At 41.9% G+C, this 121,896-nt stretch overlaps 2 protein-coding genes, 1 long non-coding RNA gene, 1 other non-coding gene and 2 pseudogenes across 5 annotated transcripts; 3 read left to right on the top strand and 3 right to left on the bottom strand.

The window, feature by feature from the left end:
- The first annotated feature begins 4,702 nt into the window (after positions 1 to 4,702).
- Positions 4,703 to 37,215, top strand: LOC129841073 (cilia- and flagella-associated protein 97-like; annotated as a pseudogene).
- On the bottom strand, positions 20,165 to 20,256 carry trnar-ucu (transfer RNA arginine (anticodon UCU)). The gene is given in 2 exon segments: positions 20,165 to 20,200; positions 20,220 to 20,256. It is a non-coding gene; the product is annotated as a tRNA-Arg (tRNA).
- A 1,061-nt stretch (positions 37,216 to 38,276) lies between the features above and the next one.
- LOC129841106 (ADP/ATP translocase 2) lies at positions 38,277 to 43,880 on the bottom strand. 2 transcript variants are annotated; one of them, XM_055909214.1, is made up of 4 exons: positions 43,745 to 43,880; positions 39,345 to 39,831; positions 39,071 to 39,211; positions 38,277 to 38,892 (listed from the first exon to the last, which is right to left on the bottom strand). In XM_055909214.1, the coding sequence occupies exons 1-4, from the start codon at positions 43,787 to 43,789 to the stop codon at positions 38,735 to 38,737; spliced, it is 831 nt and encodes a 276-aa protein (XP_055765189.1). In that variant the 5' UTR covers positions 43,790 to 43,880; the 3' UTR covers positions 38,277 to 38,734. The 2 variants fall into 2 exon arrangements, with proteins under 2 accessions (XP_055765189.1, XP_055765188.1); XM_055909213.1 differs by lacking the exon at positions 43,745 to 43,880 and adding an exon at positions 40,667 to 40,887.
- LOC129841107 (uncharacterized) lies at positions 42,416 to 49,140 on the top strand. Its single transcript, XR_008757277.1, has 4 exons — positions 42,416 to 42,952; positions 43,378 to 44,101; positions 44,259 to 44,326; positions 48,738 to 49,140. It is a non-coding gene; the product is annotated as an uncharacterized LOC129841107 (long non-coding RNA).
- Positions 49,141 to 51,617: 2,477 nt separating this feature from the next.
- LOC129841072 (uncharacterized) lies at positions 51,618 to 94,473 on the top strand (annotated as a pseudogene).
- Positions 94,474 to 107,625: 13,152 nt separating this feature from the next.
- On the bottom strand, positions 107,626 to 109,797 carry LOC129841505 (hairy and enhancer of split-related protein helt-like). Its single transcript, XM_055909798.1, has 4 exons — positions 109,477 to 109,797; positions 108,837 to 108,941; positions 108,482 to 108,578; positions 107,626 to 108,235 (listed from the first exon to the last, which is right to left on the bottom strand). The coding sequence occupies exons 1-4, from the start codon at positions 109,501 to 109,503 to the stop codon at positions 107,751 to 107,753; spliced, it is 714 nt and encodes a 237-aa protein (XP_055765773.1). The 5' UTR covers positions 109,504 to 109,797; the 3' UTR covers positions 107,626 to 107,750.
- Positions 109,798 to 121,896: the final 12,099 nt, after the last annotated feature.

Here is a 121,896-nt window from a genome sequence, read left to right as displayed (position 1 = left end):
GACTTCAGGAAACAATGAGGGAGCACCCCCTATCCACATCGACAGGACAGCAGTGGAGAAGGTGGAACATTTTAAGTTCCTTGGCGTACACATCACTGACAAACTGAAATGGTCCACCCACACAGACAGTGTGGTGAAGAAGGCGCAACAGTGTCTCTTCAACCTCATGAGGCTGAAGAAATGTGGCTTGTCACCTAAAACCCTCACAAACTTTTACAAATGCACAATTGAGAGTATCCTGTCGGGCTGTATCACCACCCACAACCGCAGGGCTCTCGATGTGACCAATAAAATTTGATTCGATTTTGATTTGAGAGGAAGTCTGTTCCCGGTTACACTCGCTCATCCACTGCTCCCACCTCACCTCTGAGGAGTCACAGAAGTTCCCGACGTCCACCTTACCGAGAGAATCCGAGGTCACCCGAGTGCCCAGGCGAATCCCCGGGGTCAGTCGCCTCGCCTCCTCCAGAGCCCAAGCTACTGGGAAGGGCTAGATTGTCTCTGGATGAACGTTTATGCAGGTTGAGCACCAGGATCTTTCTGTATTGCAGTACTACAGGACATTATATTTCCACCTGTCCATTAAAAAGACCAGGGTCATCAGTAGGTACGAGTACTCTAGTGAGACGTATGGAGATTTTCCAAACTCCCATTACTCGTACCACTCTCCATGCTACCCTGTTGTGGGGTGACCAGGTCAAATCTCTCCGGGTGCTCATTGACTCTGGGGCCGACGAGAGCTTTATCGACGCTACCTTGGTGTCGGAGGTGGGAATCTCTTAACTTAACCCCTCTCCATTCCCATGGACGTCAGAGCGCTGGATGGGCGCTCTATTGGCAGAGTCACCAGTATTCATCCATTTGCCTCACCTGCCGGCCACATGGTTCTTCTTTGAGGAGAAGAAGGACAAAAACCTGCGCCCGTGTATCGACTACCGGGGGCTTAGTGACATCACGGTTAAAAAACGTTACCCTCTACCACTCATCTCCTTTGCTTTCGAACCTCTTCAGGGAGTGAACATCTTCCCAAAGTTGGACCTTCGGAACGCCTACCCTCTAGTTTGGATATGGGAAGGAGACGAGTGGAAGACAGCCTTTAACATGTGCACCTGGTGGCCCTTTGACTTCCACAGCGAGTCCCAACCTGACTCACAGTCCCACCAGAGGATTGGCCCAGGTGGATGGGCACCCACCACCTAGCCCCTTACCTATCCAGAGCCCCTTGTCTTTCCCGTTCAGCTCAAGAGCACGTCCTCCATGTCCGAGAGGTCCTTCAGCGTCTCCTGGAGAACCAGCTTTTCGTTAAGGTGGAGAAGTGTGAATTCCATCGCTCCACCATCTCCTTCCTAGGATACATCATCGCTGCAGGACATATACAGATGGATCCAGACAAGTTGAGAGCAGTGGTGGATTGGCCTCAACCCACATCCAGAGTGCAGCTGCAACGTTTCCTGGGATTTGCTAACTTCTACCGCTGCTTCATCCGGGGTTACAACACCCTCTCAGCACTCACCTCTCCCAAGGTCTCCAGCAGCTGATCGGGCATTCTCAAACCTCAAAAATAAAGGAGAGCCACACAGTCTAGGAGCTCAGATGCAAAAATGTAATTACCAACGTTTCGACAGCCAAGCTGTCTTCATCACGGTATAATCACAAACACTGCAGGATGACTCGTTTATATAGTGTCAAAAGACACACAGGTGTTTGTAATCATGGCCAAGAGTTGCCTAATATCATTGGTTAATTCTCAAATATTAAAATGGCATACAAAGAGCAGCATACAAAACAAAAATGGATAGCATACGATCAAAGATTCATTTTAGACTACACAAGCTTACAAACAATTACAATGGCAAAGTCACAATAATCACAAGAATGGCTTCAGATCAAAGTCTACGTTGAGACCGAAGGGAGCAAGGGTCTTTAAGTTAAAGATCCAGGCAGCCTCTCGTTTTAACAATAAATGATCAAGGTCACCCCCTCTCCCAGGGAGGGTGACATGTTCGATGCCAATATAACGCAGAGACGAAATCGAGTGGCCTGCCTCCAAAAAGTGAGCCACAACTGAGTAAGTCAAGTTTTTGCACCTAATGGTGCTACGATGCTCTGAGATACGTACTTTTAATTTGCGCTTTGTTTTACCCACATAATTTTTACCACAAGGACATAAGATAAATAACTGCCTTAGTGGAGCACGTAATAACACCTTTGATTGGGATCAATTTCCCTGTTTGTGGATGTTTAAAGGATCTGCATTTATAAGTGCCATTGCATTGGGCACAGCCATTACACTTATAATTACCATCCAATAGGGGCGCAAATAGACGTTGTTCAGGAATATCTTGGGGGGTTAAATCAGAGTGTACCAATTGGTCTCTGAGATTTCTGCCCCGGGAAAATACGACCAAGGGAAGGTCAGAAAACACATTACCGAGACTATCATCGGATTTTAGAATGTACCAATGTTTGTGAACGATTCCCTTAATTTGTTCAGGGCGCTTTGAATAGCGGGTAGTTAGAATGCAAGAATGCGTCTTTTTGCGAGACTGGCCTTGAAAAAGGTCATGTTTTGTTTTGAATTACCTCAATGGCAATATTAATCTGATAATTTTTGCACCCCCTCTCCTTGAACTTTCTTTGCGTCTCAGCCATATTTCTGTCGAAATCTGATTGTTTTTTGCAAATTCTTTTGATTCGACAGAATTGGCTGTAGGGCAAACTATTTTTCAAGGGAAGTGGGTGACAACTGTCAGCCCTCAACAAACTGTTACGATCAGTAGGTTTCCTGTAAAGATCAGTGTATAGAACATTATTTTCACACAAGATCAGAAGATCAAGAAAACTGATTTGAGGTGTATCAGATTGCGTAGTAAATATCAGATGTTCAGAACAGGAGTTAAGAAAAGCATGGAATGCCTGGAGCTGTTTTGCATCACCCCTCCATAGAACAAACATATCATCAATATACCGTTTCCAAATAATGATGTTAGGCAAGAAAACATTTTTGAGAGGTTTGAAAATAGACTGTTTCTCCATGTAACCCACATACAAATTAGCCTAGTTAGGAGCCATGGGGGATCCCATAGCAGTGCCCTTCGTCTGAATAAAGAAATAATTTAGAAACATTAAATAGTTGTGTGTGAGTACTATTTCAGCCAATTTTATAATGCATTCACTGGAACGTAGTTTATTAGGGTCACGTTGCAGAAGAAAATGTTCCATAGCTTCAATTACCGCCCTCGTGTGGAATATTTGTGTATAAAGACTCAACATCAAAAGTAACTAACAAGGTATTCTCAGGGAGAGGATCAAGAGATTCTATGATAGAGATCATACTGCTGGTGTCCTTTACAAAGGAGGTGACTTTGCCATTGTAATTGTTTGTAAGCTTGTGTAGTCTAAAATGAATCTATGATCGTATGCTATCCATTTGTTTTTTGTATGCTGCTCTTTGTATGCCATTTTAATATTTGAGAATTAACCAATGATATTAGGCAACTCTTGGCCACGATTACAAACACCTGTGTGTCTTTTGACACTATATAAACGAGTCATCCCGCAGTGTTTGTGCTTATACCCTGATGAAGACAGCTTGTCTGTCGAAACGTTGGTAATTACATTTTTGCATCTGAGCTCCTAGTGTGCGCAGCTCTCCTTTACTTTTAAGTTTTCTAATCCGCTAGCCAGCACCTCGCCTAAATAGGTGTGCGTTTCTTTTTCTTCTAGATTATTCTCAGACCTCAAACATCCATTCACTACAGCTCCCATCTTAATCCATCCGTACCCGTCCCGTCAGTTTGTGGTGGAGGTCAATGCCTCAGATGTCGGAGTGGGGGCTGTCCTGTCCCAGGACCCAGGACCAAAAGCTGCACCCCTGCACGTTTTATCTCCCAACGTCTTATCCCTGCTGAGAGGAACTATGATGTGGGAAATCGAGAACTCCTCGCCGTAAAGATGGCGTTGGAGGAGTGGAGACACTGGTTGGAGAGTGCGGAACGCCCATTCTTAGTGTGGACTGACCATAAGAACCTGGAATATCTCTGCACCACCAAGCGCCTCAACTCTAGGCAGGCTCGTTGGGCCCTGTTATTCACCCGTTTCAATTTCACTTTCTCCTAACGCCCGGGGTCCAAGAATGTGAAGCCTGATGCACTCTCATGTTTGTATAGCCCTGCTGCTACTCCGTCTGACCCTGAGACCATCCTCCTACCTTCTGTCTACCGGCTGCACTCGTCTGGGGTATAGAAAGCCTGCTCCTGGGGGGTCCGGCTAAGCAGTTGTTAGTCCCGGACTCTGCCCGTTCCCCGGTCCTGGAATGGGAACATTCCTCGAGACTGACCTGCCATCCAGGCTCCCGTCGGACCCTGGCATTCATCCGACGATGCTTTTGGTGGTCTTCCATGGTTCATGATGTCTCCGCATCGGTTGCCAGCTGCACTCTGTGTGCACAAAACAAGACTCTACGGCAAGCTCCGGCTGGCCTTCTTCAACCCCTCTCTGTTCCTCACCGCCCCTGGTCCTATATATCCCTGGACTTTGTTACTGATCTTCGTCCGTCAGATGGCAACACCACAATCCTGACGGTGGTGGATAGGTTTTCTAAAGCCGCCCATTTTATTCCCATCCCAAGTTACCCTCAGCTAAGGAGACGGATCAGCTCATTGTGCAGCACGTCTTCCGGATCCATTGACTTCCGGTTGACATGGTCTCCGATCGAGGTCCTCAGTTCTCATCCTGGTTCTGGAAGGCGTTCTGTAACCCCATTGGGTCGTCGACCCAATCTAACGGCCAGTCGGAGCGAGCCAATCAGGACCTGGAGACGGCTCTTCGTTGTCTTGTCTTCGCCGACCCCACTACCTGGAGCCAGCAACTCGTGTGGGTGGAATACGCCCGTAACACCCTTCCCTGCTCGGCCCCTGGTCTCTCGCCCTTCGAGTGTTCCTTGGGATATCAGCCCCCGCTCTTCCCTGAGAAAGAGGAAGAAGTCAGCATACCCTCTGCCCAGAAGTTTGTCCGCCACTGTCCTCCTTCACTCATGCTGCCAAACATACCTTCGTAAAACTGACTATCCTACCGATCCTTGACTTTGGCGATGTCATTTACAAAATAATCTCCAACACCTACCTGTATGCTCTCGTTGGCTGGTTCTCGCTACATATTCATCGCCAAACCCACCGGCTTCAGGTCATCTATACGTTTTTGCTAGGTAAAGCACTGCCTTATCTCAGCTCACTGGTCACCATAGCAACACCCACCCGTAGCATGCGCTCCAGCAGGTATATTTCACTGGTCATCCCCAAAGCCAACACCTGCTTTGGCCGCCTTTCCTTCCAGTTCTCTGCTGCTAATGACTGGAACGAATTGCAAATATCACTGAAGTTGGAGACTTATATCTCCCTTACTAACTTTAAGCGTCAGCTATCCGAGCAGCTTACCGATCACTGCAGCTGTGCACAGCCCATCTGTAAATAGCCCATCCAACCAACTACCTACCTCATCCCCATGTTTGTTTTAGTTTTCTGCTCTTTTGCACCCCAGTATTTCTACTTGCACATCCTCATCTGCACATCTATCACTCCAGTGTAAATTGCTAAATTGTAATTACTTCGCCACTATTGGCCTATTTATTGCCTTACCTCCTTACTTCATTTGCACACACTGTATACAGATTTCTGTATTGTGTTATTGACTGTACATTTGTTTATCCCATGTGTAACTCTGTGTTGTTTTTGTCGCACTGCTTTGCTTTATCTTGTCCAGGTCGCAGTTGTAAATGAGAACTTGTTCTCAACTGGCCTACCTGGTTAAATAAAGGTGAAATATATATTTTTTAAATCTTCCCCATTATCCCCTGGGTATTTATACCTGTGTTTTCTGTCTGTCTGTGCCAGTTCGTTTTGTTTTGTCAAGTCAACCAGCGTGTTACGCCGGGCTCCTACTTGTTCCTTTTTCTCTGTTTTTGCTAGTCCTCCCGGTTTTGACCCTTGCCTGCCTTGACTCTGAACCCGCCTGCCTGACCATACTGTCTGCCCTGACCTCGAGCCTGCCTGCCACTCTGTACCTCCTGGACTCTGACCTTGTTATGATCTTTTGCCTGTCCATGACCATTCTCTAGCCTGCCCCTTGGAAACTAATAAATATCAGAGACTCAAACCATTTGCATCTGGGTCTCTCCCTTTGCCCTTATAGCATCCTGTTCTTTCAGGCTGGCACATTTTCAACCTACACCACCCGATGTCACAGTAAGGCCAAAAAGATCATCAAGGACAGCAACCACCCGAGCCACTGCCTGTTCACCCTGCTATCATCCAGAAGGAGAGGTCAGTACAGGTGCATCAAAGCTGGGACCGAGAGACTGAAAAACAGCTTCTATCTCAAGGCAATCAGACTGTTAAACAGCCATCACTAACATTGAGTGGCTGCTGCCAACATACTGACTCAAATCTCTAGCCACTTTAATAATAAAAAATTGGATGTAATAAATGTATCACTAGTCACTTTAAACAATGCCACTTTATATAATGTTTACATACCCTACATTATTCATCTCATATGTATATACTGTATTCTATACCATCTACTGCATCTTGCCTATGCCGCACGGCCATCGCTCATCCATGTATTTATATGTACATATTCTTATTCATTCCTTTACACTTGTGTGTATAAGGTAGTTGTTGTGAAATTGATAGATTACTTGTTAGATATTACTGCACGGTCAGAACTAGAAGCACAAGCATTTCGCTACACTCGCATTAACATCTGCTAACCATGTGTATGTGACCAATAACATTTGATTTGATTTATTAAATCGCAGATCCTGCCTTCAATTTGCTTTGATCAACCTTTTTTGCCTCCATGTGTGAATCTGGGTCGGAGATAGGCTAGTTTGTTTTATAGAGCTGATATGCAATTCTCCAAAAATTAGAAGTGCCGCTCTTCCCCGCCGAAAATCCCCCCCCCCCCCCTTCTTCGCGTGAACACGCAGACATTCAATTCTTCATTGCTGCGACTTGCTTGCTAGTTGAGATTTCTGATCACGTCAGGCTGCGTTTCATTTTATTTTTTGTCGGTTTGATCGCGGGGAGGCACTAGTAATGTCTGCAGTTTGGCTATTTGTTTCAAGTGTATTAGTCTATAAATACATCTCTTTGCCAAAATTGGTCATCTCTCCTATGTCTTATTCGACTAGTAGTTCTGAAATGTTTATTACTTGCCCACATTTTACTCCCTCCTCTATGTTTAATATAACAAAAAATAATAATAATTAATGTATGTGTGTAATATTAAACATGGATGTAGTAAAATGTAGGCAAGCAATAAACATTGCAATAAACTACTAGTCGAATAAGCCATGGGAGAGATGACGGATTTTGGCAAAGAGATTTATTTATAGACTAATACACTTGAAACAAATAGCCAAACCGAAAACTGGAGACATTATTAACCGACATAAAAAATCTAATGTAACGCAGCCTAACGTGATCAGAACTCTCAACTAGCAGGCAAGTCGCAGCAATGAAGAATTGAGTGCGTGCGCGTTCACGCGAAGGGGGAGATTCTGTCAGGGGCGAGTTTTTCCGGCACAACACCGGAAAGCTACACTAAAAGAAGACGTTGCTTAGTTACAGTATCTATTCAACCCACACATATTTAGTCTAGCCGAGCATCGTTTCATGTAACGTTAGCAAACTACTTTCAATATGCCATTTAAAGTAACGTTACATGGAGACTGCTTGGTTTTAATGGAATGGACTAAAAAAACTAAGCTAGCTAATACATTTAGCCTGCATGCCAGGTAAGGTCGTAAAATAAAACATAGCTAGTGTGCTTTATTGTAGCTAGCTAGTTAGGTGGCTGACGTTAGCAGATATTTCTTGTCAAGGATCAGCTGACTTGATACGGTCTTTTGTAGGATACTGACTTGATAGCGTTACAATGAAGTTAACTGTCTGTCTATAAAAATTACTTTACCAGAATGCCTTGGTTACTTTTGGTGCTGACTGTAGAAGTGTCTGTCTTTCTACTAGTTAGGTAACTACTAACGTTAGCTAGCTTAACAGTAACTAGTTAACGTTAGTGATATCAAGGAAATTCCACATCTTGTTAACGTACACCCATGGACTGTTTTACTGGCTGTTCCATTAGAAATGTGGATGTTTTACTTGATCAATAAAACCTGCAATTAGGTGCTACTATATATGCATTGTCCTGTGGTCAAATAAAATAGCTAAATGCATTGGGTACTGTAAAAGTGCTTTTTAGACTCAGTTTAGACTCACAGTTAGCTAGCTACTGTAGCTAACATTATGTAGGTAACTAGATTGTAAGAAGCAGTTTGTCAACAAATGCAATGCATATAGCCTAAACATAGCTAATGCTGGTTTGATTAAATAAGTAAATTATTGATGATTGAAAGGTCACCTATAGGCTACCGTTTTGGAATTTAAATGAAATATTAACCAGCTGAGAATATCGAATATAAAAAAATGTCCCGTTAACGTTATCTCTCTTCAGTTCTCGACCAGAGTGCTGAAGGAGACACCTGTTATGTACAGCCCCAAAGAACTGGAGGGCGAAGTGGATCACTCGTTTTTCGACAGCGATGGTGATTGTGACAGCAGCAGCATCAGCAAAGAGCAAGGAAAGAGTGAAATAAGCTCTGAGGCTAGAAAGGAGCCAGGCATCCAGCCGGAGGCTCCACAGACAGAGCAACATAGTGGTACAGAGAGGTCCGGTGGTGATACCTCAACCGAGGACAGAGGAGAAGGGTCATGGCTTTGAGGCCGAAGACAGGAGCAGCTGGTCTTCTAGCATATCTTCCATTAAATCAGAGGTAGGCATGATAATGGTGAGGCTATTTGGTGAATGGCTGTAAGAAAGGCATGAACAATGATAGTCTGATGAAAATAACCACTGTCGTATTTTACCCTTTCCCTTGTGACTTTTTCCGACCCCTTTACCCAGGTCAAGGTAAAGTCACAAGGAAAAGGCAACGAGTACTTTATTATTAGGGGCTCCCGAGTGGCGCAGCAGTCAAAAGCACTGCATCTCAGTGCTAGAGGCGTCACTACAGACCCTGGTTCGATTCCAGGCTGTTTCACATCTGGCCGTGATTGGGAGTCCCATAGGGCGGCACACAATTGGCCCAGCGTTGTCCGGGTTAGGGTAGGCCGTCATTGTAAATAAGAATTTGTTCTTAACTGACTTGCCTAGTTTAATATGTATATACATTTTTTAAGTCTGTGTTGCTTCGTCATTCTACTTTACGCCACAAGGTGGCATTGGCCACTCAATACAACTGCCCAGGCTTGGGGTCCTTTGGGATTGAGGCCTAATCAATGTCAAGGAAGTGTCATTATTTGGAATTCGAAATAAAGTAATATGATTTAATCCTAAAGATGTCCATTAGAATTCCAATTGTTTTTATACAATACAGTACAGATTTAGAACAAACAGTAGTCACATAAAATGCGATCCTCATCATTCATGTTCTTAGTGGGAATCACTTTCAGCTTGAATAAAGCTTGAATAGAGTTCCATGACCAGGGAGCTGAGTAATAAAAACATGTCTAACCATGGTCTGTTGTAATATTTGTTGTAGTTGTAAACTATATTCACTTACCTGTCTAGTCGGTGGTGAAGGACGGCAGCGGTACAGAGGAGGTATCTAGCATCAACTCCAAGAGCTCCAGCGACATCCGCTCGGCGTCATTGGCAGAGGAGCAGGAAGAAGGCGCAGATAATGATGAAGATGGCTATCACCAGAGCCAAGATGAAAGCAAGGAAGAGTCAGGGAGGCCACCGGGTCAAAGGTTCCAAGATTTTATTATTTATTTTCCTAATTATTTAGGAATCCCATATATCCTTATCTCAAAATTTAAATGAGGCATACAATTTCTTATCTTCATGTATGTATTATTTTATCTATTTATTATTTATAAATTACCATTGAGATTATAAATGTATTTTCCAAAGGAGGCCTGGCCAATATACAGTTGAAGTCAGAAGTTTACATACACTTTAGCCAAATACATTTCAACTCAGTTTTTCACAATTCCTGATATTTAATCCTAGTAAAAAATTCCCTATTTTAGATCAGTTAGGATCACCACTTCATTTAAAAAAATTGAAATGTCAGAATAATAGTAGAGAGAATGATTTATTTCAGCTTTTATTTCTTTCATCACATTCCCAGTGGGTCAGAAGTTTACATACACTCAATTAGTATTTGGTAGCATTGCCTTTAAATTGTTTAACTTGGGTCAAGTTTAACTTGGTTTCGGGTAGCCTTCCACAAGCTTCCAAAAATAAGTTGGGTGAATTTTGGCCCATTCCTCCTGGTGTAACTGAGTCAGGTTTGTAGGCCTCCTTGTTCGCACACGCTTTTTCAGTTCTGCCCACAAATGTTCTTGTAGGATTGAGGTCAGGGCTTTGTGATGGCCACTCCAATACCTTGACTTTGTTGTCCTTAAGCCATTTTGCCACAACTTTGTAAGTATGCTTGGGGTCATTATCCATTTGGAAGACCCATTTGCAACCAAGCTTTATCTTCCTGACTGATGTCTTGAGATGTTGCTCCAATATATCCACATAATTTCCCTTTCTCAACATGATGCTGCCACCCCCGTGCTTCAAGGTTGGGATGGTGTTCTTCGGCTTGCAAGTATCCCCCTTTTTCCTCCAAACATAACGATGATCATTATGGCCAAACTGTTCCATTTTTGTTTCGTCAGACCAGAGGACATTTCTCCAAAAAGTACGATCTTTGTCCCCATGTGCAGTTGCAAACCGTAGTCTGGCTTTTTTATAGCGGTTTTGGAACAGTGGCTTCTTCCTTGCTGAGCTGCCTTTCAGGTTATGTTGATATAGGACTCGTTTTACTGTGGATATAGATACTTTTGTACCCGTTTCCTCCAGCATCTTCACAAGGTCCTTTGCTGTTGTTCTGGGATTGATTTGCACTTTTCGCACCAAAGTACGTTCATCTCTAGGAGACAGAACATGTCTCCTTCCTGAGCGGTATGATGGCTGCATGGTCCCATGGTGTTTATACTTGCGTACTATTGTTTGTACAGATGAACGTGGTACCTTCAGGCGTTTGGAAATTGTTCCCAAGGATGAACCAGACTTGTGGAGGTTAACACATTTTTTTCTGGGTTCCTGGCTGATTTCTTTAGATTTTCCCATGATGTCAAGCAAAGAGGCACTGAGTTTGAAGGTAGGCCTTGGAATACATCCATAGGTACACCTCAAATTGACTCAAAAGATGTCAATTAGCCTATCAGATGCTTCTAAAGCCATGACATCATTTTCTGGAATTTTCCAAGCTGTTTAAAGCCACAGTCAACTTAGTGTGTGTAAACTTCTGACCCACTGGAATTGTGATACAGTGAATTATAAGTGAAATAATCTGTCTGTAAACAATTGTTAGAAAATGTACTTGTATCATGCACAAAGTAGATGTCCTAACTTGAGGTCGACCGATTAATCGGAATGGCCGATTAATTAGGGCCGATTTCAAGTTTTCATAACAATCGGAAATCGGTCATTTTGGACGCCGTTATTTAACTAGGCAAGTCAGTTAAGAACACATTATTATTTTCAATGACTGCCTAGGAACGGTGGTTTAACTGCCTTGTTCAGGGGCAGAACGACAGATTTTTACCTTGTCAGCTCAGGGATTCAATCTTGCAATCTTACGGTTAACTAGTCCAATGCTCTAACCACCTGCCTCACGAGGAGCCCGCCTGTTACGCGAATGCAGTAAGAAGCCAAGGTAAGTTGCTAGCTAGCAATAAACTTATCTTATAAAAAACAATCAATCAATCATAATCACTAGTTATAACTACCGTAATTTCCGGACTATAAGCCGCTACTTTTTCCCACGCTTTGAACCTCGCGGCTTATACAATGACGCGGCTAATTTATGGATTTTTCCCGCTTTCACAAGATTCATGCCGCCAAAAAACTGAGCACCGTCACATAATGTGACGTAAATCGAGCGCGCTCAAACTTCCCATCATTCTGATTACGGTAGTCATTTTGTCACCCTCATCATGGCAAAGACACGGAGAAATGCATATGATGCAGCTTTCAAGTTGAAGGCGATCGATCTGGCTGTTGGAAAAGGAAATAGAGCTGCTGCACGGGAGCTTGGCCTTAATGAGTCGATGATAAGACATTGGAAACAGCAGCGTGAGGAACTGTGCAAAAAGACAACAAAAGCTTTCAGAGGGAAGAAAAGCAGATGGCCCGAACTAGAAAATAAGGCTTTGATGACAAGTGGGGAGAAATCCTTCACTAAAATGGGCCGCATGCGAAGAGCAACTTGTGGTCAAGTCTGCCAGTGGGTCCTGACAGCGTGGAGCATTGTCAAAAAATCCACTATCATCAACGGGTTTCGAAAGGCTGGTCTGCTGCGTGTTGAAGAGGGCAGCTTGAGCTCAGCGGGGAATTTGCCTCCGGATGAAAGTGACGAGAGCGACAATGAAAACGATCCAACATCGGATGAAGCAATTCTGAGGCTATTCAACTCCGACACCGAAGGAGATAACTTCAGTGGTTTCAGTGCACAGGAGGAAGATAGTGACCAATGACTTTCTTGGTAGGCTACTGTTTACTGCTATTTTTTTAATTTTTGTTACAAGCCGTGTTTCGTTAAAGCCTATTTATTTTTGTTACAAGCCGTGTTTCGTTTAAAGGCCTATTTATTTTTGTTACAAGCCATGTTTCGTTTAAAAAGCCTATTTATTTTTGTTACAAGCCGTGTTTCGTTTAAAGGCTGTGTAAAGTTCATTTGTTTCAATGTACCGGTAGGCACCTGCGGCTTATAGACATGTGCGGCTTATTTATGTACAAAATACATATATATTTTTTAATTCAGTGGGTGCGGCTTATATTCAGGTGCGCTTAATAGTCCAGAAATTACGGTACACATGGTTGATGATTGTACTAGTTTATCTAGCGTGTCCTGCGTTGCATATAATCGATGCAGTGCGCATTCGCGAAAAAGGACTCGTTGCTCCAACGTGTACCTAACCATAAACATCAATGCCTTTCTTAAAATCAATACACAGAAGTATATATTTTTAAACCTGCATATTTAGCTAAAAGAAATCCAGTTTAGCAGGCAATATTAACCATGTGAAATTGTGTCACTTCTCTTGCGTTCATTGCACGCAGAGTCGGGGTATATGTGTTACACCCCTGAACAAGGGGAGAAAGAATATTAGTATTTCCTTTAACCTGTCACATATGCAACAGTTTGGGCCGCCTGGCTCATTGCGAACTAATTTGCCAGAATTTTACGTAATTATGACATAACATTGAAGGTTGTGAAATACGGAACGGTTCCGTATTTCACAGAAAGAATAAATGTTTTGTTTTCGAGATGATAGTTTCTGGATTCGACCATATTAATGACCTAAGGCTCGTATTTATGTGTGTTATTATGTTATAATTAAGTCTATGATTTGATAGAGCAGTCTGACTGAGCGATGGTGGGCACCAGCACGCTCGTAAGCATTCATTCGAACAGCACTTTTGTGCGTTTTGCCAGCAGCTCTGCTGTTTATGACTTCAAGCCTATCAACTCCCAAGATTAGGCTGGTATAACCGATGTGAAATGGCTAGCTAGTTAGCGGGGTGTGCACTAATAGCGTTTCAAATGTCACTCGCTCTGAGACTTGGAGGGGTTGTTCCCCTTGCTCTGCATGGGTAACGCTGCTTCGAGGGTGGCTGTTGTCGATGTGTTCCTGGTTCGAACACAGGTAGGAGCGAGGAGAGGGAAGGAAGCTATACTGTTACACTGGCAATACTAAAGTGCCTAATAAGAACATCCAATAGTCAAAGGTATATGAAATACAAATGGTATAGAGAGAAATAGTCCTATAATAACTACAACCTAAAACTTCTTACCTGGGAATATTGAAGACTCATGTTAAAAGGAACCACCAGCTTTCATATGTTCTCATGTTCTGAGCAAGGAACTTAAACGTTAGCTTTCTTACATGGCACATATTGCACTTTTACTTTCTTCTCCAACACTTTGTTTTTGCATTATTTAAACCAAATTGAACATGTTTCATTATTTATTTGAGGCTTAATTGATTTTATTGATGTATTATATTAAGTTAAAATAAGTGTTCATTCAGTATTGTTGTAATTGTCATTATTACAAATACATTTTAAAAAAACGTCCGATTAATCGGTATCGGCGTTGAAAAATCATAATCGGTCGACCTATAGTCCTAACCGTCTTGCCAAAACTATAGTTTGTTGACAAGACATTTGTGGAGTGGTTGAAAAACGAGTTTTTATGTGTCCAACCTAAGTGTATGTAAACTTCCGACTTCAACTGTAGCAGCACACAGGCATGTAACATTATGCAGGGGTGTCAAACTCATTTCAGGTGAGGAGAGTTCTTAACTAATCAGTGACCTTAACTCAATGAGTTCCACTGTAATGCTGGTGCATTTTGGACTAATAACCCCTTTTAAACATTTTGTGTTTGAGCTATAGACTTCTGAGTTGGACCATTGGAAGTGTCTATTTCTTCTGCATCCGAAGATACCAATTCTTAATCAGAGAGGTTGCCTTAATCGACATCCACATCATCGGTGCCCGGGGAGCAGTTGTTGTTGGGGGTGCCTTGCTCGTTAGTCTTTGATTAACGGGGGCTGAACTAAAGCAGTGTTTGTGAGACAAGGGTGGATCCTCAAGGGGACCGGGGCCGGGTCTTTTTACAAAAACGTCTGTGGAGTCCTAATGGTTTGAGCTACTAACTATTAAAAGCTATCTACTCTGATACTCTCACAAACATGCACATGTAACATGTTTTGCTTTTTGACGCTCACAAGCTACACATGAGTTGTTAGAAGGAAAGGGGGTCTTCTACATAGAATATCATAGGAAATGCCATGACATAGTGTCTATAATACTGTAATAAGGTCACATAGTTGCTGTCAAAAACTCCAAACTCTACACAGTTGTCATTGACTAGTTGGATATTAATTTGCCACTGAGACAAATGAATGCAACTTTTTATTTCAAATTGTTTTGTGTTCTACTTGTAGCCCTGGTTGTCCTGCAAATACAATGGTAAAACACTTCATTGTGAGGCTAATTATAGGGTCTGGACATGCAGATAAATGAAAGTCAGATAAATGGAAAGCCAATTTTTCCTGGGGCTGATAGGGTTAATTAATCAATCAAGTACAAGGGAGGAGCGAAAACCCGCAGACACTCGGCCCTCCATGGAATGATTTTGACACCTGTGCATTACAGACATTAAATCAACAGTATAGTGTTCCAATATGCAGGCAAAATAAAACATCACAAAATACAGACAAAACTTAAAGCAATCACATCCTCTGTTTACCAGGTTGTGTTCTTTTCTAGACTGCCATATCATTCAGTTGGATTTCGGAAGCCTTTGTTTCGTGACTTTATCTGTTGTTAACCCAAGGTTGAAACCCGGACCTAATGGGACACGGCATTCCCAAGAAGCCTGTCAGGAAGCTCCGCCACAGGAGCTTGTCCCCGTCTTCTACTTCATCCGAGTCAGAGACGGATGAGAGCTACAGCAGTGGGGAGAGCTGCTCCTCCGAGCCCTCTCACTTTGTGGACATGGTAGGATTACAACTTGTTCTTGTCTAGCTGGCTTAGGCTAGTCGTTCTCAATCCTGCTCCTGGAGAGAGCTGCAGTACTGCCCAGCTTTGTACGCATTCCCAGTGGTTACTTCAAGGAAGAGAGGAAAGAAGGATGCATTTTAAGAGTATTCGGACAGGGTCCAGCTATTTGTCCCAGCTCAGCAGTGAAACACCTGGGTTGAATTCACTATGAACCAAACGGAGGCAAACGGGCTGAAATGGGGAGGCACCTAATAAGAAACACTCGTTTTAGTAGCAAAATATTTTGCTACGGTTTGCACTAATGAAGGTAAGGGGGTCTTCTACGTAGAAGATCATAGAAATCCCAGGACATAGTGTCTATAATACTGTTAAAGGGTCAGTCCAGGAGGACTGGAGCTATCTGAGAAAGTGGAGATTTACATGTGTTTTTATATTATTCTGATGACTGTTATGTATTGAATCAACTAACTAGGTTTAATTGTTACTTGATTAAAATAATAATGTAACAATTAACTCATTAGGATTTGGGGCACCACGGAAGAAGTTGTTTACCGAGTTACCATCTCCCGAATTAAACTCTAGATGATATATAAGATGTATATCGATAACAGTCGTTTATTAATCATTACCTCATATCAGTCTCAAAATTATAAATGTCGCATTCTCTTTGCATCTGCACAAACGCCAGCTTTACTGATCATTCCGTACCACACAAATGTATTTAATTATTTATTTACTAACTAACTAAATAATAACACAGGATACACACACACACACACAGTATAGGTTATTGATTAGAAACTTAATACGATGGAAACGGGTCCCTAGCGGACTAGCAACAACATGACTGCTTGTTTATCAAAAGAGGGAGGAGTAGAGAAGGGAAAAGGGAGAAAGAAAGGGAGACAACACTTATACACTTGTAACTACGCTCACGGTAATCCTAATACTTTGCCCCCAAACCGCCGCCAGTTTGGGGTAAGAAATAATTAATGTTTATACGTGTTTGAATGTCTTCCTTCGTTGTTTATCTCTGTTCGACCCAGGCCTTTGTGAAAAGGGTTCCGTTGGGCCTTCCACCGAGCTCTTAAGTGTAAGGCTCTGATTGTCCACAAGAGGTAACAATGTCCTTCTTAGTTGTTTGTGGCTTCAATGCCTTGTACTGTAGTCTAAAGCAGAGCTAACAGGGTGGTGTTTACATTCACTCGTTCTGGAAGAGTGGTCCTCTGAAGACAGCTAATAAGCCGTGTCGATGATCCCCGGTGGGAAGAGAGTAACAGGATGGTTCTACTTAAATTCACTTTCATAGATAAAGGACTTGGAACAGCTACTCAGCCATAACATTGATTGTTAGAGAGGCTACTTGTCATCTTCACCTCGTGTTGATTTTTAGGGTTGTAACCAATGGAGGCCTAAGCTGCAGCTTGAGTCCTTCTGGTCTGATATGTTAATTATCAACTAATCCTTTATACACTCTGGTAAAAAGGGGCTGTTCCATCATGCTGACACGCTCTCTGAGCTCCCTTGGCAGTGGCTACTTACTGGGGCAAAGTATCATCAAAACTATGATCTCGTTAGAAAACTAAAATCATTGTCACAATGATAAAATAAAAAATTGCCACAAAACCCCCACATCAATCCCTCCTTCTACCAGACACCTCTACGGGTGAGAGGGGTCTGGTAGAAGTTGATCCATTGTAAACCTGATTTTTGGATCCTCACAGGAGAGTCATGACACAGATAACTAACAAAATGTTATCTGCTGCATCCTCCTCTGTCATCTCTCCCTCCTCTCTCTAAAACCTTCCTTAGTCGCCTGAGGAGTGGCCTGGCCATCGTCTGCCCTAGTGGAGGCAGTAACAGGAAGAACTACTCCTTTAGCAACGACGAGGTGCGGCAGACCGACTGGGATAATCAGAGGCTGCTGCGCCAGCTGTCGCGCCCCTCGACCCACTCGCGACCAGGCAGCACAGGGGGCACCAGCACCACTAGTAGCTCCCGGAGGAGGTCCAATGGAGGAGGAGGGAGTCCGCCCCCTGTCCGCCTCTAACACAGTCCCCTCAACAGGCAGCGTGAGCAGCAACGCATCGAGAAGGAGAACCTGGTGTGTGTTCTTTTCTTTTTGTGTGTTTAACTTGTCTTTTGTCATTGGGTGTTGGGCTTTATTGTTTCAACGTTACATTGCGTTTATTGGGATTTTTGTTTATTTCAAGCTCAAATGAGTCAAGACTTGCTTCAAAGTGGATGTACAGTGCCGTGAAAATGTATTTGCCTCTTTTCTGATTTTCTCTATTTTTGAAGCTAAAGGTGCACAACCAGTTTTTGAGTAAGTGGGCAATTACTTTTTCACACAGGGACATTGGGTGTTGCGTAACTTTGTTTATGAAATTAATGAAGTAGGTATGTAATTGTTGTGTTATTTGTTCACTCAAGTTCCCTGTATCTAATATTAGGTTTTGGTTGAAGATCTGATAACATTCCGTATCAGACATATGCAACAGTAGAGAAAATTAGAAAGTGGGCAAATACTTTTTTCACAATACTGTAGCTTGAAAAAGTAACCCTTTACTGCCTAGAACTCTTCCATGTTATGTACATACTAAAAGTTATAATGTCCTTAAATGAGACCTTGCTGGCTAAACCCAAAGTCCCAGACAATCCTCCAAAGGTCAATATTTATGTGAATTTTCAGTATAACATATGTAATGGACATTTCGGTTCCATTTTCACACAAACTGCTGTCTGCACACACAGTTTTAGTCCAAAAACTATAATCATCTACCTGTGAGGCAGGAAGGGGAGGACCATCCTCCTCAGTGAATTTCATAAAAATAAAAATGGTAAAACTTTTAAAAAGTTATCCTTTTTAGATAAAACTATACCAAATATATAATCATGTCACAAAATAATTGATTAAAACACACACATGGTGTAGCTGACATGTTGTCCACCCAATCAAAGGATCAGAGAATGAATCTAGTACTGAAAGTATAAGCTACAGCTAGCTAGCACTGCAGTGCAGAAAATGTGGTGAGTAGTTGACTCAAAGAGCGAGAAAGACAATATTTGAACAGTTTTGAACAAATACATTTCTTCCAACCTGAAGGAGAAGCATGAGAGAAATATACAGTGCATTTGGAAAGTATTCAGACCCCTTAACGTTTTCCACATTTTGTTACGTTACCGCCTTATTCAAAAATGTATTACATGATTGTTTTCCCCTCATCAATCTACACACAATCCCCCATAATGACAAAGCGAAAACAGGTTTTTCAAAGTTTTAGCAAATTTATTACAAATTAAAAAACAGATACATTTGATGAAACCAAGGTTGAACTCTTTGGCCTGAATGCCAAGTGTCACGTCTGGAGGAAACCTGGCACCATCTACACAGTAAAGCATGGTGATGGCAGCATCATGCTGTGGGGATGTTTTTCAGCAGCACAGATTGGGAGACTAGTCAGGATCGAGGCAAAGATGAACGGAGCAAAGGACAGAGAGATCCTTGATGAAAACCTAGCTCCAGAGCACTCAGGACCTCAGACTGGGGCGACGGTTCGCCTTCCAACAGGACAACGAACCTAAGCACACAGCCAAGATAATACAGGAGTGGCTTCGGACAAGTCTTTGAATGTCCTTGAGTGGCCCAGCCAGAGGCCGGACTTGAACCCGATCTAACATCTTTGGAGAGACCTGAAAATAGCTGTGCAGCAACGCTCCCCATCCAATCTGACAGACCTTGAAAGGATCTGCAGAGAATAATGGGAGAAACTCCCCAAATACAGGTGTTATTTATTGTTTTATTTATTTATTTAACTAGGCAAGTCAATTAAGAACAAATTCTTATTTACAATGACGGCCTATCCCGGCCTAAACAGGACGACGCTTGGCCAAATTGTGCGCCGCCCTATGGGACTCCCAATCACGGACGGATGTGATACCATCTGTATTCGAACCAGGGACTGTAGTGACGCCTTAGACCGCTGCGCCACTCAGGAGCCCTAAAGTGCCAAGCTTGTAGTGTCATACCCAAGAAGACTCGAGGCTGTAATCGCTTCCAAAGGTGCTTCAACAAAGTACTGAGTAAAGGATCTGAATACTTATGTACATGTGATATTTCAGTTTTTTTATTTGTAATAAATTTGCTAAAATTTGTAAACCTGTTTTTGCTTGTCATTATGGGGTATTGTGTGTAGATTGATGAGGGGAAAAAACGATTTAATCAAATTTAGAATAAGGCTGTAACCTAACAAAATGTGGAAAAAGTCAAGGGGTCTCAATACTTTCTGAAGGCACTGAATGTTATATTTAGCTCACACAAATATAAGTGTTTTATTAGATCGTTGAGAAATATATGTATTTAGCCAAATATACATATCAGAATTTAGCCTTACTCAAGTCTCTTTCTAAATGTTATACTATACTTATAACAACAAAAATTTGTCAAAAGAGTAACTAAGATAATTTTGTCTTCCAGTATGATATTTTCCTTTGTACATTTTCCTGTATCACCATTTTTTAAAAAGTACGACTCTGGTGGGACTCGAACCCACAACCTTTGAATCACCTCACATTCACAAGCCTAGAAGTCCAATGCGCTATCCATTGCGCCACAGAGCCACCTGTTGCATGTGTGTGAAACTGAATCTTTTGAATTGTGTGTGTGTGACATGTGTGTGTGTGTGTGTGTGACGTGTGTGTGTGTGTGTGCGCGCGCGTAGGGAGCGAGAGAAGGGAGAATTGCCAGGGGTGTGTGAGAGCACAGGCCGGTCAGTGAAAGCAGACACGGTATGGCCACAGAGAGACAGTAGCAGGTGGCAGTAGACACAACAGTGGTGGCAGCTCAGATTAACATTATTTAAAGTTCAAGGCCAACCCCAACCTCTACTCCAACAGCCCGGCACTATGAGAGATAATGGTTTTAACCACTGTAAATGTTTAATGTAATGGTTGTATGGCACAGATTACTATATTTAAAATAGGTCACGCCTATTCCTTCCTAGCACTCATACAATTTTTGGGTTGGATCTTGTCTTAAACTGGTTGAGCGCCTAATCTACTGCTCTCCAAACTTTATTTCAAGTATGGAAATATTAAACACAATTATGCACTGAGATAAAGGCATTCCATTGAAATAATCATGGCTGAGGTGGTCACCGGTGTTAGCAGTTGATGTTAATCTTTAATAACACAGACCCCAAAGCAAATCAGGGTGAGGAAAATAGGTTTATTCGAAGAGGACAAATCATATGGGGAGGTAATGTAAACTAACTCACTTTTGTACATTGTGCTGGTCTGTACAATTGACCTTATTTTAGCGCCCAAAATACCATTGTGAAGCACAATTTCTCCCCTTTCCAACAAAATTAATGATGCCCATCTCTGCATGATTCAAGAAGGCAATGAGCTCCGTCGGGTCTTTTTAAAAATGGCTGGTGGGGAAGCGAAACCTATTGCGTGATAGTGAGAAGGAGAGATGTTGTGTGAGGAAACTGCTTTTTTTTACTCGATCTGTCCAACTTATCACCTTATCGCCTCTAAAATGTAAATAAAACACTAAAGAGTTTATATAATGTGTCATTACATACCTATTTGAAGGTTTGTGTCAAATTTGAATCGGGTTTTAGGGCGGTGATCTTCAGAAGTAAGCAGCGGCTTTTGAGTCATGATAGCTTGCAGTGATGACGCAAAAAATTACTACGGTAGGTATCCCCCCTTACTCTGTTCCTGTCCCTTTCTTGTTTTTAAACGGTGAGAGAAGTGCTACACCTGGTGTAGAGAGGCTGTAAAACAGAATTAGTTGCTTTATGCATGCTGTACGTTACGCCATGGCACGTCACGATGTAACGTACAACGTCAGAAGGGTCAGTTTTTTTCAACTTTTCTCCAATACTATAGAGCCATTACCATGTCAATCAACGCTTGAACAGAAACGTAGTTCACACCTCAGATTTTGAAGTCAACACAGTCGCTACAGCCCCATTAGTTTTCTTTGCAGCCTCGTTTGAATGGTTGTGCACATTTGTACGGAATGGGGTTAGCTTACGTTAGATGGTCATTCTCCCCTGTCCTCAGTGATGCTCTCCCAGTTATTCTCTCCTGTGATTATCTCCCCAGAACAAAGGAACAGGATCTAGTTTTATAATCCAGCCCTAGCCTGTAGTTGACCAATTAGAATTCCTTGCAGTACAGCTGGGCCAATGGCCAAATAACAAGTATCCTATTTCAGGCTCACTGTATAGACAAATTCCTCCCAAGTAAAAACCTATCTAGTAAACTTCACATAGGGTGACGTGTCGACGCGGAAAGAGGCATCTTTACAATTGCACTGTTCGACACCCCCATATGGATGTGGTATAATTGATGGATTTTAAATTAACCTCAAGTATTGGGAACAGCATAGTCTCTCTTGACTCTAGCACTGCTTTTAAATTGATAGTTAAGCTATTTTACATTTTTAGATACAGAAAGTTCAGAAAGTATTAGTACCCCTTGACTTATTCCACATTTTGTTGTGTTACAGTTTGAATTCAAAATGTATTAAATTGGGGGGGGGTTTCTCACCCATCTACGCACAATACCCCATAATGACAAAGTGAAAACATGTTTTAAATTCTTTTGCTAATTTATTGACATTTAAATACAAAAATATCTAATTTGCATAATTATTCACAACCCTGGGTCTTTCAGGTATCTAAGACCTTTGCACACCTGGATTGTACAATATTCGCCCATTATTCTTTTCAACATTCTTTAAACTCTGTCAAATTGGTTCTTGATCATTGCTAGACAACCATTTTCAAGTCTTGCCATAGATTTTCCAGCAGATTTAAGTCAAAACTGTAATTCGGCCACTCAGGAACATACAGTCAGGTCCATAAATAATTGGACAGTGACCAAGTTATTATTATTTTAGCTGTCTACCACAGCATATTGGAGTTGAAATTAAATCATGAATATGAGCTGAAAGTGCAGACTTCCAGCTTTAATTTGAGGGTATTTACATCCAAATCTGGTGAACGGTGTAGGAATTACAGCACTTTTTTAAATGTGGCCACCCCCCTTTTTAAAGGTCCAAAAGTAATTTGACAATTGGCTGCTCAGCTGTTCTGTGGCCAGGTGTGTGTTATTCCCTCATTAGTTAATGTACAAGTAAGCAGATAAAAGGTGTAGAGATGATTTCAAGTGTGGCATTTGCCTTTGGAATCTGTGGCTGTTAACCCTCAATTTGAAGTCCAAAGAACTGTCACTGCCAGTGAAGCAAGCCATCATTAGGCTGAATAATCTAAACAAACCCATCAGAGAGATAGCAAAAACATTAGGTGTGGCCAAATAAACTATTTGGTACATTCTTAAAAAGAAAGAACGCACTGGGGAGCTCAGGAGCACCAAAAGGCCTGGAAGACCACAGAAAAACAACTGTGGTGGATGACAGAATAATTATTTCCCTGGTGAAGAAAAAAACCCATCACAACAGTTGGCCAGATCAAGAACACTCTCCAGGAGGTAGGCGTATTTGTGTTTAAGGCAACAATCAAGAGAAGACTTCACCAGAGTAAATACAGAGGGTTTACCACAAAAACCAATGGTTTTACCACAACCATTGGTAAGCCTCAAAAAGAGGAAGACCAGATCAGAGTTTGCCAAAAAACATCTTAAAAAAGCCTGTACAGTTGTCAGGATTCACCTAGCGGTCATGATTTGGGGCTGTACAGATGTTTGATGTATTAGAATAATTGATTATGCTTATGTTATATTAATAGAAGGGGAGGGGTTATAAGACTCCCTCCTTACATTTATAGGGTACTAGACTACAGATTAACAATATATATATTAATTGTAGAGGTTTAGTATTCCACAATAGTTTTTTAGTTCTCTTTCTTATAAAAAGGTCCCTCTTATAATGTGTGACTGAGACAACTCTGCAGGGGAGTGTGGGAGATAAGAGAGTACTCAGATATTCCACAATAAATCTACTTTGGGGAGGGGACATTTATTGCCTAGCTTTTAGATTAACACTGAAACTCTATGTTTGTATAGCTGTGGATGCAGGGTTTTGGTCTCAGGAGTAAAAAGGTAATGATGTAGTCAGTGACATCACTAAGGCGGGACTTCGGTTTAATAAAACAACTTGAGACCTTTTGTTTGATGCAGAACTTACTCAGAAACATGCGTGCTATGTTCCTGTTTGTCAACTTCTGTCTGCACTTGCATTAATAAAGGTTTTTGAATGATTGAATTAAATATATTGTCATAATGCTAATTTCACCAATGAGCCAATGATGATACGAAAGAAACGAACCCTAACAGACCAGCAGTAAATAACAATAGCGGGGCTACAGGGGGTACCGGTACAGAGTCAATGTGCGGGGGCACCGGTGTCGAGGTATTTGAGATAATTATGTACATGCAGGTAGGGTTGTCAAAGTGGCTATGCATAGATACTAAGTTTTGAGCCCCTAAAATTGGGGGGCTATGTATAAAAATGGTTGTAATTCCTACACGGTTCGTACATACATTTTGACAAAACCCTTAAATTTAAAGATGAAAGTCTACACTTAAAGCACATCTTGATTGTTTCCTTTCAAATCCATTGTTGTGGCTTACAGAGCCAAAATTACGCAAATTGTGTCACTGTCCTAATACTTATGGAACTGTTCACTGACTTCTTGGTAAGCAACTCCAGTGTATATTTGGCCTTCTGTTTTAGGTTATTGTCCTTCTGAAAGGTGAATTAATCTCCCAGTGTCTGGAGGAAAGCAGATTGAACTAGGTTTTCCTTTAGGATTTTGCCTTTGCTTTACTCTACTCCCCAGTCCTTAAGGTTTATAAGCATACCCATAACCACTATGCTTAAAAATATGGAGAGTGGTATTCAGTAATGTGTTGTATTGGTGTGGGGTGGCAGGTAGCCTAGTGGTTAGAGTGTTGGGCCAGTAACTGAAAGGTTGCTAGATCGAATCCCCGAGCTGACAAGGTAAAAATCGGTCGCTCTGCCCCTGAACAAGGCAGTTAACCCACTGTTCCCCGGTAGGCCATCATAGTAAATAAGAATTTAACTGACTTGCCTAGTTAAATAAAGGTTACATTTAAACATTTTTTATTGGATTTGCCCCAAACATAGCACCCTGGTATTTGGGACAAAATGTTAAATCACTTTGACAATTGTTTTGCAGTATTACTTTAGTGCCTTGTTGCAAACATGTTTTTATTTTTTTTTAATTCTTTGCAGGCTTCTTTCTTTCCCCTCTGTTAATTTGTATTTTTGGAGTAACTACAATGTTGTTGATCCATCCACAGTTTTCTCTTGTCACAGCCATTCAACTCCAACTGTTTTAAAGTCATCATTGGCCTGGTTTCCTTCCTCAATGGTTTCCTTCCTCACCGGCAACAGAGTTAGGAAGGACGCCTGTATCTTTGTAGTAACTGGGTATATTGGTACACCATCCAAAGTGTAATTAATAACTTCACCATGCTCAAAAGGATATTCAAATCAAATTGTATTTGTCACATGCGCTGAATACAGCAGGTGTAGACCTTACCGTGAAATGCTTACTTGCAAGTCCTTAACCAACAATGCAGTTCAAGAAATAGAGTTAAGAAAATGTTTACTAAATAAACTAAAGTAAAAAATAAAAATAAAAAGTAGCACAATAAAATAACAATATTGAGACTATATACAGGGGGTACCGGTACCGAGTCAATGTGCGGGAGTACAGATTAGTCGAGGTAATTTGTACATGTAGGTAGGGATAAAGGTAATAAAATGCATAGATAATAAATAGCGAGTAGTAGCCGGGGGGTCAATGTAAATTTTCCAGGTGGCCATTTGATTAATTGTTCAGCAGTCTTATGGCTTGGGGGTAGAAGCTGTTAAGGAGCCTTTTGGACTTAGACTTGGTACTCCGGTACTGCTTGCCGTGCGATAGCGGAGAGAACAGTCTATGACTTGGGTGACTGGAGTCTTTGACAATTTGTTGGGCCTTCCTCTGACACCGCCTAGGATATAGGTCCTGGATGGCAGGAAGCTTGGCCCCAGTGATGTACTGGGTCGTACGCACTACCCTCTGTTGCACCTTACGGTCGGATGTTGAGCAGTTGACATACCAGGTGGTGATGCAACTGCTCAGGATGCTCTCGATGATGCAACTGTATAATTTTTTGAGGATCTGGGGACCCATGCCAAATCTTTTCAGTCTCCTGAGGGGGAAAAGGTGTTGTCGTGCCCTCTTCATGACTGTCTTGGTGTGTTTGGACCATAATAGTTTGTTGGTGATGTGGACACCAAGGAACAGTCTCAACGTCAACAGTGAAGAGGTGACTCCGGGATGCTGGCATTCTAGGCAGAGTTGCAAAGAAAAAGCCATATGATTAAGATGGGCAAAAGAACACAGACACTGGACAAGGGAACTCGCCTAGAAGGCCAGCATCCCGGAGTCGCCTCTTCACTGTTGACATTGAGACTGGTGTTTTGCGGGTACTATTTAATGAAACTGCCAGTTGAGGACTTGTGAGGTGTCTGTTTCTCAAACTAGACACTAATGTACTTGTCCTCTACCTCACTTGTGCACCGGGGCCTCCCACTCCTCTTTCTTTTCTAGTTAGAGCCAGTTTGAGCTGTTCTGTGAAGGGAGTAGTACACAGCGTTGTACCAGATCTTCAGTTTCTTGTCAATTTCTCACATGGAATAGCCTTAATTTCTCAGAACAAGAATAGACTGCCGAGTTTCAGAAGAAAGGACTTTGTTTCTGGCCATTTTAAGCCTGTAATTGAACCCACAAATGCTGATGCTCCAGATACTCAACTAGTCTAAAGAAGGCCAATTTTATTGCTTCTTTAATCAGAAAAAGTTTTCAGCTGTGCTAACATAATTGCAAAAGGGGTTTCTAATGATCAATTAGCCTTTTAAAATGATTAACTTGGATTAGCTAACACAACTTGCCATTGGAACACAGGAGTGATGGTTGCTGATAATGGGCCTCTGTACACCTATGTATCTCCTATATATCCTATATATCTCTCTGGTCACCCCCAAAACCAATTCTTTCTTTGGCCGCCTCTCCTTCCAGTTCTCTGCTGCCAATGACTGGAACGAACTACAAAAATCTCTGAAACTGGAAACACTTATCTCCCTCACTAGCTTTAAGCACCAGCTGTCAGAGCAGCTCATAGATTACTGCACCTGTACATAGCCCATCTATAATTCAGCCCAAACAACTACCTCTTTACCTACTGTATTTATTTATTTATTTTGCTCCTTTGCACCCCATTATTTCTATCTCTACTTTGCACTTTCTTCCACTGCAAACCAACCATTCCAGTGTTTTTTACTTGCTATATTGTATTTACTTCGCCACCATGGCCTTTTTTATATTTTTATTTATTTATATATATATTTTGTTTGCCTTCACCTCCCTTATCTCACCTCACTTGCTCACATTGTATATAGACTTATTTTTCACTGTATTATTGACTGTATGTTTGTTTTACTCCATGTGTAACTATGTGTTGTTGTATGTGTCGAACTGCTTTGCTTTATCTTGGCCAGGTCGCAATTGTAAATGAGAACGTGTTCTCAACTTGCCTACCTGGTTAAATAAAGATGAAATAAAATGTAGATATTCCATAACAAATCTGCTGTTTCCAGCTACAATAGTCATTTACAACATTAACAATGTCTACACTGTATTTATGATCAATTTTATGTTATTTTAATGGACAAAAAATGTGATTTTCTTTCAAAAACAAGGACATTTCTAAGTGACCCCAAACTTTTGAGCGGTAGTGTATATATTTTTTCCCACCCATCTACCAATAAGTGCCCTTTGCGAGGCATTGAAAATCCACCCTGGTCTTTGTGGTTGAATCTGTTTTTGAAATTCACTACCCGACTGAGGGACTTTTCAGATAATTGCATGTGTGGGGTACAGAGATTACGTAGTCATTGAAAAATTATGTCAAACACTATTATTGCACACACAGTGAGACCATGCAACTTCATTATGTGAAGTGTCCTGATCTTATTTAGGCTTGCCATAACAAAGGGATTGAATACTTAATGACTCAAGACATTTCAGCTTTAATTTTGTATTAATTTGTAAAAAGAAATTGGGAATTGATCCCCAAATGCTCATTGTTTGTCAAAAAGTCACCCTTTTATCTTCAAAACTCCCATTGTTATTGTGCAATGAGCAGTCAGTGTGTTGGCTGGGACAGACTGTACAGTACTGTAGCTGTCTTGCAGTGCTCTCTTTCACTCTCTCTCTCTTGCTCTCGCTCTCTTACTCGCCTCCCCCTCTTGAGGAGTTTCTTCTCCCTCACACTCTTGCATATCAAAAAGATAGTTTGACCATCTGTAGATTATAATTTGAGACTATCCAGAGAGAAATATGAATACCTTGTCCTTACCTGGCTCTATGCCTGTTTTATGATATTGTTATACACACTGTCTGAGAGATTGTATTGGTTTACACAAAACCTTTTCTATATATTTTCTAGCAAGGGGTTTAGATATAGTACCAGTCAGTTCTGCCTCCTATGTAATATGCGAGACCATTCTTACCCTTTCCCCTGATTCCATTCCTAGTTCTTCCTGACGGTCTCACTTACTAAGATTCTCTCCAAAGGGCTTGTTGGTGGGAGTGTGACTGCACATTACATTTTGAGCTACTGGCTGACCACTGGTTATTTCTTCTCTCAATGAGCCACGTTTTTACCTCTGAATTTCAGGGCTCACTATCCTCTCTCCCGGTTTCATTAAGGTCTCTGGTGGTATGGCCTTGGAAACATTTCTGTTTCTACATGAACTGTCTACTCACAGTGTATGAGAAGTCATATTAGATAGTTGAAATGTATATAAAAATCCCACATGATCTTGCCATAATGACCAATTTCTTTGTGTTTTGGTAATGTATTCGTCTAATACTTTAGTTTAATTTTCACTTTTATTTATCCAGTTTCTCATTGAAATAAAATCTATTTGCAAGAGACCTAGCTATTGAACATGATCGGAGGGGTCAAGTAGTTTTAATTAGTGTGGACTGTGTGTAAGGAAGAGTTACTGTAAACTCATGCCATGCTCTTCCAATAAGGGTAAGGTCATGGCTAAGGGCCAACCAACCAGTTACATTAGGGAGAGGAGCAAAGCGTTGCTCTCGTGTAATATAACAAGGAATGGAAAAGGGGTGTGGGGTCGATGTGGGATCTATGACATCATAGAATCTCATCTGCATGCTCATCTTTATTTACCGGATTTAACCAAATCCATCTCTGAATGAACTACTGCGCAACATAAGTTGAATAGTACTCTTTCTCTTTCTCTTACTCACTCACTCACTGACGCTCTCACTCACTCATACACATACAAAAGCTGTGCAGTAGACATACAGTGTTCACAGTTAATGTATATATGTTGTATTTTTATCCAACTACCAGCACATACTTTGCGGCTGTCACAAATCGAGATACCGTCATCTTTTGTAAATCATGTGTTAAATGTAGAGTCAACGATATGACGTAGATGCAGAAAGTAAACAGCATAGTGGATCAATTTCCGCATCAACTAAGAGCGCTGAAGCGCGAGGATCAACTTTTCCGCTGTTTTGGTGCCCTGGCTCATCTTAATATCTGCAGTGCTGCTCGTGGCAACATAATTTCGCTGAGTCTGCCTTTAATGGGGCAATCAACAGTTGCTATATCCATTTTTGGACACCTTGACTATTTCCACATTTTGTTACGTTACAGCCTTATTCTAAAATGTATTAAAAAAATTCAAAGTCCTCATCAATCTACACATAATACTCCAAAATGACAAAGGAAATATATATATAATATTTACATAAGTATTCAGACCCTTTACTCAGTACTAAGCACCTTTGGCAGCGATTACAGCCTTGACTTCTTGGGTATGAAGCTACAAGCTTGGGACACCTGTATTTTGGGAGTTTCTCCCATTCTTCTCTGTCTTAGAAAGACATTTATACAGGTACCCTTCACAGAAATTATCACCCTTTCTCACCAGGCTTTCCTGCGGAGGCTAGAGTCAGTGAGGCCCACCCGGGGCAGGAAGAGGGCAGAGCAGCTGGCAGACTACCAGTGCCAGGCCGGATACCTGGGCATCGCCACCGCGCTCTCTGCCATAGACAGATCGCCCTCCAATATGGAACGGACCTCCAGCAGAACGTCACCAGGTAACCTCTCTGAAGAACTGATGCTCAATAGCTCTCAATAGCCCTAAGACTGTACTTATTTCTGTCATTCCTTAAGAGAGACTGAATTTGCATCTTTTATTTTTGTTCTTTTAAAGGATCACTTTACTCAAAACATCTTTTGTTATTTTTTCCATTAGTCCACTGTTAATAATCTTTCTTTTTTTTAGCATGTAATGTTTTCGAGATCATAGGCACTGAGCACTTCCACTGTAGCCAGGACAAACTTATTTTCACGATTTCTTTACATGATGAGGCAGAATCATGTTGAAAAATTGTGTTAACATTTATATTTATATTCCTAAAACATAAGTTGAAAATGATACTGTTGCTGCTTCCTGTTGTCATGTATTATTTATATATACTGTAGCCGAGTGTCAAAACACCGGTTTTACATGTCCAAATTCATAAGCAATATGCTAAAATAAGTTGTGATATTTTGAAGACCAAAACATAAAAATGACTCCCTACTGTATACACACGTGTCACACTTGTGTTCAGATTACTTGTATTTTGGTAAATTAGTAACTACACATACACAGGGCTGTGGCCATCACAAAATGTCGTCAGCCGGTGATTGTCAAGCAAATAACTGCCAGTCTCACGGTAATTGACCGTTAATTAACATAAACACATTTAGCATCTTCTGGTTTCCGCATCTTCTGGCTTTACAAGCCACTGATGCAGACCTTTGGAACATCTACATTTTAAAAAGTCTAATAAATCCATGTAGTATAGCCTAAACCTTCACAATAAATTCATTATTTATTTTAGACAGGTCTAAAGAAACATGATATGGAGAAAATCTAGTCTGTTTCAGAAGAACAGAATAGCATACTGCGAGTTGTCCTTATGTTAGGTACTGATCTGGCTATGCCATATGGCTGTGGGCTACACTAGTTCATTTAACAGACAAGATTTTCTTAGAATTCCATGGCATTATTTTATAGTATGAAGAATGCAATTGAATAAAATAGAAAGGATATTTTCTCCAAACGATTTGAGGGAGTGTGCACATGTGGCTATTCTGTGGTGAGCGGTTAACAAAGAAACAGGTACTCCTATATGCTTAATTTAGAGTTATTAATGTAACTTTAGTTATGATATGTTTTGATTTTTAATGCATTCTAAGGCTGCATGATGCGACTCTAATGATGATTTGAAAAAAGTTGCATGAAAGGCATGAACTCTGCTTAGTTTTTTTGTGCAGGCTTCATCAGTCTCTCTCTCATTCACAATTTGACAAGCACTTGATAATGCCTCGAATTTCCCAGCGGCATCCCCTTTGTGTGGCTGTAATGCCCCCTAAAAGAATCCATGCCATTTGCGGCCAGTGGCCGTTATAATTATAATTCCCTGCTTGCTGCTTGCTTCGAAGCACCTCTCACTCACATGGCTCTCTGTCACGTGATCGGGTCTTTCTTACAGACTACAAGTGAAAACAGACACATCAGGGACGCAAATGCGCGCGTCTTTATCTAATTCCGAGGCGCATATTGAAGATATTGGAAGAACTGTCCACATTTACTTTTTGCCAGCCAACAAGGTGATTAGGCTTAACGGACAGCAAAGACACTAGCCTATATCAATCTACTATCCCCAATAGTACAAAAGTTGACCTATTCTGTGTGAGATATAGATATTCCAAACATAGTCCGGGACTGTTGTGGGATGTGATAGATTCCAAATTAATACAACCACTAGCATCTCAAAAACTGTTTTACGCAATGAGGCTGATGCAACTGATCAGAACATTTACGTAGCTTAAAATGTTGATAAGCTATTAGGCTATTTCTTCACATTATAAGTGCAGCAATGCGCACAACAGTAGGCTATAAGCGTGAACGTTCCATTAGCGGGAAAACACCATTATTTAAAGTGACCGCAAATGCTATTATGCATGTACTGCTTTTATTATAAAGGTGCATTTTTATGGAGAAAATGATCTTCCCCAAACTTCAAACTCACATGCTGCGTATGTATGCCAGTTAGGCTCTACGCCCGTTGTGAAGCAGATTATTGTGCATACATTTTAAAAAGTTATTTGGCCACTTTAGTTGTGATACAAAACGTATCAAAACATATAGCCCTATGGGCTAGGCTACATGAGGTTTGCGATTATGATTTGAAAAAGTAGCAAAAAAAAGTGATGCATTGTTTCTTTCTGGCCATCATTCACAAGTTATAATATATCATTCACAAGTGATAGGATAATATTGTCACCCAACAGACAGATTTAATCTTTTCTCTACATATACTAAATAATATTTTGTTTTGAAATAGAATGGAACATTATCATGCACTCATCTCAAAACGGGCAGGAGAAAAAAATACGTAATCTATGCATTTAAGTAGCGAATGGAGGACGCTTTTCCTGTGATTCATTTTCATGCCAGCCAGGTAGAATATACTCCTGTTGTCACGACTTCCATCGAAAGTGGCTCCTCTCCCTGTTCGGCCGGCGCTCGTCGTCGCCGGTCCCTTTTCTTTTTCGTTTGGTTTTGTCTGTCTTGTTGCTCACCTGGTTCTAGTTTAGGTTATTAGTGGGGTATTTCATCTCGCCCTACCCTCTTGGGTTTGTGCGGGATTGTTCGTGTAGCTGTCATTTGTTTGGGTTGCGTTTTGGTTTGTTCTGTTGAACAGGTGTTTTTTTTCCTGGACTGCGTTCCTGTCGTTTTGTGGCTACTGTTGTGGTCCTGTTCCCGTTCTTTTAACTTGTAAATAAAATGCCCTTTCTTGCAATTTGCTCTTTCCTGCGCCTGACTCCACACCCACCTCTCCTAGGGAGAACCTGACACCTGTTGTAAAGAGAAGCAATGTGCTTAATATTAGGAAAGTTGAGAAATAAATATAGTAGCCTATAGAAAGCTGATGGGATCCTCCTCTTTTAATAGATGCCATCACTCTGTTTTCTCACGCAATTGCATAGCCTATAGAAATGTTGTGCAACATGAGATCATGGACTCATGAAGTGTTTGATTCGATCACATTTCCATTGATGTCAGTGTAATTAGAGGGACAATAGAGTGCTGAGTACCAGGCAATTAGCAAATTTGGTAGGCTAAAGACCATCAGCAGCATCGGGCTTGGAGAAGCCTAATTAGAGTAAATAACGTTCACGTTCACGCGGTCACCTTTATGACTGGTGACCGCTGGTGTGGCGGTAATGTGGTCACCGTAACAGCCCTACGCACGTGTCAACATTTACCAAGCAGTCACTCCAGACAACTTGATTAGCTTGTTCTACTGTAATCAATAGTGCGTCAATATTGCATGGAAATCAATGGAACTGGGACAATTTGCTGTGAACAGAGGCTTTTATAAAGAGAGCACCCCGATTTTCCCTTGCCATTTGAGTTTAAATTTCGGTACCAAACCAAAGATATGAATCTGTTTAAAGCAATCGATTTAGTGTCTTGATCTTGATGACTATATAGTTTTATATTAACATCACCAATCTGAGTAAAAAAAAAAAATAATAATAATAATTTCCCCAAATGGTGTGAGATGAAAATGCAAGCTTGTGTGAAGTAGTAACACAAAGTGTCCACATTAGGGAAATTTGCACATTGTAAAATAGTTTAATATGGCAAAATTATTCAACATGCCAACTTTGGATGATAGTATACACTGAGTTTACAAAACAGAACACCTGCTCTTTCCATGACAGACTGACCATGTGAATCCATGTGAAAGCTATGATCCCTTATTTTGGGCTCCCAAGTGGTGCTGCATCTCAGTGCAAGAGGCGTCACTACAGTCCCTGGTTCAAATCCAGGCTGTATCACACCTGGCCGTGATTGGGAGTCCCATAGGGTGGCGCACAATTGGCCCAGCGTCGTCCAGGTTTGGCCGGGTTAGGCCGTCATTGTAAATAACAATTTGTTTCTTAACTCAAAATCAAATCAAATCAAATTTATTTTATATAGCCCTTCGTACATCAGCTAATATCTCGAAGTGCTGTACAGAAACCCAGCCTAAAACCCCAAACAGCAAACAATGCAGGTGTAGAAGCACTAGGAAAAACTCCCTAGAAAGGCCAAAACCTAGGAAGAAACCTAGAGAGGAACCAGGCTAGGATGGGTGGCCAGTCCTCTTCTGGCTGTGCCGGGTGGAGATTATAACAGAACTATGCCAAGATGTTCAAAATGTTCATAAGTGACAAGCATGGTCAAATAATAATTAGGAATAAATGTCATTTGGCTTTTCATAGCCAATCATTAAGAGTTGAAAACAGCAGGTCTGGGACAGGTAGGGGTTCCGTAACCGCAGGCAGAACAGTTGAAACTGGAATAGCAGCAAGGCCAGGCGGACTGGGGACAGCAAGGAGTCATCATGCCCGGTAGTCCTGACGTATGGTCCTAGGGCTCAGGTCCTCCGAGAGAGAGAAAGAAAGAGGTTGGCGTCTCAGACCCCGTAACGGGAGGAGTAGAGACAAGAGAAGACTCAGCCTCAGACTCCGACTCGCTACTTAATGGGGAAAACCGGTTGAAAGTTTCTGTCGGCTGAATGGGCGACACCAGTTGAGCATTCCAACTGCATTTCCCTCCAGAAGCCATGAGAAAGTTGTCCGGCTGCGGGGACTGTGCGGGGGGATTTATACTAACGTTACTATCTGTACTTACTGGTGGCACAGACGCTGTTTCATCCTTTCCTACACTGAAATAACCCTTGCCTAACGATTGCGTCTGAAGCTGGGCTTGCAGCACAGCTATCCTCACCATAAGGCGATCGTTCTCCTGTATATTATGAGTACAGCGACTGCAATTAGAAGACATCATGTTAATGTTACTACTTAGCTTCGGCTGTTGAAGGTGCTGACGAACCATGTCTAGATAAAGCATCCGGAGTGAAAAAGTTGAATGAGGGAAAAAAGTTGCGATGGAAAAACTAAAAATATAAACGGTAATTAAAAAGAAAAAAGAAACGTAAAGTTGTCAGCTAGCAAAGTAAAGTTGGCAACAAAACGCACAGCAACAAAACGCACAGCAACACGTCTGCAAATTCAAGTATTGCCTAGTTAAATAAAGGTTACTTTTTTTATGTCACTTGTAAAAATCCACTTCAATCAGTGTAAATGAAGGTGAAGCGACAGGTTAAAGAATGACTTTTAAGTCTTGAGATAATTGAGACATGGATTGTGTATGTGTGCCATTCAGAGGGTGAATGGGCAAGACAAAAGATTTAAGTGCCTTTGAACGGGGTATGGTAGTAGGTGCCAGGCGCATCGGTTTGTGTCAAGAACTGCAACACTGCTGGGTGTTTCATGCTCAACAGTTTCCCGTGTGTATCAATGGTCCACCACCCAAAGGACATCCAGCCAACTTGACACAACTGAAGGTAGCATTGGCGTCAACATGGGCCAGCATCCCTGTGGAACGCTTTTGACACCTTGTAGAATCCATGCCCCAACGAATTGAGGCTGTTCTGATGGCAAAAGGGGGGGTACAACTCAATATATTAGTAAGGTATTCCTAATGTTTGGTGTACTCTGTGTGTGTTTCCCACTCACAAACTATTGCAACAATGACATGTATTTCTTGTTCATTTAAATATTTAGAGAGTAAAAAAAGGCTCTCAAACAGATTGGAGCTTCTATAGTGTCTGTGTAGCTGCCTGAATTTTCAGTATCACGTTTCATCATCACTGTTTTTGCTCAGTACTGAAAGTGGCTGCTGATATGCACCATTTTTTTATGAACAAATATTAAAATATCGTTTTTGAGTGATCTATCCGTGTTTAAAGTGCACAAAATTATAACAATTGCTCACAGCTGTTTTTGTTTGTTTTTCCCCCCAAGGATTATATTTAGCTCACAGATGTCAAATGTGATGTACTGTAGTATTCAAATGTACATGGCCCATATCTTTTTACATTGAGGGTGTTCAATTTGGGAGAAGGTAGTACATCATATGTGTAGTATAGTAATGCTAGTATGTAATTAATGTATTAGTGATAGTATGTAAATTAGTAGTAGTATTGACCCCTGTTGTCTTGTTGTTTCTTCAGGAAAGATCCCCAGGCCCGGCAGTACCAACCACCACCACCACAGTGCCAGGGCATCATCTGCCATCGCTATCACCGCCACCCCTACCCAGGCATGCCAGTGCGGCAGCGTCCCGGGCAACCTGGTCCTGAGAGCTGTGCTCAGGGAGTAGCACCATTCCCCAACTCCCCCATCCCTTCCAAGACCTTACTTGTGGTCCCGTGTGGCTCAGTTGGTAGAGCATGGCGCTTGCAACGCCAGGGTTGTGGGTTCATTTCCCACGGGGGGACCAGGATGAATATGTATGAACTTTCCAATTTGTAAGTCGCTCTGGATAAGAGCGTCTGCTAAATGACTTAAATGTAAATGTTAAATATACCAATAAGGCAATACTTGCCCCTAAACACTGATCCAAGGTCAGTTTGACATTCTTCCCCCAGATGGTTAAGTGGAGTTTGTTAGGAGTGTCCCACACAATGAAGGATCTGTGTCAGAGAGGAGCGAAGCCGGAAAGTGGTCACACTTTGTCGAAACTAAATCTCCATTGTGGTCTGATCATGCACTTGTCCAGTGATTCTGTTTTAGCACACAATACTCATAAATAAAGTGATCTGACACTGATTGGCTGTTTCCCAGATTTAGACTAAGCCTAGTAGAACTTTCAATTGAACTTTCAACTTCAATTTTTTTCCTTGGAGAATACTTTAGTCCAGGAGTAGGTTTAATTTGTGTCAGGGAAACCAGTCCTATATGATGTAAGAATGATATTGTGTTGCCATTATACAACCGTTCTCATAAATCTGTGTCACTATTGCTTCCCGAGACCAACTCTAGCTGCTATAAAGTATTGTGAACTGTACTTCTATTGTAATGGAAGATATAGCCTGGCTATATATCTTGTCACAACAGAACTGATTGGCTCAACCGTATTAAGAAGGAAAGCAATTCCACAAATGAACTTTTAAGAAGGCACACCTGTTAATTGAATTTCTACAATGTAGAAAATAGTAAAAATAAAGAAAAACCCTTGAATGAGTAGGTGTTCTTAAATGTTTGACTGGTAGCTAATATGGTTCAGGTATAATAAAAAATATATATAATTTTGTCAGCTTAGCGGGTGGTGCCTATCAATATGCTTAGTGAATAGAGTAAGTACTAAGTATGCCATGCTGTATTTGCACTCTTGTGAAATTTGTTCAAGTGGAACTTTTCATCAATTTTTCTGTAATTGTTGTGTTACATTATGATGAATAATGAGAGAAATATTTGTGTTCTAGTAAAGCTTTTTTAGAATATCATGGGAGAATTAGTCATATATATATATATTTTCATTGTGATCCTGTGCAAATTTCTTGACGTTTTCCAATAAAGCTGCTTGTTGCCGCACCACTCATGTCTGTCCGTGGTCAAAGGAGCTCAAACAATGTCCACAGGACTTTCCCACTTGTGGCAGCTGTCTTTTGTAGGCCAGTTAGCTGCATGGCACCCACATGGCAACAGAGACTGCCAATGCAGACAGCAAATCTGGCATGTTGTGGATATGAATAATTATCACCCACAATGACATAATGTCACACACGCACACACGATGGCTACAACACTGGCAGGGGATATAGGCCAGTGATTGGCTGTGTCATGGTCAGAAGTCCAACAAGTGAGTGACATGCTAGCTGCCAGGGATGACTGGCCCAGCACATCTTGGCCATGTTCTGTTATAATCTCCACCCGGCACAGCCAGAAGAGGACTGACCACCCCTCATAGCCTGGTTCCTCTCTAGCTTTCTTCTTAGGTTCTGGCCTTTCTAGGGAGTTTTTCCTAGCTACCGTGCTTCTACACCTGCATTGCTTGCTGTTTGGGGTTTTAGGCTGGTTTTCTGTACAGCACTTTGTGACATCAGCCGATGTAAGAAGGGCTTTATAAATACATTTGATTGATATAAGTCATCAAAAGAGAAAACAAGGAAAATACTTAATCAGTAGTTGTAATTAATTAGTACTATAAGCTTACTCAAATTTGTTTATGATGGTTAGCACATGAAAAGTAATGCATTTGTATATTTTTTGTCTTTATGTCACCCCTCCACCCAACATTTATAGTAATGCGTATGTATAGCCTAGTAAAACCTGATGTTTGAGAAAATGAGAGTAATATTGGATTTGTATTGCATTTGTTACATACATAACAGACTATGAAGCATGGCAGCTAATGAGACACTGGGCTATATGATTCCCATCTAGGTTGGCTCCCAATAGAAGGATCTCTATAGCAGCCCAAGGAAATGGGATGGATGATATTTCTAACCCTATAATAGACCACGTCAGAGCCTGGAACTAGTAAACCTTACCTAAATGTTTCGACTTATTGTTATACTGTATATTATGTTATATATTGTATACATTACAATATTTCAATATGAATGACAAAGGAATGCACCAAAGCAGAGGGCTTAGTAGGTATTTTTCATCTTTATTCTTATTAAAATAGTGTTTATTGTGGGACACGTGAGATATGACACAACACAGGAACATTGGTAGACAGCGGCTGCTGTGAAGAGTAGATTCCTTTTGCCTACTATGAGAGAAAGAACTGAGAAGAGTGGATGCAATCTGTTTGCAGTAGGCATGTAATTCAATTGAAAAATCCCCTTTCTGGACCAGTTTGACAGTCAACTGGTAGGCCTTGGATGTGTGTTCTTTTGTACACCTTGGTTAAGATATATACAGGTTTCAGAGTCGGTGCGTTGCTCACTTGACCAAATACACTGGCGAGAAGGACAACTAGCAACCAACTCCTGGGCTGGCTCAATAGAATACACATCTACCCCGATAATTCACCCAAGCTGTTATCATTATATGATACACTTAAGACATGTGGTGAAGGGATTCTTTAGGGAGTTGTGAATGCTTATGTGTACTTCTTGATCTCGTCGTAGAGCACCAAGACGAAGGCGCCGCCCATGCCTCGGATCACGTTGGACCAGGCCCCCTTGAAGAAGGCTTTGCCTCCCTCGTTCTTCGCGATCTTCTTCCAGCAGTCGATCGTGCCAGTGTACATGATATCCGCTATTGAATTTGACACATTGATCATTAAAATACGATATATAGGCCTCTAGTAGGCAACTCAATGACAATTGCCAAGCATAATGGGCGCGTGCATAAAACCAATGCAATATTTCCATGGATCAGTTACAGTAGGCCATTCATTGATATGAATCAACGAGTAGGCCTACAACTGGCTCACCTGATTTGCGTCCTGACTGCATCATCATACGACGTCTGACGGTGTCAAAGGGGTATGAAATAATACCGGCGACTGCGGTGACGCTCTGGGCAATCATCCAGCTGACGAAGATGTGCGTGTTCTTGGGGTCGGGCAGCATACCTAGAAGATGACGTAGAGCAACATCATTTGGATTCTGCGCCTATTTCTTTGTTAAAATACACGACTTTTAACAACATCCCAATTGCAAACAGCTACTTGGATTTATGATTTGACTCTGGCTCATGCTCCTCACCCTTGGCTGTGTCGTAGACTCCGAAGTAAGCAGCTCTGTAAATGATGATGCCCTGGACAGACACGTTGAATCCCTGGTACAGGCCCTTGATACCGTCGGCTTTGTAGATTTTGCTGAGACAGCTGCCAAGACCGCTGAACTCTCTCTCGGCTCCGCTTTTTCCGATGTCGGCCGCAAGCCTGGTTCTGGCGAAGTCAAGTGGGTAAACGAAGCAAAGAGAGGTGGCACCGGCCGCGCCACCAGATGCCAGGTTACCGGCGAACCAACGCCAGAACTGTGTCTTCTGGTCCACTCCTCCAAGGAAGATCTTCTTGTACTTGTCCTTGAAAGCAAAGTTGAGGGCTTGGGTGGGGAAGTAACGGATCACATTGGCCAGGTTGCCTCTCCAGAAGGAGATAAAGCCTTGCTCTTTGGGAATCCTCCTGACGCAGTCCATGATCCCTTTGTACTGCATTTCCTTTGTGATTTGTTGGCTGGCATGTTGGACCTGGAGAGCAACAGAAGACAAATAATTGTTCAATTTATCCTCAATTCAGTAAGCAAAAAAAAAGCATGTCAATCGGATTTTCTCATTGTGTTTTAGGCCTACTTTGTATTTAGCAACTGAAGTTTATCTTATAGCAAGAGCCTAACAATATTGAGTTTGTTGTTCGGACAAATTCCTAATTCACTTTAATTCAATAATAATCACGGGTTTGTACAAATGCATGTGTGCAATTTCTGTTATAATCAGCTATTCTCAGCGCTGTTGTACACTGGCCATTGCTTCATGCCACTTGAGCACAGTCTGTGGGTATTGGGTTGCATGCGTCTGGATAAATTTAGCTGTAGCCTAGGCCTAAACCAAATATCGGTGCTCTTCTATCCAAACGATTATCGATATTTTGGCGTAATGAATTATAATCCTACTAATCGAAACATAACATAACGTGTACTTGAAATCAACACTAAAAATATAAACAACGCATCAAATAAATTAACATTTTGTTATTCAAAATAGTACTTTTTCTTTACTGACCTGAAATTCATATGACTCGGTTTCATATGATTCGGTGAACGAAAGGCCAACTAGGCCAACCAGAGTCCTATCGAATCCAATTAGAAAGATCTATAGCACCTTGGACAGCTACAAGTCACGTGCGTAAGAAACGTCTCCAACGCGCTTTTCGCATGTCTGTCTGCAGGAATTCCATTTGCGAAATGTATCTAATTTGATTACAATCTTACTCTAAAAGTGTGACTTCTGCGCACTCAATGGATAACCAATAATATAGTAACTTTATGACTGAGACTGAAAAACAATTATTCTCACTTAGTCTTACCTGGAGCAACAACTTTACTCTCTCAATTGGAGCAACAGCTGTCTTGGAGATGGCAGCAGCAATGCCACCGGCCAAAAAGTCCTTAATGAAGCTAACCACCGCGTCCGACATGTTTTCAAGTTCCTCCTCGTGGAGTAGAGGTCAGACCCTAAATGTTCCAGACAGTCCTCACCAAGACACCCTCAAAGAAACCCAACGCCCCTCCAAGTGGAGGAAGCGCCCCCATCCCGCATAATATATCTGGGCTATATATCGCGAGAATTTGGGGATGATGGATATGCAGACGGTCGAACAGATTGGCGCAGCTAAATAAATATCCTAGGTTAAGGTTCAAATCTTAGCCATGTCCATTAAATAAAGTTTAATGGAACACTTGGGGACTTTTAAAGGGCAAATTCAAGTAATTTTCCAATGACACAGTGGTGTTAGATAATATGTATTATTCTGCTAATTAATAACACCACAACATCGCAGCTTTCTATCGTTATTTATGTAGGCTACTATTTATTCTTTAGGCCAAAGTTTTATCGCAGTTTAGGGTGGGAATCACGATACAATGTGAAATTAACGGATGGGTAGGCTATGTTTTTAAAATGTAATTTTAAGCTTGGCTTTTTAATGTATCTTCATAATTCAAAATAGGTCTTATTGTTCTGATGAATGGGATAGGCCTCGTAATTAGGCCATCAACATTCACACGTTAACAGCGAGGGCGAGAGGGTGACATTGTTGCTGGTATGCGCATGCGACTTTGAAGACTTTGGCTTAGCTTGCCAACTTTTTAACAATGTGATGTTATTAATGATGTGGTGAGGATTTGCTTCATAGCCTGACCTGTAGCAAATGATGCGTTTGAAGAGCCGGAAGCGCGCGCGTGTCTCCATGTTATGTGCTGATTAAGGCCTTTGTAATTATCATTAATTGTCAATGAAATTGTATTTTTAATATCTTCAGGCCTGTTCCTCCTAAGAAGTTGGGCTATTTAGAACAAGCTTTCGCCCCTGTAACGAAACTATTCCTCCGTGTTGTATACATTAGGCCAATACCTTCAGAAAAATATGTTTGGTTCATGATTTTGACCATTTCTAACCTGGTGTTCCAGCTTTGAAAACAGACTCCTATTCTTGCATTTCTCAAATACAGGAAAACATGTTTGATCGTTGTTTGGACACTGCAAGAGATAATATTGTCTCTTGTAGAACATTATGTAGCTTGTGACTTAACCGACACAATAGTAACCTATGAAAGCAAAACATAAGCCATGTAATTACATTTACAAAGGGACCTGGAGTTGCTTCCAAAGTCCCGCGTGTGCCCAATCCATTCCCTCTCCACTTGGTTGCTGAGACAGTAACAGTCGATATCAATCAAACACTATTTTATTGGTATTTCTGGATGGCTTAACTCAATCATTCTGTTTGCACAACAATAATGCATCAATAACGTACCTAAAATAATGTTTTAAATCAAAGACATGTTAAGTCAGCCTACTTGCTGTCTATAGTCTGCACTGTTTGGGAAGAATATAGCCTGCTATTTTCTTATAGGCTTTGCCTATACTTACAACCCTGATTACCAGGTTAAATATAAAATATCTGCACCAAGACCATTGATTTTCACTTTCACCTGTGACAAATACTAATGTAGGTGAATGCCAGCCGGATCCCATTGGTAACTAATAGGCTAATGGGTCTGTGTGATTATAGAAGCCCACCTTGTTTCAAACTCCAGGCACAACGTTACTAGTCTGTACATGCTCCTCGCGTCAGCCTTTCCATGAGACCCATCGCTGCAGCGTGGAGATCAAGAGGTCTTGCACGAATAGGTCACGTGTGCGCGCAGGGGGCTTCGACGTCTACCGATAATTAGCCTACAAGTGCGTCGCTCCGTCCTCGACGTGCTTAGGAGCTTGACCTGTGCCTTGGAATGGGACCAAATCCTACGCGCACGTACATTGCAATAGGCTAATTACGCAAATGAATAGGTGGGATTTATTTTCACTATATGACTACAGTTATGCAACGAGTAAGAGTAATGCGAGTAGCAGTTGGTGTTCACTAGCAAGCGGTAAAATGCCGCTCGCTTGTGGGCTTGCTGGCTGCATATGACAGCATATAGCAGCATGTTCGAGTGTGCGTTAAGGATTCAGCATAGCAAGTTTGAAAGAAGGTCTTGTTATTAAATGGGTAAATAGTTCAATAGTAATATTCTCTAAAACGCTCTGGTGACAAACAAACTTTGCTGCCCTGTTTCCAATCATCCACGTGGCTGGGAGAACATATTCAAGTAAGTAAATACATGTTGAAAATGTACAAAAAAACAATGTATTATTAGCTAACTAGCTACAGTGCAGGCTAACTCAAATGAGCTGCTAACGTAGCTAGCCATTTAGCCAACTTTACATACTGTATAGATGGCTGGCTAAGTGAATTAAATATCACCAGCTAACGTTACCTAACTTCAAATTAGCTGGCTATATTGATGTATTTATCACTGTTAAAAAAAACGAAATGCATTTGTAGGTAGCTAGCTAACAGCCATGGAGGAGGGTGAAAGGATAGTAGTCCCAACTAAGATTGAGAGAGTAGGCTATTCTAGATAGGGCAGGTACTTTTGTGAGGTTCCAGTCCCTAGAAGTGAGGATGGATATAATAGTAACATAATATTCAGTGCCGTCTAATTTGAGTATAATGAAGTCTGTTTCTTGTGAGGTTTTCTGACATCAGATACAGAGAACTGTGAAAGCCTGTCCACGGACGAAGAGGTCCCAAAGAAGAGCAATGGGTCTCAGTCCTGGTCTTGGGGACTCAAAGGGGTGCACATTTCTGGTTTTGCCTTAGCGCTGATTCAAATGATCAACTGATCATCAAGCTTCAAGTGTTATTTATGTATTCATGTGTGATGCTATCCTTGATATGCTCCTGCTATATTGTCACATGCTACACATGCACATGTGTGTGCACATGCATCTATCAATCCAATGTTATCATGATTTGTTCTACTTTAGTAATCCACAATGACCTGGTGATGTAAAAGTCTAATAATAACATTATCATCCATATTCCTACAGACAGATACCTTGAAACTGGAGATTCCTTCAAAACGATTGCCTACAGTTACCATGTAGGGCACTGCAAGGTTGGGTGACCAGGGCCATCTGGAACTGCCTCCTGGAGGAATTCAGACGTGTGAAGGCTACCTGTGTCCTGCATAACTTCATGGGGATGGACACGAGGACCAGGAGGGGATCTGCAGCTCGCCGCCGTGTGCCAGAGGAGAAGTCTGCTGCTCTGCAGGATGTTTCAAGGATGAGGTCCAACAATGCAGCAAGAGAGGCAATCCGTGTGTGGGAGATCTTCACCTCCTACTTCTTTGAAGAGGGTGCTGTTCCCTGGCAACACCATGGACTACATTACACTGATTTCTACTTCTCAGGTGAGGATGCTGTTTAGGTAAGGGTGTGATGTCTGTACAAAAACAAAACAGACTATTTTAAGTCACCCATATTGAAATATTGTAGAACAATTAGACACCCTATAACTCACACCTACACACTCATGTATCAATCTGATTGATGTATTGTGTTGTGCAGGCTCAGGTGTATAACTGTGGCTCCTTCCACCTTCAAACAGTAGGAAAGAGGGCCAACCATGGAGAATAGTAAGACACTTCATTATTTCTATAACTACGCTATATTGTTTGTCCTCGTGTGTCTGTGCATGTTTTTCAGCATAAAGTACTATGCAGCCACTTACTGTGGACACCAGGTGAGACCACACACACATATTCCTGTTGAACACTGTCTCTACCTACCTTCTTTTCTCAATAACAGTCTCTCTACTTCACTTCATCCCTCTCCCCTTCTCCCTAAACCCTATAGGTTATATCAGCTGTGTGTAACTTGCCTAGTTAAATTAAAAAATACAATTAAAAATATCAGCTGTGTCGGTGAACCCCTCCCGAATCTGAATTGGCTACATAGAGGGCACAGCGTGATCAGAGGTGAGGTCACTTGGTCGGGTTAACAGGAAGTATTATTAGAGATGCTTTACATTGAAATACAGATAGAGATGCAGTAGTCCCAGAGTTAATGATCCAAGATCAGTTTTGCATTTCACCTCCTGATGATTATGATGACTGACAGTGTTAGAATAAAAAATAAAATAAAAACATGGTTTAGGGCCTCCCGGGTGGCGCAGTGGTCTAGGGCACTGCATCGCAGTGCTAGCTGTGCCACCAGAGACTCTGGGTTCGAGCCCAGGCTCTGTCGCAGCCGGCCGCGACCGGGAGATCCATGGGGCGACGCACAATTGGCCTAGCGTTGTCCGGGTTAGGGAGGGTTTGGCCGGTAGGGATATCCTTGTCTCATCGCGCACTATCGACTCCTGTGGCGGGCCGGGCGCAGTACACGCGCTGGCTTCCGGGTTGGATGTGCGCTGTTTTATTTATTTTATTTTTATTTAACCTTTATTTAACCAGGTAGGCAAATTGAGAACACGTTCTCATTTACAATTGCGACCTGGCCAAGATAAAGCAAAGCAGTTCGACACATACAACAACACAGTTACACATGGAGTAAAAACAAACATATAGTCAATAATACAGTGAAAAAAAATAAGTCTATATACAATGTGAGCAAGTTAGGTGAGATAAGGGAGGTGAAGGCAAACAGATATATGTATAAATAAATAAAATATAAAAAGGCCATGGAGGCGAAGTGAGTACAACACAGGAAGTAAAATAAAAAAATACTGGAATGGTTGGTTTGCATTGGAAGAAAGTGCAAAGTAGAGACAGAAATAATGGGGTGCAAAGGAGCAAAATAAATTAATAAATAAATACAGTAGGTAAAGAGGTAGTTGTTTGGGCTAAATTGTAGATGGGTTATGTACAGGTGCAGTAATCTATGAGCTGCTCTGACAGCTGGTGCTTAAAGCTAGTGAGGGAGATAGGTGTTTCCAGTTTCAGAGATTTTTGTAGTTCGTTCCAGTCATTGGCAGCAGAGAACTGGAAGGAGAGGCGTCCAAAGGAAGAGTTGGTTTTGGGGGTGACTAGAGAGATATACCTGCTGGAGCGCGTGCTACAGGTAGGTGCTGCTATGGTGACCAGCGAGCTGAGATAAGGGGGGACTTTACCTAGCAGGGTCTTGTAGATGACCTGGAACCAGTGGGTTTGGCGACGAGTATGAAGCGAGGGCCAGCCAACGAGAGTGTACAGGTCGCAGTGGTGGGTAGTATATGGGGCTTTGGTGACAAAACGGATGGCACTGTGATAGACTGCATCCAATTTATTGAGTAGGGTTTTGGAGGCTATTTTGTAAATGACATCACCGAAGTCGAGGATTGGTAGGATGGTCAGTTTTACAAGGGTATGTTTGGCAGCATGAGTAAAGGATGCTTTGTTGCGGAATAGGAAGCCAATTCTAGATTTGACTTTGGATTGGAGATGTTTGATGTGGGTCTGGAAGGAGAGTTTACAGTCTAACCAGACACCTAGGTATTTGTAGTTGTCCACATATTCTAAGTCAGAGCCGTCCAAAGTAGTGATGTTGGACAGGCGGGCAGGAGCAGGCAGCGATCGGTTGAAGAGCATGCATTTGGTTTTACTTGTATTTAAGAGCAGTTGGAGGCCACGGAAGGAGAGTTGTATGGCATTGAAGCTCGCCTGGAGGGTTGTTAACACAGTGTCAAAAGAAGGGCCAGAAGTATACAGAATAGTGTCGTCTGCGTAGAGGTGGATCAGAGAATCACCAGCAGCAAGAGCGACATCATTGATGTAAACAGAGAAGAGGGTCGGTCCAAGAATTGAACCCTGTGGCACCCCCATAGAGACTGCCAGAGGCCCGGACAACAGACCCTCCGATTTGACACACTGAACTCTATCAGAGAAGTAGTTGGTGAACCAGGCGAGGCAATCATTAGAGAAACCAAGGCTGTCGAGTCTGCCAATGAGGATGTGGTGATTGACAGAGTCAAAAGCCTTGGCCAGGTCAATGAATACGGCTGCACAGTATTGTTTCCTATCGATGGCGGTTACGATATCGTTTATGACCTTGAGCGTGGCTGAGGTGCACCCATGACCAGCTCTGAAACCAGATTGCATAGCGGAGAAGGTGTGGTGTGATTCGAAATGGTCGGTAATCTGTTTGTTGACTTGGCTTTCGAAGACCTTAGAAAGGCAGGGTAGGATAGATATAGGTCTGTAGCAGTTAGGGTCAAGGGTGTCCCCCCCTTTGAAGAGGGGGATAACCGCAGCTGCTTTCCAATCTTTGGGGATCTCAGACGACACGAAAGAGAGGTTGAAGAGGCTAGTAATAGGGGTGGCAACAATTTCAGCAGATAGTTTTAGAAAGAAAGGGTCCAGATTATCTAGCCCGGCTGATTTGTAAGGGTCCAGATTTTGCAGCTCATTAAGAACATCAGCTGACTGTATTTGGGAGAAAGAGAAATGGGGAAGGCTTGGGCGAGTAGCAGAGGGGAGGGCAGTGCTGTTGTCCGGGGTAGGGGTAGCCAGGTAGAAAGCATGGCCAGCCGTAGAAAAATGCTTATTGAAATTCTCAATTGTAGTGGATTTGTCGGTGGTGACAGTGTTTCCTATCTTCAGAGCGGTTGTACGCTGGGAGGAGGTGTTCTTATTCTCCATGGACTTTACGGTGTCCCAGAACTTTTTTGAATTTGTGTAGCAGGAAGCAAATTTCTGCTTGAAAAAGCTAGCCTTGGCTGTTCTAACTGCCTGTGTATATTGGTTTCTGGCTTCCCTGAAAAGTTGCATATCACGGGGGCTGTTCGATGCTAATGCAGAACGCCATAGGATGTTTTTCTGATGGTTAAGGGCAGTCAGGTCAGGAGAGAACCAAGGGCTATATCTGTTCCTGGTTCTAAATTTCTTGAATGGGGCATGCTTATTCAAGATGGTGAGGAAGGCATTTTAAAAAAATGACCAGGCATCCTCTACTGACGGGATGAGATCAATATCCTTCCAGGATATCCCGGCCAGGTCGATTAGGAAGGCCTGCTCGCTGAAGTGTTTCAGGGAGCGTTTGACAGTGATGAGTGGAGGTCGTTTGACCGCTGACCCATTACGGATGCAGGCAATGAGGCAGTGATCGCTGAGATCTTGGTTGAAAACAGCAGAGGTGTATTTGGAGGGCAAGTTTGTTAGGATGATATCTATGAGGGTACCCGTGTTTACGGAATTGGGGTGGTAAATGGTAGGTTCATTGATAATTTGTGTGAGATTGAGGGCATCAAGCTTAGATTGTAGGGTGGCTGGGGTGTTGAGCATGTTCAAATTTAGGTCGCCTAGCAGCACGAGCTCTGAAGATAGATGGGGGGCAATCAGTTCACATATAGTGTCCAGAGCACAGCTGGGGGCAGAGGGTGGTCTATAGCAGGCGGCAACGGTGAGAGACTTGTTTTTAGAGAGGTGGATTTTTAAAAGTAGAAGTTCAAATTGTTTGGGAACAGACCTGGATAGTATAACAGAACTCTGCAGGCAGTCTTTGCAGTAGATTGCAACACCGCCCCCTTTGGTCGTTCTATCTTGTCTGAAAATATTGTAATTGGGGATAAAAATGTCTGAATTTTTGGTGGTCTTTCTAAGCCAGGATTCAGACACGGCTAAAACATCCGGGTTGGTAGAGTGTGCTAAAGCAGTGAACAAAACAAACTTAGGGAGGAGGCTTCTAATGTTAACATGCATGAAGCCAAGGCTATTACGGTTACAGAAGTCATCAAAAGAGAGCGCCTGGGGAATAGGAGTGGAGCCAGGTACTGCAGGGCCTGGATTCACCTCTACATCACCAGAGGAACAGAGGAGAAGTAGGATAATGGTACGGCTAAAAGCTAAGCTACCTGTGTTAAGAAGCAGTGCGGCTTGGTTGGATTGTGTTTCGGAGGACGCATGGCTTTCGACCTTCGTCTCTCCCGAGCCCGTACGGGAGTTGTAGCGATGAGACAAAATAGTAACTACTAACAATTGGATACTACGAAATTGGGGAGAAAAGGGGGTAAATTTGAAAAAAGAAAAAAAAAACATGCTATCTCTCTCTCCATCTGTCTCGCGTCTGCAGGTATGTTTTGATGTCAAAGAGGATGCCAACCCCCAGTCCCGTCATCTCCACCTCACCCGCTCTTAAGATAACCTTCGGGCCGACTGAGAGGCTGGTTATGAGACACCACTAGAGACACTATTATGTAATTGTGATGAACCGAGAGAATATTAGGGTAGCACTCTGATTCATTAATCATATCCTCTCTTCCCTGCTCCTCTGTTCTTACCTCTTTCCCTTTGTCTTTTTATCTCTCTCGTCGCCACATCTTTCTTCCTGTTTTTATAATGCACACCAGATATGCATTGAAGTACAGATTGAACTTCTTTATAATATTACAATTATAATATGTTTAATGCATGTATTATGTATTTATAACACTTGGATAATGAACTTCTTTCAATAAAGCGTTTCACATTCTCTACTGGTTGAAATTAAGTCTCTCATTTGATGAAATACTCCATCTATCCTGTGTTTATCAGATGAAGGAAATTAGATTTTGAGATGAACTGGTTTTAGAGTATTTACATGATGCATAGGAAGTGGAGTGTACTGTTTTTAAAATTATATTTCTGTATATATGAATAACAAATCAGCATAACAAATCTAGTTAAATCATGTTTCTAGTCTATTGCATAATTACAATGTGTAACCGTTGATGCCCCAGGACCAAGATTGGTAAACACTGTTGAAGTGTATATTTGTAATACATACAGTTGATGTCAGAAGTTTACATACACCTTAGTCAAATACATTTAAACTCAGTTTTTCACAATTCCAGACATTTAATCCTAGTAAATATTCCCTGTCTTAGGTCAGTTAGGATCACCACTTTATTTTAAGAATGTGAAATATCAGAATAATAGTAGAGTTATTTATTTCAGCTTTTATTTCTTTCCTCACATTCCCAGTGGGTCAGAAGTTTACATACACTCAATTAGTATTTGGTAGAATTGCCTTTAAATTGTTTAACTTGGGTCAAATGTTTCAGGTAGCCTTCCACAAGATTCCCACAATAAGTTGGGTGAATTTTGGCCCATTCCTCCTGACCGAGCTGGTGTAACTGAGTCAGGTTTGTAGGCCTCCTTGCTCGCACATGCTTTTTCAGTTCTGCCCAAAATCTTTCCATGGGATTGAGGTCAGGGCTTTGTGATGGCCACTCCAATACCTTGACTTTGTCCTTAAGCCATTTTGCCACAACTTTGGAAGTATGCTTGGGGTCATTGTCCATTTGGAAAACCCATTTGTGACCAAGCTTTAACTTCCTGACTGATGTCTTAAGATGTTGCTTCAATATATCCACAAAATTTCCCTCTTGATGCCATCTATTTTGTGAAGTGCACCAGTCCCTCCTGCAGCATAGCAGCCCCACAACATGATGCTGCCAACCCCGTGCTTCACGGTTTGGATGGTGTAATTCGGCTTGCAAGCCTCCCCCTTTTTCCTCCAAACATAACGATGGTCATTATGGCTACACAGTTCTATTTTTGTTTCATCAGACCAGAGGACATTTCTCCAAAAAGTACAATCTTTGTCCCCATGTGCAGTTGCAAACCGTAGTCTGGATTTTTTATGGCGGTTTTGGAGCAGTGGCTTCTTCCTTGCTGAGCAGCCTTTCAGGTTATGTCGATATAGGACTCTTTTTACTGTGGATATAGATACTTTTGTACCCGTTTCCTCCAGCATCTTCACAAGTTCCTTTGCTGTTGTTCTGGGATTGATTTGCACTTTTCGCACCAAAGTACGTTCATCTCTAGAAGACAGCACGCGTCTCCTTCCCGAGCGGTATGACGGCTGCGTGGTCCCATGGTGTTTATACTTGCGTACTATAGATTGTACAGATAAATGTGGTACCTTCATGCGTTTGGAAATTATTTCTCTGAGATCTTGGCTGATTTCTTTAGATTTTCCCATGACGTTAAGCAAAGAGGCACTGAGTTTGAAGGTAGGTCTTGAATTGCATCCACAGGTACACCTCCAATTGACTCAAATTATGTCAATTAGCCTATCAGAAGCTTCTAAAGCCATGACCAAATTTTCTAGAATTTTCCAAGCTGTTTAAAGGCAGTCAACTGGAATTGTGATACAGTGAATTATAAGTGAAATAATCTGCCTGTAAACAATTGTTGGAAAAATGACTTGTGTCATGCACAAAGTAGTGGGAACCAGTCGATATGATTGGTCATCGCCCAGCTGTCGCTGCTGGTGATTTGCATAAAGTTGGGAAAAGCTGATATTTTTCTCTGCCTCCCATGCCACCTTCACACCGCCCAAAGGTCTCCCTCCCTCTCCTCTTCTCACCTGATTTCCTTCCATTGAAAATGAACGTGTTTCACCGTGTAGCACCGCTTGCTTGTGAACACCCCCTGGTTTTGCTGCCCCCTTTTTAAAAGTTGTTTGCAGGCTGCATTGCAACTGTGAGCAGTGCAGTGCATTTTGACAGGCAGGGATAAATATAATAGGTTATTGGAACCCACTCAAATAACTTTAAATGGGGCAAATGCTATAGGCCTACTATAGTATAATTAAGGTTGCATGTCGATTACATTCCCCACATTTTGGAAAAGTTGTTTTTTTTTAAATCTGAAATTCCCTTACATTGATGACTTTTTGGAAATCCAACCAGTTTTCTACGTTGATTCAACTTCATCACATTGCATTTTTTTGTTGTTAAAATTACTTGTAAACAACGTTTTTTTTGCAGCCTATTCTGCAAAACCAACTCGAGTTGGAGACGAGGCACAAAAAGTTCATCTTCGCCGTCGTACGCAGTGAAGGAACTTCAGAATAGAGTAGCCTAAACTATCGAGGAAGCATTAATAACGAATAGGCTAACGAAATAATAACGAATCTAATTAAATAGGGCTATTTTATGCTATCATCACCATGTGACATTTGCGACCGTTTTTATCCTGAGGTGTGACAGATACAATGTCTGGACTGTCCTCGGTTGCTTCTCTTCGACTACCAACCATTCAGAACCCGTTATCAAGACTCAGAGACCTTGAAACCCTCTCCTCTCATGGGCTACTCCAGAGATTACACTAGGAGTGACGAAGTTGTACCTCCGCTGTTGTGGGATGGGGGGCTTCGACTTTGTTTTCCGAGGTCAAAACACAAGACCGACCACAGGTTATCCTTATGACAAGGCTCCGCCGAAGCAGAGCTGTTTCAGCCTGGTCTCGCAGCCAATCCACGAAAGAGTCGAGGTCTCAGTAGCCCTCGATCCGGTTAAACCACAGCTGCCCATCTTTGGTGAGTAGCCTATTGCAATGTGATCTCTGGCTAAACGAATAATAGGATAGAGAAATTCTCTCTCTCTCTCTCTCACTCGCATACAAACGTGCGTGAATTCCTTTTAGCACCATAAACAGCGCCAGACCTATTTCTATGGTCTCCATGTGGTGGTGCCCTTCTACAAAATAAAATTGCGATGTTTGGCCAGGTGCTTCTCACTGCTATTGGAGTTAGTAATTGTTTATTATCTTGGGATGAATTTACATTTAGAAAGTGGATATGATAGACTACTATGTCTATTCTCCCCCGGATATGGCTAGTATTATTACAAATTCCATGAACTACTGGATTGCAGGGTTGGGGTAAATTCGAATTGAAGTCAGTCAATATCCATGAAGAAAACTGAAATAGCTATTCAATAATTGGAAAAAAGGGCAGCTATTTTCAATAACTTCTCAATAAACTGAAAGGAATAGTAGAATATATTTATTTCAAAAGTTTTATTTACATTTTAAATTTTAAATTCAAATTACTTCCTGAACTGACTTCAAAATTGTAGCTTGGCCCTCGTAGATTGACTATTATTTTCTTCCATTTATTACCATGTTTCTTACACCTATCCCATCAGATCGACTAGCCTAAATGCAGTCCACAATGACTTTGTGACTGTGTGTACTAAACTGGAGTATGCAGATACCCAGAGATAATTACAATTAATATGTTTAAATTAGGACTGGTGAACTGCAATGCAATTAAACCGAGTTTGCAGTTATCAGGAGTGGTCATGATCCTGTGCCGTGAATGTGGTTGTGCTTTGGACAGGTCAGCGGGTGGCACCAGAGAGCAGGTGGAGCCGGGTCACTTGCCTAACCAGTACCAGGAAAACCAGCATCGCCAGTCAATCCAGTACCATCAGCCAAACCAATACCAGCAGAACCAGTATCCTTACCAGAACTACTAGCGCAGCCTCCTGCCTCAATGCCCAGCTCAGGATCCAAGTGGACCAGATACTGTCGCTCCCTCTTTCCGCCTCTCTCCTTTCATTCGTCTTTTGGTCTCTTTTTCCCTCTTTTCACTACATTTCACTCCATCTCCTATTCAACTCTTCTCCATATTCCAAGGGTGCTTATTCCTGTTCAACACTCAATGGAATGCTTGATTTCGGTCTAAGTCTGACCATTTGATCCATATTATATATTCCAAGACCACAGACAGCTTCTTAGCTATGAGCTCGTCAACAGCAGGATAGTGCAGGAAGTCAGACAGTGTTGCTCTCCTTCCACATCAAAGTCAGTCTTGTTCTTAGTTTAAATAACGGACACAGATATGGTGTGGAGTTGGGGTCCAGAGTAATGAAAGGGGGTTCAGTGGGGTCCTTGGACCATGCTGAGGGAAAACCCATACAGTACGTACCCAGAGAGCCTCATCCCCATTGGTTAGGAACGGTTAACACAGCATACCCAGGGGAGGAGAGGCAGGAGAGGTAGCGATTAGCATTTTTACTGTGAGTGTGTTATGGCTGAGATCTGCAGATGTCAGACGGGTATAGCTGACCAGGTTTAGCCCGGTCTGGAACCAAAGCACAAACGTGCACACGCACACATGCAAGTGCACACACACACACGTACCGTTCAGCCGTACATAATATGCTGTACACTCACGCACAATGCAGTGTTCAGAGTACACATACTGTGTGCGCAAATAGAGACACAGATACCAAGACAAACGTAAAAATGCACAGACAGTTGGTGATACTGCCTGTCAAAAGGGATCCGCAACAGTTATCTTAATACCCAAACCCCCTCCCTTGCTCTTCCTTAGATCAGAAGAAGTCCCTTGATAATAGAGACGGTGAACGTCAGTCAAAGTCCCACGCTACCAGCAGGAAGGGCTGGCTTGCTTATGACGTCAGCATAGTTCTTAGTGGACGTCACTTAGCTTCCTCTGTTTTGTTGGATGTGAGATGTTGAATCATTATTGTTTTGACGTAGTCAAAGTTGTCAAATGTAATTTGGACAAAATGTTTCATGTTCTGATGGTTGATTGGTGTTTTGAATGAACTAGGAAATGAATGCACTAAGTGAGCCATAGTCACTGCATTGATATCTTTGTGTTCTACCTCCAGCTTGAGCACCAGCTAAGGCAGAACACTCAGTTGTTAGGACACTTGAACCTTCAAAGAATGTTCAAGAACAACCATCCGGATGGAAAAGCACTGGCCAATAGGTTAGGCTTTGACTAACACACACACACGCACGCGTGCCTGTACACACACACACACACACACACACACACACACACACACACACACACACACACACACACACACACACACACACACACTCACTTTAAAAAAAAATATGACCTACATATAATCTTCTCACTATACATGAATACCTTCAGGCACACAGCTACAGGATGTCCTTTATCCCATATGGTTTTCTTGATCCCTCCCCCTCTCTCTTGTCTTTTCTCACAGAGATGTGTTGCTGATGATCCTCACCAAGTTTCTGGGCAGATTCATCACACTGCAGCAGTACAGCCAGTAGCTGCTCCGCTTAGTACATCAACCAAACTTAATAAATATCACATTGTGATAGTATAGTGCATTCAAATGCATTTGCTGCAAAGTGCTGGGTAAAACAGGGGCTAAACCCCTTCAAAAGAGTCAGCAAGGTTGACAGTGTAAAGAAAAAACGTAATAGAAGTCTTTATTCTATAGGGTGATAGCTAGGCTAGCGGGTACAGCATTGGGCCAGTAACCGAAAGGTCGCTGGTTTGAATACCCGAGCTGAAAAGGTGAAAAATCTGTCGATGTGCCCTTGAGAAAGGCACTTAACTGTAATTTGCTCCCTTACAGAAAGAAATAATAATGTCCTACTATTGCTGACCCTTTGAAACAACACATTTCACTGCACCTATCCAGAAATAATAGTGAAGACATCAAAACTATTAAATAACACACATTTAATCATGTAGCACCTCTGGCCTGCTCGCCTCCCTACCTCTGAGGAAGTACAGTTCCCGCTCAGCCCAGTCAAAACTGTTCGCTGCTCTGGCACCCCAATGGTGGAACAAACTCCCTCACGACGCCAGGTCAGCGGAGTCAATCACCACCTTCCGGAGACACCTGAAACCCCACCTCTTTAAGGAATACCTAGGATAGGATAAAGTAATCCTTCTAACCCCCCCCCCCCCCCTTAAAAGAGTTAGATGCACTATTGTAAAGTGGCTGTTCCACTGGATATCATAAGGTGAATGCACCAATTTGTAAGTCGCTCTGGATAAGAGCGTCTGCTAAATGACTTAAATGTAAATGTAGTAAAAAAAGTGTTAAACAAATCAAAATATATATATAATTTGAGATTCTTCAAAGTAGCCCTTTGCCTTGATGACAGCTTTGCACATTCTTGGCATTCTGTCAACCAGCTTCACGTGGAAAGCTTTTCCAACAGTCTTGAAGGAGTTCCCACATATTCTGAGCAATTGGCTGCTTTTCCTTCACTCTGCGGTCCAACTCATCAAAAAACATCTCAATTGGGTTGAGGTCAGGTGATTGTGGAGGCCAGGTACACTAGAGGTGTGTTGAGTCATTGTCCTGCTGAAAAACAAATGATAGTCCCACTAAGCGCAAACCAGATGGGATGGCGTATCGCTGTAGAATGCTGTGGCAGCCATGCTGGTTAAGTGTGCCTTGAGTTCTAAATAAATCACTGACAGTGTCACCAGCAAAGCACCCCCACACCATCACACCTCCTCCTCCATGCTTCACGGTGAGAACCACACATGTGAAGATCATCCGTTCACCTACTCTGTGTCTCACAAAAACACGGCGGTTGGAACCAAAAATCGCATATTTGGACTCAACAGACCAAAGGACAGATTTCCACCAGTCTAATGTCCATTGCTCATGTTTCTTTGCCCAAGCAAGCCTCTTCTTCTTATTGGTGTCCTTTAAGTAGTGGTTTCTTTGCAGTAATTCGACTATGAAGGCCTGATTCACACAGTCTGAGGCTGGTAACTCTAATGAACTTATCCTCTGTAGCAGAGGTAACGCTGGATCTTCCTTTCCTGTGGCGGTCCTCGTGAGAGCCATATTCATCATAGCACTTGATGGTTTTTGTGACTGCACTTGAAGAAACTTTCAAAGCTCTTGAAATTTTCCAGATTGACTGACCTTCATGTCTTAAAGTAATGATGGACTGTCGTTTCTCTTTGCTTATTTTAGCTGCTCTTGCCATAATATGGACTTGGTCTCTTACCAAATAGGGCTATCTTCTGTATACCATCCCTACCTTGTCACAACACAACAATGCATTAAGAAAGAAAGAAATTCCACAAATTAACTTTTAACAAGTCACCTGTTAATTCAAATGCATTCCAGATGACTACCTCATGAAGCTGGTTAAGAGAATGCCAAGCGTGTGCAAAGCTGTCATCAAGGCAAAGGGTGGCTACTTTGAAGAATCTCAAGTATAAAATGTATTTAGATTTGTTTAATACCTTTTTTGGTTACTACATGATTCCATATGTGTTATTCCATAGTGTTGATGTTTTCACTATTATTCTACAATGTAGAAAATAGTAAAAATAAAGAATAACCCTTGAATGAGTAGGTGTCCAAACTTTTGACTGGTATTTTGTTTTTGTCCAGCACACCCCTTTTCTAAAATCTGGCCATGTGTGATGATGCTTGGCGTGATTCACTGAAATTAAACATGAATTAGCCTTCAATGAATTTGAATAGACATGTGGGTTAGAGTTATCTAAAAACAAAACAAATGACCCTGGGTTGGGGTCAATTCCATTTCAACTAAATTCACAAACTCAAAACTCCTCATAGAAAACCATGGCTAATTGTTCAATTTGATCAAATCTAAATTCATCCCTGCAGTTAACTCCATCCCTGGAATGAATCATGCAGTAAAACATAACCTTTTTGAATCCTCCAGACTGCATTTGTCCAGGGCCATAAGAGAGTCTGGAGCAGGTGGACCAGCCACTTGGTTTAACCCCACCCAGGACCCCAGCACAGCTCCTCCCTTTGCTCCAGCTGCAGTCACAGCCTCCTAGATCCACTCTCTATTGCGGGTCCAGGCCCAGAACAGGTAAGACTGGAGAGAGGACACAACGCCGGATTCAGAACTTAGAATGTTTCAATTTAAATGATTATACAACATTCTTGCAACCAATATAATGTTATATATATGGGGGATACAACCATCCTAGCTCTGCAGATTTCGCTGCGAAGAGAAAGAATCATTAGATAATTTGTTTTGGTACTGTCCATATGTAGCTTGTTTTGGTCGCTGGTTCAGGAATGGCTGAAAAATTGCAACATTTACCTGAGGCTAACTCTGCAAATAGCAACGCTGGGTGATTTGAAAAGTCATAGTCAATCGATCAATAATATAATAATACTTTCAGCAAAACATTTTATCTATAATTTACACTCTGTAGAAACTATGAGAAAAGAAAGGGAAAATGTATATAGTATGTATGTCACGCCCTGGCCTTAGTATTCTTTGTTTTCTTTATTATTTTAGTTAGGTCAGGGTGTGACATGGGGAATGTTTGTGTTTTGTTGGTTTTGGGTGTTTTTATGGTAAAGGGGTTGTTGGGTATAGTATATGGGTTTGTGTTGAGTACATGTGTCTAGTGTTGTCTATGTATGTTTAGTTGTCTAGGAGAGTCTATGGTTACCTGAATGAGTTCCCAATTAGAGACAGCTGATTTCGGTTGTCTCTGATTGGGAGCCTTATTTAGGGTAGCCATAGGCTCTCATTGGTTGTGAGTAGTTGTCTATGTCAGAACGTTTGTAGCATGTTGTATGTGCACGACGTTTATTAGTTTCACGATCATTTGTTGTTTTGTTAGTTTGTATTAAGTGTTTCGTGTTTATTTTTCGTCATCTTTAAAAATAAAAGAAGATGGCTTATTTTCCTAAAGCTGCGTTTTGGTCCATCAATCCTCCACACGATCGTGACAATGTATAAGATGGAAATAAAAGCTTAACTGTTTTTGTCCATTAGTTTTCTCGAATTAGGGGGGGATGGTAGGGTTAGGGGAACATAAAAAAGGAAAATATATTTACAAAATATATAGATACTGTATATATATCACAGGTCGACCGATTATGGTTTTTCAACGCCGATACCGATACCGATTTATTGGAGGACCAAGAAAACTATACCGATTAATCGGCCGATTTTAATATGTATATTTGTAATAATGACAATTACAACAATACTGAATGAACAATGAACACTTTTATTTTAACTTAATATAATACATAAATAAAATCTATTTAGTCTCAAATAAATAATGAAACATGTTCAATTTGGTTTAAATAATGCAAAAACTGTGTTGGAGAAGACAGAAAAAGTGCAATATGTGCCATGTAAAAAAGCTAACATTTAAGTTCCTTGCTCAGAACATGAGAACATATGAAAGCTGGTGGTTCAATATTCCCAGTTCTTCAATATTCCCAGTTAAGAAGTTTTAGATTGTAGTTATTATAGGAATTATGACGCGTCGACTATTTCTCTCTATACCATTTGTATTTCATACACCTTTGACTATTGGATGTTCTTATAGGCATTATATAGGCATATAGGCATTATAGGTATTGTCAGCCCATCTCGGGAGTTAATAGGCTTGAAGTCATAAACAGCGCTGTGACTCAAAGATTAGTAAGAGCTGCTGGCAAACGCAGTAAAGTGTTGTTTGAATGAATGCTTACAAGCCTGCTGCTGCCTACCACCGCTCAGTCAGACTGCTCTATCAAATATCAAATCATAGACTTAATTATAATATAATAAACACAGAAATACGAGCCTTTGGTCATTAATATGGTCAAATCCGGAAACTATTATTTCGAAAACAAAACGTTTATTCTTTCAGTGAAATACGGAACCGTTCCATATTTTATTGAATGGGTGGCAACCCTAAGTCTAAATATTGCTCTTACATTGCACAACCTTTAATGTTATGTCATAATTATGTAAAATTCTGGCAAATTAGTTCACAGTTCGCAACGAGCCAGGCGGCCCAAACTGTTGCATATACCCTGACTCTGCTTACACTGAACGCAATAGAAGTGACACAATTTCCCTAGTTAATATTGCCTGCTAACATGAATTTCTTTTAACTAAATATGCAGATTGTTTTTTTATAAGATAAGTTTAATGCTAGCTAGCAACTTACCTATATTATTTACATGAGTATTCAGACCCTTTGCCATGAGTCTCGAAATTTAGCTCAGGTGCATCCTGTTTCCATTGATCATCCTTGAGATGTTTCTACAACTTGATTGGAGTCCCCCCGTGGTAAATTCAATAGATTGGACATGATTTGGAAAGGCACACACCTGTCTATATAACGTCCCACAGTTGACAGGCATGTCAGATTAAGAACCAAGCCATGAGGTTGAAGCAATTGTACATTGTGTCGAGGCAGAGATCTGGGGAAGGGTACTGTACCAAAAAATGTCTGCAGCATTGAAGATCTCCAAGAACACAGTGGCCTCCATCATTCTTAAATGGAAGAAGTTTGGAACCACCAAGACTCTTCCTAGAGCTGACAGTCCGGCCAAACTGAGCAATCGGGGGGGAAGGGCCTTGGTCAGGGAGGTGACCAAGAAGCCGATGGTCACTCTGACAGAGATCTGGAGTTCCTCTATGGAGATGGGAGAACCTTACAGATGGACAACCATCTCTGCAGCACTCCACCAATCAGGCCTTTATGGTAGAGTGGCCAGATGGAAGCCACTCCTCAGTAAAAGGCACATGACAGCCCGCTTGGAGTTTGCCAAAATGTACCTAAAGTACTCTCACACCATGAGAAACAAGATTCTCTGGTTTGATGAAACCAAATTTGAACTCTTTGGTCTAAATTCCAAGTGTCACGTCTGGAGGAAACCAGGCACCACTCATCACCTGGCCAATACCCTCCCTAAGGTGAAGCATGGTGGTGGCAGCATCATGTAGTGTGATTTTTTTCAGCGGCAGGTACTGGGAGACTAGTCAAGATCCGAGATATCCTTGATGAAAACTAGCTCCACAGCGCTAAGGACCTCAGACTGGGATGAAGTTTCATCTTCCAACAGGACAACGACCCTAAGCACACAGCCAAGACAACACAGGAGTGGCTTCAGGACAGGTCTCTGAATGTCCTTGAGTGGCCCAGCCAGAGCCTGGACTTGAACCCGATCGAGACCTGAAAATAGCTGTGCAGCGACGCTCCCCATTCAACCTGACAGAGCTTGAGATGATCTGCAGAGAAGAATGGGAGAAATTTTCAAAATACAGGTGTGCCAAGCCTGTATTGCCATACCCAAAAAGACCTCAAGGCTGTAATCGCAGTCAAAGGTGATTCAACAAAGTACTGAGTAAACGGTCTGAATACTTATGTAAATGTCATATTTACATTTTTTTATCCATTTGCAAAAAATTATAAAAATGTGTTGTTGCTTTGTCATTACGGGGTATTCTGTGAGGATTGATGAGGGGCAAAAAACGATGTAATACATTTTAGAATAAGGCTGTAACGTAACAAAATGTGGAAAAAGTCAAGGGGTCTGAATACTTTCCAAATGCACTGCATATATATATATATATATATATATGGGGGATTGGAAATTATGCAGATAATTACATTGATGGAAGCTACAATTTATATGCAATATTAAAGCTGATCTACTCCCAATATATATTTTTTATAATTTAAAAGATTGTAAGTCGTGCTATGGTTGTGCCGGGGTTGTACTTCAGGCTTTAGGGAAAGTGTGAGTTTGTTATGGCTAAGATCTGCAAGTGTCAGACACGTAGAGCGGATGGTTAAGTTAGCATCTCTATTGTCTTATTGAGAGCTGAAATACTGTCAACCCCCCCCCCCCCCTCCCAGCCCAGAAATGCCTTGACAATGCAGTGTCTAAATTCCAACATAGTGAAATCGTGACATTGGTTGTGACAGATACTGTACCATAACCCCAAAAATGGCATTACTAGACCGTCAGGTCTGAAATCTCTGGGTCAAAGAAGGCTGGGCATTGGCTAACCCTGGAAAGATAACTCTAGACAAAAGGCAGGCTTAGGGCGAGTTAGCTACAAAGCTTTCGGGAAACTCACCCCCTGGATAGTTATATTCAAACAACGCAGAGCCAAAATGGCCCTTTCTGTTTTAAGTCAATGCTGACGTAATACACCCACTTTAGAGCAATCTCAGTTCAAACTTGATAGGATGCTTTAAACACTCCCTCTTCATCGACAGGGGAGCCCAAAACCACAGGACTCAAGTGAATGGAGATTATTTAAGTATTTACCTCTTCTCTTTGGTGCCATTGTCTGGGTGTCAAATGGTGTGTGTGTGTGTGTGTATATATATGTATGAGTGGGTGTGGGCGCATGGCAAGAGAGAGTTTGTCATCAGCAGCTCTCTACCGGGGAGGTATGTGTGTCTCCCCTGTCAGGGCAAACTGGCTGCATAAACAGTGGAGGCTGAGAAGGCCTGAGAGCCACCAGTTCAGAAATCCCTGTGACCAATCAGGAAGACCTGGAGACTCCCAGTCAGTTGGAGCAAAGAGAAGGGGGGCGAGGAGAAAGAAAGGGAAGAGGGGGAGTGAGAGAACAGGGGTGGGGTGGGAGAGGGGAAGAAAGAGGGAAAGAGACCAGGAGGGTATTGAAAGGGAGGGAATACAAGAGAAAGAGTGACCAAAATAGAACAGTGTGAAAAAGGAGCCAGTGCTGTAAAGTAACAAAGTAAAAATACTTTGAAGTACTACTTAAGTAGTTTTTGGGGATATCTGTACTCTACTTTATTATTTCTGTTTTTGACAACTTTTACTTTTACTCCACTACATTACAAAATATTATTTTTAAATTTTTACTCCCATACATTTTCCCTGACACCCAAAAGTACTACTTACATATCAAATGCTCAGGCAGGACAGCAATATGGTCCAATTTACACACCTATCAATATAACGCGTTGTCATCTCTACTGACTCTGATCTGCCTGACTCACTAAGCAGAAATAATATGCTTGTAAATAATGCCTGAGTGTTGGAGTGTGCCCCTGGCTGTCCTTACATTTAAAAAACAAGAAAATTGTGCAGTCTGGTTTGATTTACTTTTACCTTTTACTTTTACTCAAGTATGACAATTGAGTATGTTTTCCACCACTGTACTTAAGTACATTTAAAACCAGATACTTTTACACTTTTGCGCAAGTAGTATTTTACTGTATCACTTTCACACAATTTTACTTGAGTCATCTTTACTTGAGGTATCTTTACTTTTACTCAAGAATGACAATTGAGTACTTTTTCCACCACTGAAAGGAGGAGAGAGAAAGTAAGAGGGTGGAGAGAAAAGCAACTCAGGAATAGAGAGGAGTGAGAGGGACAGATAAAACGGTGAGAGCAAGAGAACGGGGTGAGGGAGAGAAAGAAAAACTCAGAGAGAGAGAGAGAGAGAGAGAGAGAGAGAGTCAAATGATTGTGAACTCTTTAATCCCATAACTGATGTGTCTGATTGACAGGACTTTTTCTTGCTTTCCATAAGGCGTTCACCCGCATGCGTCCAAGTATTGTTATCTTTTGAAAACGTCTGTTAGTCAGTTACACTATCAACCACCCTGTGGACACTAGGCTACATTTACAAAGTAAGTAAAAAATGACTAGCCTTGCACATGCCTTGGCTTGCCAGAATGGCTCATCGGAGATGGAAACTATCTCCTGTTTCTATAGCGTGAGGCAGCTTGATGTACAAGTACACCCCCTGGACAGGTCTATTGCAGGGCCTTACCCCCAATCTATCTCATTAACATTTACAACGTATCAGTGTCAAATTTCCCTAATATCAACTTTTGGTCACCACATATCAAGTCCATGCAAGTTTAAAAGTGATAGAATATTTTGGATATGACTACTTAATTGGCTTGGTATTGAGAGTGGAAAACAAAAAAGCAGTATTTTTTAATAGAGATGGTACTGTATATCTGCAATATGAATGCAACCAAGAATCTGTACTGTTTGGGTGCCTAAATAGTCATCCTAAATCCACACACACACACACACACACACACACACACACACACACACACACTATGTATACGTATCTGAATGTCACGGAAACGTTTTCACTTTCCTTAGCTGAATGCTAGACCAGAGATAGCTAGAGTTAGCTAGACAAAAGTGTCTGCTTACAGCTGACTAAAATGTAGATGATGTGGTTCTCCCCACCACAGGTTCCTGGAGGTCCAGTCACGTCACACAGAGCTAGGCCTACAGAGGACCAGTTGGATTGTAGCTCCAGAGCTGAAGAGACTTAGAGGACCGGGAGTTTGAGAAGCTTTGGAAAAAGTGTGTTATCCCCCTCAAAATCTTTCTATATATGTATAAGTCATTTATGAATAATACGATGTGGGCACATAAGTAAAGTATGGTTATTTTTTAAACGATAAACATTATATACTGCATTTTCGGCATTTAAGTATGTGCATCAGCGTTGGAGTAAAATCAAATTGAAGTCAAATCAAATTACTCAGATTGAAAAAATGTCATATTTTCAATGATTTCTCAATAAACTGAAAAGGACAAAAAGGAAAAATAAAAAGGAGCATTTATTTAAAATGTAAAAATATAAATATATGAACTCAGCAATAAAAGAAACATGCCTTTTTCAGGACCCTGTCTTTCAAAAATAATTCGTAAACATCCAAATAACTTCACAGATCTTCATTGTAAAGGGTTTAAACACTGTTTCCCATGCTTGTTCAATGAACCATAAACAATTAATGAACATGCACCTGTGGAACGGTCGTTAAGACACTAACAGCTTACAGACGGTAGGCAATTAAGGTCACAGTTATGAAAACTTAGGACACCAAAGAGGCCTATCTACTGACTCTGAAAAACACCAAATGAAAGATGCCCAGGGTCCCTGCTCATCTGTGTGACCGTGCCTTAGGCATGCTGCAAGGAGGCATGAGGACTGCAGATGTGGCCAGGGCAATAAATTGCATTGTCCGTACTGTGAGAAGCCTAAGACAGAGCTACAGGGAGACAGGTCGGACAGCTGATCGTCCTCACAGTGGCAGACCACGTGTAACAACACCTGCACAGGATCGGTACATCCGAACATCACACCTGCGGGACAGGTACAGGATGGCAACAACTGCTCGAGTTACACCAGGAACGCACAATCCCTCCATCAGTGCTCAGACTGTCCGCAATAGGCTGAGAGAGGCTGGACTGAGGGCTTGTAGGCCTGTTGTAAGGCAGGTCCTCACCAGACATCACCAGCAACAACGTCGCCTCCATACTGGGAATAGGTCATCTAATGTGTAATTGATTTCAACCATTCGTTCATTTTGGTACAGTGCGTCACCATCTCTAATTACCAGCTGTTGTCAAATACAAAGCATACCGGTACATTTTTTAAATGTCATATACTATAAAACGTTTTAATTTTGCAGAACCAAAATACTACTTGGAATGCAAGAACGGGTATTCAGACAAGGACAATGTATTCTTCTTACCACAGATTTCATCATATATCCAGGGGAGCATCAGCCACGCTTCCACAGTCACCACTGTGGAGGCTAAACTGGCTCAACTCCTCCAGTCAGAGTACCTCGCTCTGTTAGAAATGTTTCAGTTAGTAGTGATTCAACAAATAGCAAATATGAGCATATTGTAGCAGCTAGATACACTACACGACTAAAAGTATGTGTACCAATAAAGTTGGTCCCCCTTTATATAACAGCCTTTACTCTTCTGGGAAGGCTTTCCAGTAGATGTTGGAACATTGCCGCGGGGACCATGAAGAGTAAAGGCGGGGACTGATGTTATGTGATTAGGCCTGGCACGCAGTCGGTGTTCGAATTCATCCCAAAGGTGTTCGATGGGGATGAGGTCAGGGCTCAATCAGTCAAGCCAGTCAAGTTCTTCCACACCGATCTCGACAAACCGACCTCGCTTTGTACACGGGGGCATTATCATGCTGAAACAGGAAACGGCCTTCCCCAAAATGTTGCTACAAAGCATAGAATTGTCTAGAATGTCATTGTAGCGTTAAGATTTCCCTTCACTGGAACTAAGGGGCCTAGACCGACCCAGGTCACAATATTTCTCAGCCAGTGATTGTCAAGCAAATAACTGTCGGTCTCACGGTAATTGACTGTTAATCAACATAAACACATTTAGCATCTGCTGGCATCCACACATAGCCTACAAGCCACTGATGCAGACCAATTCACCTTTCCAGAAACAAGGTTCTCACTGTTGCCGCTTGCTATAGACCACCCTCTGCCCCCAGCTGTGCCCTGGACACCATATGTGAATTGATTGCTCCCCATCTATCTTCTGAGCTCGTGCTACTTGGTGACCTAAACTGGGACATGCTTAACACCCCGGCCATCCTACAATCTAAACTTGATGCCCTCAATCTCACACAAATGATCAATGAACCTACCAGGTACAACTCCAAATATGTAAACACGGGCACCCTCATAGATGTCATCCTAACTAACTCGCCCTCCAAATACACCTCTGCTGTTTTAAATCAAGATATCAGCGATCACTGCCTCATTGCCTGCATCCGTAACGGGTCTGCGACCAAACGACCACCCCTCATCACTGTCAAACGCTCCCTAAAACACTTCTGCGAGCAAACCTTTCTAATCGACCTGGCCGGGGTATCCTGGAATGACACTGAACTCATCCCGCCAGTAGATGATACCTGGCTATTCTTTAAAAGTGCCTTCCTCACCATCTTAAATAAGCATGCCGCATTAAAAATATTTAGAACTAGGAACAGATATAGTCCTTGGTAAACTCCAGACCTGTCTGACCTTGACCAGCACAAAAACATCCTGTGGCATTCTGCATTAGCATTGAATAGCCCCCGTGAAATGCAACTTTTCAGGGAAGTTAGGAACAAATATACACAGGCAGTTAGGAAAGCTAAGGCTAGCTTTTTCAAACAGAAATTTGCATCCTGTAGTACTAACTCAAAAAGGTTCTGGGACACTGTAAAGTCCATGGAGAATAAGAGCACCTCCTCCCAGCTGCCCACTGCTCTGAGGCTAGGAAACACTGTCACCACCGATAAATCCACTATAATTGAGAATTTCAATAAGTATTTCTCTACGGCTGGCCATGCTTTCCACCTGGCTACCCCTACCCCGGTCAACTGCCCGGCACCCTCCACAGCAACCCGCCAAAGCCCCCACCATTTCTCTTTCACCCAAATCCAGATTGCTGATGTTCTGAAAGAGCTGCAAAATCTGGACCCCTACAAATCAGCCGGGCTAGACAATCTGGACCCTCTCTTTCTAATATTATCTGCCGAAATTGTTGCAACCCCAATTACTAGCTTGTTCAACCTCTCTTTCGTATCGTCTGAGATTCCCAAAGATTGGAAAGCTGCCGCGGTCATCCCCCTCTTCAAAGGGGGAGACACTCTAGACCCAAACTGCTACAGACCTATATCTATCCTACCCTGTCTTTCTAAGGTCTTCGAAAGCCAAGTTAACAAACAGATTACTGTCCATTTTTCGAACCCCACCGTACCTTCTCCGCTATGCAATCGGGTTTCAGAGCTGGTCATGGGTGCACCTCAGCCAAGGTCCTAAATGACATCCTAACCGCCATCGATAAGAGACATTACTGCGCAGCCGTATTTATCGACCTGGCCAAGGCTTTCGACTCTGTCAATCACCACATTCTTATTGGCAGACTCGACAGCCTTGGTTTCTCAAATGATTGCCTCACCTGGTTTACCAACTACTTCTCTGATAGAGTTCAGTGTGTAAAATCAGAGGGCCTGTTGTCCGGACCTCTGGCAGTCTCTATGGGGGTGCCACAGGGTTCATCCTCGGGCCGACTCTCTTCTCTGTATACATCAATGATGTTGCTCTTGCTGCTGGTGATTCTCTGATACACCTCTACGCAGACGACACCATTCTGTATCCTTCTGGCCCCTCTTTGGACACTGTGTTAACTAACCTCCAGACAAGCTTCAATGCCATACAACTCTCCTTCCGTGGCCTCCAACTGCTCTTAAACGCAAGTAAAACTAAATGCATGCTATTCAACCGATCACTGCCCGCACCTGCTCGCCCGCCCAGCATCACTACTCTGGACGGCTCTGACTTAGAATATGTGGACAACTACAAATACCTAGGTGTCTGGTTAGACTGTAAACTCTCCTTCCAGACTAACATTAAGCATCTCCAATCCAAAATTAAATCTAGAATCTGCTTCCTATTTCGCAACAAAGCATCCTTCACTCATGCTGCCAAACATGCCCTCGTAAAACTGACCATCCTACCGATCCTCGACTTCGGTGATGTCATCTATAAAATAGCCCCCAACACTCTACTCAACAAACTGGATGCAGTCTATCACAGTGCCATCCGTTTTGTCACCAAAGCCCCATACACTACCCACCATTGCGACCTGTATGCTCTCGTTGGTTGGCCCTCGCTTCATACTCGTCGCCAAACCCACTGGCTACAGGTTATCTACAAGTCTCATTTTGCAGCAATCTTCCTGTCAGGAAGTGAAAAATCTGAAATCGTGGCTCTGTTCCAGGGCCTTCCTATTCATTTGCTTGAAATCTATGGATATACATGCACTTCATACACCTTCCACTAGATGTCAACAGGCAGTGGGAGGTGGAATGGGGTGTCTAGCTTGATCTGAGGTCGAACAAGAGCTCTTGGAATGACGTGACCCCAAATTTCCTTTGTCCAGCAAGGTGCGGGAAGGAACCCTGGATTGCCTTCTGAAAAGCTTTCGGTATAGACGGCTAATATCTCCGGCTTTGATTTTATTTGATACATGTGATAATATCATCGTAAAGTATGTTTTTTCAATATAGTTTTATCAGATTATTGAACGTTTATCGGGAGTTTTGGCGTTTTCCGTTCTCTGCGTTTGGTGAAGATGGACAACTTCGCGCCACTTGGCTAGCTTTGATTGCTAATTCGACAGGAGAAGAGGACATTCTAAAACCAAACAACGATTTATTCTAGACAAAGGACTCCTTGTACAAGATTCTGATGGAAGCTCAGCAAAAGTAGGAACCATTTATGATGTTATTTCGTATTTCTGTGGAAAATGTTTAGTACTATTTTCCGCCCTCATTGCAGGCGCTGTCTCGCTATAACGTAAGCTGTATGTCGTACTAAAGTTATTTTTAGAATTCTAACACGGCGATTGCATTAAGAACTAGTGTATCTTTCATTTGCTGTACAACATGTATTTTTTTGTAAAGTTTATGATGAGTTATTTGATTAGATTAGTTGAGTGTCAGAAATATATCCGGATAATTTTGTGCAGTTTGGCTACGTATTCACATTGTAAAACCATGATTTGTACTGCTAAATATGCACATTTCCGAACAAAACATATATGTATTGTGTAACATGATGTTATAGGACTGTCATCTGATGAAGTTTGTCAAGGTTAGTGAATAATTTTATATCTTTTGCTGTTTTTTTGCAATCGCTACCTTTGCGGTGAATGAATGCGGTTGTGTGGTTGGCTATTGTGGTACGCTAATATAATGCTATATTGTGTTTTTGCTGTAAAACACTTAAAAAATCTGAAATATTGGCTGGATTCACAAGATGTTTATCTTTCATTTGCTGTACACCATGTATTTTTCATAAATGTTTTATGATGAGTATTTAGGTATTTCACGTTGCTCTCTGTAGTTATTCTTGCTGCTTCGGTGCTATTTGTGATTGTAGCTGCAATGTAAAACTATGATTTATACCTGAAATATGCACATTTTTCGAACAAAACATAGATTTATTGTATAACATGTTATAAGACTGTCATCTGATGAAGTTGTTTCTTGGTTAGTGACTAATTCTATCTCTATTTGGGGGTTTTGTGCAAGCTACCTGTGCTGTGAAAGAAATGTCTGGGCTTTTTTGTATTTGGTGGTGAGCTAACATAAATATACGTGGTGTTTTCGCTGTAAAACATTAAAAAAATCGGACATGTTGGCTGGATTCACAAGATGTTTATCTTTCATTTGCTGTATTGGACTTGTTAATGTGTGAAAGTTAAATATTTCAAAAAATTTTTTTTTGAATTTCACCTTTTCCACTTTTCAGTGGAATGTGGGGGGGGGGTCCGCTAGCGCGTGGCTACAAAGGGGATAAAACGGTTAACAAAGAAATAGGCTCTCCTATATGCTTAATTTATTAAAGTTATTAATGTAACTTTAGTTGTTCTAAAAATGTTTGGCTATATGTTTGGATTTTCAATAAATTGTAAGGCTGCATGAGCTCTGCTTTGTTTTTTGCACAGGCTGTATACACACTTCATTAGTCTCTCATTGACAATTTGACAAGCACTTGATAATGCCTCGAATTTCAGGGCGGCATCCCCTTTGTGGCCTTAATGCACCTTAAAAGAATCCATGCCTTTTGCGGTCAGTGCGGCCTGGAGTGCTGCATTGTGCATGGAGTGCTGCATTGTGCACTTCTCCTTAAGTGCTGAGAGCTTCTAAGCACCTCTCACTCACATGGCTCTCCGTCATGTGATCGGGTCTTTCTCACAGGCTACAAGTGAAGACAGACACCTCGGGGACGCAACTGTTCGCGTCCTTATCCAATTCCGAGGTGCATGTTGAAGATATTGGAAGAACTGTCCATAGTACAAAAGTCGACCTATTCTATTCTGTGCGATAAATAAATATTCCAAAAAATGTCTGGGACAGTAGTGGGATGCAATAGAATCCAAATTAATACAACCACTAGCATAATTATTTTTTTACACAATGTGGCTGACGCAACAGATCAGAACATTTAGCTTAAAATGTTGATAAATTACGATGCTATTTAATCACATTATTATAAGCACAACAATGCACACATGGCAGTAGGCTATAAGCGCAAACATTCCATTAGGGGGAAAACACCATTATCAAAAGTGACCGCAAATCCGATTATGCATGTAATGCTTTTATTATAAAGGTGAATTTTTATGGTGAAAATGATCTTTCCCAAACGTAAACCTCTGGCCCTGTTTTTCTCTGCCAGTTACACTCTTAATCAATCGGATTAATGTTATTTGGCCACTTTAGCATAGTATATAGGCCTATGGGCTAGGCTACATGAGGTGTGCGACTATGATTAGAAAAAGTAGCACAAAAAAAGGCAGTTTCATCACAAGTGATAATATATCATTCACAAGTGATAGGGTAATATTGTCACCCATCAAACTATTCTTGATTTAATTTTGTCTTTACATGTACTAAATAATATATGTATGAAATTTGTTTTGATTTAGAATGGACCATTATCATGCACCTGTCTCGAAACAGAGGCAGCGGAAAAAATACAGATAATCTCTCTAGGGGCACCACCAGGAGTCCCACCTGGGCGAGCCTGACGGGCCGGCCGAGACATGGGCACCGGCAGAGGCGTGGGAGCCTGGCGAGCCGGCTGAGGCGTGGGAGCCTGAAGATCCGCCTAAGGCGTGAAAGCCTGATGATCCTGCTAAGGCGCGGGAGCCTGATAAGCCGGCTTAGGCATGGGGCCCTGATGGGCCAGGTGAGGCACGACGAGGGATGGGAGCCCTATGAGCCGGCCGAGGCGTAGGAGCCCGACGAGCCGGCTGAGGCATGACGTGGGTTGGGAGCCTGTCAACCCAACCAGGGCAAGGAAACCTCTCAAGCTAGCTAAGGCGTGGAAGCCCGATGCGCCAGCTGAGGCACCCCCGGTTACATTGGCGGCGGCACCCGGACCCGACGTCACCAACAAAACAAAAAACTAAAACCTCCCTGATGCTTCGTATAGTGGTATCAGCAATCTGTAAGGATCGACGCTGGAGATGAGAAGCAGGTACAGGGAGTGAACATTTATTAACCACGGACAGGAACAGAATACAGACAGCGTCTGGACAGGGTAAACGAAAATGACAATAATGCTGACACAGGGATGAAACAGACAGATATAGGGAATGCAGTCAAAATGTGAAGGAGTCCAGGTGAGTCCAATGAGCGCTGCTGCGAGTAATGATTTTGACAGGTGCGCGTAATGGTGTATCATGACACTAGGCGAGACCCAAATGCAGACACTGGAGGCAGATGGTTGGAGTTTAAAAGATGTTTAATAAATCCAAAGGGAATAAGCAAGAGAATGGTCATGGACAGGCAAAAGGTCATTACCAGATCAGAGTCCAGAAGGTACAGAGCAGCAGGCAGGCTCGAGGTCAGGGCAGGCAGAATGGTCAGGCAGGCGGGTACAGAGTCCAGAACAGGCAAGGGTCAAAACCGGGAAGACTAGAAAAAGGAGAAAAAGCAAAGCAGGAAAACGGGAAAAAACACTGGTAGGCTTGGACATACAAGACGAACTGGCACAGAGAGACAGGAAACACAGGGTTAAATACACTGGGGTTAACAAGTGACACCTGGAGGGGGTGGAGACAGTAACGAGGACAGGTGAAACAGATCAGGGTGTGACAGCGGGACACCTAGCCTGATGGGAGCCTCCTATTTTTAGTAGAGGCCATCTCTCTGTTTTCTCGCACAATTGCATAGCCTATAGGAATGTTGCACAACATGAGCTCATGGGCTCTCATGAAGTGTGTGATTAGATTTTCGAACACATTTGCATTGATGTCAGAGCAATTAGAAGGGCAATAGAGTACTGAGTACAAGGCAGTTAGCAAGTTTGGTAGGCTACTAACGACCATCAGCAGCACCAGAGTTTGGAGAAGCGTAATTACCGTGACTAAACAGTCACGTGGAATTTGGCTGCCTTCATGACTCATGACCGCTGGTGTGGCGGTAATACAGTCACCGCAACAGCCCAGACCATTATTCCTCCTCCACCAAACTTTACAGTTGGCACTATGAATTCGGGCAGGTAGTGTTCTCCTGGCATCTGCCAAACCCAGATTCGTCCGTCGGATTGCCAGATAGTGAAGCGTAATTCATCACTCCAGAAAACGTGTTTCCACTGCTCCAGAGTTCAATGGCGGTGAGCTTTACACCACTCCAGACGACGCTTGGCATTGCGCATGGTGATTCTTAGGCTTGTGTGTGCGGCTGCTCGGCCATGGTAACCCATTTCATGAAGTTCTCGACGAGCAGTTATTGTGCTGACGTTGCTTCCAGAGGCAGTTTGGAACTCGGGAGTGAGTTGCAACCGAGCACAGACAATTTTTTACCCGCTTCAGCCCTCGGCAGGGCCGTTGTGGCCCACCACTTCGCATCTGAGCCATTGTTGCTCCTAGACGTTTCCACATCACAATAACAGCATTTACAATTGCCTGGTGCAACTCTAGCAGGGCAGAAATTTGACGAACTGACTTGTTGGAAAGGTGGCATCCTATTACGGTGCAACGTTTTATACACCTGTCAGCAACGGGTGTGCCTAAAATAGCCGAATCCACTAATTCGAAGGGGTGTCCACATACTTTTGTATATATAGTGTATGGTCATCTCAGTTGGTTCCTTTTCTTTTTCTCTATGTCTCTCTCTCTTTCAATGTGCTTTCCAACAGTTCATTCAACAGAACGTAATGGTGAAAGCGATACATTTTATAGTTTCAGATATACACTGAGTATACAAAACACAAATTATATTGAAATGTCAATTTCTAGCACCAAGCAAAACGGTATATGTTCTCCTCATGTAGACTAGATGAAGGTGTCCTCATCTTCATCTTCATCTGTATAGCGCTCAACCATGAGGTTCAAAATCCAGATATGTTGTTTTGAAAATGGCAAATTAATCTGTGCTAAGTTAATTTGCCTCTATGTGTATTTCTCCGGTTGACTAGTTTGAGGTGTATGTGTATATGTGTGTGTATGTGTGTCTGCCTGCATCTGCATGTATGAGCATATGTTTGTGTGTGACATCGCTGTGCACCATTAGTCCTCTGATTGAGAGAGGATGTGTCCATCTCGACGTGATGGCCGCAGAGAGAGCTGATTGACCCTTGACCCGGCTGTGTGGGGTGAGGAGGGGGCCCTGTCGGAGGGCTAATGACCAGCGGCTGCTCAGGGGCATTATGGGCCATGGCTAAGTGACTGGGCCGGATGACCACCCTCTGTCCTGACCCGATGCCTCTCTTTTGTCCCCCCTCCTGCCCTTTTCTTGCACCCTTAACCCCTCTGGACACACACACACATACACACACACCCTCTCTAGATTTGGCCTGGAGGTCGCAGACCCTGAGTTTGAAAAGCTGTTGGACAGGCTGCCCCTGGACAAGGACGGAAATGTCCAGTACCCCGTCTTCATGGCTGCTTTCGACACAAGGTAATCCCCCAACTCACCCCCACCCCTTCTCTCCTTGACCACTCCACCATCCCTTCACTGACGTTACCTTGCCCCCCCCTATCTCTATCTCTCTCTCTCTCTCTCTCACTCTTTCACTCTCTCTCTCTTTTACTTTCTCGTTCTCTCTCTTCAGTGAAATCTCTCCACTCTGCTCCCTGAATGCAGCTAAAATGTATTACGTCTTCACTCATTTATTTTTATTTGTTGTTAATTAGCACAGTCTCCATTTTCGCCATGTGTTGTAAACCTCCCCTAAACCAGCGATTCTCATCTGGTGGACCCACATTTCGGTTGCGGGAGGTTTTGAATGGGTTGCGAGTGTCTGAGTAAAAATAGTACAAATACTACAGTCTGAACTTAAATGACTAGGTAGAAAATGTGTAGAAATGATACTGAACCTATATTTTAAAATAATTTAACCTCTGAACTATTTTAGTAATATAGAGTTATTAGCAGCACTATTTAGCGGATTTGGTTGATTTTGTGGTCTCAAAGCAGTGAGCTTAACATTCTTCATCAAGAATATGGGCAAAATGTAATTATTGACAATGAAAAGGGTGGGACTGTTGTTCTCTTGTCACATCATTTGTACATTTACTATCAATATAGGGTTAAACAAAGTTTTCCAGGTTGCATTTTTGCAACAACAAATAAATCCCGCTACGAAAATTGGATTGTGAATGAGACAACCTGGTTCAAATAGGGTCCTGAGGCAAAACCAGTTGAGAACAACTGCCCTAAACCACTCTTATATACTAATTGTGAAGTAAAGGGTTAAGGCTCTACACTTAACTAGCATAGATCCTCTTTTAGTTATTGGTTAAATAGAGTCTTGCACACTCATTTAGAAATCCTAACTCGTGAATCCTAGGAGAATCATAGGAGATCATAAAGTAATGTCAAATACAGTACAATAGTAGCCAGTATAGTTTTATGGAGAGTTTTATGGTCCAATAATGTTAATTTATATTTCTATGTAATCATCCTCCATAAATTGTAAAACCTCAAAATAAACAAATATGACATTTTTGAAATATTTTTCCAAGAATTTTGATCATGGTCTGCTTGGTTCTTTTTTTGTTGTGCATAATGGAATATGAAACAGAAGCTTTTTTCTTTACATCCCTGTGAAACATTTTCATTGAAAAGATAATAATTTAGAATTTCAAAAAAGATGTTTAAACATATTTTGTACAAAAGTTTTCAGGAAATGTGGAAATAAAAATTGCAGTCGTATGTATTCTCACCGCTGTAGCTTCTTGTTTTTGTTTGCATCCTGAAACATTGCTGTCATTGACAACTTGTTAATGTACTGTACTTTCAGAATACTATTCCACTCTCAATTATTTTTTTCGATTAATAAAAAAAAATATATTCCTTTTAAGCTGCAGAAGGCCAGTCAAAACATGTATTTTATTTCACTGAGTAATGTCTTGAATGTAGATTTGGGCTCATAGTATTTTCAGCATTTTTCTATTGGCCTGTGCTTTAGGCTCTAAGAATCATAAACTACTTGGTAGTGTGTTTTCCTGAAAGAAGAACATGATTTATGAAAATTTTTATGATATAATAATCTTTATGAAAAATGTTACGATATAATAATCTTTATGAAAAATGTTACGATATAATAATCTTTATGCATTTTTATGACAAGAAGTCATTAAGATCCTTTTTCTATTCTATATGATCATCTTTCACAGGGTTGGGAAGTTGTCAGACCTTTGTACAGATGTAAGATCTTAATTTGACCTATATTGTCACAGAAAAATAATCCTCCAGCAACAGGATTTGAACGTTTAATCCATAATATTCCTTGATTGGTGTCTAGGTTATTAGCTGGCCAAAATAGGCTACATGAAAAGTGCAATACTGTTGATATAGCTTTGTGTTAGTGTGGGTTTTCAGTGAATTTATGTAAATCATGACAATTCTGAGCAGCAAAAGAGTGATCAAATTAAGATCCCACATCTGTAGTTATCAATTGAATTCATGCCAATTTTACTATGTATTAAATCCTGATATGACACAAATAGTTAAGTATTGAATTATTTTTCACTTATCTGAAGTTGTTCCTATTCACAAAGTTGGATTGAAGATATATAGGTCAACAAGGTTAAACGTGATGGGCGAGTGAGAGGACAGCGTCTTATGCACGTGAACCCCAAAGCCGCCTCACACCACCAAATGAATGGCCAACAAAAACCATCCCAGTGTAAACGTTTCTTAAATTGAACAGGGTAATGAATTTTAAACTGCTATAGTAACTGCTCCCAGACATGTGGTTTTAGTGTGTGAGCGTGGGTGGGTGTGTGTGGTTCGGATTTGTGGATGTGTCTGTGTCTCTTTGTGTGTGTGTGTATGAATGTGGGGATGTGTATGTATGGGTGGGGGTTTGGGAGTGTGTGTGTGTGTGTGTGTGTGTGTGTGTGTGTGTGTGTGTGTGTGTGTGTGTGTGTGTGTGTGTGTGTGTGTGTGTGTGTGTGTGTGTGTGTGTGTGTGTGTGTGTGTGTGTGTGTGTGGGGGATAAAGACCTAGAAAACCAGCCTGGCTTAGTTGACAGGTGACAAGGGTTATTTTGAATGGGGATTTTGTAATACCAACAGTGTGGAAAGGCCTGGGTACCAATGGAGCCCTGAAAAGAGAGAAAGAAAACTTTTATGCTAGCAAAGGACGAGAGAAAACCACCCGAGGCTCCGGGGGACTTAGCATCTCCCTAATCAAACTGCTTCACTGTCTAGCACGCTCATTTTTATTCAATCCGGAGAAAAATGAAATAATTACAATCGGATTGATCCCCTGTGTCAGTGCCTGTGTGGTATTTTCACTCCCTTTTCCCCCTGTTTGTCTTCAACTTTGACGTATCAGTCAGGCTGTCCATACAGAGGCCTGCTCCAGAGGTGGCTGAACGTTTGAAACGTTCGATTTAAATGGTTTTGGAATTAACATCAGTTATTAAGAGACCCCAAAACTTGGTTTGCGACACAAAACACAGTGAAAATTACAAACTTAACTTATGTTCAGACAACTACTCCAAACAACTGTAAACCACTAAATGCCTGGAATATGCAATGAATATACATTATAGAATGAAAGGCACAATCTGTATGTCCTCATTTCCCTATGGTGTCGAGTACGAACCCAATCAATCTCAAACAACAACTGAGACAACCATAGCAACGTAGTTCAATATATGCCAGCCAATGAGTGTGCCTGTTGTATTTCTTTGGTATTATGGGCATATACACTCGCAAAGACCATCCTTTTCCGTCCTGAGTAACATGTTTTGGATGGAAAGTAGACAGCATATCAACCAGCATGAGACAAGATTCCCCTAGGGGCAGATCAAGGATCAGTCTCCCTCCCCCAATCCTAACCTTAACCAGCAGTGTTGTGAATTCAAAACTCACCCAAGATCAGCGTCAACTCCCCGGAAATGTTCAAGAACATCCGACAGAAAAAGAGGCAACTCTGACTCACAAATAAAATCTGATTATCCATTATTATTTAAAGGTTGATTTGCTGATTGGTTGATTTTATTTGACAGTAAAAAAAAATGTGTGCATTTTTAAAACATGGAATAACACAATAAAGTCAATTACTTATTTCAATTGTGGTCCCTTAAAGTGCATGGTGAACACATTACATAGATACAGGAATTGATACATAGATACAGACATGAAAATGGCTTCAGTCATCAGCCAGCTTTTTACAAATTCTGGTTAGTATAGCTTTAACCTCTATGGGATTGGTGTCCCTATACCAGGACGGTTGACGCTAACTTGTGCTAATGTGACTAGAATGACATTGTAAGTAACAGCAAACTTTCCAATTTGGCATGCAAGGTAAAACTTTGCATAGCACTTTTTGACAAAATGTTGCTATCTGTTGTAATCACTGAAAAGTTCAAGCTTTAGAATTGTCCTCCACTTAGATCCGTTTCAACGGTGATCGGGTTAATGTGAGGCCGTAAGAGTGTGTGAACAAGTAATTGGGATTTAAAGGACTCAAAAGTTTTGGGGGTTAAACACGCCTGCTGGGACATAGGCCCGTTGAACGGGGGGAGGCATTTACTCAGGCAAACAGAGGCCACTCTCTCACTCCTGGAGTCCCCCCCAAGAAAGATGCAGTCGGAAAAAAAGACGTCATCCCTTATCCTCTGTCTCTCAGGTGGCGGCCATTACTGCTTTAATAACAGACTCTGATTAAATCCTCCAGTGTTGTGTTGTGTGGTCATCCTGGTAAGGAGGAGAGGAGGGGAGAGAGAGGGAACGGGGAAATGTTCTGCTCCAGCTCAGATCCGTGTGGGAACCACAGGGGGAGAAATCCACGCCAGGACACTTTGTCCCCCCCCCCCTCCCTTCCTCCCCCATCCCATTTTCTCTCTGTCCATTTTTGTGGTTTTCATTTTTTATTCATAGGGTGATAGGGGTGGAGGGAAGGGTGTTGTTGAGAGCAAGGGGGCAGAGGTGTGTGTGTGACTGTGTCTGTAGGAGCGAGCGACCGTGTGCATGTGCATATACGCATGTCTGTGTTTGTGCATGCACACATGTATTGATGGTTGGGGCAATAGCAGTACAACTTGGTTTTAGGCCTCGGACCAGGGCCTATGGTAACAATAACAATGGCCACAGTGTTGTTGAGGGAGTAGCGTCCAGGACATTCGGACATTCTTCCCATGTCAGTATAATCACTACTGGGAGGTAGCTCCATTAAGGATTACCATCTCATTAATAGTATCCATGACTTTTGTTCAAAGGCTACTTGTTGTAATGTTGCCTTGTGGATGACGCCTAATCCTCTGAGCCTGCAGCTGTAGGGAAGGAGAGGGGTATATCCCGTCTCTCTCTCTCTCTCTCTCTCTCTCTCACACACGTTTTATTATTATTATACCTTTATTTCAACAAGGAACACAGATTGAGACCAATGTTTCTTTTACAGCTGGGCCCTGCGTATACATGTTTACACATACAGTTTAGGTACAATGATTAAGAAACTAAACAAGACAAACAAAATGATCACAGATAATACAAAAAAAATAACAAAATAAAAAATTAAATTAAATTCACACACACACACACACACACACACACACACACACACACACACACACACACACACACACACACACACACACACACACACACACACACACACACACACACACACACACACACACACACACACACACACACACACACACACAGGGCATCTCCCAGTACGTCCTGGCGGGGATCAGGCCCCCTGAAAGACAGATACAAACAACAGTCAAATACAAAGGTCCCCCCTTTTTGGAGAAATAGAAACATCCATTCTGAACTTCCACCCACCCTGATCCCCTCTGTAAATCCAAAGCCTAGTCACCCTCCCCCCAGTTACTCCCCTTCACCCCCCAGTCCCCTGTCCCAGCGCTCCTGGCTCTCGTCCTCCCATTCAGGCCTCCCTTCTCCGACATGCACAGCCCTCCTCTCAGATGGTGGGCCAGATTAGGAGTCGAACAATACAGTTTTCAATGTAAAATGTGCATCTAGTTAAGCTCTTTTTATCCCTCCATCTCTCCTCTTTTACCCTGGGATGGGATAGAGAAAGGGAATAAGAGGACTATTCATCAAGTCATCTCTGGGTGTCATGTCTTGGCAAATGATGGAGAATTCTCTTTATCTCTCTCTCACTCTGTTTTTCAATTCAATGTTATTTACCACAGTGCATAGGGAGCAGCAAGAATTTCAGATTCTCAGTTTTGAGCTGTTTTCATGTAATTTCTTTCAGGTTTGTAAACATACTGTATATGTATCTGTATATACAGTGCATTCGGAAAGTATTCACTTTTCCACATGTATGTTACAGCCTTATTCTAAAATTGATTAAATAGATTTTTTCCCTCATCAATCGACACACCCCATAATGACAAAACAAAAACAGGTTTTACATTTTTTTAGCACATTTATTCAAAATTAAAAACAGAAATATTACATTTCCGTAAGTATTCAGACCCTTTACTCAGTACTCTGTTGAAGCGCCTTTGACAGCGATTACAGGCTCGAGACTTCTTGGGTATGACGCTACAAGCTGGCACATCTGTATTTGGGGAGTTTCTCCCATTCTTCTCTGCTGATTCTTTCAATCTCTGTCAGGTTGGATGGGGAGAGCTGCTGCAAAGCTATTTTCAGGTCTCTCCAGAGATGTTCGATTGGGTTCAAGTTCGGGCTCTTGCTGGGCTACTTGAGGAAATTCAGAGACTTGTCCCTAAGCCACTTCAGCATTGTCTTGGCTGTGTGCTTAGGGTCGTTGTCCTGTTGGAAGGTGAACCTTCGCCCCAGTCTGAGGTCCTGAGCGCTCTGGAGCAGGTTTTCATCAAGGATCTCTCTGTACTTTGCTCTGTTCATCTTTCCCTCAATCCTGACTAGTCTCCCAGTCCCTGCCACTGAAAAACATCCCCACAGCATGATGCTGCCACCACCATGCTTCACCTTAGGGATGGTTCCAAGTTTCCTTCAGACGTGCACTTGGCATTCAAGCCAAAGAGTTCAATCTTGGTTTCATCAGACCAGGGAATCTTGTTTCTCATGGTCTGAGAGTCCTTTAGGTGCCTTTTGGCAAACTCCAAGTGGGCTGTCATGTTCTTTTTACTGAGGAGTGGCTTCTGTCTGGCCACTCCGTCATAAAGGCCTGATTGTTAGAGTGCTGCAGAGATGGTTGTCCTTCTGGAAGGTTCTCCCATCTCCACAGAAGAGCTCTGGAGCACTGTCAGAGTGACCACAGTGTTCTGGTCCCCTATCTGACCAAGGCCATTCTCCCCCGATTGCTCAGTTTGGCCAGGTGGCCAGATCTAGGAAGAGTCTTGGTGGTTCCAAACTTCTTCCATTTAAGAATGATGGAGGCCACTGTGTTCTTCGTGCTTCAGAAATTGTTGGTACCCTACCCCAGATCTGTGCCTCAACACAATCCTGTCTCAGAGCTCTATGGACAATTCCTTCGCCCTCATGGCTTAGTTTTTGCTCTGGCATGCACTGTCAACTGTGGGACCTTATATAGACAGGTGTGTGCCTTTCCAAATCATGTCCAATCAATTGAATGTACCGCAGGTGGACTCCAATCAAGTTGTAGAAACATTTCAAGGATGATCGATGGAAACAGGATGCACCTGAGCTCAATTTTGAGTCTCATAGCAAAGGGTCTGAATACTTACGTAAATAAGGTATTTCTTTTTTGTATTTTGAATACATTTCCTAAAATTTATAAAAAAATGTTTTTCACTTTGTAATTGTGGGGCACTGTGTGTGGATTGGTGAGGGTTTAAAAAATAAAATAAAATAAAAAGTCAGTGGGTCTGAATACGTTCCGAATGCACTGTATACTAGTACATACAGTATATGGAGCCAAGATTCCTAGTAGCACTCATAATGCAGCCTTTTTACTAGCAGTAAGAAGCAGCTTCCTACATCTTCTATCTTCCATTTTTCAAAAAGGGAAAATATGATATTTTTCACTTTGAAGATTGTTGGACCTGGTTTTGCTGCAATAGAAGGCCATGCAATTGATTTACTTAAATGCGTGAGTGTTTCTTTACTTCTCATCCAGTGTCTCCCTAACCTGCCACCACTCCCCCTGTGCTCTTCCTCTCTCTCTCTCTGTGTGTGTGTGTGTGTGTGTGTGTGTGTGTGTGTGTGTGTGTGTGTGTGTGTGTGTGTGTGTGTGTGTGTGTGTGTGTGTGTGTGTGTGTGTGTGTGTGTGTGTGTGTGTGTGTGTGTGTGTGTGTGTGTGTGTGTGTGTGTGATTGTGTGGGTGGAGACTGGTGTGCTGGAGACAGAGCAAATCCCCACCAGCTGCAGCCTGTTCCATAATCAAGACCTCTACAAATACTCAGCCCTGCCACTTCCATGCTGCCAGATCGTAACCTCTGCTCAGTCAGTTTGCGTTTTTAGCCGTTTGTTCCTGCTTAGATCCTGTTTTCGTGTTTTGCCTGTTTCCCTTGCCTGACACTGTTTTCCTCTCTTCTACAGTTCTGCCCGCTCTGACTTTGGCCCCTGTCTCCAGTCCCACGTCTTGTCAGTCCTGCTACTCTGTCCTGAACCCCCCACTCCACTGCGTCCCTGGATTCCTCTACGGACCTGCTTACCCAGTCCCAACTCCCCTCGCTCCAGCCTCAGCCTCCGTACCTGGCTTCCTGCAACCCGCCCGAGCTTTCCCTGGCATGCACCCCATCTTCCCCCTGTGTTTCAATAAATACCTTGGCTACCTCATCCCAGTCTCCTTGTCTGAGTCTGCTCTTGGGTTCACCTGTTCCTGCTCCGCGTGACAGTTATTGGTCGTACTCGTGGTATCATTGTTGGCTGGGCTGTCTGAGTGTTTCAGTCGTAGCCATAGTGGGTTTTTTCCCTGCTCCTTGTGATGCCATCTCCCTTGACCCCCTAACCCCCACATAATACCCCAGGGCCCAGCCTCTGACATCACAATGGCTCCTGAGCCATGGAAATGGTCACCCCATGCTGGGCTGGGTTGTACAACAGTGGTTGTGTCCCAAAAAGCACACTCCCTTGATAAGTGCTTCTGAAGACTACTTAGCTACTAGGTTTAGCTACTAATAAAAGTATATGCCATTTAGCAGATGCTTTTATCCAAAGCGACTTACAGTCAAGCGTGTATACATTTGACGTATGGGTGGTCGGAGGAATCGAATCCACTACTCTGGCGTAACCAGCACCATGCTCTGCCAACTGAGCCAGAAAGGACCAAGTAACAATGCCAACCCAGCACTGCCCTCCCAGATGTCCTCCAATAATGGGCTCTCAAGCCCTTGTTTATTTTGACCGCAACAAATATACACTATCTGTTACGTAGACAGAAAGCAGACTCTTGTTTTGTGGACTGTGTGTCCTAATTTATGAAAAGCCTTCTTAAATACCCTAGGAAAAGCAAACACAGATTTACAGAAAGAGAGACAGAGTGAGAGCGAGAGATCCTCTGCATATTGATCAGATCAACCACAGAGCGTAGTTTAATTGTGCAAAAGATGTTGAAAAATGTGCAAATGACTGAGTAGATTGTTTGGTGTGTGCGTAAGTTCATTTGCGAGTGTGTATGTAAAAGAGATGCTTCAGAAACTCACTTGATGAGTAACCTGATGCGGTAAGACTTGTGTTGGCTTACCAAGATAATGTCTAGGCTTCAGTTTAGCGGGCTATCACAGTATTGTGGCAGCAGGAGACCCGGGTGTATGCGTGCCTGCATGCGTGCCGAACGCTGTTTCTGAGCTGACTTGTGTTCTTGCCCGGTCCTGTTGTGCTATTGTTGGTGCCCTGGTGTCTGACATGGATGCCCCACTGTGATGGCCGCAGTGGGGCCATAAAGTCACCTAACCCCCTCAGCCTCTTCTGTTCACACTCTCCACACCTCTCCCTCAGTCCCTCATTCCTCCCTATCCTGGGCTACACTAGAGAATGCTCTTTAATTGGATCTTTTTTTAAAGAAAAGAAACAAGACATGTTTTTCAAATCTAATATTATTGCTTGCATGAATTACTTGATGCTGAATAGAATTCCATGTAGTCATGGCTATATGTAATAGTGTGCGCCTCCCATACTCTGTTCTGGACTCTGTTCTGGACTTGGGGATTGTGTACACACACACACACACACACACACACACACACACACACACACACACACACACACACACACACACACACACACACACACACACACACACACACACACACACACACACACACACACACACACACACACACACACACACACACACACACACACACACACACACACACACACACACACACACACACACACACACACACACACACACACACACACACACACACACACACACACACACACACACACACACACACACACACACACACACACACACACACACACACACACACACACACACACACACACACACACACACACACACACACACACACACACACACACACACACACACACACACACACACACACACACACACACACACACACACACACACACACACACACACACAGAGGTTATTGATTCAGTTACTGGTGATGAAGTCCTCAACCCAACTAGCCTGTCAAATTTCAGCTTTGTTTTTTACGCCTGATTAGTTTTGTCCAGATTGGTCTCCTGATTGTGACCTCTGGCGCGTGACCTTAAAAACCTACAGTCTTCCCTGACACTGGCCCTGAAACTGGCCCCGGCCCTCAGCCAAAGGAGCCAAAGGCAGAGGAGTGGCTGGGCCATTTCTCCAGACAAAAGGCAGGGCGGCAGGGGTGGCTGGGAGGACACACCAGCCCGGCCCCGGAGTCCTGCCAGCGGACAGGGAGCAAATTAGGACCAGTGGTTTTTGTCTGCCCTTTCTTTTGGCTCCCTTACAGGGTTGACTGGCATATCAAGTTTGTCAGGTGCCCTCAAAAAGTTTGACCACATCACACGTCCTTTCAGGCTGCCTCAAAGCGTTTCATGTCTTAGTCCCTGATTCGTGTTGTCGCCTTGTGTATGTGCGTCGTTGGGCCACTGAAACATATATGTGGAAAATGTGCAGGTTTAAGGGCCTGGACACAAAGCAACCCCTGCTTTTATTAAGAGGCTCACTGCACTGCTACATTCTCCTGTCCTTTAAGGCATTCTTGAAGCGACCTTTTCAAGTGAGCAAAATCTCCCAGATCACAAAACAGAGCAATTGAGACTGAAATAATCTCTCTGTTAATTGAATTCCAGGAGAAGAGTTCCCAGTCTTTTTGAGGCAAGTCCTGCTGGAAATTTGGGGCGTACCAACGGAGAGCAGGAGGGGCTGAATGTGCAACTCGTGAATGAGGAGAGCAGGATTCTGGGACGGGGACGGGGTCAGAGTGTGGCACAGGTATATTGACATTTCCTCATATCTTATTATGTTTAGCATATACAACAGTTAAAGGTGCAATACTATATGTAGAAATAGCGCCACCATTTTCTGGTTCCTAAAGTTCTATCATTTTCGCCTAATTTCAGTTTATGTGACAAAACAATATACAGGTAACTAGCAAAATAAAGGAAACACCAATATAAAACATCCTAATAGGGTGTTGGGCTACCACGAGCTGCCAGAACAGATTCAACACACCTTGAAATAGATTCTGGAACTCTATTGGAGGGACGCAACACCATTCTTCCACAAGAAAATCCATAATTTGGTGTTTTGTTGATGGTGGTGGGAAAACGCTGTCTCAGGCACCGCTCCAGAATCTCCCATAAGGGTTCAATTGCATTGAGATCTGGGCCTAGATTCACAAAACCTTCTTAAGAAGAAATTTCTTCTTAACTGCCATTTTTTCCTTAACTATAGACTTAAGAAGAAAATTAAGCAAAGTTGCTATTCCTCAAAAAGGTTATTGGAAGTGTTCTTGCACTATTTCTTATGTTTCTCCTTTAGGAAAAAGTTATGAAGAAAGTAGATTCTTGAAAATAACATTTTTATATTTGTTAAACCCTTGTCTTAAACTCAATGAGAGAAGTGAAAAATTATTCCGTAGTTATTTTTCTAAAAATGTAAAAGGTCCAACCTAGATTCGAGCCAATCTTTTAGGTAGTTGAACATGTTATTACTCCAACCTCGTGAAAGTGACAAACTGATACATTTTCGTCAAAAACAACTTCATATCGAAGGAGTGCCTTTGATTTTGATGACCTGGGCCCAGATTCACAAAACACTTCTTACGCAAAAACTTAAGAAGGTTGTTAAGAAAAATAAGAAGAAGTTCATAAGATAGTTCGTTAGCGCAATTCCTCAACAATATCTTAAGATTTAATGATTTTCTTCCGAACTTCTCAAATATCTTCTTACAAATCTTCTTAAGATGTGTGTTGCTAAGCAACCATTTAGCTAACTATGTAGCTAGCAATGGCAATCATGTTAGCATATTTCTTACTGAGATTACTCTTCTAAAGCATGTTCTTGGGTTTAAATGACTTTCAGATGAATTAAACATTAAACTGCCCTGAGTTTAAGGTAAGTGTTAAGCTATCTTGGAATTAAGGACATTTCCAAGTACTTTATTTTCAAGAATTACATTTCTTTTTAACTTCATGCTTAAGGAGAAACATGCGAAATAGCGCAAGAAAATGTCCAATAACCTTTTTGAGGAATAGCAACTTTGCTTCTATTAGCCTCTAAGGGCTACGGGGCAGTATACGGAAGTTCGGATGACTGACGTGCCCAAAGTAAACTGCCTGTTACTCAGGCCCAGACACTAGGATATGTATTGGATAGAAAACACTCTGAAGTTTCTAAAACTGTTAAAATAATGTCTGTGAGTATAGCAGAACTGATATGGCAGGCAAAAACCCGAGGAGAATCCATCTGGATGTTTGTTGTTGTTGAGGTCATAGGGTAGTTCAATGCTAGTCTATGGGATATTCAAAGGAATTCCTCCCAGATTGCAGTTCCTATGGCTTCCACTAGATGTCAACAGTCTTTCGAAAGGGTTTCAGGCTTGTTTTTTGAAAAATGAGCAAGTATTTGTATTTTTTGTAAGGTGTCCCTCGTTAGGAATCTAGTCTTGTGGCGCTCGTGAATGAGGGTGCGCACTTTGTTATTTATCTCCAGTATTGAACACACTACATTCTGTCTTAAATTTTATCGTTTATTTACATACTGTATTAGGGTACCTGAGGATTGATTAGAAATTTTGTTTGACTTGTTTGGATGAAGTTTACCGGTAACTTTTGGGATTGCTTTGTCTGCATGTTGAACGAGTGGAACGGGTGGATTACTGAATCAAACGCACCAACTAAACTGACTTTTTGGGGATATAAAGAAGGACTTTATCGAATAAAACAACCATTTGTTGTGTAGCTGGGACCCTTTGGATTGCAACCAGAGGAAGATCTTCAAAGGTAAGTGATTTATTTTATCGCTATTTCTGATTTTTGTGACGCCTCTGCTGGTTTGGAAAATGTTTGAAATGCTGGTGTATGCGGGGCGCTGTCCTCAGATAATCACATGGTATGCTTTCGCTGTAAAGCCTTTTGAAATCTGACAATGCGGTTGGATTAACAAGAAGTTAAGCTTTTAAACAATGTAAGACACTTGTATTTTCATGAATGTTTAATATTACGAATTTTGTATTTTGAATTTCGTGCTCTGCAATTTCACCGGATGTTGTCGTAGTGGAAAGCTAGCGGGACACCGAACCCAAAGAAGAAGGTTTTGTGAATCTGGTTTTGTGAATTTTGTGAGTCTGGGCCCTGGTGACTGAGATGGACATGGCATAGGGTTTACATCATTTTCATGCTCATCAAACCATTCAGTGACCACTCGTGCCTTGTGGATAGTGGCATTGTCATCCCATGGGGGCATAGCCATGGTAGCCAAAATAATGGCCTGCCTTGCATTTTTATACGTGATCCTAAGCATTAAGGAGCTCCTTAAACTTGACCCCAAAAAACCATCTGGATCAGATGGTTTAGACCCTTTCTTCTTTAAGGTTGCTGCCCCTATAATCGCCAAGCCTATCTCTGACCTTTTAAACCTGTCTCTCCTCTCTGGGGAGGTTCCCATTGCTTGGAAGGCAGTCACGGTTTGTCCATTATTTAAAGGGGAAATCAAGCTGATCCTAACTGTTATAGGCCTATTTCTATTTTGCCCTGTTAATCAAAAGTGTTGGAAAAACTAGTATTCTCTCTGGTATGCAATCTGGTTTCCACTCAGGATATGGATGTGTCACTGCAACCTTAAAGGCCCTCAATGATGTCACTATTGCCTTTGATTCTAAGCAATGTTGTGCTGCTATTTGTATTGACTTGGCCAAAGCTTTTGATATGGTAGACATTCTTTTGGCCGGCTAAGGAGTATTGGTGTCTCTGAGGGGTCTTTGGCCTGGTTTGCTAACTACCTCTCTCAAAGAGTGCAGTGTATAAAATCAGAACATCTGCTGTCTCAGCATCTGCCTGTCACCAAGGGTGTACCCCAAGGCTCAATCCTAGGCCCCCCCGCACTTCTCAATTTACATCAACAACATAGCTCAGGCAGTAGGAAGCTCTCTCATCCATTTATATGCAGAAGATACAGTCTTATACTCAGCTGGCCCCTCCCAGGATTTTGTGTTAAACACTCTACAACAAAGCTTTCTTAGTGTCCAACAAGCTTTCTCTGCCCTTAACCTTGTTCTGAACACCTCCAAAACAAAGGTTGTGGTTTGGTAAGAAGAATTCCCATCTCCCCACAGGTGTGATTACTACCTCTGAGGGTTTAGAGCTTGAGGTAGTCACCTCATACAAGTACTTGGGAGTATGGCTAGACGGTACACTGTCCTTCTATCAGCACATATCAAAGCTGCAGGTTAAAGTTACATCAAGACTTGGTTTCCTTTGTCGTAATCATTCCTCTTTCACCCCAGCTGCCAAACTAACCCTGATTCAGATGGACATCCTACCCATGCTAGATTACAGGCGTAATTTATAGATTGGCAGGTAAGGTTGTTCTCGAGCGGCTAGATGTTCTTTACCATTCGATTTGCCACCAATGCTCCTTATAGGAAACATCACTGCACTCTATACACTTCTGTTAACTGGTCATCTCTGTATACCCGTTGCAAGACCCACTGGTTGATGTTTATTTATAAAACCGTCTTAGGCCTCACCCCCCCCCCCCCCATCTGAGATATCTACTGCAGTCCTCATCCTCCACATACAACACCCATTCTGCCAGTCACATTCTGTTAAAGGTCCCCAAAGCACACACATCCCTGGGTCGCTTGTCTTTTCAGTTCGCTGCAGCTAGCAACTGGAACGAGCTGCAACAAACACTGAAATTTGACAGTTTTATCTCAATGTCTTCATTCAACGTCTCAATCATGGACACTCTTACTGACAGTTGATGTATTGTTGTCTCTACCTTCTTGCCATTTGTGCTGTTGTCTGTGGCCAAGAATGTTTGTACCCTGTTTTGTGCTGCTACCATGTTGTCCTGCTGCCATATTGTGTTGCTACCATGTTGTTGTCATGTTGTGTTGCTACCATGCTGTGTTTTCACGTGTTGCTGCCATGCTATGTTGTTGTCTTAGGTCTCTCTTTATGTAGTGTTGTGTTGTCTCTCTTGTCGTGATGTGTGTTTTGGCCTATATTTTTAATTAACAATTTATTTTCTTTAATCCCAGCCCCCGTCCCAGCAGGAGGCCTTTTGCCTTTTGGTAGGCCGTCATTGTAAATAAGAATTTGTTCTTAACTGACTTGCCTAGTTAAGTAAAGGTTAAATAAAATAAAAATAAAAATACATATACATATATATATATATATATATATATATATACAGTTGAAGTCGTAAATTTACATACATTTCGGTTGGAGTCATTAAAACTCGTTTTTCATCCACTCCACAAATTTCTTGTTAACAAACTATAGTTTTGACAAGTCGGTTAGGACAACTACTTTGAGCATGACAAGTAATTTTTCCAACAATTGTTTACAGACAGATTATTTCACGTATAATTCACTGTATCACAAATCCAGTGGGTCAGAAGATTACATACACTAAAGTAGACTGCGCCTTCTAACAGCTTGGAAAATTCCAGAGAATTATGTCATGGCTTTCGAAGCTTCTGATAGGCTAATTGACATAGTTTGAGTCAATTGGAGGTGTAATTGTGGATGTATTCCAAGGCCTACCTTCAAACTCAGTGCCTCTTTGCTTGACATTATGGGAAAATCAAAAGAAATCAGCCAAGACCTCAGAAAAAATGGTAGACCTCCACAAGTCTGGTTCATCCTTGGGAGCAATTTCCAAATGCCTGAAGGTACCACGTTCATCTGTACAAACAATAGTACGCAAGTATAAACACCGTCATACCGCTCAGGAAGGAGGCACATTCTGTCTCCTAGAGATGAACGTACTTTGGTGCGAAAAGTGCAAATCAATCCCAGAACAACAGCAAAGGACCTTGTGAAGATGCTGGAGGAAACAGGTACAAAAGTATCTATATCCACAGTAAAACGAGTCCTATATCGACATAACTTGAAAGGCCGCTCAGCAAGGATGAAGCCACTGCTCCAAAACCGCCAGAAAAAAAGCCAGGGGAAAAAAGCACTTTTTTGAGAAATGTTCTCTGGTCTGATAGAACAAAAATAGAACTGTTTGGCCATAATGACCATCGTTATGTTTGGAGGAAAAGGGGGAGGCTTGCAAGCCGAAGAACACCATCCAAACCGTAAAGCACGCTGGTGGCAACATCATGTTGTGGGGGTGCTTTGCTGCAGGAGGGACTGGTGCACTTCACAAAATAAATGGCATCATGAGAAAGGAAAATTATGTGGATATATTGAAGCAGCATCTCAAGACATCAGTCAGGAAAATAAAGCTTGGTTGCAATTGGGTCTTCCAAATGGACATTGACCCCAAGCATACTTCCAAAGTTGTGGCAAAATGGCTTAAGGACAACAAAGTCAAGGTATTGGAGTGGCCATCACAAAGCCCTGACCTCAATCCTGTAGAAAATGTGTGGGCAGAACTGAAATAGCGTGTGCGAGCAAGGAGGCCTACAAACTTGACTCAGTTACACCAGCTCTATCAGGAGGACTTATTGTGGAAGCTTGTGGAAGGCTTGCCAAAATGTTTAACCCAAGTTAAGCAATTTAAAGGCAATGCTACCAAATACTAATTGAGTGTATGTAAACTTCTGACCCACTGGGAATGCGATGAAAGAAAGAAATGCTGAAATTAATCATTCTCTACTATTATTCTGACATTTCACATTCTTAAATAAAGGTTAAATAAATCAAAATAAATACAAATTGTTGTGATTCATGGGTCTTTACGGTCATATTTAGGGCGTCATCCCTTTACCAGTGAATTGAAATGATGTGTTCATGTATATTCACATACAGTATATACTGTACGTTGATCATATTATCGACTGGTTGGTGACCACTGCTCTAAACTAAACTATACAAGTAACTGCCAAAATAATGGGAACACTTGTGTAAATGAGGGATACAAAGTACATAAATAAGGTTGAAGTCGGAAGTTTACATACACCTTAGCCAAATACATTTAAACTCAGTTTATCACAATTCCTGACATTTAATCCTAGTAAAAATTCCCTGTCTCAGGTCAGTCAGGATCACCACCTTATTTTAACTAGGCAAGTCAGTTAAAGAACAAATTCTTATTTCCAATGACGGCCTTCCCCAGCCAAACCTGGACGTCGCTGGGCCAATTGTGCGCCACCCTATGGGACTCTAAATCATAGCCGGATGTGATATAGCCTGGAATCAAACCAGTGACTGTAGTGACGCCTCTTGCATTGCCTTAGACCACTTCGCCACACACACAAAGTTCATTCCTAAAATGTGAAATGTTTCTCTTAATCGCTTATATTGTTTTGATTCACTGTAAAACAAAGAAAAATGTAACTGTTTAAATGTCTAAGTTTGCTGGACTAAAACATGTTGAGATGACATGTAATACTATACTAACCAAGGCAGTTTGTTCACTATACGCTGAATTTTAAAAAGTTATGTTGTGTGAACTTACTGTAGGTATTGAAGTTTGACTTTGCAACTACAATAGCTGAATCAACCACACAATGTGTTTAGTTGCAGAACTAATTTAGACCCTCAACTTTGCTGCAACTGAAAATATTGTGTTTTGTTATCTAAAGTAGTAATTTGCCATTTTACAGACATGATTTTCATCTTTATTTCCACAGAAAATGTCATTCAAAATTTGTTTTAATTCATAATTTTTTACCTAAGCTCTTTTGATGGAAAAAAATAAGTCCAAATATGAATAATTGATTAGTGTTTAGACATAATGATATTATAGTCTATAACAAAAATGCTTTTAATCTGAACATTTTCACCCCTGAATTATATTATTCTTCAGGCAATGTCTTGGGAAATTACTCAAAATGCATTATATGCCCCCAGTTCCGGGGAGTATTTCTCAATAGTGTCACAGAGTTATGGAATGCATACTGCCTCTTTGTCTTACCACCGTGTCAAATCAACTGATTCATTTTTAGGACTTCTCAGATGTCACACAACCCTGTCTCTCCTCGTGACACAAGTGCCCCTTGTTGTGGCGCCACATGATAACCAAAGCCACCCTCGCGATACTCACAGTCATAAGCAGTGATCTGAAGGTCGCTTCGGAGACCTTTTGTCCACAAAAACAATGGCCATCAGAAGCAGCATTGTCTCCTGGCAAATGATGCCTTAATTGTGGGAGTTAACAAGCCTGCTCTTTTTTTTCCCATGAATAACAAAGCATTTACTGGGATTTTGTTTTTCTTGAGAGCACAGGCAAACCATTTTCTGCACGCCTGTTTTGGTGTTCCCATGTCATGCTCTGTTCTGCATTGGGCTCCATGTCTCTCAGAATCCCACTACCAAAGAAGAGTGACAAAGACTACGAGACTGGGGACACAAAGTTTGGGGAACATAAAAAAAAAAAAAATATTGTTCATTTATCGGAGTCTTCTTTTGACCCTTTCCCACTTGTTTTTTACTTTATATTGTTTCCCTCCTTATTCTGTCTATTCATTTTTTGGCTGGAATATCCCAGTGGCTGCCCTAAATAGAGGGGTGTTGAATAGAACATCTCCATGGATTTGCATAATCTCGTAGCATTGAGGTTCTCAGTGCGGGTGAGCATATTGTGGGTTGTGCCAACTGCGAAAAGGTAAACCCTTCATCCCTTGGCAGGGGGGGACCCTCACCGCACCCTTCCAGAGTCTTAGTACAACAACTTAGTCAGAATCCAGCAGGTCCGCAGCTAATATCCCACATCTAGCCAGTTAAAGCTTTCCCTTCTGAGATACTCCTGCTATCTGTAATATTTTCCACTCAACTCAGGTTTTTGGGGCTTTTTGATATATATGTTTTAGGCTTTGTCATTTGAAAACATGTTATATCTCACATATGTATATCCATCTACATGGGCTGTATAAAAATAGAATAACAAATAGTTAAATTATCTGGGTTAAATCTGTTTTTCTTCAAAGGGCTTCTTTACTCATCAATAACATATTCTCATGGAGCTGAGAGCCAGGCAGTATAACGGTGTAGACATGTTGTCGTTGTTGTTGTTTTTACATTTCTTTACAGACCCATTCATGTCTGCTCTCTCACAGTGCTTCCCATTCTTTGGCCTCCGGTCGATGCCAACAAGGCCTAAGATAGCTGCTTGCTCTCTGATGGGAAACTGTTGCTTATGTGCTGGGTTGGCTGCCAAGTTTTGGCATTGTTATTGGTGAAGTGGGGAGTGGGGTGGGGGGGGGGGGGTCAAGCAAAAAGGGGGCCCTTAAACCCTGTGAGATAGTAGTTATTCATCTATATGTAGTGGGAATTGTTCCCCTCTTCTTTCTCCATCCCTTTCTCACTCTGTTGTTCCTTCTCTCCCGCTCTATTCTCCTCTTTTCGTCCTGCAGATTTGACATGCACCCTGAAGTGAGCCGGGGGGAGATCCGACATCTTTGGGTCACTTTGATTTCCAACCAGGACAGGACGCTGGATTTCTTGCAGCTTGCGCGCCACTTTGGCTACGCTCCCAAGTCCTCGTGCTTTCCCAACGCCAAGCGCAGCCCCCTGAAGAAAGGGGATGAGAATCTCCGGCAATGCTCCAGAAAGCTCCACTGTGTGTCTAACATACTTGCAGATGGCGTGCGTGCCAAGGTAGGGGTAAGGGGGCATGGGTGGGAAGATAAGAGCGGGGGTAGAGGGGACTTACAAAACAAACAAGAGTAAGCCCCTATCGCCTTCAACACACACACACACACAACACTGTGCTACCCGCATCTGTCTAATGTGAGCTCAGTTGGGAGCTTGTTTAAGGTTACTGCAAAGTGTGTGTGTGTGTGTGTGTGTGTGTGTGTGTGTGTGTGTGTGTGTGTGTGTGTGTGTGTGTGTGTGTGTGTGTGTGTGTGTGTGTGTGTGTGTGTGTGTGTGTGTGTGTGTTAGGGGGACTGATGGCTGTTGGGTGGGTGGGTATGAGAACAGGGGGCCATGGGAGTTCCCTAGAGGGACTTGCTGCTCACACTCACCCAGCAGAGAGGGCTTTGTCCTTCACGTGGGAGAACCAGAGGATCTCCACTCCTGTCTCCCTACCACCATGTCCCCACTCATGAAATTGGAGGGGGAGGCCACTCAGCTTTGGTGCAACTCTCAGAGAACCTCCCAACTTCCCCATTTCGGATCAACATTCCTCCCTTCTACCTTCCCTGTGATCATGATAATAATAATCATCACACTTTAAACAAAGCACAACTTTTAAGGATTAACGAAGCCTTTATAACCCCTTTTTGAAAGGAGAGTGGAATTTCCAATATCTTCCGAAGCAAATATCATTCCCTATAGTCCCAGTTGGTTCTAGACCGTCCCCGTCTGTGGGGAAAACAACATGTGGTTACCTAGGTTACCCCATTGGCTCACAGCAAAAAATATATATAGTTGTCTGCTTGTTTTACTCAATTACAAAACTACATTTAAGAAAAGTACAGCATGTCTAAAGATTACTTTTCAACATTGCCTGCTCCCAGGCGATCTCACAACTTAGAAAAACATAATATTATAGGGCTTCCCTCATGCCCCTTTTCATGAAGGTGCTAGCAGCCACGTGAGTGAGTGCTAACTAGCTACCAACGGGAACATTAAGCTACCCAAGACCAAAAACACAAACAAACGGACTATACAGCTACAAGTCGTGAGTACAGTTACAAACGGACTAAATTAAACAAGTTAATTGTCTTACCTGCGATTAAATCATTTTCAAACACATATAGACACGGTTCCCCACATTTCCCACTCTCCCATGCTGAATATATGTTCTCTTTCAATTATTTGTTGGAGACGTTATTCTCGCTTCTCTTCCTCACGAAGAGCATTACTCTCTAGTTCTCCTCAGATCGACTCGATACCTGTTTTCCTGCTTACCTGCTCACAAGTGAACCGTTAAGGATTTCAATGCAGACTGTAGGTCTTCAGACCCTGTCCAGAGTTTGAGTACTAACCTGAAGGTTTTTGTTTTGTGTAAAAAATTCAGTCTCAGTTGGTAGTTAGCTTACGGCTAGTTATCCCTCACTGCAAGGCTAACTTGGCTAGCTCGCTGAAAGGGAGGAAGGCACTCCCTCTTCTGCCTGCAACACAGACCTGGGCCCCATGGCAGCCCGTTGGTTCCTGCATCTCGCCCCAGCCTCACAGCTGGGAGGGGGCAACAAGCTGGCCATTGGGGACTGAGATCCCTGGTGACGCAGCAGTCTGCCAAGACTCAGGCTAGGCCCCTGAACCAGGCCAAACCTGTAAGGAAGCAGTCTACAGTATATGCTACAGCTACAGCAAGGATCCGCCATCCTAACTCAGCTAATGGAAGTAAGAAGGGTCGGACAACTTAGGGCGTAGCGCTAGCGGCTGAGAAGGATAAAGTGCAAGGCCAACGGTTCTCTGCCCTACCCTCTCACTTTGGGTTTAACTGGTGCCACTCCTTCCCATCTCAGAGTTCGCAGCAGTGAACGGCAGGCTGTGTTTAGACAGAACCCTATTCGCTGTGCAGCAGCTCACTTTAGTGACCGTGCTCACATGAGAAAATGGAGGAGACACACTTTTTGTTCCCCCCGACTGCCTCCCTCCTTCAGGCTCTCCCCCAGGGATCTTCTCGGGTTTTCAGCAAGGGACAGAAGTCTGCATTTCATCTTTCCTTCCAGTCTCACCAACACACGGAACAGGACTGCAATCTGTCTTTCGCCATCCTCTGTGACCCTTTTCCCCTTGCCTATGGCCTTTTTCCCTCTGACTGCTATAGAGCGAACTATCACATTCAAGCCAGCTCAGGTATCCGCCACTACGGTTTTCCCACCAGAAAGTAAGGATTTCAATGCTCTGTACAACAAGGAAGGGGAACACTAACCATATTAGCTACACCGCTCTATGGGGAGGACAGGTTTCCAGGACTTACTCTGGATGTTTTTTTCCCTCTACATTGCAAAGACGACTTGGCTCTGTTATGGAGAACACTCTCCATTGAGCTAGAGATCAGTCAATATAGTAATTTGTTTCTTTACTTTGGATCTTAGGGGATTTTGATTTGTTTAACACTTTTTTGGTTAATAATGTGATTTCATATGTGTCATTTCATAGTTTTCATGTCTTCACTATTATTCTACAATGTAGAAAATAGGTAAAATAAAGAAAAACCCTTGAATGAGTAGGTGTGTTCAAACTTGTGACTGGTACTGTATATATATATATATATATATATATATATATATATATATATATATATATATATATATATATATATATATATATATATATATATATATATATATATATATATATATATATATATATATATACAGTGGGGCAAAAAAGTATTTAGTCAGCCACCAATTGTGCAAGTTCTCCCACTTAAAAAGATGAGAGAGGCCTGTAATTTTCATCATAGGTACACTTCAACTATGACAGACAAAATGAGAAAAGAAAATCCAGAAAATCACATTGTAGGATTTTTAATGAATTTATTTGCAAATTATGGTGGAAAATAAGTATTTGGTCACCTACAAACAAGCAAGATTTCTGGCTCTCACAGACCTGTAACTTCTTCTTTAAGAGGCTCCTCTGTCCTCCACTCGTTACCTGTATTAATGGCACCTGTTTGAACTTGTTATCAGTATAAAAGACACCTGTCCACAACCTCAAACAGTCACACTCCAAACTCCACTATGGCCAAGACAAAAGAGCTGTCAAAGGACACCAGAAACAAAATTGTAGCCCTGCACCAGGCTGGGAAGACTGAATCTGCAATAGGTAAGCAGCTTGGTTTGAAGAAATCAACTGTGGGAGCAATTATTAGGAAATGGAAGACATACAAGACCACTGATAATCTCCCTCGATCTGGGGCTCCACGCAAGAACTCACCCCGTGGGGTCAAAATGATCACAAGAACGGTGAGCAAAAATCCCAGAACCACACGGGGGGACCTAGTGAATGACCTGCAGAGAGCTGGGACCAAAGTAACAAAGCTTACCATCAAAGCCTACCTACCACTACGCCGCCAGGGACTCAAATCCTGCAGTCCCAGACGTGTCCCCCTGCTTAAGCCAGTACATGTCCAGGCCCGTCTGAAGTTTGCTAGAGAGCATTTGGATGATCCAGAAGAAGATTGGGAGAATGTCATATGGTCAGATGAAACCAAAATATAACTTTTTGGTAAAAACTCAACTTGTCGTGTTTGGAGGACAAAGAATACTGAGTTGCATCCAAAGAACACCATACCTACTGTGAAGCATGGGGGTGGAAACATCATGCTTTGGGGCTGTTTTTCTGCAAAGGGACCAGGACGACTGATCCGTGTAAAGGAAAGAATGAATGGGGCCATGTATCTTGAGATTTTGAGTGAAAACCTCCTTCCATCAGCAAGGGCATTGAAGATGAAACGTGGCTGGGTCTTTCAGCATGACAATGATCCCAAACACACCGCCCGGGCAACGAAGGAGTGGCTTCGTAAGAAGCATTTCAAGGTCCTGGAGTGGCCTACATTTACATTTACATTTAAGTCATTTAGCAGACGCTCTTACCCAGAGCGACTTACAAATTGGAAAGTTCATACATATTCATCCTGGTCCCCCCGTGGGGAATGAACCCACAACCCTGGCGTTGCAAGCGCCATGCTCTACCAACTGAGCCACACGGGACCTAGCCAGTCTCCAGATCTCAACCCCATAGAAAATCTTTGGAGGGAGTTGAAAGTCCGTGTTGCCCAGCAACAGCCTCAAAACATCACTGCTCTAGAGGAGATCTGCATGGAGGAATGGGCCAAAATACCAGCAACAGTGTGTGAAAACCTTGTGAAGACTTACAGAAAACGTTTGACCTCTGTCATTGCCAACAAAGGGTATATAACAAAGTATTGAGATAAACTTTTGTTATTGACCAAATACTTTTTTTCCACCAGCTCGCATTGATGTGCCATCCTGGATGAGCTGCACTACCTGAGCCACTTGTGTGGGTTGTAGACTCCGTCTCATGCTACCACTAGAGTGAGAGCACCGCCAGCATTCAAAAGTGACCAAAACATCAGCCAGGAAGCATAGGAACTGAGAAGTTGTGGTCACCACCTGCAGAATCACTTCTTTATTGGGGGTGTCTTGCTAATTGCCTATAATTTCCACCTTTTGTCTATTCCATTTGCACAACAGCATGTGAAATTTATTGTCAATCAGTGTTGCTTCCTAAGTGGACAGTTTGATTTCACAGAAGTGTGATTGACTTGGAGTTACATTGTGTTGTTTAAGTGTTCCCTTTATTTTTTTGAGCAGTGTATATATATATTGCTTGACAACTTAGGTCATGGCGCTAGATGCTCTGTCCTAAGAAAGCTCGCTACCCACATCTATCCAGACTGACTTACTGCAGCCTGGTATAAGCGATGCCCCTATGAGAGCCCTGGGAGACCCCATCCCAAAAGACCTTGCCCGTGCCGTTTGGGGTGGAAGAGCTGACACACCCAGGAAAAATTGGGAGAAGACGTACGCTTTCCCTCTTCGAGCCCCTCGATAAGCAGTAATTTTCCGGTCGGCAGTTTACAACACTGCTTACGACCAGTCCTGGCAGCTATCGACATGCAGGGCTTATACCAGTGTTGTGTTCGAGACCACCTAAAGCGAGACCGATTCAAGACCAAGACCGGAGTGAATCGAGTCTGAGTCAAGACCAAGACCATGACCGGGAGGGGGACGAGGGGTCAGAGACTGAGTCAAGACCGAGACCAGAAAAATGCGAGTCCAATTCAAGACCATGATTGTAAATTTGAAAAATCTCCACCATAAGAATTTAAAATGTCCAGAATTTCTGTGTTCATATTTCAGAAGAACATATCGATTATTTTGAAACTAAATCCACTAAACTGGATTATTTACTGAGTGACAGAAGTCAAACCGTTTCTCAAAAAAAATCGCATTTCAAATGACTGACTTGCGTCATTAACATGTGCAAGTGGCGGCTCAGGGATTAATCACTACATACATAGAATGTGCATTTAAATTGGGGGACAAACTAACTGAGCCTTTCCTCAGATTTAAATTCACACCAGACTTCTATGCCAACTTGGCTGAGTTTAGACATGCAGCCCAATTCTGATGTTTTTTTCACTAATTGGTCTTCACATTCTCTCCACTATTATTCTGACATTTCACATTCTTAAAATAAAGTGGTGATCCTAACTGACCTAAAACAGGGATTTTTTACTCGGATTAAATGTCAGGAATTGTGAAAAGCTGAGTTTAAATGTTTTTGGCCAAGGTGTACTGTATGTAAACTTCCGACTTCAACTGTACATTGCCTGCATTTCAAATCACATTACCAGTTTCAATGAAGCGATTTCATACCAGGTCAAGCTGTTTGAGACTTATATTGTATGCATTTCACACATGATCTTGTGCCCCTAATTTTTATTTCGCGAGGAAAGTGAATGGATAGCTGTAGCTCTTATCAGAGATCAACTACAACAGGGGATGATTGCATTTCAGAAATACAAGTGCAGTGATCAGTGATCCGTGATCAAGGTGTCTGGAAAACATAAAGGAACAAACAAAAAATAATCACAGCACATCATCTTGTAACTATTGAAATTGCGTGACTTCATACTGAAATACATTTAAAGGGATAGTCCACTCAAAATGAATGTTTTTTCAGAGCACAAAGTAGTCTACAGTCAGGAGAAAGTCATGGGATTAAAGGATGTACTTACCCGTTAGTGTCCTCTTCAGATCATCTCTGAACTTCTTCTGCAATGTTGCATTCCCATTGTTGGTAACATCTAGATCAACCCAGCTGAGGCCAAACTGTGGATCCAGCATGGCGGCAAGGAAGTACACGTCATGGCCAAAAGCTTGCTCTCCCTCACTCCTTGACCCTTTTCATTCTCACAAAGATTCCTGAGAATTGTAAATTACTATTTATAGGGTTACCTTTTACCCCCTTTTCTCCCCAATTGGTAGTTACAGTCTTGTCCCATCATTGAAACTCCCGTACGGACTTGGGAGAGGCGAAGGTCGAGAGCCATGCGTCCTCCGAAACACGACCCCACCAAGCCGCACTGCTTCTTGACACACTGCTTGCTTTACCCGGAAGCCAACCGCACCAATGTGTCGGAGAAAACACCGTACAGCTGGCTACCGAAGTCAGCATGCATGCGCCCAGCCACCACAAGGAGTTGCTAGAGCGCAATGAGACGAGGACATCCCAGCCGGTCAAACCCTCCCCTAACCCGGACGATGCTGGTCCAATTGTGCACCTCCTCATGGGTCTCCCGGTCGCAGCCAGCTGCGACACAGCCCGGGATCAAACCTGGATCTGTAGTGACGCCTCTAGCACTGCGATGCAGTGCCTTAGACCGCTGCGCCACTCGGGAGGCCCCTGAGAATCTTTTTAGTAGAGACTGTCGAAGGGTCTTTGCTAACTGTCTTCTTGACTCTTCCATCTGGAGCAGGTGAATGTTCAGATCCAAGACAGTTGGAACCATCATACTGATGGTGATAGACTTATCTCCTTCTGTAAGCTCCATTGCCTCAGAGAATGGTGCAAGAACTGCACCCAATTCTTTCAGTTGGTTCCATTCGCGAGTGGTAAACACATTCTCGAAGTCCACGCTGCACATATCTGTGAGGGCCCTGTGGTCAAGAGCCTTGCGGGCCTGCAGCTGCTTGAACATCCTATTCCAGGAAGTGGTATTTGCTGCTGGGAACAGACTTTCCCATGCCAAATACAACCTCAAACCTGTGTTTAAATAGGCTGCTACTATGTAGCAGTGTACTGAACCTTGATGTCTTGGCGATGGCTAGTGAAATGGCCTTGACTTTTTTCATCCCATCATGTATCACTAGCTGTAGGGAGTGAGCAAAACAGGAGAGTCCCTGTCTGGATCTCAGGAGGTCGATGTTCTGATCGTCATCCCATGATACATCCTCCCACAGACGTTCATCGTGCAGGTCACCATCTTCACTGTCGTCACTTTCTTCACTGTGCTCCTCCTGCTGTGGCAGCTTCACTTTGAATGCACATTTCATATTTGCTGCTTTATCTGTGATAACATAAGCTACTTTATTTGTGATGCGATATTCATTGATGATTTCATAAAAAGTTATAGCTATGTTTTCTGCGCCATGCTGCCCTCTGAACCACCTGCAGTCTAGGAGGAAGGACTCCAGACTCCAGAAAGAGAGGAGGACCAAAGCGCAGTGTTCATGATGAATATTTAATGGAGCAAACTGAACACTGAAATACAAAACAATAAAGTGAACGAACGGAAACTGAAACAGTTCCGTGTGGAACACACAGACACGGAAGACAACCACCCACAAAACACAATAGAAAACAAGCTCCCTAAATATGGTTCCCAACCAGAGACAATGACTAACACCTGCCTCTGATTGAGAACCATATCAGGCCAAACGAAAAACACAACATAGAAAAACAAACATAGATAACCCACCCAACTCACGCCCTGACCACACTAAAACAAAGAAATAGGCATCAGTCATACAAAAGTTATACTTAAATCCAAACTGGTTCTCTAGTAAATTGGTACGAATGTCTCATCCTATGTTCAAGAAGGGCCTTTTTCCCTTTATTCAGATTACACCTGCTCACTTTCGGTTGTTTGAAAAGGAAATAATCTCCAAAATATCCTTATTTTTTAAACAAGCCTTAGAAAGTTGGTTGCAATTTCAGTTTAATCCACCTGAAAGGACGGAACAAATAGTACAACAAATATTGTGGTTAAATTCAAATATAGTAATTGATTAAAAAAACTGTATTTATCAAAGAAATGTTTCAAAAAGGTATAATTTTTGTGAATGATATCATAAATAGGACTGGTGGAGTTATGTCACACATGCAGCTAACACAGACATATGGAAATGTCTGCTCTACCCAAAATTACAACCAATTAATTGCAGCATTACCACAAAAATGGAAGAGGCAAGTAGAAGGGGAAAAAAGTAAGGAACTTGTATGTCGGCCCTTTATTAAAGAACATAAATGGTTAAAGAAAAGTGTGATAAATAAAAACATATACCAATTTCATTTAAGGACCAAAAAACTGACAGCTGTGCCATATAAATTGCAAAATAGTTGGGAAGAGATTTTCGATGTACCCATTCCATGGCACATGGTTTATGAATTGATACGCAAAACAACGCCGGATTCAAAACTTCAAATTTTTCAATTTAAATTACTGTACAAAATTCTTGCAACTATTAGAATGTTATATATATGGGGGATACAATCTTCCCAGCTCTGCAGATTCTGCTGTGAGGAGGCAGAGTCATTAGATCATTTATTTTGGTATTGTCCATATGTAGCTCGTTTTTGGTCACAGGTCCAGGAACGGCTGAAGAATTGCAACATTTGCCTAGAACTAACGCTACAGATAGCAATACTGGGGGATTTGAAAAGCCATAGTCAATCAATCAATAATATAATAATTATTTTAGCAAAAAAAAATATTTTTAATTTACAATCTGTAGAAGCTATGAGAATAGGAAGGTTCAAATCTTTTGTGAAGCATCACAGCACAGTTGAAAAATATATGGCAAATAAAAATCCTAAATGGATGATGTTGGAAGATAGATGGGAGGGGTTGAGTGGAACTGAAGGGTGGGACTAATAACAAGATAAACAATGTAGGGCATACGGGATCTGTGAAATGTGTATAGGTGCGGAGCTTTTGTGAAATAGCACAGTTACAAGTGGAAATAAAACTGGATGGACAACAGAAATAGAGGAAGGACTAAGAACAAACAAGAGAGAACTATTATAAAGTAGACTGTCTGTAAAATGGGTATAAGATGTATAAATTGAAGGTAAAAGCAGAAGTGTTTATCAGTTTACTCCAATTGGGGGATCGGTGGTAGGGTTGCGGCGAATAATAATAAAGGTATACTCTTTAAAAAAAGTATGTATGTCTATATAGGTATGTGTATATGTATATGTATGCATGCGTGTATGGATATATATATTTACCCCCAAAAATATGGGGGATTGGAAATGATGCAGACAATTACATTGGAAGCAACATTCTTTCCGCAATATTAAGCTGATCCACCCCTAATTTTTTTTTTTTTTTTTTAATTACAAAAATAAAAAATGTAATTAAATAAAATAGAAATAACAAAAGAACTAGGGTCAGAACGTGACAGATCCTTTGTTTCTGTGTTCAATTTATTATTATTTACGATGAGTGCTGTCGCTAAATCTTTTTCATCTGGCTGAACAGGGAGTCTTTTTTTCTCCACTAAACTTTGTGTTTAGAGCACGGACTTAAACCAATATTGGGGCTGTTGGGACCGAAGTATTCTTTCAAACGCCCTCCTCTTTTATCTTATTATCACTTTTCCATCTGCGTGGGCACTTTGTCTTCCCCTTTTGGTCAGTAGCTGGCGTTGTCCATTTATCCATCCATCCATCCTCTAGTCCACACAAGGACACCTGCAGACCCCTCACTCTCTTTGCTTTAACCCGCACCCATGGGACACTGGCTAATTAGTGTGCGTGCGTGTGTAAAAGTGTACTTGTTGGTGGATGCAGGAGAGGAAAACGGTAACAGGGCTCCCTGACCTGGGCTGAAGAGGGGAGAGGGCCTGGGGGAGAGGGGCCTGGGGTGCCCAGCAAGCAGCTTTAGTCCTTCCCTTCTATAGAGAACACTTTGATTTCATGGGGGTGATTATTTTTCTTCCGAATCACTCAAGGATGAAGCCCAAGGAACCAGAGATTGTCCTCCCATTCAGGCCCACCACAACGGGCAACCCTAGCAAAAACCACTATGAGTTTCTCACTTTCTTTTTTACCTCTCTTTTCTCACCTCTCTCTTAGAAAGCAATGCCATACAACTTACTTAAAGAAAGAGTGAAGGGACAGGGGTTGGGGAGGAGATTAGTTGAGTTATTGAGAGACAAGGGAAGAGCATTTAAGGCACAAGCTGGACAAAATCAACTCCCTACTAGTCGGAAGACATTTTATTTTCTGTGTGAGGGAAAGTTAGAGGCCCTGCCACAATTGAGTTATCAGAGTCCAGGTAAAAAAAAAATGCAAAATTGAAATGAGTCCAAATATTTTTAAAGGAGGGCAAGAAGGCTTAAATGATCTAAATTTAAATGGTGGGTCCAAAGGTGTTTTTAAGAATGGCAACAGGGCTGAAAATTGTCAACATTTTTATGGATGGATTGAAATATATTTATTTTTAATGATGCAAGAGACAAGGACCATGGTCGGGTCAAGATCATTTCTTTAGTCGACTTGTAAATCCCAAGGTTGACTTTATCCTCCGCTGATAAAATGGTTAGACCATGGCTCACTGACAATTGATAAAATTGTATGCAAATGAAGGGCAACTTTTAAACCATCATTGTCCTCATCTCATCACAGCCCTCATCTGGTCCTCAGAACTGCAAACTTTAATCCGACCCACAATGATGAATAGTCTAGCCTAATTTGCCTAAATATATGGAATTGATGCAACTTGCCTATGCCAAAAGTGTGTGAGAACTCTCATATTTCCTCTGTAGTCCTTGAAAATCCCTTCACTTTCATGTTTTATTTTATTTAACCTTTATTTAACTAGGCAAGTCAGTTAAGGACAAGTTCTTAAATTCTTATCATAATGTTAAAAAGCATTTTGCATTACTGGTGTTGTGAAACATTTTCAATTCATTATCAGAATACATCAAGTGACCACTTTATTTCTTACTGGCATGAAGAACTGATATTTTCCCTACTAACAATATCTCACCCATTATAACCATGAATAACAATGTTATAACAGTGTAGATAAAGACATGGATTGATATTTGTGACAAAATACTTTTGTTGGCAATTGAAATCTCATTGATAAACTTTAGCTTGGCTGAGGGAGCGAGGGATGAATGGGACCTAACATGCAAGCTTGTTTAAGCTAGGGGTTTAAAGCATGGAGTGCCCCCCTTCCCAGAAACCCCTGTTTCTCATGTTGTTAACACACAGAGATGAACCCTTCCCTAGAAAGACCTCCTCTTTGAGAGAGAGCGTCGACAAATCGTGTTTGTTATTTGAATTATATTTAAATGTAGGTAGAAGTGACTCTAGAAACCATTGCTTGCCATGCATATTGGCCACATGGGGGAGCTATAACAATCTATTTCAAATGCAAACTTTGAAAGGTCAATCCCTCACCCCACCCTGTGTGACACAGTCCTGAAATTTGATACTCATGTCCCTCTCCTCACAAGCAACAAATTTTCCTAAATGGCCCATGAAGTCCGCCATGATGGATTTTTTGCCATTTTGAATTCCTCCAGAACTGCTAGGCCGATCTAGATTAAACGTTATATATAGCATCTATGGACCAAGCTCTCTCAAGGCAATATTATATGCTAAGGGATATGAGTCTAGCTAATTTGTTGTGTTACAGCCTGAATTTAAAATATATATTTTTTTATGTCACTGATCTACACACAATACCCCATAATATCAAAGTGGAATTATGTTTTTAGTCAAATGAAAAGCTGAAATGTCTTGAGTCAACAATTATTCACTACAAAGATACAAGAGTCTTTCTAATTCAGTTGACGGAGAGGAAGGAAACCACTCAGGGGTTTCACAATGAGGCCAATGGTGATTTTAAACCAGTTACAGAGTTTAATGGCTGTGATAGGAAAAAACTGAGGATGGATCAACAACATTGTAGTTACTCCACAATACTAACCTAAATTACAGAGTGAAAAGAAGGAAGCCTGTACAGAATACAAATATTCCAAAACATGCATCCTGTTTGCAATAAGACACTAAATACTGCAAAAAATGTGGCAAAGTAATCAACTTTTTGTCCGGAATACAAAAGCATTATGTTTGGGGCAAATCCAACACAACACATCACTAAGTACCAGTCTTCATATTTATAAGCATGGTTGTGGCTGCATCATGTTATGGGTATGCTTATCATTGGCAAGGAATAAGGAGTTGTTTTTTAGGATAAAAAGAAAAGGAATAGAGCTGAGCACAGGCAAAGACCTAAAGGAAAACCTGGTTAAGTATGCTTTCCAACAGAAACTGGGAGACAAATCCCCTTTTCAGCAGGGCCGAGTTACAATTTTGACTTTAATTGGCTTGAAAATCTATGGTAATACTTGAAATGGCTATCTAGCAATGATCAACATCCAATTTGACAGAGCTTGAAGAATTTGTTTTAAGAATGAATGGGCAAATATAGTAATATCCAGGTGTGCAAAGGTTTTAGAGACTTACCCAGAAAGACTCACAGCTGTAAACGCTGCCAAAGTTGCTTCTAACATTCAGGGGGTTGAATACTCAAATCAAAATATATTAGTGTTTTATTTTCCATTCATCCAAAAAAAATCAGAATGTTTCTTCCACTTTACATTACAATGTATTTTGTGTAGATTATTGACAAAAAAATTACAATTAACTCAATTTCAATCCCACTTTGTAGCTCAACAAAATGTGGAAATATTGGTCAACATCATAAAAAATTATCCAAAATATGAATATTGCATGATCTGTTTAATTTTGAGTTCTGATATTTTGCAAGCGTGATAAGGAGCACATATTTTGCTAATTTAGGGCAATGTGTCCAATTTATCCTGATGGTGGCACATTGGGCCCACAGCTTGAACCCCGACATTGCTGCTTGCTGCTATACAAAATCTGCGAAATAGCGAATCCGCGATAAGTGAACCGCGAAGTGGCGAGGGATCACTGTATTTTACTATTTGCATTTTATTTAAATATAGGTGGAGAAAACTAGGACCGGATGGGTGGTGCACTATGAATGTGCACCATTATTAAGGGATCACCCATGAAAGAAGCTTACTGTCAATCATGGTGTTAGACTTCAACAGACCATTGTGTAAAAGGACACTTATTCCACTCACCTATTCTGATCGATAATATGTGCACAATAATTTATTGACCCCATTTAAAAAAATGTGTATCTCAAATCTGGCAGAAGTATATGATGGAGCTTGAATATGGCCTAATAGGTTGTCATCAATATCTTCATAATCATATTTCATAATTTACTATATTTTTACTCAATGATTAAAAATATATATTATCCCATCACTTAACAAGATAACACCTCTCACTATAGCCATTGGTTGCGCCGAGTCACTGCCTTTAAATAACTTGGTAAAAGCATTGATGCCGATGTAGGATCTTAATTTGAGCCAGTATGCTACAGCTGAAAAATAGTACTGCAGCAACAGGAAATGTGAATTATTATGTGGATTATAATTAATGGAAATGTTGGCAGGGGTTAATACATTTTTGTAAGGGGAAATCAAGTCTGAAATTAAAAAGTGAAAATGACAAACTTCAGAAGGGTTTTTAAACCTCAAATACTCTACCAGTTTTTGTAATCATGCAACAGGGATATCGGTTTTAGGTCGTATGTCACACTGGAGGGTGCCAAAACGTTAGTTCAGCAATGAGTTATAATGAATAATATATATTTGGGAGTGTGTGACTTTATACATTTTTTCAGTTTTCAATAGCCATAAAAAATCTTTAAATTATAGAAAAGCAACCTCTATCATGTTTATGATGGTACATATGCTTTAATAAGGAAGAGGAGTAATTGATGAAGAGGAGAGTAGCCTAACTGTCAACCTCAACATATATTCATATTTGTGTAAACAAGAGTCCATCCTTCACAGAAGAAGGGAAGTCCCAGTTTAGTGAGTTAGTTTAGTGCTTATTTAATTGTAAGTGTCCTAAGGTCCTATCGACACATACTAGCCTAGAGGGTAAAGATAGGTGTGGACCACGGTTTCTTGTCAACTAGCATCTTACTGGCTATAATCCGTTTCCACTAACATTGTTATATACTCCAAAAATGCTAAGATATCCTAGAACTTGCTAAATAACCAGTTAAAGGACGTTATATAATTTCTTAATTCCATTATTTGACTTTTAGATTTGTGTGTATTGTTGTGAATTTTTAGATACTACTGCACTGTTGCCGCTAGAAAGACAAGCATTTCGTTACACCCGAAATAACATCTGCTAAATATGTGTATTTGACCATTAAAATGTGATTTGATTTGATTAAAAACGGTTTGTATGAAAGGACAACACCCTTGGTTAGTTGAAAATAAGCGTAAAAAAAGTTAACTAGCCTATCCCTTTAAGAAATACAAATATATATTTTTGTAGAAATGGCCTGAGTGGTTGTACTGTAACAGGCTAACTCTTCTGCAATAAATGATTTAGAAGAATGAACAATTAGGCCTATTCATAATCAATAGACCAACGCTATTATACCACCAGATTTTTAGGGAGGTTTCCACCAATTGATGATCAACCTATATTATAACACCACAAGAAAACCCAAAACTGTGGGAAATAAACATTTACTTTTATTAAAATAAAATGTATTGTACACTATACAATATCCACAATTTTTAACTATTTATTATGAACACATATATAAATAAAGACAACACAAAATGGTAGCCGGATTCTATTTACAACGCGTGTTGCGTACTGTGAAAACTGAACGCATTCGCGTGCGGGTGGCCGTTGAAGAAGTTGAAGTAGTGATGGTCAAGTCCTTGCACTGGTGACAAGTAGCCACCGTGGTGCTGTTGCGTCGGGGCGGAAAGCGGCACAGTTGGGTACGACATGGTTGGGCTGCGTGCCGTGCTGTGCCAAGAGAAATGTCCGGGTGGACTCTGCTGAAACACGGAGTCGCTGGGGCTGTGGCTCTGGTGTGACTCCGGGGAGGAGTGCAACTGGCACAGATAATCTGCCTGGTCTGGCAACGCGCCCAGGGAGCCGAACACCGGCTCGGTGACGACTCGGGACTTGGACTGAAGAAAGGCCAGGATCCTTGCGTACTTGATGTCTTTGGTCTCAACCCTCTCCTCCGTGGTCAGGTAGTGCACCAGGTTCTTCATGCACTCGTGGTAGCCGTAGTGGAAGTAGTTGGCGAACTCCCCCAGTAGCTCACCTAAAAGGAATCCGAAGAAGGGGACGATCAGAAAACACACCGAAACTCCGCTATTATTTAGGCTTTTACATTCAAATGTGAGGATATGTTTACGATACAGACTACAGCGATGATGATTGATATCACCGAGATAAATATGTAAACCAGACAGCCGGAATGGAGTAAAAGAAGGTGGGACGGGATAGGGATGCGCTCTGGGTGAGAGCCCCGGGTCCCGTGCGCATTGGAGCCGACAGGAATACGCACCCTTTTCTCTGCCCCTGGGGAAGTCTGCGGAGTGGAGCGCTCGTAGATACTGAACTGTCATCTCCAGAATCTCGGCCTTCTCCAGCTTTCCAGAGTTCTACCATCAGAAAAAAAAGTTATTAGAAAAATAATATTAAGTCGTTTAAATACACTAAATCAAACAGATGAGCCTACAGACGACGGCAGATATTATGTAGGCTACGCTATTTGTCACGCATAGCAAGGATTTAATGAAATGAGTAGGCTAAATAATAAATATATTTAGCCAATATAAAACTTTGAATAAGATGATTTAGGCTATCCTTTATGAATTGTGAACAAGATTATTTAATTTGACAACTGTACTGTAGGCTACCTGTTTCGCGCGCGCCATTGGCACAGTTTTCCCCAGTTCGTTTAGGCAGCGGTTGATGCGGTCCCGTCTTCTTTTTTCTATCACTTTATGGGAGATGGGAGTTCTCTGTTGAAAAATAACAACGCAAATGATTAGACAAACAAACATAATCAACCGTAGGACAGGTCTAAAGTGTATAGCTCTGGAAACCTAGAATAAAAATCTGATTGAAACTATAATGAAGACGAAACTACTTGGAAACCAAACGGCAAAGAGACGCATAAGCCTTGCCTAGCCACCTTGATGCGCAATAGCGCTTGCGAGTACCACATGGACCAAGGCAGGTGCCAAGGCTCAAACACAACCATGGGGTATGTCACACATGGGCTTCAAACCGTAAATTATACTATTTTAGTGATAACTTAAGCCACTTTTCTTCTTTAAATTAATTATTTACATTTTAGTCGTTTTTGCAAACTCAAATGTGTACTATATTGGTTCCGATCGATTTCCATGGACCCAAATTTCGCGTTTGACTACACATAGCCATAATAACATTATGACTACCAAAGTAAATTATTGTAATATTAAAATAACGACAAGAAAAGGCCACGGTTTCCGAGTAGGTTTCCATCCCAAAAAGCAGAAGGGGAGCGCCTACCTTGCGATCCTTCATCTTGGATGCCATCCTTTGGCAAAGTGCTGATAAAGTTCTAATTCAAAATATGAATGCCAGGAGGCAGTTTGGATGTGTGTTCCTTAGCTTGTAGACTAGGTAGACTGAGAGGTGAGCTGAGAAGCTGCCCCTTATAAAGCGATCATCCGAGGGACTCCCGCATTCATGGTCTAAATTATTCCATAGGATTAAAGAGCAAGCTTCTGGTAAATGTGAGCATTTAGGATCAGTTAAAAACAAAACAAATAAAACGTCTGAAGCCATCGGCTAGCAGGGGGAAAGACTTGCTTTGTTCATCCACGTGGCTGTTCAAAAGACATGCACGTGATTATTTTTATAATATTATTTGCATAGTAACAACTCAGGCGGGAAATGTGAACTGAGCGTTGGGTTCGCCTGATCCGACAGGGCGCAGTGCGCGCACTGACAACAAAGCCGCCGAAAAAAGACCCCTCTTTCTTCCAACTCGCGTTTCTCACACGATCGCCTGTTTACAAATCCCAGCAAGCGAACTTAACTTCCATCCAAGCCCTGTCTGAGTTTTAAGACCTGTCCAGTGCCATTAGAGTAATTAAGTAAGCCTTTAATAGGCTGTTCCGCCAAGTTCAAGGGAGAACTTTTGGAGACGGAGTCCCCCGTTTGTTCGCCGCGTTTCTCACACGACTTGATGACACTTCCATCTATTATGAGAGATGGCAAGCTTTTTGTTTACATTCTTTATTTCGTGGGAGTCCTAGGCAGGTGTGTGATGGGTCTGGCACACGAGCGTCGCCTGCGTACCGGCCGGCGTCTCCAGCAGCCTTTGGCACTCAAGGGTTACCCACCACCGAGGACTCTTTGGAGAGGCTCAATTTGTATCCTATTATCCTATAAGAAAATGTCTATTGAGTCGAGTGAATAGTTTCATTGGCCTACATTTTAATAATGCTGTGAAAGAAAAGGGAGAAATAAAGAAGAATGCAGCTGGTGTGAACGTGCATTATCCCCGTCACCTGCGTCGGGGGTAGCCTAGAGACCCCTATTCATTTGCCTAATTTCGGTCAACTTAACAAACTTTGGGAGAAATTATTCTGGTATTGTTGTGAAGGGTGAAGCTTTCTGATCGAATTAACAGCATGTTTTGATCCGGTAAACGTCATTAGAAAGAAAGAAACAATCGCGTTTAAAGGGGCCTGGGTAATGCGCCAAGTGGAGACGCCAAAGCGCAAACTTCACAAAGGGACCTAGTAAATACCACAGGGGACTTTTGTACCCTCACATTGCTCAAGTTTTCTCCAACAAAGGGCATTATTTTATACTTGAATACATTTCGTACAACAATTGTCTATTTTCTTCAAACATATTTTCACAGCAAGTTTTAACAACAGGTTTATTGTGTACGCTCCGTCTCACAGATTCAGCCTTGGGTCTCATGCGCCAAAACCGTTTGCTCGTCTGCATTTTTTCATCGGGACGTTTTAATCTTGAAAGTTTCGCCGTGTTTCATATAATTGATCCTGTGTGCAACTTTGGAGAGAAAAAAATTAATAAAAGAAATGGAGCTTAAATAAAATATAAAGGATCCCAGGACTTCTAAAGCGTTGGAGACGGGAGCACCACTAGAGAAAGGCGCCGGTGAACAGGACTGGGGCATTAAATCCCATTACTTTAATTGTGGATTTTTTTTAACACGTCTTTATACATGTGGTATTTGAAAAAAAGAACAACAACGTTGTTTGTTTTATGAAGTTTTATAGTGTGACTATTTTCTGTCGAAAGTCCAAAACGAGACTTTAGGAACTATAAACGGTGGTTAAAGACGATGCGTCATAGTTTTCTTACCGATCCTTGACATGTTTATTTACTGCATTTTATTATTCAAACTTTAAATGACATGTTTTCTAATCACTGTGGTAAAAATCGAGTTATGAGTTTGCTAAATGTATTGTTATTGTCATTTATACGATTTACATAGATGTAAAACAGTCATTGTGGATGTTTGGGCACTAGGACTGCGTCTCCATGCGGTATACTCCATATACCCTAATGCTCCATACTATACAGATTTTAAATGCTCAGATCACGTGGGATGTTTAAAATAATGATACATATGTTTTCATATGGCGTTATTTGTTCAGTATTCTAAACACAATAAAACAACTATCATATTCAGTCATATGACGTATGAAGCCTAATCATTTATAAATACCATAAAAGACAACAAATTAAGGCGAGCTCAGATTAGATATTAAGTTCTGCATTAAACAAAAATAATACGTGCATAAGAGCAGATCAAGTCCATGACAAAAAAAGATAGCAGTATAATGATAAAAAAAACTCTAATATTTATGTATTTTGCAATAAATAAAATAAAATGTGAGCACCAAATGCCTTATATATGTCGTGTAAAATCAACCTGGTCTCAGAGCATTTCATATTATTCTGTTTGTAAATCAGAGGCACTCCCTTTAGCATGATATGTTACGTTTTGTATGGTATGTATCAATTTTTGGATGTTCATTACCCAGTTCGTATGATATGTTACGAATTACAATTCATATTATATGTTACAAATTTGTAAAATGTACAATATGTTAAGAATTTGCAAAACTTACAATATGTTACAAATTTGCAAAACATATGATATGTTACAAATTCTAGGTGGCTAGGTGGCTAACATTAGCTTGCTTGCTAATGTTAGCTAGGGGTTAGGGTTAAGGTTAGTGCTAAGTTTAGGAGTTAGGTTAAAGGGTTAGGGGAAGGGTTAGCTGAAAGGGTTAAGGTTAGGGGAAGGGATATCTAACATGATAAGCCGTTTCAAATAACTAAAAAGTAATAAGTAGTCGAAAAGTTGCTAACATGTTAAAGTTGTCCGTGATTAGATTCGAACTCGTAACCTTTGAGATGCTAGATGTTCACATTACATGCTCACCCATCCACCCTGACTAACCATCATACTAATTTGAGTGTCCTTGATTTACATTTACTATGTTACGTCTAGTCTATGAGACCAGGCTGGTAAAATAGGCCAACAGATTATTATCTGAGGAGCAACATAATACCACCAACAGCAAACACATAGTATTTCTTAACAAAAATGTTTTATGAACAGTTATACATTAGGAGTTGAATATCATCATACAATTCCAGTGTTCACATTAAGGGTTAGGGTTAGTTCGTAAATTCACTGGAGTGTCAGAGTGCGCTCTGTTCCATGACTCACCTGTGTTCAATAATAGTATTCAACATGATTTTTGAATGACTACCTCATCTCTGTACCCCACACATACAATTATCTTTAAGGTCCCGTCAAAGCAGTGAATTTCAAACAGATTCATCCACAAGGACCAGGGAGGTGTTCCAATGTGTCACAAAGAAGGGCACCTATTGGTAAATGGGTAAAAAAAATATATATATATTTATTAAATATCCCTTTAAGCATGGTAAAGTTAATAATTCGACTTTGGATGGTGTATCAATACACCCAGTCACTACAGGCGTCCTTCCTAACTCAGTTGCCTGGAGGGAAGAAAACCGCTCAGGGATTTCCTTCCTCTCCGGCAAACAGTTACAGAGTTTAATGGCTGTGATAGGCGATAACTGAGGATGGCTCAACAACATTGTAGTTACTCCACAATACTAACATAAATGAAAGAGTAAAAAGAAGGAAGACTGTTCGTAATACAAAAATTCCAAAACATGCATCCTGTTTGCAAAAAGGCACTAAAGTAATACTTCAAAAAATGTGGCAAAGCAGTTTTTTTCTTCTTCTGAATACAAAGTGTTATGTATTGGGCAAATCCAATGCAACACATTGCTGATTATCACGTTCCATATTCTCAAGCATAGTGGTGACTGCGTCATGTTACCCTTGTAATCGTTACAGACTGGGGAGTTTTTCAGAATAAAAAAGAAATTGATTGGCTTTAACCACAGGCAAATCCTAGAGGAAAACTTGGTTCAGTCTTCTTTCCACCAGACACTGGGAGATTAATTCACCTTTCAGCAGGACAATAACCTTAAACACAAGGTCAAATACACACTGAAGTTTCTTACTAAGAAGACAGTGAATATTCCTAAGTGGCAGAGTTACAGTTTTGACTTAAATCTGCTTGAAAATCTATGGCAAGACCTGAAAATGGTTGTCTAGCAATGATCAACAACCAATTTGACAGAGCATGAAGTATTTTGAAAGGAATAATGGGCAAATGTTGCACAATCCAGTTGTGAATAGTGCTTAAAGACTTACCCAGAAAGACTCACACGTGTAATCGCTGCCAAAGGTGATTCTAACATGTATTGACTCATGGCTTTGAATACTTATCTAATGAAGATAAGTGTTTTATTTTTCATAAACGTTTAAGGCACTGTATTTGAATCCCCCTGCATTACTTTAGAATTGAATATTCTCATGTATTCTCATGCAAAATGAGAATCAACCAATGTTTCTCACTAACTACAATTTAACATACTCATCAAACGAATGTACTAAACCATCCACATTTTTGTTTTTATTTATTACAATAATATTATACTTATATAGGTTAAAAACCTAATTCTAAGAACTGCATAGGTCTATTTAATTGTTTTAACTAGGCAAGTCAGTTAAGAACAAATTCTTATTTAAAATGACAGCCTAGGAACAGTGGGTTAACTGCCGTATTCAGGGACAAAACGGCAGATTTTTACCTTGTCAGCTCAGGGATTCGATATAGCAATCTTTCGATTACTGGCCCAACGCTCTAACCACTAAGCTACCTGCCACCCCAATATGAGGTAGTCGATGTGTTATCAACCTATTTCCGAAATGTTTTGTTGTAGGTATAAGAATTATTATTACAAAAATAAATTACAGCTCTTATGGTAATGATGTGTTAGACACTGGACGCTGCATTGTCATGCGCTGCGCAGTGACCCGCAATGACCTATCGTGAGTCCCCGACACCAATCCTTCAGCTTCTCGCGCCACCCCGAGTCTGATCTGCCTCAGTTCACACTCTCACCATTGTGTGTGAAAATCACATAAATAAGGAATACAAGCAAAAATAATACACGGTGAAAATAATAATGGATGAATGCAAATCATCAATGATATCATATTACAGTTTGTTTTCAATCACTTTGGCACATTTTTTAGATGTATGTGGTACTATATTTAAAAACTCTAAGTACAAAACTCTAAACTGATAACAGTTGTAATGCCACCTATCATATGTTCAGAACCTTTGATTGCGCATTCATTGCGGTTTTCACACAGTTTTCTCCCCTGAGTCATTCATGCAAAATCAAGGTTTTCTGTGAAATACATTACATTTACATTACATTTAAGTCATTTAGCAGACGCTCTTATCCAGAGCGACTTACAAATTGGTGCATTCACCTTATGATATCCAGTGGAACAACCACTTTACAATAGTGCATCTAACTCTTTTAAGGGGGGGGGGGGGGGGGGGGGGGTTAGAAGGATTACTTTATCCTATCCTAGGTATTCCTTAAAGAGGTGGAGTTTCAGGTGTCTCCGGAAGGTGGTGATTGACTCCGCTGACCTGGCGTCGTGAGGGAGTTTGTTCCACCATTGGGGTGCCAGAGCAGCGAACAGTTTTGACTGGTCTGAGCGGGAACTGTACTTCCTCAGAGGTAGGGAGGCGAGCAGGCCAGAGGTGGATGAACGCAGTGCCCTTGTTTGGGTGTAGGGCCTGATCAGAGCCTGAAGGTACGGAGGTGCAGTTCCCCTCACAGCTCCGTAGGCAAGCACCATGGTCTTGTAGCGGATGCGAGCTTCAACTGGAAGCCAGTGGAGAGAGCGGAGGAGCGGGGTGACGTGAGAGAACTTGGGAAGGTTGAACACCAGACGGCCTGCGGCGTTCTGGATGAGTTGTAGGGGTTTAATGGCACAGGCAGGGAGCCCAGCCAACAGCGAGTTGCAGTAATCCAGACGGGAGATGACAAGTGCCTGGATTAGGACCTGCGCCGCTTCCTGCGTGAGGGAGGGTCGTACTCTGCGAATGTTGTAGAGCATGAACCTACAGGAACGGGTCACCGCCTTGATGTTAGTTGAGAACGACAGGGTGTTGTCCAGGATCACGCCAAGGTTCTTAGCACTCTGGGAGGAGGACACAATGGAGTTGTCAACCGTGATGGCGAGATCATGGAACGGGCAGTCCTTCCCCGGGAGGAAGAGCAGCTCCGTCTTGCCGAGGTTCAGCTTGAGGTGGTGATCCGTCATCCACACTGAAATGTCTGCCAGACATGCCAGACATGCAGAGATGCGATTCACCACCTGGTTATCAGAGGGGGGAAAGGAGAAGATTAATTGTGTGTCGTCTGCATAGCAATGATAGGAGAGACCATGTGAGGATATGACAGAGCCAAGTGACTTGGTACAATGAGAACATTTTGTTTAGTCACCAATACATCAGATAATGAATGATAGGCTTATCATTTAGTCATTTTAACTAGGCTACCATTTCCAGTTTCTTTGGCTTTGGCGCTTATTTTCACACGTAGGCCTATGTGGGGAATTTTCAAAACTCCAAACTGGTAGCCCTTGTAAAACAGCAAGCCTTGTATTTAAAACATGTTATTATGTATTCATGTTATTTGGAGACATCTTTCACCACACAACCTTTGATCCAAAATGTACATTTACTGTGAAATACCATAAGAACATTGATGCAATCACCAAAACACAACATAATGATATATTCTCAAATGAGTCATTGTAATAACCATTTAATCCAATAGCAAAAAACGCATGTTTAAAAATTGCCCTTTGAATATAACATGCAACAATACTGTAAATTACGGTACATTAAACTGTTTTCAAATTATACAACTGCACTACCCATAAACATTCACTGAAAATTGAATTTCCATCATTTATATCCAATGTGTGATTAAAGGTGTGATCACTGAAGACATCATTCATAATCAGTGACGCAACAAAATACATGCATTGTTCAGATATAATGACAACATAGGTGCATTGTAATCAAATGAAACAAATGAAAGCCTGACTAGCCTGTCTTGAGGATTAGCAACACCGGAGGGTTCGGTTTATTTTTAGGGCAGTCATACTCAACAGGCAGACCGCGGTCCAGATCCGGACCCAGAACGGGGTCAATACGGAACCCGTGTCCCGACTTTATGAATTTTTTAGGAACTCAGTCGGGCTTTCAATTTAATGCAGTTTGGGGTTGTATGGGTCGCGAGGTGGGGCTTTGTAACTAAACCGAGAAATTACAAATTATATATCTTTGCTACCTAGGAAATTTGTGTGACAGGATCTTCTCAAATAGTAGTTGAGTAGTCCAGTCTGGAGCCTCCAGCGACGGTCTCCAGTCCGGGGCCCGCAACGAGGGTGCCCAGTCCGGGGCCCGCAACGAGGGTGCCCAGTCCGGGGCTCGCAACGAGGGTGCCCAGTCCGGGGCCCGCTACGAGGGTGCCCAGTCCGGGCCCGCTACGAGGTTGCCCAGTCCGGGGTCGGCGGCGCGGGTCCCCTCACCAGAGGCGCCACCAAAGTGGGGGGAGCCAGAGGCGAAGGGGGGTCTACGTCCTGCACCAAAGCCGCCGCAAAGGAATCCCACCCGGACCCACCCCTTTAGAGTCAGGTTTTGCGGCCGGATTCCGCACCGTCGGGGCGGGGTGGCGGGGGGGGGGGGGGGGGGGGGGGGGGGTACTGTCACACCCTGGCCAGAGAGGCTTTCATTCTCTATTTTGGGTAGGCCAGGGTGTGACTAGGGTGGGCATTCTAGTTTCTTTATTTCTATGTTTTCTATTTCTTTGTGTTTGGCCGGGTGTGGTTCTTAATCAGAGGCAGCTGTCTATCGTTGTCTCTGATTGAGAACCATGCTTAGGTAGCCCTTTTTTCCACCTGTCTTTGTGGGAAGTTGACTTTGTTTAGGGCACGTAGCCTGTAGCTTCACGGTTTGTTTTTGTAGTGTTTATTGTTTTGTTCGGCGTCTTTTTTCCAAATAAAAATAAAATGTACGCTCACCACGCTGCACCTTGGTCCTTTAACAGCCGTGACAAAGTGTAGGAAAGGATGAAACAGAGTCTGTGCCACCAATAAGTACACATAGTAGTATAAATCCCCTCGCACAGTCCCCACAGCCGGACACATTTCTCATGGCTTCTGGAAGGAAATGCTGTAGGAATGCTCAACCGGTGTCGCTCATTCAGCCGACAGAAACTTTCAACCGGTTTTCCCCATTAAGCAGCGAGTTGGAGTCAGAGGCCGAGCCTTCTCTGGTCTCTACTCCTCCCGTTACGGGGTCTGAGATGCCGAAACCTCCCACCCTTAGCTCTGACAAATTAAAAACCCTAGTCATTGGGGACTCCATTGCCCGCAGTATTAGATTTAAAAAGAATCATCCAACGATCATACACTGTTTAACAGGGAGCAGGGCTACCGACGTTAAGGCTAATCTGAAGATAGTGCTGGCTAAAGCTAAAACTGGCGAGTGTAGAGAGTATAGGGATATTGTTATCCGCGTTGGCACCAACGATGTCACCAAGCACAACATAGCTTCAGAGTGTAAATCAGCTAGAAAGATGTGTCGGCATCAAGTAATAGTCTCTGGCCCCCTCCCAGTTAGGGGGAGTGATGAGCTCTACAGCAGTCTCACAACTCAATCGCAGGTTGAAAACTGTTTTCTGTCCCTCCCAAAAGATAGAATTTGAAGATAATTGGCCCTCTTTCTGGGACTCACCCACAAACAGGACCAAGCCTGGCCTGCTGAGGAGTGGCGGTCTCCATCCTAGCTGGATGGGTGCTCTCATCTTATCTATGAACATAGATGGCTCTAATTCCTCTAGCTCCACAATGAGATAGCGTGCAGGCCAGGCAGCAGGCTGTTAGCCAGCCTGCCAGTGTAACAGGGTTGGTTATGTTTCCACTTGCCTCTAAAGAAAGGTGTATTTAATGTTCAAGCATTCTTATTGGTTGGTTCAACTCCAATGACAATAAGGCGTGTTGTGATTGGCCCCGCTTGCAGATAGGGGGAGATCGCGAACGTCAGGCCTTCCCAGTATGAAAATGTGATGCAAGGGGTAGGTCACATTCTGAATACTGTTTTCTATTTGATATTTTACAATGTTTACAAGTTTGCTGTACATTACTGATTTATACATGTGTGGGTAACTTATATGGTACCTGTTAGAGATTGAGGGGCTTTCTGGGATGTGCGATGGCATATGATTGCTGTAAATAAGTGTGTTAGCTAGCATACACCGATGTCATGGTCACATAAGCCACGGCTAACACAGTTGTCTTCATGCTACAGATTTTACCATCGACAGCCAACAATACCGTTAAGCCCTGCACAACTAACGTGCTGTTTACTATTTAACAACAGGTATTTACACATGTTATATTTTGTATTGTATTTTTGTATTTTGTTCGTCCCAGTATGAAAATGTGATGCAAGGGATTTTGCCATCGACAGCCATCAATACCGTTAAGCCCTGCACAACTAAAGTGCTGTTTCCTATTTAACAACAGCAACAGAAATAAATTATGCTCAACTGGGACCACTGGCTGATGTGATTTACTTGGACAAAACACAACGCAAGGAGAGTACGATTTACATCTGTTACACCAGCTTAGTGGAGTCTGCCACCAGCACAGTCAGTGTAGTCAGCTCAGCTATCCCCATTGAGTCTGTGTCTGTGCCTCGATCTAGGTTGGGCAAAACTAAACATGGCAGTGTTCGCTCTAGCAAGCTCACTGGAATAAAGACCTCCATTCCTGTCATTATTGAAAGAGATTGTGAAATCTCACATCTCAAAATAGGGCCACTTAATGTTAGATCCCTCACCTCCAAGGCAGTTATAGTCAATGAACTAATCACTGATCATAATCTTGATGTGATTGGCCTGACTGAAGCATGGCTTAAGCCTGATACATTTACTGTGTTAAATGAGGCCTCTCCTCCTGGATACACTAGTGACCATATCCCCCGCGCATCCCGCAAAGGCGGAGGTGTTGCTAACATTTACGATAGCAAATTTCAATTTACAAAAAACAAAATGACTGCATTTTCATCTTTTGAGTTTCTAGTCATTACATCTATGCAGCCTACTCAATAACTTTTTAGAGCTACTGTTTACAGGCCTCCTGGGCCGTATACAGCGTTCCTCACTGAGTTCCCTGAATTCCTATTGGACCTAGTAGTCATGGCAGATAATATTCCAATTTTTGTTGACTTTAATATTCACATGGAAAAGTCCACAGACCCACTCCAAAAGGCTTTCGGAGCCATCATCGATGGGTTTTGTGTTTTTTTTCCAACATGTCTCCGGACCTACTCACTGCCACAGTCATACTCCGGACCTAGTTTTGTCCCGTGGAATAGATATTGTGGACCTTCATGTTTTTCCTCATAATCCTGGAATGTCGGACCACCATTTTATTACATTTGCAATCGCAACAAATAATCTGCTCAGACCCCAACCAAGGATCATCAAAGCCGTGCTATAAATTCTCGGACAACCCAAAGATTCCTAGATACCCTTTCAGACTCCCTCCACCTACCCATGGACGTCAGAGTACAAAAATCATTTAACCGTCTAACTGAGGAACTAAATTTAATCTTGCGTAATACCCTAGATGCAGTCGCACCCCTAAAAACTAAAAACATTTGTCATAAGAAACTAGCTTCCTGGTATACAGAAAATACTCAAGCTCTGAGGCAAGCTTCCAGAAAATTGGAACGGAAATGGCGCTACACCAAACTGGAAGTCTTCCGATTAGCTTGGAAAGACAGTACCGTGCAGTATCGAAGAGCCCTCACTGCTGCTCAATCATCCTATTTTTCCAACTTAATTGAGGAGAATAAGAACAATCCAAAATGTATTTTTGATACTGTCGCAAAGCTAGCTAAAAAGCAGCATTCCCCAAGAAAGGATGGCTTTCACTTCAGCAGTTATAAAATCCTGAACTTCTTTGACGAAAAGATCATGATCATTAGAAAGCAAATTACAAACTCCTCTTTAAATCTGCATATTTCTCCAAAGCTCAGTTATCCTGAGTGCACAACACTGCCAGGACCTAGGATCAAGGGAGACACTCAAGTTTTTTAATGCTATATCTCTTGACACATTGATGAAAATAGTCATGGCCTCTAAACCTTCAAGCTGCATACTGGACCCTATTCCAACTAAACTACTGAAAGAACTGCTTCCTGTGCTTGGCCCTCATATGTTGAACATAGGAGGGCCAAGCACTAAGTGGCAGTAATAAAGCCTCTCTTGAAAAAGCCAAACCTTGACCTAGAAAATATAAAAAACTATCAGCCTATATCGAATCTCCCATTCCTCTCAAACATTTTAGAAAAAGCTGTTGCGCAGCAACTCACTGCCTTCCTGAAGACGAACAATGTATACGAAACGCTTCAGTCTGGTTTTAGGCCCCATCATAGCTCTGAGACTGCACTTGTGAAGGTGGTAAATTACATTTATTTTAATGGCGTCAGACCAAGGCTCTGCATCTGTCCTCGTGCTCCTAGACCTTAGTGCTGCTTTTGATACCATCGGTCACCACATTCTTTTGGAGAGATTGGAAACACAAATTGGTCTACACGGACAAGTTCTGGCCTGGTTTAGATCTTATCTGTCGGAAAGATATCAGTTTGTCTCTGTGGATGGTTTGTCCTCTGACAAATCAATTGTAAATTTCAGTGTTCCTCAAGGTTCCGTTATAGGACCACTATTGTTTTCACTATATATTTTATCTCTTGGTGATGTCATTTAGAAACATAATGTTAACTTTCACTGCTATGCGGACAATACACAGCTGTACATTTCGATGAAACATGGTGAAGCCCCAAAAATGAACTCCCTGGAAGCCTGTGTTTCAAACATAAGGAAGTGGATGGCGGCAAATGTTTTACTTTTAAACTCGGACAAAATGGAGATCCTAGTTCTAGGTCCCAAGAATAAAAGAGATCTCTCTGTTGGATCTGACAATTCATCTTGATGGTTGTACAGCAGTCTGAAATAAAAAAGTACCTCGGCGTTGCTCTGGACCCTGATCTCTCTTTTGACAAACATATCAAGACTGTTTCAAGGACAGCTTTTTCACATCTACGTAACATTGCAAAAATCAGAAACTTTCTGTCCAAAAATGATGCAGAAAAATGTATTCATGCTTTTGTCACTTCTAGATTAGACTACTGCAATGCTCTACTTTCCGGCTACCCAGATAAAGCACGAAATAAACTTCAGTTTATGCTGAACAGGATGCTAGAATCTTGATTAGAACCAAAACATTTGATCATATTACTCCAGTGCTAGCCTCTCTACACTGGCTTCCTATTAAGGCTAGAGCTGATACAAAGCATTACATGGGCTTGCTCCTACCTATCTTTCCGATTTGGTCCTGCCGTACATACATACAGTACACGTACGCAACGGTCACAAGACGCA

This window comes from Salvelinus fontinalis, chromosome 42, assembly GCF_029448725.1.
Source record: "Salvelinus fontinalis isolate EN_2023a chromosome 42, ASM2944872v1, whole genome shotgun sequence".
In the NCBI taxonomy this organism is placed as follows: Eukaryota; Metazoa; Chordata; class Actinopteri; order Salmoniformes; family Salmonidae; genus Salvelinus; species Salvelinus fontinalis.
Note: the sequence above shows the minus strand (reverse complement) of the source record. Positions and strands in the feature narration are given on the sequence as shown.

Excerpts from the sequence above, each read along its gene's own strand:
- LOC129841106 (XM_055909213.1), bottom strand. The coding sequence starts at position 40,777 with ATGTCGGACGCGGTGGTTAGCTTCATTAAGGACTTTTTGGCCGGTGGC. Across the intron at positions 39,832-40,666 it reads GAGTAAAGTTGTTGCTCCAG|GTCCAACATGCCAGCCAACA; the intron begins GTAAGACTAAGT and ends GTTGCTCTCCAG. Across the intron at positions 38,893-39,070 it reads GCAGTCAGGACGCAAATCAG|CGGATATCATGTACACTGGC; the intron begins GTGAGCCAGTTG and ends CAAATTCAATAG.
- LOC129841505 (XM_055909798.1), bottom strand. The coding sequence starts at position 109,503 with ATGGCATCCAAGATGAAGGATCGCAAG. Across the intron at positions 108,579-108,836 it reads CAATGGCGCGCGCGAAACAG|AACTCTGGAAAGCTGGAGAA; the intron begins GTAGCCTACAGT and ends TTCTGATGGTAG. Across the intron at positions 108,236-108,481 it reads CCCCAGGGGCAGAGAAAAGG|GTGAGCTACTGGGGGAGTTC; the intron begins GTGCGTATTCCT and ends GATTCCTTTTAG.